This window comes from Dermacentor silvarum, chromosome 2 (assembly GCF_013339745.2).
Source record: "Dermacentor silvarum isolate Dsil-2018 chromosome 2, BIME_Dsil_1.4, whole genome shotgun sequence".
NCBI lineage: Eukaryota > Metazoa > Arthropoda > Arachnida > Ixodida > Ixodidae > Dermacentor > Dermacentor silvarum.
In genome coordinates this window covers 86,389,145-86,533,323 of record NC_051155.1, presented here as the reverse complement: position 1 = coordinate 86,533,323, position 144,179 = coordinate 86,389,145, and positions in this window count along the sequence as shown.

Genomic DNA, 144,179 nt, shown 5'->3' with positions numbered 1-144,179 from the left:
AAAAGTTTTTACATAACAAAACCATCGTGTTATAAGAACCATGACAATTAGTGCGGTCCATCTTAAACGCGAATTTGTTGATTTTCTCGCTTATGTAATTACTGGACAGTCAAAATTTTAAATATTCTGCGGATACTAGGCCATGGTTTCATTGCTTTCCAGTACAAATTTACGGCTGCACACGGGACGAAACACAGAAGGGCAATTACTGATGGATGCAAGGTTATGCTGGCAAATTGGCTTCCCGGATTGGCTTTTTATTGTTATTTAGATCATGCTTACGCTTTTCTTTCATTGGGAAACTTTCTGCTACGCTAAAGTGAGAGAGGACATACTGACCAGCTGCCGATCAGGGATGTGCTCAAATTGTCCTGAATGCATGCACTGAAGAAATAAAGGGCAACCGCGCCATCAAGTTGTGCACCCAAAGCTAGGAGCCGCAGCTAGCCCAGTGGGTTAATTGTGCATGGTTAATATTCCTAGGGTAATTGCGTAATTATAAGTTAGAAGGTTCGTTATTCTAATTTAGAGTAACTTGCAACATACTGCCACGTGAGCTTATTTTTATTTACGGTGATAGTCTTTCACCAGCTGACAAGTGTTAAAAGTTATCACCTTCACTGGAAGTTTCGCAAATGTTACATGCTGTTTATGTTGGCGCCGAGCCGTGTATTATCATATTGCGTGCACGACGAGAGTAGGGGCTCTAGAACTTACCCGAGCACCAGCGATTAGGCTGGAAGGCTCGCTGCGCTTGTATAAATAGCTGATGCGTTTGATCCGCTGATCACATTTTAGGCAATCGACGAGCGTGTTCGCCCTGTGCTGAGTGTTACTTATTTTCTTTGGCACAGGTTCGCCCAATAAAGAGTTAAATTCATAATTGAGGGGCGCTATAAGGTAAGCCTATTCCAAATGTATCTATTCCGTTTTGCAGTCAGCCCTCCCCGAATCGTCACCATTTTGCGCCCCCCCCCCCACTTTACCTGTCCCTCACGCGACATTACGAAAACCGCGAGAACTCTTCATCAGCTATAACGTGTAAACACTGATTAGGCACGATTAGACCAAACAAAATAAAAATAATTTTTTTCCATTTCTATGCCTTTCTCTAGCCCTCCGTTATAGGTGGATCGATGGATGGATGCAAAACTTTAATGAAAGTCCTGAGGTACGTGACTCAGCACGCAGCGGGCCGCTCCCACGTTGGTACAGTCAGGCCATGCCCGACCGAAGCATCGTGGGCCCTCTGGACAGCCCATAGTTGCGCCCCGGCATCGGGGCTGAAAAGTTTTCGGGCTGCGCCCACTTCGCATGTCTGTCGAGCGACGTCACAGAACCGCGAGAACTCACCACGCCAAAGTGAACTGTACGCACTGAGGATGTAATATTTAAACCGAACATAAGCATAAGACTACCCCATTTCGAAGGGAATAGAATGCAGCCCGCCAATCACTGCTGCACTGGCTACTCGGAGCTGCTGGGGAGAATTGATTTATTTGTGTATTGTCGCATTGTAGGGACCGTGAGGAACACAGTAGCGAAAACTGTGAATCACTAACGTAACTCTTGATTGGGAGAAGCTGTGCATATGAAAAACAAGCAACAGTCACACACAACAATAGCGGCGAGCACAGTCCGCGATCGTTGAAATCTGATCAGCGGGTCAAGAGCGTCGGGTTTTATACATGGCTCGTCTAAGGTTCCGCCGTAATCGCTAGTGGCCGCGTGCCTTCCAGGCACCACTACACAATTTGCGTAGCCCATGCATTCAGATTGCACAATGTTCGGTAACAATGGACAACGGATAGAACTATGGATAACATTCGGATAAATTGCGATACATGCAGGCGTGGCCTGCGCCGAGGGATAACGTTTAATATTAGGCGGTGAAAAGCGGTCACCGGAGAAAGATAAACAAGTACACGAGTCAGCATAATACATTTTTTGCGCGGCTGTATGACGTTGTCGAGCCCTTTCCGCACGTAAAGGACATCGCTCTGCCAACACTTCTTCGCTGAGGATATGTTTTAACGGCATTTGCATCCTTTGGTTGCAAGCCGCCACAATTTGCGACCCGCCACCGCAAGCTAAGTTAGGGGAAGCGGGCAAATCGAAGGCACCGGCAACGCCCTCCTCATTCGGTTAGCTAATTTCACTGTAATAGCTCGGGCACGGCGAAACCTTCAACACTTCTGTGTGTTCCTCGCCTCTTACCAGCTAATTAGATAAGAACTTGTCAATGTAGTCATTGCCATTCGCTTTGAAAGGAAACAAAAGTGACCTGCATTAAATGAGTAGAGTGATTGATGGAGCCGGAGACTGCCTTCTTCAAAAATGAGTAGAAGATGCCTGCCAGCCGATAGTTTTGGCACGGGGTACTCGGAGCTGCCAGGAAGAAAGTATTTATTTGCGCATAATAAAAATTCTTTTGTACCTGTACAACGTTGTCGAGCCCTTATAACCTGTGCACGACATCAGCCTGCAATATTTTGTTCACTGGGGACCAAATTTAGCTGCATTTTTGCCTTGCATACCACCGCAATTTTCTGCCACAAACCGAGAGCTAAGTACGAAGAAGCGTACCAACCGCAGACGCTGGCACCAACCTCCTCATTATGTTATCTACTTCCACTGCTCTCGCCTGGCCTCATGGAAGCCCTCTCCACTTCTGCATGCCCCTCGCCTCTGGTCAACAAACTAGATAAGAAACACTTGTCATATAAGTCAATGCTATTCGCTTAAAAAGCCAACAAAGTGACCTCTTATAAACAAGGAGAGCATTTCATTGGCCTGCTTAAATAACGCTGCGATTCACGGCCCTATGCTTGCTTCAACGGTTACGTAAATATTACGTCAGGATATTGGAATAAAGACGTATTGGGGAATAATTTTACGTTATAGGACCTCAGTTTTGACATTGCCTCTTTCTTCACCGTCACTGCAACGTGATAAAATGACTTAATTTTTTTTACGCTGAGTATCCGCGTACTCGGTATGCTCATCGAGGCAAATGGCTGTAACGGATAGACGATCGCTCGTATCGCCACCAAAACGGACAACATGGTCAGGCTCATCACTAGGGTCTCCAACAGTCGCGGAGGGCTGCGGGAGGACAACCTTCTCAGGTTGTACCACGCCTTCCTAATGAGCCACATCACGTACGTTGCCGCCGCACATCGCTGGCACGGATGCGAGAGGGCAAAGCTCGAAGCGCTGATGCGCAAGAGCATCAAAAAGGTGCTCGGCATCCCCATGGCCGCCAGCACGGAGAATCTCATGCAGCTGGGAGTCCACAACACTCTCGACGAGGTTGTCGAGGCGCAGCAGACAGCCCAGGTCGTCAGGATTTCTTCCTCGCCTGTGGGGAGGCCGATCTTGGAGGTGCTGGGCTGCAATCCCACTGCCGTCAGGGAGAGGCGGTGCGCGCTCGACGCGGAGACGCGGGAGGCTATCACGGTCTCGCCGTTCCCGCGCAACGTGCACCCGCAACACGGGGAACGCGGTTGGCGTTTGCCTCTTGCGTGGTGTGGTGCATCGGCTCCGTCAATTACTGACAAAAGCCACGGTCAATTTCGTGCAACCCCATCAATTTTGCTTCCATCGGACTCCTAAAGCTTCCCGGCACCCGAGGACACCAATCTCATCCAGGTGGGCCAATTTTTGGCAAATTTAGAGCGATTTTCCGTTCCGGTCTCTCATTGCCGACGCTGAGCCTAACGGCTACGTCGGCGCGCGGGTGAGAACGGACCGGTCTTGCAAGATGACGGATCTCTCTGCTCAGCGCGGTTACGATCCCGACGCCATGGCGTGGGCGACGATGCCGGTCCCCGAGAGACAGCAATCTGCGGCTGCGGACCCCATCCGCAACGAAGAACTCTTTCGCATGGTTGAGCGCCGCTCCCAGCGCAAAGCTATGAAAATGGCTCCATCGGCCCTGCCCGCCGGCAAGGCACCTTCAACTCAGACAGGATCCGCCACGCGTGCGGCACAAGGATCCGGCGCGAAGCGCAGCAAGCCTACAACGACGTGGAAGCCTAAGCCTCTGCCTCGACCACACCCAGAAGACTTTGTCGTCATCATCAAGCCTCGTAAGCCAGTGGCGCTACGAGACGTCTTTCAACGTGGCGCGCTCGGCGCCGCCTTCGTCACTCTCGTCGGAGTACAAAAGGCGGCGACGCTCAACCTGCTTCTCTCGCCGGAGCAGAACCTCATCATCGCTAGCACGCGGGAGGCCCAAACGGCGGACCAGCTGCTCGGCGACTTCGAGCTACAAACTGACAAAGGCAAGATGGCCGCCCACGGCCACCTGAAGCAACATGGCGAGGACGTCTGCTACGGCGTGGTCACGGTCGCCAACCACGAGACGACCGACACCCTACGCCCGGCTCTGCAGTGGCGCGCAGGCGAACTCTTGGATATACGAAAATTCGGCACATAGAACAAGGCACGACTCACCTTTGCTGGCCGAATCAAGCCTCGCTACATTCATTACAACTCGGAAATCACCTTCGTTCAACCCTATTACCGGACCATTCCGGCCTGCGGACTGTGTGGCACCGTTGGACACCGGGCTGATTCGTGTCCCAACCCAGCCAATGCAAAGTGCGGCCTGTGTGGACAGCAGGCGGAGCTAGTGGATGGGGTGCGGACCCCTCACGAGTGCAACCCAAAGTGCGCGGTCTGTGGAGGAAGCCACGCCACCAACTCGCGCGAATGTACAGCCAAATACAGACAACCCAAGATGACCACCCCTCAGCAGAGCGGCCTCTCCAAGTCGGGGAAGAAGACTCGTCATCATGCGGCGTTCTCGCACGGCGGATCACGCTACGTCGACGTCACAACGCAGCAGGCGCCACCACGTGGAGGTGACGTCAAGGGCCAAGCGGCGCAGCAGCAGCCACCACACGACGGCAAGGGGAACCGCGGCCAGCAGCAGCAACAGCGAAAGGATGCGGGAGCCGGTGCCTGGGCGAACGCAGTGAAATATGGCAAACAGGCGAGCGGTCCCGGTGGGGCAGCCTCCCCTTTCCAATCCCCCCTCCCTCTCCTACTCTAATTGCCGAGGAGATCCGTAAGCACACGGAGCCTCTCCGCGCTAAAATTGCGAGCCTTGAGGCTCAACTCTCCAACCCACCGTCTGCTCCTACCTCCCCCTCCACCTCCAATGCGGAGTCCATGGATAGTGAGATTACGCTGCCGAAGCCGTCGGGCCATGATTCTTTTGAGACTATGGAGGCGCGCCTCAGCGCAAAAATGGAGCTCCTGATCGGCACCGCGATAGCCCAGATGCTCGCGAAAATTGGTGAGCTGATCACGAGTAAAGTTAATCAAGCTGTCGCTGCGCAAAGCGGGTCCCCTTAGGGACGTATCCGGCCGCCCCTCCAAATTTAGCGTTGCATTGTAGACATTGACGATGACGAAGACTGCACCCAGGCAGGCCTAGATGCCAAAACTCTGGTCCTGCCTAAAGCCCCTATATTTATAAAAGTAGCGCCATTCTTAGATCTTGCCGCCACCGCGCTCACCCCGGCGCTTCCTCCTCGCCCTCTCTTAGCCGCCTCCTGTCGCCCCAGCCTCCTCTGCTCCCCCATTGGCCAATCCGTGTCACGTGGAAGTTCGCGTCGCGCTTTTGTATATTTTTTTCTTTCCAGCGCGCTCCGACTGCCATTCTCGGGCCTGTGCGACGAAAGTGCTGTACGCACAAACGGATCAAACGTGTTAGGGACAAGAACTTCGTGGTGATGGCATGCTGCTGCGCCTTAAGTTGCCGCAACCGACAAGGCGAGGGCAAAAGGCTTTTTTTGTTTACCATCCGGCGTGCGCAAACGCTTACTGCACACTTGATATTTGCGCCGTCTCGCATCGTCGCGTTGCTACTTCCAAAACGGCATTATTAAGACCAGTTACTGACTGACGAAGCAAAATCGCGCCTCAAGAACGTCTCCGCAGGGCGCGATCGAAGTTTTCCTCGGATTTCCTCTGGTAGCGCGTTAGCTGTCGTCTGCCACGGCAGGCCCGACGCAGGCGGCGCCACTGTCGATATCGCGCCTCGATCGCGCTGGTCGCGCCGAGCGCGATAGTGGAACGGAAGAGGAGGGAAGTGGATGGCGCTACTTTTATAAATATAGGGGCTTTAGTCCTGCCTACTGGCTCTGGGGCAGCTCCACTCACTCTTAACGCCCAACCTAACCATGGCGGGAACACCTAAAGTTAGGCGTTCTGCCCCCTTCAAATCGGCGTCCCCCATCATCATAACCCAGTGGAACTGTCGGGGCCTCCGCTCTCGCACCAAGAGAGCGGACCTCCGACTTTTCCTCTCAACCTTCGAGCATCTGCCCGCGGTGGTTGCCCTCCAAAAGCCAGGGAAGGGCGCCACCCTTACGAACTATTCGACCTTCCAGCAGGACCCCTCGTCTTGTCTCTGCGTTCATCGAAATTACACAGCTAACAAGGTCGATCTTGACCTCCAAACCGACTATTCCTACGTAATGGTGACTCTCCTCCCGCTCCGCAAACAGGACCAATCGATTCACATCCTCAACGTATACTGCTCTCCAAAACTCCAAAACGTCTCATTCGCGGACCTCTTCAGTCGTGCGCTGAGAGTTGCGGGCCGGGACCCCCTCCTGATTGTGGGCGACTTCAACGCCCCCAGTCGGGTCTGGGGGTACCGCCGTGAAGAGAAGCGTGGCCGCAAGTTGGCGGAGCTTACGTCCACGCTGGGCCTCACTCTTCACACTGACCCTGTCCACCCAACTCGGATTGGCAACTCCGTGACCAGGGACACCTGTCCGGATTTGACCTTCACACGCAACATTCAGTTCGCCGACTGGGTCAATACTGAGGAAACCCTCGGTAGCGACCATTGTCTCATCAACACAACCATTCGCACACGCCCCATGGCACGACCCTTCAAACAAGCCCACATCCCAGATTGGGCGAAATTCAGACAAAATTGGCAGGACACTGTTCCCATACACACGCACGGCTACCAGGCCTGGTCCTAGCAATTGGTTTCTAGCTTGCGTTCTACGGAAACACACGTCAAACTCTCAGAGGCGGTCTCGGATGTGGATAACCACCTCCTCCACCTTTGGGAAGCCCGGCACAGCCTCGTCCGCCGATGGCGCCTACAGTAACACAATAGGCAACTAAAATCTCGCATAGCAGAGCTTACCCAGAAGGCGGCAGAGTATGCGGCCCAGCTCGCCGACTCGAACTGGGTTAGCCGCTGCAATACGGCTGCGCGACAAATGTCCAGCCGAAACACATGGCGTCTCTTTCGCGCCCTCATTGACCCCACACAAACCCGCACTGAAACGCAGAAACAATTGCAGCGCGCCATCCACGGCTTTGCTGGTAACACAACTCAGCTAGCACACAAGCTCAGGGACCAATACCTGTGCATTACCCAGGATACCCGAGGGACGGCATACTCATATGCAGGCTCTGAGAATGCCGAGCTGGATCAACCTTTCCAGCTCCATGACCTGAAGGCAGCACTGGCCAAAATGAAACGTGGCACTGCACCCGGACGGGACAAAATTACAGTCAAGCTCCTGGCAAACCTACCAGACTCGACTTACAATTCACTGTTGGCATACTTCCATTCTATCTGGCTGGGAGAAGTGCCCATCCCTATATATTGGAAGACAGCACTTGTCACCTTTATTCCTAAACCTGGCAAAGCCGTAAATCCGGACAACCTCCGCCCCATCTCTCTCCCCGCTTGTATGGAGAGGATGGTGCGGGACCGGTTGTCTACTTTCATTGAAGACCATAACACATTGGCGGACACCATGTTCGGGTTTCACCCCCACAGATCCGCACAGGATGTCCTCCTCCAACTTAATCGGGAAGTCCTAGACCCCATCGAATGCCCCCATAACGACAAGGTGGTTCTGGCCTTGGACCTTAAGGGAGCATTCGACAACGTCACTCATGAAATGATCCTAATTCATCTCTCTCAAACCAACTGGGGGCGTAACGCTTTTCAGTACGTCTTACAATTTCTAACACAGAGACACGCATACTTGCACATACAGGACACCGAACATGGCCCATACACTCTAGGGTCCAGAGGTACACCACAGGGCGCTGTCCTCTCCCCCCTATTGTTCAATCTGGCCATGAAGAACTTGCCTGCCCAGCAGGAGGCTGTTCCGGGGGTGCAACACGCACTCTACGCGGACGACATCACCATCTGGGCCGCGTAAGGCTCTTTGGGAGACATGCAGGCCAACCTGCAGCAAGCGGCGACCATAGTGGACCGATATGCTCACGCTTGTGGCCTCCAATGTTCCCCCCAAAAGTCTGAATTCGTGCATCTCCGCCCCTCGCCCAAATGCACGTCCAAAATTGCTCTCTCTCTCTACAGTATGGTCGAATCCCTGAACAACATGAAATTAGAGTCCTCGGACTTTTCATGAACCAATACCGCCGGTCCGACACAACACTAGGGAAGCTGCGGAAGGTGGGGGACCAGGTGGGCCGCATGGTCCGCCGGGTTTCCAACAAGCGCGGGGGTCTCAGATGCAAAGATGCCTTGCGGCTGGATAATGCATTTGTGACTAGTCGAATCTTGTATTCGACTCCATACCTCCATCTCCGCAAGCATGAGGAGGGCGCCCTTGAGGTCATCCTCCGAAAGATGATTAAGCGGGCCCTTGATCTCCCGGTCAGCACCTCTAACCAGCGCCTTCTGGGCCTGGGGATGGTGAATACGTATCGGGAGCTCAAGGAAGCTCATCTTACCAACCAAATCACACGTCTTTCTCAGACACTGTCGGGTCGCCGCCTCCTTGCCAGACTACACCTCCAACCTCTCAGACAGATGGAAGAGCGCGTACGTACGCCACAAGAATGGCGCTATGCCCTGCACGTGCGCCCTCTTCCCCGAAACATGGCATGCACACACCATGATGGCAGACGCCTGGCTCGGGCGGAGGCCCTGGCGCGCCATTATGATTCCAAACCCGGCGTTTTCTACGTGGATGCCACCGGCCCACACCATGGGGGATGGTTTACGGCCGCGGTGGTCCACGAAGGCAAAACAGTTAACGGCCTTAGCTTTCGCGCTAGAGATATAACATATGCGGAGGAAGTCGCCATCGCGTTGGCTGTATCCGATTCCACTCTCAAACCATCATTACCGACTCGCGAGGGGCCTGTCGGAACTATGAACAGGGTCAGATACCATTCCTGGCCTATCGCGTCCTTCAATCTAGCTGCCGAACCGGGGACCCCGACCCCCGATACATCGTTTGGGCTCCTGCTCACATGGGATTAGAGGGAAATGAGGCAGCGGATGCTGCCGCCCGCGCGCTTTCTCACCGGGCTCCTTATTTCTCTGACACCGCCGATCAGGACTCCACCCCGAACCCAATCTACTCGTATATGGAAATTACAGCTTACTATCAATCCGGCCACGAACTCTACCCCCGCCCGTGCAGAGGCCTCAAAAAGGAGGAGGAGCGTCTCCTGCTCCGTCTCTTCACGAACACTATGCTGTGCCCGGCGGCTCCTAAACATTTCGATCCGGCCTTTACTGGAGCTTGCCCGCACTGTGCGGAGAAGTCTTCGGACCTCTACCACATGGTGTGGGCTTGCCCATCCAACCCTGCCTTTTCCCCCTTACTCAACCCCGCCCGGCAGGACTGGGAGGCTGCCCTGCTTGGCTGCTCAGACCTACGGGCCCAAAAGGCCCTGGTTAAGCGCGCCCAGGCGGCGGCTACTGCCACTGGGGTCCCGTACTAGGGACTCCACCTAGTGTTTGTAAGGGGCGGCCTCTTCAGGGTCGTCCCGAGCATACCTCCTCGTACGTTTTGTCGTACAAATAAAAGTTTTTCACCACCCGCAACACAATGTAGGCAGACGCAGTGCCCGGGCGGCCGCACTGTTCAGATCCGTCGCTGGCGATCCGCGATCGGTAGCGTTCGTCGACGCCGCCCAATACGGTTCATCCGACCGATTCGTGGCGGCCATGATAGATCACAGGGGCAACCTCCTTAACACCGCGTCGGTGCGGGGCTCGTCTCCGGCACTGGCGGAGCAGGTCGTGGTGGCCCTCGCCCTCCGGGACGGGAGCAGGCCGCAGATGTACACCGATTCCCGGGCTGCGGTCAGGGCCTTCGCCACGGGTTCGGTCTTGAGGGAAGCGGCCTCCCTGCTTTGCGGTAGGAGCGTCTCTCCCCACGTCATCACTTGGTTTCCGGCCCACATGGGGCCTCAGGTCTTCACCGTCGTTCCCAACGCCAACGAGCCGGCCCACGCCCGCGTGCGCGAACTCAACCACCGCGCCGGGGAAACGCCGCTCGAGGGTGCGGACGCGGGGTTCCATAAAGGCTCGCTCCACACGTTTAACGAGATTTCAAAGCACTATCAGCTCGGCAGGAGGGTCTATCCTCCGCCCCACACCAAGCTCTCCAGGCCTCAGTCTTCCACCCTTCACATGCTGCAGACCGGGTCCTATCCCAGTCTAGCCAGGGTCAGTAGGTACGCGGACTCTTTCGAGCCCGATTGTCCGGATTGCGGCGATCCCTTCTGCACTTTAGAACAAATGCTCTGGCGGTGTCCCTCGTTACGGGACCACGATAATCTCACCACGGAAGAAGAGTGGGTGGAGGCGCTCAAGAGCTCCGACCTCACCGCTCAGCTACGGGCTGTCCAGAGGGCCCACGACGCGGCGCTCAGGCACGGTCTGCCCGTCCCAACGTGGGAGCGGACCGCGGTGGCTCCTCCCCCGTAAGGGGTTCTCGGAGTCGTTCCTCAGGTCCTAAAATAAAGTTCACTACCTGCCTGCCTGCCTGCTGAGTAGGGTTAACCTTGTCTAGTGCACGTAATGGAAAGAAGAAAAATGCAAGTACGCGATTGTACGTATATGCATATTTGCACGATGGACTTGGCACCACTTGGTCAGCCAATTCTTGCTTAAGAAACTAAATGTACTTTCAGTTAATGATCCCTTCGAATCCAAGAGTTCGGATGATGCGGTGAGTTTTTTGCAAGGGGGAACTTTTTTTGATTTTATGTTCTCTGTCGATGTTGAGCATTTATTCTATTCTATTCCTCATGGGCATTTATTCGTTGCTGTTCGAGACTGCATTGATGCCAGCGGGGCCTTGCCTTTCAAAATTCTGCTGGCATGTCGGTAGATGATGTTTATCAGTTTACTTGGATTTTACCTTCGGTCAACTTTTGTGGCCTTTGAGAATAGTTTTTATTTGCAGCGTCAAGGGATTTGCATTGAGTCTTGTGTGGCACCTGTCTTGTGCAACATTTTTTTAGCTGACGTGGATCGTTGTTTGTCAAGAATGTTAGAGAAAACTAACGTTATCAAAGTTTTTCGGTATGTTAACGACTTTTTATTACTTTTAAAGAAACCACCTGTTTTTACCTTAGACACGTCTGTTGATGCTATTCTTGACGCCTTTCGGCAGTATGGGAAGGTACTGGCCTTCACACATGAAATCCCTTCTAATGATGCGCTGCAGTTTTTAGATCTACGGCTTCGGTTTTTAAACTATCATGTTTGTTGGTCTTATAATCCCCGAGCGCAAAATGCATTATTGCCATATGATTCTGCGCAGTCTAAGCTCGTCAAGCGGGGGATTGTGAAACTTTGTCTGGGTTCGGCGCTCAGGAAATCGTGCCCACATGCTATGCAGGATAGTTTTAATGTCCAGGTTCGGCGTGTGTTGGATGCCGGTTACCCTTGCACGGTAGTTACGGCAGTTGTAGAGGTTCTTCTACGAGAGTCAAAAGAAGCCCGCGCTGGTGCTAAAACTGAGCTGCAGTGCTGGAGCCGTCCTGAAGTGTTGCCCTACATACATCGCACCTCTCATAATTTGAAGAAGGTTGCGAGTAGGCACGCTGTGCCAATTGTCTTTTCAGCCCCGCACAAGCTCGCTGGGCTTTGCCCGAAGATTTGTGCTGCTAAGAAAAAGAATCCTGGAGGATGCAGCAAAAAGCACGAGCCGCCCTACGTAGAATGCGCGGTTGGCGTTGTGTACGAAATTCCGCTATCATGTGGAAAGACTACGTAGGGCAGACTGGCCGGTGCGTCAACGTTCGTGCAAGGGAACATGAGCTGTCGATTAAAAATAATGAGAGTGCGCATTTGCCTGCGCACGTCCGGCATTGCATGTGTGTACCGAAATTCGGAGGCATCAAAACTTTGGGCAAAAGCCGTGATACTAGTGTCCGTGAACTGTTGGAAGCCTTTTATATTTCGTCAAAATGAGATGGCTGTATAAGTGATACATCAATTTCTTTAAAAGAAACTGAGATGATGCTCTTGCGCGGCCCGTTGTAATTTTTGAAGTTTGTTATGGGATCACTGCTGTTGTACATACGTCAATGAGCGTATATATTGACAACGCAGGAAAAAAAGTAAAGGCAGTTGAATGTTTGCGCTCTCCGTGTCTATTACTGTGCCCGTGTTTCGTTTGCGCATAACCATTTCCTTTGCAAGCATGAACCAACTCGCCCAGCAGAAAGTTTTACTAACATTCCACGATACCAGCACCCTCGTGTCATCGATGCCGCTGATACTCAGCGATGACATGGGCGCTTCGCGCCTGGTGACAGCAACGAATACGGACGCTACTTTCAACGGCACCCTGGCGGGAAAGTGGTCATCGTGGGACATAAAAGTCGCATTCAAGCTTCGCGCGTGTCAAGGGCACGGCGGCACCATCGGAATGCACCCTGCTAATCCATTCGCCTTATTTAAGCAGGTGAGCAAACGTTACGGCAAATGTTGTCGATCAAATAATGTATTTTTGGTTGTGCTGCCGTGCCCGAGGCTACTTATAGAGTTGCTGTGTGACTGTGTTAACGTTACGCTTGCCGATACACTTCCATTATTATGTGGTGATATTGAGACTAACCCCGGGTCTGAGGCTGCTGCTCTCTCGAAGCAGCTTCAGCAGATTGCTGAGTATTTGAGGGAAATCAAATTGGAACTATTAACCGCTATTGAGTCTAAGTTGGAATTGCTGACGGCTCTAGACGATAAAATAACAGGCTGTATGAAGCAGGTGACTAATTTGCAACATGTTGTACAAGCACTGGAGCTTAAAGTAGACGCTCTGGAAAACCGTTCCAGAAGGTCTAACTTGATAATTTATGGAATACCGGAGAATGAAAAGGAAAACAGTGATAGGCTGGAACTACTAATTAACGAAAAAGTTGTTAAGAGCGTCCTGAAAACGGAGCCTCTAGCTATAGAAAGAATTCATAGGCTCGGAAGACCAGAAAAAAAGAAATCTAGGCCAGTAATTATGAAGCTCGTTGACGCTCGAGAAAAACTAGAGTACTGAAAAATTGTCACAGGTTGAAGGGGACCAACTACTCTATTAGTGAAGACTATTCAACTAGAATACGAGACATAAGGAAAAGCACTGGAACTACGCCAAAACAAAAAAGGAAGCTGGTGATAAGGTGTCCTTATCGTACGACAAGTTAAAAGTTAACGGTGAACTGTTCTGTTCGGATGACCAAAAGGATGGCGTAGTTCCATTCAAGAGCAACCACTCCCCAAAAAACCAGAGAAGCGAGCCAATGTCGCTGCGTCCGCGCCGAACATAGGAGCATCCGGAATAAGTTTCATAAATGTAAATTCACGTAGTGTCACGAATAAACTAGATGCTATCGAATCCGTACTGATTAGTCTAGAACCTGATTTTGTTGCAGTTACGGAAACATGGCTAACGGCTGATATTCTAGACGGTGAACTAGCCATGCCAAATTATTCAATAATACGGAAAGATAGACCGACACGTGGTGGAGGCGTTGCCTTACTAATAAAAAAGAACATCCCGTTCGTGGCACTACCTGATGTCAAGAACGTGGAAGCAATCTTTTGCAAGATAAATATAGGCCAGCACACTATCACCATGGGTTGCGTTTACCGCAGTCCCACGGCTGATAATGACGTGATTCAATCATTATGCGACTACTTGGAACGTCATGCATCATCTGGTCGACTAATCTTACTTGGAGATTTCAACTTGCCAGATATTGATTGGCAAGCCATGCAGTTCCCATCTGCTTCATCTGAACTTATATGTGATATGATGCTCCATTTTAACTTATGCCAAGTTGTCACAGAGCCCACGCGCATTAAGGGTACCGCATCAAACATTCTTGACCTGGTATTCTTGAGCAATCACTTTTCGCACGAACGTATAGATACTCAAATAATGGAAGGAATATCAGACCACAAGCTCACATATTGCGCTATACACATAAAAGGTTCTACGCATACTCCGAAAACATGCACGACCTTTCTTGACTTTTCAAATGCTGGTGCCAGTATAATCGACCACCTTAGTTTTGAATATGCTAAGTTTGAAGAATTTTCTAAACTTGCCTCTACAGACATTAATGTCCTGTGGAATAAGTTCAAAGACATCTTATTTTTTTTGCACTCGTACGTACGTGCCATGTAAGACAAAAAAATCAAACACGGCTAATCCACGGATTACACGTGAAATTATCCAGGCGAAACGAAAAGCAAATAGGCTACGAAAAAGGCTAAAAGTAAACACTGTGCACACAACTAGGCAGAGGCTGAGTGAAGCCATTTTCAATATGAAATCTAAAATTAAGGACGCTAAAGGCTAACTACTTCGCCAATACTCTTCCTAATTTCTTGAAGACCGCACCTCAGAAATTTTGGAATTATCTTAACTCTAAGAAGCATGACGGCCCTATAACTTCTAGTGCCGACAACCGAAACACCGCGACTTCTTTTAACACTTATTTCCAATCAGTATTTAATATCGATGACGGGAGGCTTCCGAACGTAGAGCCGTGCGCCCGCACACGTATTGGCCCACTTAATATAACTGTAGCAGGGGTACTAAACCTTCTACTGAAAATTGACACTAATAAATCTGTTGGGCCAGACAATATACCCAACGTATTTCTTGTGAGGTATGCTGAATGGAGCGCTAAATATATGTGCCCAATTTTTAACAAATCTTTAACAACCAGTACTCTTCCTGCAGATTGGAAAATTGCCAAGGTTGTCCCAGTTCATAACTCTGGAAGCGCTTCTCAGGAGTCAAATTTCAGACCTATTTCACTAACTTCGACTGTATGCAAATTTCTTGAACACATAGTCCTAAAACACATAACCACATACCTTGACGAAAAATCCATACTATCATCGTGTCAGCATGGTTTCCGGAGAGGACTTTCGACAGTCACACAACTTATACAACTAACGCACGACATATCTCAATGTATTGACAATGGACAACAGATAGACCTAATTTTACTAGACTTTGCAAAGGCCTTCGACCGCGTGCCCCACAAAAAACTTGTTCAAAAAATTCGTTCAACAATAGGTGACGGTCCTGTTGTTGATTGGATTGAAAACTACCTCGCTAACCGATCACAGTTAGTTCAAATAAATAATGAAGCTTCTAGCTTAGCCCCTGTAACTTCCGGTGTACCCCAGGGTAGCGTCCTGGGATCTGTTTTATTTCTTATTTACATAAATGACTTGCCTGCTAGGTGTCAAGTAAATATTCGTCTTTTTGCGGATGATTGCATCTTGTATCGTGAAATTAGTTCTAATGATGACCATGAAATTCTAAATAATGCTCTATAGTCGGTCTTCATTTGGTGTCAGGAGTGACTGATGACACTAAATGCACAGAAATCGGTAACATGAACAATAACTAGAAAGAAACTAATATCGCACTTCACCTACACCATTAATAACACGCCTCTGACTAGGGTTTTAGAGCATAAGTACTTGGGTTTAACGTTATCCCATGATCTTCGATGGAATACGCATGTTGGAAACATTACATCGATTGCACTAAAGCGACTCTTCTTCCTGAGAAGACGACTTCGCCTGGCACCACCCGCCACAAAGCTGTTGGCTTATCGCATGATTGTTCAACCAATCCTTGAGTACGCTAACATTGTGTGGTTTCCTTTCAATAACGAACTTATTGACAGACTAGAGGGGGTGCAGAGAAAGGCGTTAAGGTTTATCTTTAATAAATACAAGCTAACTGACTCACCAACTAGCTTACTAAAGCAATCTAGTATACTAACCTTACAAAATCGAGCAAAACTAGCCCGACTGAAGTTCTTGTATCAATTAATTCATGGCGAAATAAACATTGACACATCTAAAGTTATTTCTTTCTCCCGTACAAGACCTACACGTCGTAAACATCCTCATACCCTTGTTGAACGCAGGTACAACTCAAACTGTTTTAAATACTCTTATTTTAATCGTGCAATCAGAGAGTGGAACCAACTGGACCCTTTACTCACGAGCACTCAGACTTTGGGAAATTTCCTAGCATTGGTCGAGGAAATAATACGTGCATAGCTGTTCATCACTAATCTTACACCTCATTATGTACATTTTGGAACTGTATTACGTTCTATGTATTCTGATTTCGCACTTGCGTCACAATTGTGCTCCCTTTCTTTTTGCTGACTTAGTTTTGTTTTACTTACTTTTATTGTGTTCAAAGTACTTTCGTCCGTTATATTGTTATAGTTGACTTGATGAATAATTATTGTAACACTGTATTGCATTGTGTTTTACATACCTGTCTTATGTATCTTTCACACCGTACTCATGTATGTGCCCTCCCTGCTATGATCTCGTGTGAGATCAGCAGTATTGTTAAATAAAAAAAATAAACATTCTTCGTGCCATCGCTCATTGTGCGGTGCTTAACTTGTTCTCGAGCTTCTTTGTTAACATCCAAGTTTCTGCCCCATATGTTAGTACCGGTAGAATGCAATACACTTTTCAACGACAGTGGTAATCTCCCAGTGAGGATTTGGCAATGCTTGCCGTATGCACTCCAGCCCAATTTTAAACCGGTTGTACCACTTCTTAATCTGTGTGCTGCTCATAGCATCGTCACCGAAAGCCGTCTGTATCTTTCGAATGGTTTCCACTTGGCTGTCGCCCAGTTTCTGGCAAAATTTGATGCAGTAGCGCTGCTCCAGTCGCTCTGTCATTTTCTTTGCAATAAAAAAACTGTCGAGAGCACTGCGCACTACCTCATTCAAATGCTGCGTCCCAGCGACTGACGCTGCATGCGTGCATGCGCACGAAGGTTCAAGGTCGGCTGATGCAAGCCCGCTAGTTTCATATCCATCAGGTGTTCCCAAAAAATAAGGCCGGATACTTTTCAAACAGGCCAGGTACTCCGCTGATTTCTCTATTACCTGGTAGATGACATGGATATGATTCATCGTAGAATAGTCCTTCCTGAAGCCAGCCTGTTCTCTTGGTTGGCTGAAGTGTTGCCCTGATTCTATTTGAAATTACCTTGGTGAATATTTTATACAATACAGAGAGCAAGCTAATGAGTCTATAATTCTTCAATTCTTTAACGTCTCCCTTCTTATGGGTGAGTATAATGTTGGCGTTCTTCCGCCTTTCTAGTACACTTGAAGTAATGAGGCATTGCGTATAAAGGGCTGCAAGCTTTCCAAGTATGATATATCCTCAATCCTTGATTAAGTCGACTGTTATTCCATCTTCTCCAGCAGCTTTTCCCCTGGTCATGTCTTTTAAGGCCCTTCTAACTTCATCGCTAGTTATAGAGAGGGCCTCTGTATCCTGCTAATCACTACTTCGAATGAAAGTAGCTTGGCTGCTCTAGGGACTGTACAGGTCAGTATTACTATGTCATCGAAATTGCTGATGATATTACCCTTGTTATCTTTCAGCGTTGCGTTGTTCTATGCCTAGTTTTCTTCTCACTGATTTCATGCTTCGTCCATATTTTACTGCTTCCTCAATCTTTTCCCCGTTATAATTTCGGATATCCCTTACTTTCGTTTTGTTGATCAGTTTCGACAGTTCAGTGAATTCTATCTGACCTCTCCGGTTTGACCTTTTATGTTTTGCAGTTTCTTTATTAGGTCCTTTGGCTCAGTCAGCTAAGGCGTTGCGCTGCTGAGCACGATATTGCGGCATCGAATCGCGGCCGCCGCGGCCTGCATTTCGATGGAGGCGAAATGCAAAAACGTCCCTGTGCTTTCGTTGTAGTGCACAATAAAGAACCCCAGGTGGTCAAAATTAATCCGGAGCGCTCCAATACGGCGTGCCTCATAATCAGAACTGCTTTTGGCACGTAAAACCCCAGAAAGAAGTTACTTGGGAGAGCTTACCTACTGGTTGCCTTGGTGCCTTACCTCCCACTTCAATTGCTGCTTCTGAGATCAACCTAGTTACGGTTTCATTCATCACCTCTATGTTGTCTTTATCTTCCTGTTCTAAAGCTGCATATTTGTTGGCAAGCACCAGCCTGAATTGGTCTGCTTTTACCCTGACTGCGTCTAGGTTGGCCTGTTTCTTCATGACTAACTTTATCCTTTCTCTTCTGAAATTGAGAGAAATCCTAGAGCTCACTAACCTATGGTCACTGCATTTTACTACATCTAACACTTCTACATCCTCCACTATGCTGGGATCGGCAGAGAGTATGAAATCTATTTCATTCCTTGTTTTTCCATTAGGGCTTTTCCAGGTTCACTTCCTGTTGCTGCGCCTCCTGAAGAACGTATTCATTATTCCGAGGCTATTCCTTTCCGCGTATTCTACCAGCATCTCTCCTCTAGTATTCCTAGAATGGATGCCGTAGTTTCCAATTGCTTGCTCGCCAGCCTGCTTTTCCCCCACTTTTGCATTGAAGTCGCTCATGACTACAGTACACTGAGTTTGCTCCTTTCTCATTGCTAATACAATATCTCATAAAATTGTTCTATTTCTTCATCATCGTGACTGGAGGTTGGGGCGTAGGCTCGTACAACCTTCATTCTATACCTCCTATTAAGCTTTATTACGACGACTGCTACCCTCTCATTAATGCTGTAGAATTCATCAATGTTGCCCGCTATGTCTTTATGGACTAGAAATCCTACTCCGAATTCTCTTCTATCTGGAAGACCTCTGTAGCAGAGGACGTGGCCGTTAGTCAGCACTGTATAAGCCTCACCAGTTCTTCTCACCTCACTAAGGCCAATAATATCCCAGGCAATACCTGATAATTCTTCAAATAGCCCTGCTAAGCTAGCCTCACTCGATAGGGTGCGCGTGTTGAACGTTGCCAGGTCAGTTTTCATTGGTGGCCTCTCAGGACCCAGAGATTCTCAGCAACCTCTGCCACGTAGCAGGTCTGACCACCGTCTTGGTCAGGTGCTCCGCAGCCACTGGGGACTGAGGGCCATGGGTAGATTGCTGGAGTCATTAGGGAGGTAGTGGCCGAATACTGTATTAGGGATGTCAGTTCCTGTTCTGGTGAGGGATTGACTTTGTTGAAGCTTAGTGGGCCTTCCTAATGTGGTTGCACCTTGACTGGTATAGCGCCACTAACTCTCGGCGACATATCTGTTTCCCGGTTTCAGGCGCCACTCCATGCCTGAAAATGAACTGGACTGAAGGAGGATTCGGACTTACGACCTTCAGCATACTATACTAAAAAAGACGAACAGAACATTACATGTCTAGGTATACAACACCATAATCCTCCAGCTTAAGTGCAGGATGACCCTAAATAAATGGTCATTGAAATATCATATGCGGCACAAACGCCATAAACTGTCTGTTCGTACTTTATATCCGTCATTAACGCTCGTAATTGTGCCGCTGATAGCCTCGTTGACTTCACGGGTGTACTATCAGACTCGCTCTCACTTTCCGGTCAAAACTCTTGCGTGCGACTCCCGCGACCTCGTGCTCAGCAGCGCAACGCCTTAGCTGACTGGCCATATCGAACAAAACACTACACGTCTATGCACACAACACCAAAATCCTCCAATTTAACTGCAGAATGCGCCTAAATAATTGATAATTGAAATGCCATATGTTCGTACTCTACATCCATTACTAACCCACGCAACAGTGCAACTGAGAGCCTCGTTGACTTCACGGGTGTACTATTACACTCGCTCTCAATTTGCGGTCAAAACTCATGCGTGCGACTCACGCATTAAAGAAAAAAAATAAGCAAAAAACAAAGCAAACATCAAATGAACTCGAAAGTTTATCTGTCTCTACCATGATCAGAAGTGAGCAACCCTGCCCTCTGCCTAACAGAACGTTCCTAAACTCAAAGTTGTTCCAAAGTATCCTCAGAGAAATGAATAATGAATGCAACTTCAAATTTCAAGTTGGCCAAACCCAAATTTAGTTGGCCCGCCCCCAAATTTTCTGTTAGCCAACCGAAAATCTAAGTTGGCCCAGCCCCAAATTTCAAGCTGGACCACCCCAAATTTTAAGTCGGCCCATCGTCAAGTACAAGTTGGCCCACCCAATAATTTCGATGCCCTCCCGACTTTCAAGCGGCATCACTCCCAAATTTCACTTGGCCCATATCGAAATTTTTACTAGGCCCACCCCCAAATTTCAAGTTGGCCATCCTAAAATTACAGGTTGGTCTACCCATAATTTTTAGTTTTCCCACGTTAAAATTTCACGTAGGCAAAACCCCCAATTTCAAGCTGGACCACCCCCAAGTTTAAGTTGGATCACCCCTTATTTTAAGTTGGCGCACCCCAAATTTTATTTGGTTTATCCACAGGTTTCAAGTTGGCCTGTAGGCGTAAGCCTCAGGAGCAAAGGAAGACAGGGCTGACCCGAATCAACGCCAGAATAGAACGGCGAGCCGTGGCTTTACGTGCCACGGTCAGGCGCTGTCTATTTTCTTCTCATGCAGGCGCGTGCCATCCGGGTTCTATGCACCGCCCAAAGGAGGTTGCTACAGGGTCCCCCGCCTACACTGGAAGTCGAAACCAGACGTAGGGCCGGCTCTGGCACTCTAGCACGAGGTCGGGCGTTGGTGGGAGGCTCTCCGTCGTGGTCTCCACGTAAGCCGGCTTGAGGCGGTTCAAGCTGGGAGTCTCTTCCCGGCCATTCTGTAAGAGGGTGGCAGTTATCGGGGTGCGGGGGATGACGCGGAATGGTCCGCCGAAGGCTCGGGTTAGCGGTGGTCGGACAGCCTCTCGGCGCACGAAAACGTGCATTGAAGTGGGCAGGTTGGGGTGCACAAAGATTGTATTGCGGTGAGATGGATGGAGTGGAGTAGGTCGGAATTCTTTAACATAGTCCAGGAGGCATTGTAGGAATTGTTGTGGCTGGGCTGGTAGCTGCGTCGATGTAAGGAAGTCTACATGGAGATGCAGAGAACTGCTATGCACAAGCTATGCTGCTGAGCACTGTAGGTCTGCCCGGAGCACGGCTCCTAAACCCAGGAGCACAAGGGGCAAGGCGTCAACCCAGGGGGCAGAACTGAGGCGGGTAGTCAGGGCGTTCTTCAGTTGTCGGTGAAGGCGTTCCACCGTGCCATTGGCACAGGGGTGATACGCAGTAGTACGGCAGTGCCTGGCGCCAAGAATGCAATTAAGGCAAGCAAACAAGGAGGACTCAAATTGGGACTCAATATAACGGCAACCTCGAGACATCATTTTCTAATAAATCGCCATATCACATTTGGTGGAAGGTGCTGCAATCCCCGACCTCACCCTGGAACTTCGCAGCCGAACGCTGCCGACTGCTTCAGCCGGTACCATGCTCGAGCCTACCTACAATCCGCCTGCAGCTTCCGCCGCTCCTACAGTGCACTAGAAAATATTGGGTAGTGGAAGGAGCGGCGGCCTCGGCGTGAGGCATATTGTGTAGAAGCTCACAAGATCGCGCGCGCGCTCACTTCCCGAGCACCGGCTGAGGGAGTCCGCGGCAGAACGCAGCAGGCGAGTGTTGCGGCACAGAGTTTCAGAATGCTGTGTTCATTTTTCCTCATGCCAAATATGTCAATATGATTTTATATAAGCAACCCTAAGATCTGTAGCATGGGTAGGCAGGGCGCGGTATGTACCTGCAATGTCTGTTATCGCGATGCACGCAATTCATGCTGCCGCGGCAGAGTGCACTTTTAGCATCGAAAATTTCACTTTTTTTTACCCAGTTGCGCCAGTCACAAGTCCCGTTCGAAACATGTGTACTGAATGCAGTTTGTACTGAATAGGACTTGGAAAGTGACTCCAACCAATTGGCTCCGACGTTTCGGAGCCAATTCGGCTCCTTCTTCAGGGGGTATTCTTCGGAGGTGGCGGTGTGCCGCTTTTAAAAAGTCCATCGTAAGAAAGGAGAGGAAGGGAGAGAGAGCGTAAGGTGGGGAGACACTTGACAGGGAACCTGTTGACACACGGAAATGGCGAAAGGGTGGAGTGGCTGCGGCGTTGCTGGTCGACTGGGATGACCGATGATGGGGGACACTTTACCCGCGGAAAAGCCGTTGAAGGGGGGGGGGGGGACGAGATGTTTTGGTGTTGGTGACCTAGAGCGGGGGTTCTTTTATTCTTTTCGCCGTGTCTCCAAGGCCATGTGCATACACAGAGCGTAGGATGCCCTTCAAGCGGTTTATATTACGTTGGGCTAATAAATACCCTTACTTGGTTGGAGACACTAAGTCCTAATCAATTTTCCCAACCAGAGAGGTAATTCTGTCCAAATGTTTAGCTTCAGATTTGTACTGAATGCATGCATGCTAATGCATTCTTCTATTGTGATTTAAGCAAGCGATGAACATGTGCATTTCAGAAGCATGAGCCTCCTGCAGATAGTTTATTTCAGTCACAGTATCAGTAGGTAGCGGGGAGGCATTTTCAAGAAACATACTGCAACAGAAGAGTTGCACGGTAGAGAGTACACAATACCATTTCACATACTTATGTACAGTCTGTTTCACACTAAGTAGGCAACTCTGAGCGCCTTGCAAGGCGCTCCAAGTTTCCCCCTAAGTGTGAAACAGACTGTACATTGGCTCAACTTCAGATATCTTGAGGTCTCCCGACTCTTTGGAACAGTTTAAGGACTTCACAAAAAAAGTGCAGCTGTGTGTGGTAACATAAAAACCTACAACCTTCACCATCAAAGATGCTGCATGGCAGAAACCGACAAGACCCTATCTGGTCTTGTCGGTTTCTCTTAACAAGAGTAATAATATCCTTAACACTCTCAGGATACAGCTCCTGTGTACTGAATGTCGCTGTGAAAAGGTTTTCTAATCTTCGAATAAACCAGAAAAGCCATCCGGTTGCATACAGTAGGCCACCATTGCCTCGCTGCCTAGTGTACTGAGCAGCAGCAAGACTATCAACATCCTCCTTCTCTGGGAGAAGCAATTTGTGGTATTCATCACACTCCAATTTCAACAAAAACTTCCCGGCAACGTAATCACAAATATAAAAAATGAGCCGGTCGTCACCTTTTGCTTGAACAAATGAGACATGGTCTCGTACAGGGTTCCTGCTTTTGATACCCTGCAGTGGTATTGTCATCATCATCAAGAAGGCTTTGGGTTATGTCAGTTTTATCAGGCTTTGGGCCTTCCGTCATGTCTGGCTCAAGGAGGGCCGTAAGAACACCAGGCTCAGCATTTCCATTAGCAACAGATCTGGCAAGCCCATAAATACTTAGGCAACACACAGTAATGAGAAATTGTTGGGGTATTGGATGGGTATTGCTACCGCTTGACGGCCGGGCTATACCGAAGAGATTTTCAACTCGGTCCTGACTCAGCGTTGAGATCATTAAGTACTTGTAGCTAATATTCTTTGTCATGTAGGTCAGCAACGACAGAACGCTTGCAACTGTGACTGTCAGGCCACCAGCAGTATATGCGGACAGGAAGCCACCTTGACCACCTGCATGCAGCTCCCATTCGGTCAGGCATGTCAAAAATGAAAGGAGCGTTTCCACAGAAGCAGATTCTGGCCGCAGAGCTCGGCTTGGAAATCTGGATGTCATTATTTCAATGATGTCTCGTATCATCCTGCAACAAAAATGCACCAAGAATTTATTTTCTAATATCCACACTGTTTGCGATCGTTTGAAGATTGGGCTGCGGCGCTGTTACATCCAGGCTGTCGTTTCCGTGCACGCCATCATCTTGGGATGATGAATCATGAACGTCGCGAGGAGACAAACGCACCTCTTCGTGCGTGCAGCTGGACACACTGCAACGCATTTTCTCTCGGGTCTTATCTAGCGCATTTCCAGTGAGAGGTAGGATGGCAAATCGGGCAGGAGCGTGGGCACCGCACGTCGGTCAGCGCCGGTTTACCTCGAGGAATCCTTACTTCCTCACCGTTGATGAAGTGAACATAGTCGAGCAAAATAAAATGCGCTTCAAAGTGCCTCTCCCGCACAGTTGAAGTCTCGGAGAGTGGCTTATCTTTACAGTGAAGATTCCTCTCCAATTGTTTCCGCCGGTCATTGTCTTTAGGCACTCCAAAAAGAGACAACGTGCGCCCATTTACTTATCGAAAACCTGGATACCCGCTCTTGAATCCGGGCGCATAGCAATGCGTATCGCTTTTTTTCTGATTCTCTTACGTTATTCAAAAAGCGAAAACAGGGTGCATCGAACAGGGAAACGGTCACGCTCGGCATTTTCAGTAGCTTCACTTGCAAAAATACGAAAAGCACGCTGGCTCGTAGCACCAAGAACGACGCGGTAAAGCGGTTGCAGTTACGCGGGCGACGCGGGCTCCAACCGGCACGGTCTCCTCGGGAAGAGCAGACCAGCGCCCCTAGCGGGAGTCTTCGCTCTAGGCCTCACGCTGCCTGTGCGCCCAGCCCTCCGCTCTTTCCACTACCCAATACTTCTAGTTCACTGTAGCCGCTCCCATCATTTGCGGCGCCGTCCAGCGGTAGCGGGACCCTCCTATCCTATCTTTAGCGGAACCGGTGAGACTGACGTGGAAGATTGGCTCTTTACCTATGAGCGCGTCAGTGATCACAAGTGGGATGACCCGACGAAGTTACGTTCCGTCATCGTCTATCTTGCGGACGTTGCGAACCTCTGGTTCCACAATCATGAGCGGGAACTCCAAACCTGGTCCGCTTTCAAGACAGCATTCACGGAAGTCTTCGGCCGCCCAGCCTTACGAAAGCTCCGTGCTGAACATCGTCTGAACAGCCCGGCGAGACGTACACCAACTACATAGAGGATGTCGAGGATATTGGTGCCCGCGTCGATTCTACCATGAGTGAAGAGGACAAGGTGAAGCACATCCTCAAGGGCATCGAGGACGACGCATTTCAAATGCTTCTCGCGCGAAACCCTTCATCTGTCGCATCTGACATCACTGTTTGCCAGAGCTTCGATGAGCTGCGTCGAAAAGGGTCCTTGCGCGCAGCGCTGTTACACCCGGCAACTCTCTCTCGGGCCTCACGCTTTCCTCCAATTCCTCGCCAGAATCCTCACTCTTCGTTGAAATTAAGGATTTTATTCGTGAGGAGGTCGCACGCCAACTGTCTATGCTGCCTCTCAGCGATCGACCTCTACAGCCTGACACATCTCTGGCTGCTCCCATTAGGAGAGCCATTCGCGAGGAACTTGCCGACTCGATACCTTTGGCTCAACCCTGTCCTCCCGTGGCGGCACATCTGACCTATGCCGCAGTCGCAGCGTGACCTGCGCCGCTGACATTCGCATTTCCTGCGACAGTACGACCTCAAGCAGTGCCAACTGCCGCATCGCCTCCTATTGCCGCCTCGAAGCCAAGTGCAGAACCCTTGGCACACACGCGACAACCGACCCGTATGTTTCGTTTGCGGTTTCACCGGCCATGTCGCGCGCTTCTGCCATCGTCGCATGCCACCTGCTAACGCTGCTGTCGCAATGCCTGGGTATGGATATTCCCACGATGGAACCGGGCATTCCATGCGTCCCGACCCAGAGTATTCGCCCTCTCCTCGACGCCCTTTCGGCAACCATCGTTCTCCGTCACCGCGTCGTCGCTCGCTTTCCCCCTTACGTCGTCGCCAGTCACTTAGCGAGGGAAACTAGTTGCTGCAGCTATGCAGACACGAACTGCCAGCTTCGCGACTTCTGCAAGGCCTGCACAGTCGCCACGCAATTTACTGGACGTTTTGGTTGAAAGAACCACCACAATTGCGCTTATTGATACTGGGGCTGCAGTTTCTGTTATGGACGAAAAGCTTTGTCGTAAGCTCCGCAAGGTCACCACGCTGTTTTCTGGTTTGCTACTGCGTACCGCGAGTGCGCAGCATATAGCACCGCTTGCTCAATGTACCGCAAGAGTGCTCATTGCCGGCGTTGTTTATGTTGTTGAATTTTTCGTCCTTCCTTCATTTTCACATGACATCATTCTCGGCTGGGACTTCTTGTCTCACCATCGTGCCATCATCGACTGTGCTCGGGCCGAAGTGGCGCTTTTCCCGCTTTCCGAAGCCCCGCTGCCTGACCCTTCTGCAAGTAAAGCTGCCAAGCTCACCGCTGTCTCCGATACGAACATACCACCCGAAATGTCGGTTCTTGTGCCCGTATCTTGCTCCGCCGCGCCAGACGCTACGGCACTTTTTACACCGTCGCCTATTTTTCTACGTCGCAAGGCTCTACCTCTCCCGTTTGCTGTCCTCAACACTGTATCTGGATTATCCACTATGCTTGTGTGTAACCCGTTTCAATCCCTTGTGACCTTACTGCGTGGACAATCACTTGGTCGTGTTCAGCCCATTGACTCGCTTCACATTCTCGATACTTATGACTCCACGGCCTGTTATGAACTAGACGCCCTCACTTCTCCATTTCTGTGCGCATCATCATCATCATCATTGTTGCCGTCGTCGTCGTCGTCAGACGTTCTTGAATCTGCCTTGGACGCCGATCTGCCACCTCCGTACCGCCAGCAAGTCCTCGCGCTTCTTCAGAATTTTCGCTCGTCGTTTGATTGCGACCAACCATCCCTGGGACGTACAGTGGCCGTCACTCACAGCATCCACACTGGTTCCCATCCACCATTACGCCAGCGACCATGCCGCGTGTCGGCAGCGGAGCGACAGATAATTACCGAGCAAGTCGACGATATGCTGCATCGTGGCGTCATTCGGCCTTCCCACAGTCCTTGGGCGTCTCCTGTAGTATTAGTATGCAAGAAGGACGGCTCAATACGCTTCTGTGTAGATTACCATCGGCTCAATAAGATAACTCGTAAAGATGTCTATCCGCTGCCTCGGATAGAAGACGCCCTCGACTCCCTACAAGGCGCGGAGTACTTCTCATCTTTGGATCTTCGCTCCCGCCATTGGCAAGTGCCGATGGCTGAAGACGACTGTGAGAAGACCGCTTTCGTCACGCCCGACGGCTTGTATGAATTTACCGTAATGTCATTCGGGCTCTGCAACGTGCCCTCTACTTTCGAGCGTATGATGGACACTATCCTTCGTAACTACAAGTGGAAAACATGTCTGCGCTACCTTGATGATATTGTCGTGTTTTCGCCCGATTTCCCTATGCACCTCGTTCGCTTGCGTGAGATCGTGACGTGCCTTACCTCTGCCGGCCTCCAACTCAACATCAAAAGTGCCGTTTTGCTGCCCGCATGTTAACAATATTGGGACACGTCGTTTCGAAGGACGGTGTGCTTCCTGACGCAGCCAAGCTTCGCGCGGTCGCAGAGGTTCCGGTGCCCACTACTCTTAAGGCACTCCGCAGCTTTATAGATAGGGCTCTGCTCTTACTTTCAGCGTTTTGTGCGCAATTTTGCCACTATCATCGCACCACTTACCAATTTTCTTACCACTAGCAGCGGCATCTCCGCGTGGTCAACTTCGTGTGACGAAGCCTTCAAGCAACTACGTCGTTTACTTACTTCGCCACCGATTCTTCGACACTTCGATCCCATAGCGCCCACAGAGCTACACACGGACGCCAGTGGCATCGTACTTGGTGCAGTTCTAGCGCAACGGAAAGGCGGCTACGACGAGTACGTCGTCGCATATGCGAGCCGCACTTTAAAGAAGGCAGAAGCCAACTACTCTGTCACAGAGAAAGAGTGCTTGGCCATTATTTGGGCTCTCGTCAAATTTCGTCCATACTTGCATGGTCGTCCTTTTGACGTTGTTACCGACCACCACACCCTTTGCTGGCTGTCCTCGTTGAAAGATCCGTCAAATCTCCTCGGCCGCTGAGCACTAGAGCACTGCACGGGCTCGGGCTTACACGAAAGCCCGGGCCCGGCATGGCCCGTGGGCCGGGCCGGGCCGGGTAGAGCAGTTTTTTCACGGCGTCGGGCCGGGCTCGGGCACGGCGTGCGCTTTTTGACCCGGGCCCGGGCCGGGGTCGGGTTTTTTCACGCGGGCCCGGGCCGGGCTCGGACTTTCTGGTGGTGTGCATGTAACGTGCAGCGAGTTATTCTCGGGCGTGTCAACTCTGAAAAACATGTATTTTTCGGTCTCGGGCCGGGTTCGGGCCAGTTTCGATCCGGGCTCGGGCCGGGCTCGGGCCGGGCTCGGGCCGGGCTCGGGCCTAAGGTAAAGGGGTGGCTGGCCGGGCCGGGCGGGTAACGTAGAATATTTCCGGGCCCGGGCCGGCCCGGGTCTCGCCATAAAAGTTTTGATCGGGCTCGGGCGGGCAGCCCAACGTAAAAACGGGCCCGGGCCGGGCCCGTGCAGTACTCTACTGGGCACTTCGCTTACAAGAATATGACATCCGCGTTGTCTACCGATCGGGCAGAAAGCACTCTGACGCCGATTAGCTTTCCCGATCACCAATACCTTCCCATGTGGCTTCAGTGTCAACGCCCTACGCATCCATATCGACCATCAACGTCGCTGATATGCCGGCCGAGCAGCGTAAGGATCCCCTGCTTTCAACTATGCTGAATATCCTCCATGATCCATCATCCGTCGCAAACTCTTCTCGAACACTTCAACAAGCCGATCACATTGCGGTCCGCGACAACGTCCTTCACCGCAGAAATTATTTGCCTGATGGACGAAAATGGCTGCTTGTGATACCACGACACATGCGTGCTGACATATGCGCTTATTTCCGTGCCGCTCCTCATAATGGTCACGCCGGCGTTCTGAAAACTTACACTCGGCTGAGGCAGCGCTTCTACTGGCACGGCATGTATCACTTCGTGCACCAGTACGTACGCGCTTGCACGGCATGTCAAAGGCGTAAAATTCAACAGCGCCCTCCTGGCGAGTTACAGCCGCTCCCCTGCCCCGTCTGGCCATTTGATCGCGTCGGCATAGACCTATACCGACCCCTTCCCTGCAGTTCTTCGGGTAACCGATGGATAATTGTAGGTGTCGACCACTTGATGCGCTACGCCGAGACTGCCGCACTTCCGGCGGCTTCTGCGCGTGACGTTGCCTTCATCATCTTGCGGAACTTCGTTCTTCGACACGGAGCACCACGCGAACTGCTCAGCAACCGGGGGCGTGTTTTCCTGTCCGAAGCAATCCAAACCCTTCTCGCTGCATGCAGCATCGTTCACCGCAAGTCTACCGCCTACCACCCGCAAACGAACGGCTTGACAGAGAGGTTCAACCGCACACTCGGTGACATGTTGACTATGTACGTTGCCTCGGACCACAGTAACTGGGACACTGTTTTGCCGTTCGTAACGTATGCCTATATTACGGCGACACAAGCTACCACTGGCTTTTCGCCATTCTTTCTGCTATATGGCCGCGAGCCCTCGTGTACAATGGACACACTGCTCCCATACCAACCCGACGTTTCTGAATGCACGCCAGTGTCTGAAGCCGCCAAATACGCAGAGGATTGTAGGCAGCTCGCCCGTACCCTTACCAACGCTGCCCAAGGTCGCCAAAAGCTGCAGCATGACAGCAACGTGCCTACACTGCATTTTCCGACTGGTTCCCTTGTTTGGCTGTGGGTCCCATCTCACAGCCCTGGCCTTTCAACCAAACTTCTTGCACGCTATGATGGCCCCTACCGCGTCATCGACCGTACCTCGGCTCTCAATTACGTTGTCGAGCCTGTGACGCCATCACACGACCTTAGACATCGCGGACGTGACACGGTTCACATCAGCCGACTTAAGCCATACTATGACCTCCTGATCCTACCTACGCCGTAGGTCGCCAGGATGGCTCATCTTCTCTCCTGGGGGCCATTGTAGCGAAGAAGAGGAAGAAGTGCTCTTGCGTCTGTCGCTGTGCGTGCCATCAGCGTTCGTGGACTGCCTCGATTGCGTTAGATATCATTGTCTAATAAATCGCCATATCACACTCGGAACGAATTCCACTGAAGAGTACCACGTTGTGCTCGAACCACAACCGGTCATACGCACTGCAGCTGGCTCCGAAATTCCGGTTGAGAAACTCGCGTTGAAACCTGGGCGCCGCACCGGTGAAGCTGGCGCTAGCATTTTCGAGGTATGCACCACTCTTGTCGCATTCTTGGAGGACAAGACGATGCTGACGTTTCGCCTGGGCTTCGGAAGCCCTCACGCAAGAATCGGCACGTCGACGACGAGTTCTTTCACAAGCGAGTTAGCGGCGCCGTCGGTCAAACGCAGCCTGCTCCTAGGCGGAATGCGCCACGCGGGGCCTTCTCATCCGGACGAAGAAACTGATCTGAGAAGAGGGAAGCGCGGCGGAGCGCGCCTCATCCCCCTGTCCTTCCGTTTCCTTCCCCGTGACACACCAAACGACCCTGATTGGTCGCGCGGGTCACGTGATGCGGCGCCAGTGCAGCTTTCCCCGCACCTGCTATTCCTTCCTTCCTTTCTTTCTTATCGCTGGCCATACGGAAATGCGCTGCGGGATCACTTGTTATGATATGGTGGCATACATCGTGTTGTACAGGTTGCTGCTAATCAGCTGGTCGAGCAAGGCTCACAAATTCTCGAAGCAATGCTGCGATAGGGCCGCCAGGGACAGTGGTCGGTCGTGCAACGTGTGGTCAGTCGTGCAACCGGGACAGTGGTCAGTCCACGAGCAGGGGCAAGGACAGTAATGCACGTCTTCTCCGAAATGGCAATGGCACCAGCACACTCCTGATGAAGTAGGGGATCGTGCATGGGAGGCAGGTGTGGGGCAAGAATTGCTGGTGCGCTGTCGACGATTGTGAGAAGGCGAAAAGTGCCGATGTTCTGCGATACAGACGATGCGCTCAAGGCGTTCGCAGAGGCTGTCAACGACGACTGAGTGGCGCAGGAGCTCGACGACGACTGGCGTTACAGATGAATTGGGGCCCTGAACGGAAGTAAGAGCCGAGACTGATCATGCAGTGACTTCTGGACTTCTGTCACGTCGTCGACCGAAGAAACAAGGTCGGGCAGGCAGACGTTACCGGCAGCGGCAAGGACCATCGATCTGTACGTTCGTTGGCAGGTGCTGCAGGAACAACTCGCGTAGAAGTCAATCGTCTATGTTAGCCGCACTCGGGTCCAGCAACAAACGAAAGTGTCGAAAAGGCTGCGAAGGCCGACTATGTTTTCTATGCAGAACAACTGTTATAGACGACTGCGTGACGGTGTGCTGTTGCAGTGAGGTTTTGAGATGGTCATATGACCCTCCGCGGTGGCTTAGTCAGCTAAGGCGTTGCGCTGCAGGGCACGATATCGCGGGATCAAATCCGGGCCGCGGCGGCCGCATTTCGATGGAGGTGAAATGCAAGAACGCGCGTGTGCTTGCTTTGTAGTGCCCGCTAAAGAACCCCAGGTGGTCAAAATTAATCCGGAGCCCTCCACTACGGCGTGCCTCATAATCAGAACTGGTTTTGGCACGTAAAACCCCAGAAAGAAGAAGAAGAGATGGTCATATGGCGTGTAGCGCAAAGCGGCAGAGTCAAGATGTTAACGTTGGCTATGGCAGCTGGGAACAGCGTGGATCCGACCTAGTGGTACTTGTGCAGCTTGGTGCGAATGCCGTTGACGGGAATGGGGCATATCACCAGGTGGAACCAGGTTACCGGGATATGGTCCCAAAACGCCGGCAGTCAAACGATGGTAGGGGAAACTTCCGAGGGGTCAATGGAGCCTTGGCCGTTGGTGGCTTGTGCTGGCTACTCGGGCGACATGGACCCACAAAAACGTAGAGGAAACGTCTGGATCACCACACTGAGGCTTTGGATGATGCAGAGCATAGAGAAGGGATTTAAGGCCCACACAAAAACTAGATTTATTGCAACTGCGCCAGCAGGTGCCAGGAGCGCCGGTGAATCCAAGCGCGACCGCATACAGTGCGGGCCTGCCCGTCACTGTTTCTGCGACGATGACGTTGCCTTGACCGAGTTGCAGCCGCTCAAACGGTAATCACCGACAGGCTAACTCACTATGTTTCCTCGGCTTCCCACAGCGATGTCGGTCCAGATTTTGTGACTCCCTCTCGACCCACATGAGACTTTCCTCCACAGTTTCGCGATCCGTCCGTATGACGAACTCCCTCCGGCAAACACCCATGTTTTCACTGTCCCCGCAGCGGTCGCATGTCTCGCCGCTGCTGCAGCCATTGGAGTTGGGACAGCAGGCCACGTTTCCCGACTTCTCTATTTCAGGTGGCCAACCCCGTTCAAGCCGTTTCACATGGTGCGATTTTCATCGCACCGGAAGTGCGATTTCCGTCGCATGCGGCGACAATCGCAGTCGCAGGGCCGATTCTGCAATTTTAGGCTGCGACCAACCGGTTGGTCGCAGCGTCGCAACGGCGCAGCAAAAGCTGCGATTGTCCGTCAAAATTACGCCGAGAGCAATTTCGCTGTCTGTTTTGAAAAATGGCGGTGGTCGCAACGTTTATAGATACTTTTTTGTCAATAAATATTAGCTCAATAAGCCTCGAACAGTGCAACTAATTGAGTGAAGCCTTGGATTGCGCAATCGGTTATAACATCAGCACCGACACGCAAACAGTGCAGATAAAAACTCGTAGGTCAGATTCGGTGCTGTGATTTCTGTGCGTTTGTTGACACGTACATTGCTAAATACGCGACGCTTTTTTTTTAGGTTGGCTTCGGGTGCTGATTGTACGTACTTTTGCGTGATTTTTAGTTATTCACGCGCGCTGCGATTCGGTAAATACTAAGAGATGTCACTCACGGGAAGGCATGGCCTTCGGTTCGCGATATTCAATTCGCGATATACGAAACGCCACACTTTTTGCGCAGTATGCTTTTACGGACGGAACAATTTAACGAATATGCAACTACGGACAAATGCTACGGTCAATAGGTCACGCTATACGCGCGACCATTTAGTTGCAGTCGGTTAGTTAAGGCTTTCATGCGCATTTTTCCCAATGAATTATCTCATTTCAAGGTTCTGTTACTTCAGCTGCGAGACGCGACTGCTTATCAAGCTCGCAAAGCGAGCGTGCAAACTATATATGGTAATGAATGTTCTACAATGGCATATTTAACGCTTCGACTGGAAATAAACAGTATTGTCAATGTGTTTTCGAAGCAATACTTAAACAGCTTTTTTATCATTTTTCTGATGTATCATTTTTCTCCTGCACAAAAACCAATAAACCTTCAGTGTGTCGCACGCTTTGTATCCTTACTGCATCTGTATTAACCCTCACATTAAAAGGTAATTGCATATTTCCCTTACTTCAGTGCATCGAATTACTTTTGTTTATGCTGGTTGCAACATATCGCAGTACTCTAAGAAACTACTTCGCTATAAACATCCTTGCCTTTTCTTGCTTGTCTGTCTCTACTTCCTGTAAAACCCATGCAATAATGCTAAAAGCCGGCGAACACCTTGCTTTTTTTATAAGCAGTAGATAACTAATTAAACACAGGCAGATCAAAATTGTGCAGTGAAGTCGGCCGGTTGTATTCCTATATTTTTAAGTGTGGGTGGTTCATGCATGTTCACAGCTCATAAAGTGTGCAGACTCATCACGAGGCATAGGTATTGCCCATCAAGATGGAGGCAATGTTGCTAATGAGTCTACACTTACATGTATTACTGCATAAACTCGTATAACCATATCCCATCATTACTCAGTCGAGCTTGCTCAGAGTCATACTCACCAAAATTATACTCGGCCGAGCTTCATCTGACTTAATATTCACAAAGATTCTACTCAGGCAAGCTTGCACCGAGTCATATTCACCAAAAATCTACTTATCCGAGCTTGCTCTGACTCATATTCACCAAAATTTTACTTAGATGAGCTTGCTCTGACTTCTATTCATCAAAATTCTACTCAGGCAAGCTTGCACTAAGTCATATTCACCAAAAATCTACTTGTCAAGCTTGCTTTGACACATATTTACTAAAATTATACTCAGATGAGCTTGCCCTGTCTACTCATGACAATATTCACTAAACGTTTACTTAACCGAGCTTGCTCTAACTCGTATTCACCAAAATTCTACTCAGCCAGGCTCACACGAACTCAGGCTCAAGGTTAGTTCGAAGTCTTAGTGAGCCGACGTTTGAGTGAGTTCATTGTGCTATGTATACATTACATTATGTGACCTGTGCAGTGAATAAGCAAGCATTGCATATGAGTACGTGTTGCATCAGGTGAAATAAGGACAACTGTACACACCGCAGTTAGTTTTCTAAAGTTTAACTGACCGTTGCGTGAAAGCTTCGCCTCATGTCGATTCAAGCAAGTGCATTGGATCTGCATCACATTTTTTGCTAATCCTGCTGGCTGCCCTGGCCATTACTGGGTGGCAACATTTTGTACATTCCAACACAAAGTTGAATAAATGACTGTGGTGCAATATATTAAAAAAAGATGCTTGCATCACTGCACGTATAACAATACATGATACAAACAGATGTACATAAGATGCACCCAAATGATAAATACATAAACAGACGGAACCAGCTAGCCACCACTTATTGAAAAAAAGGAAAAAACACAGGCCAATGCTGCAATGGGTCTACGTATAACCATTCCCCTTGCCAGGTACATGGGCTATAGAAGAAACACGTGCAACCTAGCAGTTACCTCGAGATAGCAGCTGTGGATGGTTTTGCATTCGCAGCTGGCCACTCAACCACTCAAGGTTGTTCAGTGTGTACTTGTACTTAGGCACACTTTTTATTCTCTAAATCTCAAAAATTTAATGTGGATCCTCAAAATTTTGAGAATGTTTGCATTCTGAGGCTTGCAAAGGTAAATATTTTTGTTCCATTCTCGTTCAAGGTGAAAGCTCATACAACAGCTTAGAGACATTGTCAGTGCCCCTCACTTTCCCTCAGAACATAAGTAGTCTGTTATTGATATTCTTGCAGCTTTTCAAGAGCAAGAAAGGGAATCAGCTTCCCCTGTTTTCAGCATTGGGTTAACGCAGGCAATTCAGGGAGGCATAAAGATTGGCTAATACAATCGGTTCGGGAATACCAGATTAGATTGTACCTTGACGCTTTCCTTGCACTTTCTTATTTTGGTCAAAAATCTATTTTTAAATGGCTCCAACTAGCATGCTCTAACATTGGTCTAATATAGGTTAAGTACATGACTAGCTTAACAGACTGGGAGGCTGGCTTTCATTTCCAGGAAAGGAACCATAGTGCCTGCTCCAGTTGCATATGTTCTGGTTATCTGGGGTTTTCAGTCTCACTTTTAAGATAATTTGCTCAAGCAGGTAGAAGCACACGTATGATATTAGCGGATAGTTTTGATAGCTTCTTACTTTACACTTGCCATTCTGAATACAAAATTTTAGCGTTCAATGTTGTTATTAAACCAACAAACGTACTCCTAACAAGGTATTTTAATGTTAGCTGTGGGGCTACGCGGCTGCGCTTCGTACTACAGAATATTGACTTATGCTTCTTGGTACAGATTCACAGCACTCTAACAGCACGAGAAACAGGACGAGAAAACAGACGACGCCCATGTCTGTCAGAATAGTATGATACTACGTACAAAAGTGACTGCAGCTCCTAAAAAATGTAGTGTCGGCTTTTACGCCCTTCGAAATATTCAGAGAGCACTTGTATGAATAATTACAGCACACGCGCCGAGACGGACGAACCAGGCTGGCGCTAAGATTAACGTTCACAACACAAATTCCGTTGCACGTCCAGTAATTACACACAGATCATTTGCGGCTTCCTTCAAGGTCAGCCGTGAGCTTTTGGGTTGGTGCTTGCTGCTAAGTTTGGTGCAAGAATATTGCTAGGAGCAGGAACAGCTTATGCGCAATCACGAGCAATACACACACATCCTTTTTTCAGAAGCTGACGTTAAGCACAGGTAGCGCGAGGGTCTCTGCGTTGACATGACGACTTCGCTGCAGCCGAATTCCGAATACTGCATATGCGATGACAACAGCTATAGGGGATTGTTGGTAGGTCCTCTTGTAATTTGTTGTACCGGAGGAAGAACGACACGGGCATAAAACACACACGAGACAGCACACAGCGCTGAACGACCACCTGCGAACAGCTGTTTACGTCCGCCATTTCTCATCGTATTAAACTTCATAAACCGCTGTTGCGCACTCCAAAACAAATTAAACTTTGAAGCGTTTTTAAATTACAAAACGCACGTATTATTTCGTCCTAATAAAGAGAGGTCGATTGTATTATAACGCGCACGTCTTTTTCATTACATTAAAGAAATTATGCGGCGTGTGCGACAAAACCTGGCAGCAAGCACCCCTGGGCGTCGCACCAGTCGCATTGTTGAAATTGCAGTCATGTGAATGAGCCTCCCAAAAAATCGTATTGCGACGCGTGTGATCGCACCGATTTTTTTTCGCTCCAGTTGCAGCATGTGAAACGGCCTTTCGTTTGTAGTCAAACCCAAACCACGTTGTCCTTCAAGAACCTGCGCTTCAGCTCCGGCACAGACGCTGGTCTTCATTTCAACACTGCTACTCTCGGCCTTCCCAACCCCGCCGACCTTCCTCCCCGACATGGCGAAGACCTTCCCGGCGAGAAAACCGGGCAATGCAACCCCTAGAGATGGTGCTGCACTGTTTCGAATGAGCGAGAATCCACTTCTTAGCATCCCTGCAAGCGGAACCTCTTTTATATAAAGGTCGATTCATCCAAATTGGAGCGTACATTCCGATGATGAGTGCGTATTTTTGCTGAGCCCTCAACACAATTTTGGCGCCTGGGATTACTTGGGCCATCCGTATAACTAATGGCGGAGCCGCTATTTTCCTCGGAGTGTGTTCTCACTGTGTTCGCATCAGCGATCACCACAATGCTGTCCTATTCATATCCCTAGCTAAATGCCAACAAAACGGGATCGTTGCCGTGAATATCCACACCACGCACTCCGCTTTCGTCGACTGTTCGGCCAGTATCATGTACTTCGATTTCAGTTTTCTGCATCTCTCTGGTCCAGCTACGAGACACCTCAGATCTCATGGTGTTACCGTATCCCGTTGTCATGTGTAAAGACTAATGTGCGCGTGTCTTGTGCGGCGGACGGCCAGTGATTATAAAAGAAAAAGAATGGTGGCATTCGATGCGAGCTTGCCTGACGCAGCAGGACCTCGGCCAACAGCCAATGATGAAGACACACAAGTGCTGAAAGAGGGAGCAGAAGAAGAGAAGAAAGGCTGCGTTCTGGAAGAAGGAAGGCTGGTGCGGGGAGTGTACGAAGCGACGCTGTCGGGCTGCGGGTCCGACCCTCAAGACTTCCGGAGCGTCGGGCAGAGAAGCAAAACTGTCGGGCTGCTGGCCCGAGTTTCATCAACGACGATACGGTCTCTGTCCTACCTCCACCCTTTGGTGTTCGTGGGTCCTGGTGACGTGTTGCTGAAGGCATGACCTGCCTACTCCCTCCAGCGACTCCTGAGTAGAGCTGCGGATGAACCTCAAGAAGCAAGCAGCGTCGTATCCTCACGCCACCGATGCCCTGCAGCTGACTGACCGTCGCAATGCCGTTCCATGCAGCTGCACCGACGCACGCCAAGTAATTGTGACCGGTCACGGACTTTACTGTTTTATATAGTTGCTTGTTGTGTCAAAAAATCTATAACTGCATGAACGTTGATATTAGCCTTCGTATCTTGCTTAGTTGGTTTGTGTGTTGGGGTAATTATATGTTCAAGTCTTTTTAACAATTGACTTCATTATTTATTCTGTCAACTGCGAATTGGTCTCCGTGGTGGCCAGAATAATTCGAACCATGCAAGTGTAAATACACTCCCGGGCATACAACCCCACGTTGACCTAGGAAAACCAAATCATAACACGCGTATTCTTCTGTCTAAAGTGGCGAACTGTACCTCCTCTTCTGTTGTCAATGTCATCTTTAAACTGCAAGTGCCGCCAAAAGATATATCATTCGCCCTCCTTTAGTGCCTTCGACGCACTAAAAGTGGAGGGTTCCACATTCGCCGCTTCCCTAGATTGCCTGGCGGATAATTGTTTTTTTTTTCTTGTCTTAACAGTGACATTACGTCAATCAAGTCTGAGATCGCAAGCAGACTGACAGGGCTTCGGGTGTCCGGTAGACAAATCACAAGTGATCTTTACGGATGTGTCATTGCAAGGAATGTCCTTGGGACGCAAGTGCCTTAGCTGCAGGTCACGGTCCTGTGCCGCTGCCAATTCGTGTGAGACAACTGCACAGTATAAAAACCGCACGCGAATCAGCGAGTGATCCGTTTATTTGAAGCGCCCTTGGCATATTCAGTATGAGCTGAAAATTCTGACAAATAATCAAGGTGCCTAGCTTTTGCTGGGGAGTAGGTCATCGTTGCGGAGCCGAGTGCATGAACGATAGACCTTTGATTACCTACCGTGGTAGCTTAACGGCTACGGCGTTGCGCTGCTATGCTCGAGGTCGCGGGTTCGATCTTGGTCGCGGCGGCCACATTTCCATGGGACGGAATGAAAAAATGCCGTGTAATTCAATTTAGATGCAGATTCCCAAAGTTCAATTTTAAACCGGAGTCCCCTATTACGACATGCCTCATAATCAGATCGTACTTTTGGGACATAATTCCCCAAAATATGATGTTTAGGCATTGGTCCCAGATGTGCTTTATTGATAGTTACGTTTAGGGGGCGCGGGGGGGGGGGGGGGAGCGCATGCCGAAAAACGCTATAATAATTATCTGTGTCAGTTTCAGAAAAATGAGTCCGTGTGGCTGACATACGACATCAACGAACTGCTGCATAAGCGCCCTCACCGCATTTCCCAACGCGTTACCTATCAGATAGGCGGGCGCCTTGTGCTTTTTACTTAGTGATGATATGGACACTCCAAAGCGGATTTCTGCCGTTCGCGTCGTCGTCGCCATTGCCGTTGTCGTTGCCGTCGCCGTGAGGTTTCGTATGACGTCAACGACGATGAAATTGTCGCCGCGCTGCCGACGCTGAATGTGCTAGGGAAAGGGCGCGAGGGACGCGCGCTTTCACGGGGAGCGAACGCACGGCGAACAAACGCGCGTTCTGCGCCGTGCTCCCTCAAGGGCTGCAGAATTAAGCCTCTCTTTCCTCCTTTACAATCACCATATACATAGAGCAAACGCGACTTCTATCGTCGCGCGAAAGGCCGTGAGGGTACAAACTTGGACATGCAGCAGCACCGGCAACACACAGCACTGTTGTCGACGCCGTCGGCGTTTTGCCCGCGTTCGCACAAAATGCGTGCGGCGTTGGTGACTGTTGCCGGAGCCTCTGATATAAATAGGCACTTAGTGCCGCAGCTAAACGTCGCCTACCTTCCCTGCCCCCCCCCCCCCCCCCACGGGCTTTCGTGCGTCAGAAGAAGCCGCGTTTGCTCTACATATATGCTGATTGTAAAGGAGGAAAGAGACGCCTACTTCTGCAGCCCTTAAGGGAGCACGGCACAGAACGCGCGTTTGTTCTCCGCCGTGCGTTCACTCCCCGTGAAAGCGCGCGTCCCTCGCTCCCTTTCACTCGCACATACAGCGTTCGGCGGCGCGCGGCGACGATTTCATCTCCATTGACGTCATACGGAACCTCACGGCGACGGCGACGGCTACGGCGACGGCGACGCCGACGGCAGAAATCTGCTTTTGAGTGTCCATATAATTGCTATCGCAATAAAACGTTGCGAGGCGAGAAGGTGGGTAAGATTTCCGACGCTGCTCGACGAGTGTCCCATTCTAATCTCGTCGAAAACCTCCGAGCCGCCCCCAGAGGCCCCGGCAACCGTCACCAACGCCGCGCGCGTTCGGTACGAACGCGGGCAAAACGCCGACGGCGTCAACAGTTCTGCGCGTTGCTGGTGCTGCTGCATGTCAAAGTTTATACAGCTGAAAAAACTACTATCCTTACTCCGTATAGCTCTCTACTAATTTGCTATCGCAATTGATGCTAAGCCTTTCGGTTGAAACTGCGACAATTTTTTCTTGTAGTTTACCTATTACTGCTAGATACTAGTTTGTATAATATCAATAATGTTGCGTTGTGTGGTTTCTTTCAGGTTGCTGACAATAATTATTGCTTGAATAATTCCCTAATTTTTACATTGCTGAGTGCAGAAAAGTGAAGAATAGTAAAGTGATACGTACTTATCGTGTCTTTCATCCACACACGTTTAAATTCAATCCTGTTTGCACACGTCTGAAATAAAGTTTAGACCATAGTGTGAGTTTAAAAACATAACCTAGATTTTATTTATTACAATCATCATCAGGTTATATTTATGCCCACTGCAGGACAAAGGCATCTCCCTGCGATCAACAATTACCCCTTTCTTGCGTTACCTGATTCCAACTTGCGCCTGCGAATTTCCTAACTTCATCACCTCACCTAGTTTTCTGCCGTCCGTGACTGCATTTCCCTTGTCTTGGCATCCACACTGTAATTCTAATGGTCTACCGGGTATTCATCCTACGCCTTACATGGCTTGCCCAGCTCCATTTTCCCCTCTTAATGTCCATTAGAATATCGGCTATGCCAGTTTGCTCTCTGATCCGCACCACTCTCTTCCTGTCTCTTAGCGTTAGGCCTGCCATTTTTCGTTCCATCGCTCTTCTTGCGGTCCTAAATTGGTTCTCTAGCTTCTTTTTAACCTCCAAGTTTCTGCCCCATGTGTTAGTACCGGTATAATGCAATGCTTCTACACTTTTCTTTTCAACTACAGTGGTAAGCTATAGTATGGATTTGCCAATGCCTGCCGTATGCACTCCCACCCAATTTTTTTTCGTCTGTAAATTTCCTTCTCATGATCAGGGTCTCCTGTGAGTATTGACCTAGATAAACGTACTCCTTTACCGACTCTAGGGGGTGACTGGCGATCCTGAATTCTTGTTTCCTTGCCAGGCTATTGAACATTACATTTGTCTTCTGCATATTTATCTTCAACCCCACTCTTAAACTTTCTACGTTAAAGTCCTCAATCATTTGTTGTAATTCGTCCCCATTGTTGCTGAATAGCAGAATGTCATCTGCAAACCGAAGGTTGCTGACATATTCACCGTTGATCCTCACTCCTACGCCTTCCCAGTCTAAGAGTTTGAATACTTCTTCTAAGCATGCAGGGAATAGCATTTGAGAAATTGTGTCTCCTTGCTTGACCCATTTCTTCCAAGGTAACTTTCTACTTTTCTTCTATAGAACCAAGGTAGCTGTGGAATCTTGTAGATATTTGCCAAGATTTCCACCTATGTGTCCTGGACTCTTTGATTACGCAATGCCGCTATGATTGCTGGTATCTCTCGTGAATCTAAAGCATTTTAATAATCTATGCAAGCCATATAGAGCGGTTGATTGTACTCGGAAGATTTCTCGATTACCTGATTAACGACATGGATATGATCCATCGTAGAATATCCCTTCCTGAAGCCAGCCTGTTCTGTTGGCTGAATTGTTGCCCTGATTCTATTGCAAATTAGCTTGGTAAATATTTCATACAATACTGAAAGCAAGCTGAAGGGTCTATAAGTATTCAGTTCTTTAACAGCTCCCTTCTAATGAATTAGTATATTGTTGGCATTCTTCCAGCTCTCTGGTATACTTGAAGTCGTAAGGCATTGAGTATAAAGGGCCGCAAGTTTTTCAAGCATGATATCTCTTCTATCTTTGATTAAATTGACTGTTATTTTATCTGCTCCAGCAGCTTTTCCCCTGGTAATGTCTTTCAAGGCACTCCTAAGCTCATCGCTAGTTATAGAAGGAGCTTCTGTATCCTGTTCGTCACCGCTTCTAAGAGAGAGAGAGAGAGAGACAAAACTTTATTTTGATGGCGTACGGAGAAGCGTCGATCTCCGTGGTGGGTGGAGCCTTCAGTCCAGGGCCCCAGCGGCGGTGGCAGCACTTTCGGCTCTGGCAATAAGCTTTCGCTGATCCTCCAGTGCCGAGCTGGTCAGCACAATCTCCCACTACTCGTGCGTTGCGTTTCGATTTGGGGAGTTATTGGGTATATTTTAACATGCCCATGTGGTGTGGTAGAGGGTAGCTCGCTCTGTACAGAAAGGACAAAGGGGCTGATAAAGGGTGGGGTACATCGCGTGAAGGAGTGTGAGGTGAGGATAGGTGTTGGTCTGGAGTTGCCTCCAGGTCGTGGCTTCAGCTCTGGTGAGGGATGGGTGCGGTGGCGGCATCGTTCTTCTCGAAAGGCGGTAGTGCTGCAGTATATCGTAGTAAGTTTGTAGTGTGCCTGGACTTGGGTCTTCTGGCGTCTCTTCCAGTGCCCGGTTGCAGTGTCCTCGGGCTATCGTGTGTGCACGATGGTTTCCGCTGATGCCTTCATGTCCCGTTGTCCAAATTATCATGGTGCGGGGTATTTCGTTGAGGCGATGTAGAATATCGCATGCGATATTATGTAGATGGCCGTTCGCGTAGGCTCTGCATGCTGACTGACAGTCTGTAAGAATATATAGTTCTTCGTTTTGTCTCGATGCCGAGATGGCGAGGGCAATGGCGGCCTCTTCTGCTGCGGCGACGTTCTGCGTACGAACGGAGGCGGATACCAGTTCTTGCTATCTGTGTCCAGCCACGCTGATTACCGTGCCCTCTCCATTCGGGTACATGGCCGCATCTGTCCAGCGAGCAGTGGAGAGAGTGCCGTATCTCCTGTCTATTGTTATCGCTCGTGCTTTTCTCCTGCCCATGTGATATTCCGGGTGCATGTTACGCGGAACAGGGGCCACCATTATTTGCTCGTGTAGGGACTTGCGGAGTACTTCTTGATTGTTGGTTGTCGCCACGGTGTATTGCAACCTTCGAAGTGTTGCTCTGCCTGTTCTAGTGAGATTGAGGCGTGTGATTTGCGCATGTCGGTGTGCTTCAATTAGTTCTTCTAAGGTGTTGTGGATGCCGAGGGATAGAAGTTTCGTTGTTCCGGTGCCTGGAGGAAGGCCGAGGGCTTGTTTGTACGCCTTTCGCAGTACCACGTTTATTTGGGCTTTTTCTGTTGATGTTAAGTTCAGATAAGGTGTCGCGTACGTGACTCTACTGACGATAAGGACCTGAGTCAAGCGTAGTAAGTCTGCTTCCTTCATGCCATGTCTGCGACTGGCAACTCTATTAATCATGCGAGCTACGCTGTAGGCAATTGGTTTTAGTGGGTTTACAGTGTGGTGATTGCGACCACTATTTTGCATGGAGACACCTAATATGCGGAGTGTTTGGGCTCTGGGTATAGGTTTTTGGTTTAGGTGTTTTTCTATGGTCTCTCTCTCTGTGCTTTTTCTTCTGGATTTCTTTTTGAGAACGAGGAGCTCGAATTTTTCTGGGGAGCATTCCAGGTTGCACTCTTTGGCGTATTCGGTGACAGCATCTGCCGCCGCTTGCAGGGCGTCCAGCTGTTCTCCATCCGAGCCTCGAGTTGTCCAAATGGTAATGTCATCCGAATATATTGCGTGACGAAGGTGCGGAATCTTCTCTAGATGCTCTGGGACTGCTTCGAAGGGAAGTGCCTTGGCTGCTCTGGGGGCTGTACAGGTCAGTATAGAATTCTTCGGCTACTTTTACTACGTCACCGAAATTTCTGATATTAGCCTGCTTATCTTTCAGTGCATACATCTTTCCTTGTTCTATGCCAAGTTTTATTCTCACTGGTTGCATGCTGCGTCTATATTTTACTGCTACCTCAATCTTTTCCATGTTGTAATTTCGAATATCCCTTACATTCTTAATGATCAGTTTTGACAGTTCAGCGAATTTTATCTTGTCTCTTGAATTGGACACTTCCATGCTTTGTCATTTTTAATAGGTCCTTTGTTACTTGGGAGAGCTACCTACTGGTTGCCTTGATGCCTTACCTCCCACTTCAAATGCTGCTTCTGAGATCAGCCTAATTGCGGTTACATTTATTACCTCTATGTTGTATTCATCTGCGTTTTAAGGCTGCATACTTGTTTGCGAGCACCAGCCTGAATTGGTCTGCTTTTATCTTTAGTGCGCCTAGGTTGGCCTGTTTCTTCTTGAATAATTTTATTATTTCTCTCTAAAAATTGAGAGAAATCGTAGACCTCACTAACCTATGGTAACTGCACTTTACCCTACCTAACACTTCTACATCCTGCACTATGCTGGGATTGGCAGAGAGTATGAAATGCATTTCATTCCTTATTTCTCCATTAGGGATTTCCATGTCAACTTCATGTTGCTACGCTTCCTGAAGAAGGTATTAACAGCGAAGCTGTTTAAGGCAGCCGTAATTTGTGGTTTGTATCACGAAATTGCCGCGCCATAGCCATGGCAACCAGGAGAAAAAGGAGGAGGCCGCGTGCATGCGCAAGCGCTCTCCTCCTCGCCAGCTTCCTCTCTTCCCGACCCCCGCCTGTCTTTTCTGCGCGGCGCGCTGAGCCGGGAGATAAAAAAAGCTGGCCGATTGATATTGAGCGGCTAGCCTCCAACGCCTTCGGCGTCTGCAAGCAAAAGCGCTCTTTGTACTGTGGCAACCTTGGTTAGCCTGCCTGCGTCTGTGGCATGCCAGGAACACGGTCGCTCGTAGGCGCCGACGCGTCTAGCGCTAGTCACGCGAAGTGTCGCGAAAGGCAAGGCACCTCCGAAAATGATCGTTCGAGAATAGCTTCCTATATGCGTAGTTAAGTTAAACCAAATTAAGCCCTAGCAGCAACGAGGTTAATCCCTAGCAGTAGCAGCCAATAAGGCTTGAGGATCGACAGTTTCGCTGTGCCTAAGCTTTGCACGACCGAGTGCAAACTTGCCCGTTTTTCATTATTCGGAGTCTTTTCCTTTCCGCGAATTCTACCAACATCTCTCCTCTAGTGTCTCTAGGATCGATGCAGCAGTTGTCAATTGCTTGCTCACAGCCTGCTTTTGCCGCACTTTTGCATTGAAGCCGCCCATGACTACAGTACACTGAGTTTGCACCTTTCTCATTGCTAATTCAACACCTTCATAACAATGTTTTTTTTCTTCATCCCCGTGACTGGAGGTTGGGGCGTTGGCTTGTGCTACCTTCATTTTATACCTCCTATTCAGCTTTATTACGACGACTGCTACCTTTTCATTAATGCTGTAGAATTCATCAATGTTGCCCACTATGTCCTTATGAACTAAGCATCCTACCCCAAACTTACTTTTACCTGGAAGGCATCTGTAGCAGAGGACGTGGCCGTTAGTCAGCACTGTGTAAGCCTTACCAGTTCTAGCCTCGCTAAGGCCAATAATATCCTCTAATATAATATATATCAATAATATAATATAGGCCTCATAATCCCTTAAATAGGCCAGCTAAGCTAGCCTAACTCAAGAGCGTGCGCATGTTGAATGTTGCAAGGTTCAGTTTCCAGTGGCGGCCTGTCCAGACCCAGAGATTCTTAGCACCCTCCGCTCCGTCGTAGGTCTGACCACCGCCTTGGTTAGGTGCTCCGCAGCCGCTGGGGACCGAGGGCCGTGCGTTAATTACAGGTGTCATGAGGGAGGTAGTGGCCGAATACTGCACCAGGGAAGCCAATTTCTGTTCTGGTGAGGCTATTATAATACTAAATGTTAAATTTCTGAAGTATGTTTGCTCGGCACATGAATCACTTGAATGTGATAAGACGCAGCGCTGTGTCTTGGGAATATAGAAACAATGTTGTCATGCGAAGCCTTTTTACAGGGTTTGCCGCATGATAGTATGCCTGATTGAATTCATGCACGCCTCCTTTACAGCAAAATACATTAGTAGGTCTGTTTAGTAAATGTTTACGTGTACGTACGAAGTACCCTTTACATACTTAAAAGGTATTTCTCCCAATGAAACGTGTGCATACTTTCATAGACTGTCAGGCGAAGATAGTGAAAATGGCAGAAAAATACTTGGCGGTCAGAAATTATCTGATGAGGGTTAATGGCTTACGAAAGGCAATGTAAAAGAATTGCATTCTGCATTAGTAATGCTTCTTTACTAGGGTATAATCTATACCTCACCTGGAAGTAACTATTATGTCATGATAAAACAGTGTTCAGTACATGCCAGAAAAACTCGTGAGATTTTTTAATGCTCTAAAAATAAAACGGTTTGCTATTACCAGGACACAATCACGGAGATTGCAAAATAGAAATGCTTCCTTGCGCGGGTTGGGCATGTCAACTCACTTTCCAACTTTGTACGTGGTGCAACCCTGAATTTTTGTAACGTTGCAACCTTGGATGAGCTGTTTATGAAATCATGACGCATTGCGAATAAAACGGTCATAAGCTTTTCCAATAGAGGGTCCTATTCGTTGTTTATTAGTTTGACTTATAATCCATCTTCTACGGCCGCTTCTCATGCTGGTAGTTTAAAAGATCTGCACAAATCTAACTTTCAGTTAAATGAGAGCAACATTCCACTTCTATCAGCTTAGGGAACAGGCTTGCTTTAGGAATAATATTCAAAAATCTTATTCTTATTTCTGGGGTTTTACGTGCCAAAACCAGTTCTGATTTTGAAGCACGCCGTAGTGGAGCGCTCCGGATCAATTTTGACAATGGGGTTCTTTAACGTGCACTACAACGCAAGCACACGGGCGTTTTTGCATTTCGCTTCCATCGAAATGCGACCGCCGCGGCCGGGATTCGATCCCGCGATCTCGTGCTCAGAAGCGCAACGCCTTAGCTGACTGAGCCACCGCGCCGGGTATATTCAATAATGGACCATCGCCACGTCATCATTAAAGCAAATGACAGGGCTGTGAAGTGTAACCAACAGCTTTATATGCCTTTCATTGATTACAAAATACATTAAGTTAACTTGTGATACCAGTAACAAGGGAATTGCATACCCATGGAGTAAGAGAAGCATACGTGATTGTCTTAGCAAATAGCTTGAAACATTGATGAGCTAGTTCATGAGCTAGTTCATTCATGAGGCTTGTGCTGTTCTCTGCACATGCCGCGCGCGTAGATTTACGATTCGCTTTTTCACAAGAAAGGGTCAAAATGCCCTTGACTAACCGGATTACATTGGAGACACAATCTCTCCATAATATTCACTGTATGCTTAGGTGAAGTATCCAAGCTTTTAGAATGGGAGGAGTCAGATGCAAGAATCAACGGGGAAGACCTTAGCAATCTTTTATTTGCGATGACACTGCCCCTGTTGAACAGCGCTGCACATGACTTGCAACGAATGACCTAGGATTAGCCTACAAAGTGTGGGAGTAGGTTTGCAGAATAATATGCAGTCAACTATGGTAATCTTAGTTTGCCTAGCAAGAGACCGGGAATTCGAGATTTGCAGTCGTCGTCCAAAACTTCTAAAAAGTGCGTTTACCTTAACCAATTAGTCTGTTGCTGCGCGGATTGCGAAAAGGAAACCTAGAAATCTATAACAGAGGGAGACCACACATGGCTTACATTACACAATTGTTGCTGCCGGCTTGCCGTTATCTTTGAATGATGTTGAATGGTCACATTCAACTCATGCGAAAATACGGGTCATGAACCTAAACATTTACAAAGAAGTTTGCAAAGGAGCTAAGGGCTGCATAAGGAGCAACGGAAGAAAAGTCACAGGCCTGCGCGGCCCGCGCAACACCGCCACAGCGTAAGCTGTAGGAGTAGCCCTATAGGAAACCGTCGTAAACTGCTTGAAGACGGTAACTTTAAGCATTGAGTTTACAGAAACTAGTCTGTTAAATTGCAGAGAAGCTGTCGTGCCTGATTTTCGTCAGCACGAACTTAATGGTCTTCGCAACGAAGCGGCCGGGTCTCAATTATGGCTGCACGCACTTCAGGATCTTGGGGGTGAAGCTGTCGGGCCGCATTTTCAGCAGCTCTCACTAGACTGCCTTCGCGGCGAAGTCTCTGGCGTCATTTTCACGAGAACGAACGCAGCACAAGCCGTAACTTGCCGTCCGTGCAGCGTCGACGGCAAGTTACGGCTTGTGCTGATCTTTGCACACGTGGCTGCTGAGACCGACGTTGCCTGGTTGCAGCCGCACGCATAGATTTACGATTCGCGTCTTCTGCAGCGGTCCGTACCTTACGAAGAGGCGTCCTAACGTCTACCGAAGAGTAAACACCGGTATCGAGACTATGCGGCACACATGTCACAGCCCTTGACCCGTGGCAGGAGACGATGCAACTGCTACATGCTGCGACACCTGGTGGAATACAAAGCAACTGCAATGTAAATGTTGCACGTGTCGACGCTACGCTGCGTGCCTCGCCCATCGCGTGAGAAGTGGCAGGATACGATGCAACGGTTACCCCTCGCGTGCCACCTGGTGCAATAATATGCAACTGCAATGCCAAGTGCACCGTATCGACGCTACGATGCGTGCATCTCACATCGCGTTACTACTCGCGCGCTAGGACGCCTGTATAAGGCATTTTTTCGCAGCACCTAGCAAGCGCTCGCGTAGCGCAGTGGTAGAGTAGCTTACTCCTACGCAGAGGGCCCAGGTTTGATCCAGGCGTGAACTGGGTCAACCGAAACGGCTATTGGATTGAGCCCAATACAGGCTACGCTGTAAAAAAAAGCCACAATTTCGCTCAGAAAGCGAAGCATTGAAGCAATAGCAATGTATTCGACAACAACACCAAGTAAGATTGGAAAATTAATGCACAGTCTGTTTCACACTTAGGGGAAAACGCGGGGCGCCTTGCAAGGCGCTCCGAGTTTTCCTCTAAGTGTGAAATAGACTGTACATATGAAGTCCGGTAAACATTAGCTTAGTGTTACGATGGCGGCGGTCACGCCGCCTCTGACAAGAAGTGGTCCGTGTCACCATGCAGAACCGCCACGTTTATTTTCCGTAGCGAATATATATCAAAAAAGAAGGAAAGGGCAGAGGAAAACAAAGGGAGAGAATGGAGCATGTGCGGTCCACACTTGCGCTTATCGCGGGAAGCGCGTGCACTGTAACACTTAGTAATTAAATTTACAAGAATGGTGTTTGCGAACCTCGCTGCCCAGTAGCTACGTATGGCCACGAACACTCACTGTCGCAACGCTGGCGTGATGAAGAGCGCAGCCAGAGGGAAATCAGGCTTTCATGCTGCCGTTCTCTTTAAAGCATATCTGAAATTTCAGACAGCGTGACCTTCAACTCTGGGTGCGCGATAAGACAGTTCACATGAGACTCCCAGTCATCTCCGCTCCCGAAACGTTGCAGCCGCCCGATGTTCAAGATAATGCACGTGGACCACGTATGCGCTGCGCACGCAGACAGCCAACCCGGCAATGGCCGCGCTAAACAAAAGAACGAGAGTGCACTGGCCCTCTCCCCCACCAACAATAGCACGCGCTTGACGCTATCGCTTCACGTTTCATCACGTGGCCTACAAAAATAGGCACGCGTAAAGACGGCGCCCATCACGCCACCATTCTAAAACACCTCAATATAAAAAGTAGCGCCAACCACTTCCCTCCTCCTCCGTTCCACTGTCGCGCTGGGCGCACCCGCGCGATCGAGGCGCGATCATACAGTAACATATACAAGGATAAGAGAGGACACTTCCATAGGCCCCTGCGGCTGATTCTAAAACCCCTTTATATAAAAAGTAGCGCCAACCACTTCCCTCCTCCTCCGCTCCACTGTCCCGCTCGGTGCGGCCAGCACGAGCTCGACAGTGGCGCTGCCTACGTCGGGCCTGTATTTACGGGCCTGCCATGGCAGACGACAGCTAACGTGCTACCAGAAGAAATTCGCGGAAAACTTCGATCGCACCCTGCGGAGAAGTCACCCTGCGGAGTTGCGGCAACTTAAGGCGTAGCAGCATGCCATAACAACGAAGTTCTTGTCCCTAACACGTTTGATCCGTTTGTGCGTACAGCACTTTCGTCGCACAGGCCCGAGAATGGCAGTCGGAGCGCGCTGGAAAGAAAAAAAATATACAAAAGCGCGGCGCGAACTTCCACGTGACACGGATTGGCCAATGGGGGAGCGGAGGAGGCTGGGGCGACAGGAGGCGGCTAAGAGAGGGCGAGGAGGAAGCGCCGGGGTGAGCGCGGTGGCGGCAAGATCTAAGAATGGCGCTACTTTTATAAATATAGGGGTTTTAGCTGATTCGGGTTCGCAGCGCACCTAGCGGGTGTGTGGGATCTACACAGACTCAGAGATTTGGACGGCAGGAAAACTAATCTCAAAGGCTTTTTCTGGCGTTCAGAAAAATTGCATAGCCTCCAAGATCGCTTCCGTGCGAGTGCTCGTCCCGGAGGCTGTATTTTGATTTTTTTTTAACGCGTTGCTTGCATGCATCGAGTAGCATCGTGCAAGCTGTACTGCTAGAGCAGCAAGTACACGATGCCATGGTGTGTTTATGCAGACATTTTAACTAACATGACAAGTGCTGGAAGCGACGAAACTTTATTTAAATTTTAAGTCATATTCTCACTAAGCACACGGACTTTTTTTCGCAACATTCGATGAACGCAAGCATAAAAAGTTGGTTGCACTGTACAATGCAAGACATGCCAATACAGCTGCCATATGTTGAGAATAAATTTCACAAAAGGAATAAACAGGCGATATTATGAAAAACGCCACAAAACGGTAAATGTCGGTAAACATCATCATGCATGCGCTACTTAGGCAGCAGTGTTTATTCAAAATACGTCGTAGCCACCAGCTTACAAAGATTCTTCTTAATTCGCAAGTTCTCTCTAATTGCTCTCGTAACAAAGGCTTCAAGCAGTGTGCGAACGCCACGAATAACGATCCTAAGCATAACTGCATTCTTTCACACAATTGCACACACATGCATTGAATTCAGACTACGTGTACCGGCGCGTGCAGACTCACTTTCTCGCGCCAAGAAACGGTTTTCTCGCAAACGTGCTGCGCAGCATTCCAAATTGCTCTTTCTTACTTCATGTGAAGCAATCCACGAACATTATGCGCGAAGTGAAGAACACAAAAAAGCTCTGTGTGCCCGACAGGACAATGCGACAAATGTCAACCTACACCTGAAGTGACAGATACGTAAGCAATTTGCAATGCAGGGAAAAAAAGAACGTAATGAAGACGTTCTTACCAAGCAGCAGCCAAGCAGACACACGTTCAGGCGGACGAACCCAGCGAAGACCACGGAGACGTTATCGCACATTCTTTATAGCGTCGCCTTGCCTGATCACACCATGGCCGGTAATTTATATCGATGCGTTATGCTTCATTAGAGAGTTTTAGTATTGCGGAAAATGTTTGCGTTAGCCGTTAGCGTGTTACGCATGCTAAATGTTTGCGGAACGCTGTTCGATCGAGTTTTAGTATAGCGTAAGACAACGATGTGCCGCTAAGCGCAAAACTTCGCCGCGCCATCTAGCTGCGAGTATTCAAAGCAGTAAACTGAGCAGCTCGACAACCAAACTAGCCGTGTGGATTCACGCCAAGCCTTGAAAAGAGCCTGTACGGTGAAGCACTCGGGCACGGAAATTAATCGGTAACAACTTTGAGACGTATCAGAAGCTGTTATATAGTAATTTCCAAACGATTGAAGCACGTAAACAATTATTATTAAAATAAATTAGGCAACAATTATTTTAAGATTGCTTGCCTCAATCTGACGAGTGTTTACAGGCAGAGTTCTGCTTTCGCTGTGCATGTGGAGTGTGCTTAACCTAGAATCGACAGCGAAAACAACGCTGTCTTGTCTACCGTAGGCCGTTACCGAAGCCAGAATAACCGGAGCGAAACCCAGCAGCACCATTTATTTGTAATCAGCGAGTCCTACAAGGCAGCAGGACGAGACGATTTCTGCGAAGCGGCAGCCTTCAATTCCGAGGGTGCCACCCTGTTTGCAACGCTAATGACTTAGCGAGCGTTTAGCGTCTCCGCTATATTAGAAAAATAGCGGACGCACGCTACGCGCAAAACTGAAATAGCGTTCTGAGCATGCGCAGTCTGACCCCGCTATTTTTTGGGGTTTAGCATGGTGCAATTTCCGCAATACTAAAACTGTCTATTATTTACTAGTTTGATATCGCCGGTCGTCCTCGTGAAGAAGGGCGGAACGCTACGTTTATGCGTTGACTACAGGCGGCTAAACAGCGTGACTAAAAAAGACGTCTATCCACTGCCCCGCATCGATGATTCACTCGACAGACTGCGCCGCGCCAAGTACTTTTCATCTATAGATTTGAAAAGCGGATACTGGCAGATTGAAGTTGATAAACGAGATCGCGAGAAAACTACCTTTGTTACACCGGATGACCTGTATGAATTCAAAGTGCTCCTTTTCAGCTTTTGTTCTGCACCTGCGACATTCCAAAGAATGATGGACACTGTTCTCACCGGTTTGAAGTGGCACACTTGCTTTGTTTATCTTGATGACGTCGTCGTATTTTCGGCGACCTTTGAAGAACACCTGAATCGTCTGAAGACTGTGCTAGACCCTCTCCGCGCCGCTAACCTCACGCTGAAGCCAGAGAAATGCCACTTCGGTTATAAAGAAATTAAGTTTCTCGGTCATGTTGTGAGCGCGGATGGTGTTCGGCCTGACCCTGACAAGACCACCGTCGTAGCCTCGTTTCCTGTCTACTGGGCGACTCACACGATGGAGCCTTCGTCTGAAAGAATTCTATCTGACCATCGTATACAGATCAGGCCGCAAGAACGAAGATGCTGATTCATTGTCACGTGCACCCACCGAAGTTTGTGATCCGGACGCTGAGGTAGACAGCGGATTCCTTGGGGCCTTCACCGCAACGGACTTGATCGCACGACAGCGCGAGGATGCCGAAATCCACACAATCATCGAAAACCTCGAAGGACGCAACTCTCCCATACCTCGACGCCTTTCTGGCAGTCTCTCGTCCTTCTGCCTTCGAAGTGGTGTCTTGTATAAGAAAAAACTCGAACAGCAACGGCAAACCCTACCTTCTCGTCATACCTACTAACATGCGCGACGACATTCTTCTTGCCTGCCATGACCACCCACATCTGGTCACTTAGGCTCCTCACGAACTCTCGCCAGAGTTCGACAGGCGTACTACTGGCCCCGAACTTTCTACATCGGTAATGTGCTACGTCAAGAGTTATCGTCAATGTCAACGCCGCAAATCCCCGCCACTGAAGCCCGCGGGGCTGCTGCAACCGATCGCACCACCCAGGTAACCATTCGATAAAATAGGAATGTAGTTACTCGGGCCTTTCCCATTATCATCCGCCGGGAACAAGTGGATCGTAGTCGCCACAGACTACTTAACCAGATACGCCGAGACAAGGACTCTACAACGTGTTACGACTGCCAATGTTGCCCAGTTTTTTATAGACCAGATCGTTCTTCGACATCGAGCCCCGTCGTGCGTGATCACTGACAGAGGCACAGCTTTCACGGCCCAGTTGATTGCCGACGTATTCAAGCTAAGCTACACGAGCCATCGCAAGACCACTCCATATCATCCGCAGACCAACGGGTTGACGGGGCGATTGAACAGAACCATCGCCGACATGTTATCCATGTACGCCGATGTACAACACAAGACGTGGGATCAGGTTCTACCGTACGTAACATTTGCGTACAACTCTGCCATCCAGGAGACAACGCGATTCACGCCGTTTCGTCTTGTCTATGGATGTGAGCTTCAGACCACGCTGGATGCGATGCTTCCACAAGATTACGACGCGTTGCTCACCCTTGATGCTGAGCAGTTTACGCAGTACGCCGAAGAAGCTCGCCAATTGGCACGCCTACTCATCACGCAACAGCAGAGTGTAGATGCAAGCCGCTACAATCTTCGCCATTGCCAAGTGGAATAGCACCCGGGCGATTAAGTTTGGGTGTGGACGCCGTTGCGCCGACAGGGGTTGTCAGAGAAACAGCTCAGTAGCTACTTTAGACCCTACAAAGTGCTGCGTCGCGTTAGTGACGTAAACTACGAGGTTCTTCCGGATAGTGCCATATCGCCCCAGCGTCGAAGGCTCCACTCGGAGATTGTGCATGTTGTACGACTCAAGCCTTATTTCGCGCGATAGTGCGACAACGTCTCAACTTTATGACTTACTTTCATTTTTTTCTCTCCCTCACCCCCACTTGTGCGTACTTTATGTTAGTTCCCTCTTTTTCCCCTCTACCTACGTCGACGAGCACTAGCATTGGGACAATGCCCGTTTTGTTTTTTTCACAGGGGGAAAATGCCACCAGGTCACGAGCTGAGGCGAGCGCGAGCCAGTACTCGGGCAAGGAGAGAAGAAGTTTTCGTTTTGGGATCAGCCACCTTCTTGGCTAGTGTTCGTCTCTGCCGGTGCAGTACTTCTTGCTATAAAGGCCTTCTGTTGCACGTGAGAATATACAGCACTCTAGCCGTTCTCGCGCTCCGGGACGCGACTTTACAATTCCTTGTAGGTACAGCGGGGGAGTGGTATGGCTCGCATAGCAGGTCCCGTGACTCCCACTGCTTTGAAAAAGTCAGCGAAAAGCTAAGTGTACTGTGGTGTATCTAATGTTAAACAAGATTTATTAAAGCAAGAAAATACTGTGCACGACGAACATTGCTGAAATTAACACTTCTTGTCATGGCAAACGTGGAGACGCCGCGATGCAGTGTCCTTGCCGAGCGCAGCTCCTAGGTGCCTAGGGACATAATCGTTTAGAGACTTATGAGGCGCTGGTCTGGCTCACGCTGACCGCGCTTTATCACGCTTTATTCTATGACCGCACATTGGCAGTGCTTCTGGTGGAGCGGCTGCGATTTTTAAAAACTAAAGTATTAAGTGACCGTCTTTGAAACGGACTGAGTCACTGCCAGTGATATAGAGCAGAAAACTGCTACCCCTTCAACAATATCCACAGTGGACTTCCTCCTCTTCTCCTAATGTTTAGTTCCCCTTTTCCCTCCCCCAGTGTAGGATAGCAAGTCGGGCTCAGTCCTGGTTAACTTCCCTGCGTTTCATTTATAATTTCTCTCTTAGTCTTGGCTTGGGGCATAGATTCCATGCATTCATCAGCTCCTTCCTCAAAAGCAGAAGGGCCACGATTAAGATAGGAGATCTCAAATCAGAACCACTCATTCTTGGCTCCAAAGGTACGCCACAAGGTTCGGTGGTCTCACTACTTTTATTCAACATTGCTCTCTGTGGGCTCTCCAAGAGGCTCTCTTCAAGTCGAGGGCATAAGTCGTACCCTTTACGCCGACGATATCATGGTCTGGTGTACGGGCGGCAGCGAGGGCAGAGTAGAGGAGACACTCCAACAGGCTGTGGATTACACCGAGTCTTTCCTTAGTGGAACCGGACTCCGACTCTCTCCGAGTAAGTCGGAACTTTTGCTGTATAGACCCAAGAGAAGGGGTGTCAAACCTAAGGGCTGGGTCGCCCTTTCGGACGTGAATGTAAAACTTGGCACCAGCTCTGGTCATCTCATCCCTAGGGTAGAGGTCATCAGAGTTCTTGGCATGCTTATAGAGGCTAATGGCACTAATGGGGAGACCATAAACAAGCTTACAGCTAAAACGGAAAACGTGGTTCGGCTTATTACTAGAGTCTCCAACTCTCGAGGTGGCCTCAGGGAGGATAATTTACTAAGGTTGTTCCACGCTTATTTAATGAGCAACATTACCTACGTTGCTGCCATGCACTGCTGGCAGGGTCATGAAAAGACTAAGCTCAATCTCCTGATCCGCAAGAGCATCAAGAGAGGGCTAGGACTCCCTTCGAGCACTAGCACGGAAAGCCTCATGCAACTGGGTATTCACAACACTTTGGACGAGATAATCGAGGCACAGCATACGGCTCAGATGGCCAAGCTCTCCTCCTCGGCCTCGGGCAGGAGCATCCTAACCGTCCTAGGATGTAATCCAGCTCTAGAAGAGGAACACAAACATAATCTCACTAAGGAGCAAAGGGCTTACAGTACAGTCTCTCCTTTTTCCCACAACGTGCTCCCGCAGCACAATGCGGGGAGAAGGAGGGCCAGGGGAGAAGCCCTGCTCAAAGACGTTCGTGCAAACCCACATTCTGCATGCTTCGTAGACGCGGCGCAGTACGGCCGATCGGCCAACTTCTCGGCCGTCACGGTTGATCATACAGGTTCTGTTCTACACTGCTTCTATCAGGAACGCCACTCCCGCTAAGGCTGAGCAGGTCCTCACTCTTCTTGACGATTCTAAGCAACAGATCTACACAGACTCACGAGCGGCGGTCAGGGCCTTTGCGTCCGGATCGGTATCAGCTGAAGCAACTCGCATTTTAGGCCATAGGGATATTTCTCCTCATAGAATCATCTGGTTTCCGGCTCACCTCGGATCACATCTGGCCTCCATGGCCAACTTGAACGAGATCGCCCACGCCCGGACGCGCGAACTGACTTACCGCGCTGGGCAACCTGGGAGATCTTCAGACTCCAATCAAGCAGTCTTTAGGAACGTTCTCCTCACTTTTAATGAAATCATCAAGCATTAGCAGCTGGGCAGGAGGGTCTTCCCCCTTCCTCACGCGAAGCTCTCCAGAGCACAGGCATCTACCCTCCGCATGCTTCATACGAGGTCATATCCTAGTCTTTATACCCACAGCCAGTTCATCAAGCCCTTTATCCAGCATGCCCGGATTGTGGCGCCGCTTGTACGTTAGACGACATGCTCTGGCAGTGCCCCTCATTACAGGGTCATCAACGCACAACCGAAGAGGAATGAGCTCCATGCTCAGGAGTTCAGAACTTCCACATCAACTCAGGGCCGTCCAGAGGGCCCGCGACGCGGCGGTGAGGCTCGGCCTACCCGTCCCGACGTGGGAGCGGCCAGCTGCTCTACCGCCTTGAGCGGTAGCGCTCCTCAGGACCTAAATAAAGTTCTCTGTCTGTATGTCTGTCTGTCTCTGCCCAGCCCGTCGGGCTTTCTAGCGGTATATGTGCCTCGTTATCTGATGTGGTTTTCACAGCGGAGCATGTTTAAGCCTGCCGTAATGTGTGCCGCCTGCACTGCGTTGCCTAGCAACAACCTCGCGGAGCGTCGCGCGCTATGCTTGGGCGAGAAAGGCAACCACCTCGCGGAGCGTCTCCTGCTTTGTTCGGGAGAAGGGGAAGAGAAACGATAGCGAGAGAGAGAAACAAATTGTGGCAGCACCAACGAGGCAACGCGCAGAGGTGCTGCCGACGCCATGCGCTTCTCCGTTTACCCGCATTAACCCCGAACGCTCGCGGTGTCCGTGACTGCAGCAGGCGCCTCTGGCAGGCCGCTACTGCGCAAGCGCCGTGACGTAATCCCGGTTTGTCATCGGCTGCGCACCACCCGTACACTGTTCATAGCTTTCGCCCAACTTCCCCTACGTGTGCTCGGACTGCAAGTGCTTCGCGCAACCCTCATAGTCATGAGCATGACTCAGCAAAAATGCCAATAACTCGGCCGCTACTGCGTATGCGCCGTGACGTAATCCCGGCGTGTCGTCGGCGCTGCGCGCCACCCGTACACTGTGCATAGGTTTCGCCCCACGTGTGCTCGGTTTCGCCTCACGTGTGCTACGTGTGCTCGGACTGCAAGTGCTTCGCGCAACCCTCATGCTCATAGTCATGAGTATGACTCAGCTAAAAGACAATCACTCAGCAAAAAACAAAGATTAAAAGGCCCCTAAACCACCTCAGATATTTTTTGAACATTTCAAGTAAACACGCGCATCGAGTTCAGAATGCAATCGCGATCAACGATGCCAAACGCTGCAGCGCTACGCGCCGCGGGAGCGCCACAAAATCAAAAAAACAATGCCGTCTTCCTCCCCTCGCCTTTCCGGTATCCCGAGCGGTCGTCATGATGTCAGCAGGGGGAATCTGGTGATGTCAACGGTGGAAACGATGTCCATTGGTCGAACAAGAACGTAGGACTTCCGGTTTGTCTGCTAGCAGGTACGCGCGCTCCCTGCTCGTCCTCGCCGTGTTGCTCGCTTGTGCGCGCTTCCGCATCGGTATTTACAGCCCGCAACGCAAGTTCCAAATCGCTCGTGTTCCAACACATTCATGCTTAGCGGTCTGATTAGCTGCGCGAATAGAGTGCGATAGTGTTGGCCTTTCCAGACGTGCGCGCAACACTCAGTCTATAGCGGCAGGCTTCGCATAACACGCGCCGGCACCGCAGCAACATCGAGTAGCCGAGAAGCGCCGAGTACAGGTCCACATTACCGGCACGCTAACTCGCCGCACGCCGTTTGTCATTCGCGGGCCGCCGTTCGACAGCGGTTTTGCTCGTGAGCGGCGAGATTTCCTTGCCGTACGTAGAGAGGATGAGACCGGGACTGATTTGTGCGGCAGCCTCACCGCCGCTGATCGCTCGACGGCGCCGATATCGTCGTTAGGCCTTTTCCGGTTCCTTTCAAAGCTAAAGCGGACGACGCTTCGAAATGAATTACCGACGATCACAAGCCGCAATATTTTCTTATCGTTGTTATCGCTCTTCGCAATAATTGTACACAAAGAAGAAAAATACGCTGATATTAGCGGCGCCGTCGGCTGCGATGCGAGCACAGCCGAGCCGGTCGTCTCCCGTCGGTAGCCGTGCACTCAGCAGCAGCCGATGTTTTCGTTACCGGTGGCGGAGGCGCGCAGCTTCGCGGTCGTCGATTGGCCCGTTGATGGTGCAGCGGGCGGGGCGCCGGCCGAACTGCCGTCTACTTTGGACACCTCTCGCGCGGCAGACAGGAGGCCGGTTCGTCGTCCGTATATGTGCCGCTAGCATGGCTAGCGTGGACGTGCCTTAACCGGAAGTAGGCAGTGTTTTGAGAAGCGCGTTGGCGATGACGTATGTCACGTGACATTTCGAGCAGCACTCGGCGAGGTGGGGAGACCAGCCGACGAGGAGAGAAGCGAAGGAAAGAGCGAAATGAGCGAGGGCCGTTTTTCGATCATCAAACGCGTGTAACTCCGCTATTACGGCACCATTTCGAAAAATTCTCGCGGCTAAGTGTTCGTTGTAGACTCGTGCACAACTGCAACACCACAACTAAATTTCGACCTCTGGCTGGTTTAGGGGCCCTTTAACACTCAAAAACCACTGAAATCGGTTAGGACATGTGTACTAAGTGAAGGAAACACTAAAGGATAATGGTAGAAGTCGGTCATGAGCTTGACTCAGCAAAAATGACAATGACTGAGCAAAAAAAGATTAACATTCAGAAACTACTGAAATGGGTTCGGACATGGGTACTAAGTGAAGGAAATACTAAAGCTTGGTGGTAGAAGCCACAATCATGAGCATGACTCAGCAAAAATGACAATGACTCAGAGAAAAAGGATAAGCACTCAGAAACCACTTAAATAGGGTGCTTGTGGTAAGAAGAGACAACTAGCCTTAGTTGTTGGCAAAGAGCTTTTTGTAGTATTGTTGAGAAGTGCACGTGACGTCGTACGGTGGTGGTGGTGGTGGTGCTGGTGGTGGTGGGTTGTAGCAACAGGCGGGTTTAGCCTGGCGATCAAGGCCGGCAATTGCTCCGCCTGAGCGTCTCTTACAATATCGCTGAATGGTTTCACCATATGTCCATCAAACTAGTCTCTCTTAAGAATTCCATAAGGAGACGTGAAGTTTCTGTGCGGGCTATAACTGATCCCTCGGGAAATACAAGGTGTTGCTGGCACGCATGCGGAAGGTCCTTTTTTTGTAGATTCTCCAGGAGAGCGTCCCTTTCAACTTGGAATTGCTGGCATGACCACAGAAAGTGTTCAATATCTCCTGTCTCGTCACATGCCGTACAGTTCGGAGAATTGATTCGTCCTGTCTTAAATAACCAGGCCGGTGTACTAGCAGATCCTGTCCTGATTCGATATAAAAGTGATGCTTCCTCTCGATGAAATCTCTTGGTTACGCAGGGCATATGTGGTGGAACCCAAAGCGACCCAAAGTGATTTCGAATGTCCGATTTTTTCACTTGATTACTCTTTGGAGCCTTGATTTTGGGAGGATGATAGAGCGCTGCGTATGCAAGCGCATCAGCTTTCTCGTTGCCAGTAATACCAATGTGGGAGGGAATCCACTGAAACTTTACCGTGAAGCCTTTGTTCTTGAGTTCTTTCACAAGGGCTAGTGATTTGCGTGGGAATTGGTGGATGGCAGACCACGGTATAGCTGCGCAGCGCAGAAGCTATTGCTACGCCTTCTACAACTGTCGACGAGGCCATACAGTCTAGACGGCCAGACCATGTATATCTCAGAGAGGGAATACAGAATGCAGCTGCACAGCGATCTTCGTCTACTTTGACAGAGCCATCTGTGTATACTTGTAGGTGGTTCGGGTAAGTCGTGTGCAAATGTTGTAGGACTAATGACTTGGCTTCTGCAGATGGAATGCGGCTCTTTGACTGCAATCGTGGTATACTTAAGTCGCATGTGATGTCCTCGAATGTCCAGGGCGGTTCTATCTTTTCCCTCTGTCTCGAGCAGCGCAATCCTAAGACGCGAAGTGTGTTCAGTGCTGCATAAAAATGTGACCGATCGTGTGGCTATTCGTGCGAGGCGCCGATGCTGGTAGCCGGAGACCCATATGCAGATATCATCGGCATATATAGATATCTTCACTGGTGTTCGATGGTTTAGTACTCTTGGGAGGCTGGCCATGGCGATGTTAAACAATAAGGGAGATAAAACACTTCCCTGTGGCACGCCGCGAAATATACCTATTTCATCGCTCAAAGTGTTACCAAGACGGACTCTGATACGGCGATCATTGAGAAACGTATGTATGAAGTGCAAGAGATGACCCGTGACGCCTATAACTTGTAACTGGCTGATGATGGCTGTTGGAGACACGTAGTCGTAAGCCTTGGAAATATCCATAAAAACAGCAAGTGTCGACAGGCCATCCGCACTGTAATGTTCTATGTGGCTTAGCAGGTCTAGCACATTGTCTTGAGCACTTAGACGCTGGCGAAACCCAGTCATGCGCAGCGGTAGTTTTCGACCCTGCTCGACAGACCAAGTGAGTCTTGTGCACACCATCTTCTCCATTAGCTTCGCTGCACAGGAGGTCAGCGATACCGGTCTGTATGAGTCCAGAGCTGCAGGATTCTTTCCAGGCTTCAGAACCGGTACCACCCATGCTACCTTCCATAAATGTGGGATATCCCCTCTAGCCCACACTTTGTTAAAAAATGCCAGCAAGTCACGTCGTTGCTCAATAGGTAGGTTCGTCAGCATCTGATTACTTATGCGGTCAGGTCCCACCGCACAGCGACGTCGGAGGCTGCTCATAGCTAGCTCCATCTCTCTCAGTGTAAAAGGAGCATCCATCGGAGACGACGATAGCGGCGGAGGCGGGTTGGTTGTGCCGGCTGACCTTCCAGAAGAGTATACTTGAGCAAAGGCATTCGCAAGACAATCGAGCGTCTTGCCTAACTTCAATGCTAGGGCTTCAAAAGGCTTGTTTGGTCGAAAGTTTCTAGCAAGGTTATTAACGACCCACCATATCCTTGGAACTGGCGTGAAGACCGATAGGCTTGCACAAAATGCTGCCCATTGATCTCTTCTTAGTTTCTTCGTGTAACGTCGAATCACCGCGTTAATTCTGTTGTATACTGTCTTCATTGGTGGGTCGCCCTTCGTCCTCATCAGCCTCCGTTCCGCTCTTCTACGAGCAGCGCATAGATTTTTTAGCTTTAGATCCGGAGCGGGAAAGTGGTCGGGTAGCTTCAGCTCAGCGGTAGCTAATCTCTTGCTACGTAGCATGTCCGCGAACAGGTCTCCAGATGATTCACTTAGGTCGTCCCTGTATGTATCCCAATGCGTCACAGGACAGGATTTTCGGCCGTTGGTTGTATATCCAGCAATGTTGACGAAGACTCACTACCCATTCTATCTTTACTCGTCGTTGACGATGCGAGGATGTCTGCTGAGTATAATGTCAAGTCAATGAAACTGTAAGAGGCCGGTGGTCGAAAAAACGTTGGTTGTTTGTCATTCGCCACGCAGAGTCCCTCAGTGTCTAAGGCACTCACAATTTGCTTCCCACGTGCATCAGTCGCCTTGTCGCCCCAAAGAGTATGGTGTGCGTTAAAGTCCCCACATATAATCCTCGGAGCCGGGCAGCGGCTGCAGAGGTCTCTTATGATTTCTCCCATCGAGACCTTCTGGCGAGAGCTCACATACACGGACGCCACGCTGAGGCTTCGGTTTCCCAGCCGCACTTGTACAGCAGTGACCTCCAAAGCACTGCTGCAAAGGTCTTGAACTGGGAGAACGTAATGCGGTATTTCACGTCTCACATATAGCGTGGCGCTTCCATTCGGAAATGTCGGAATACTTTGGTTTCCATGTGCGACGTAACCAGCAATTGATCTAGACCTTGGAAGACCAGCCTCGGACAGGGCCAACATTGGCACAGGCATGTTGCGTAAGAAAAGCGACAGTTCAGGTAAATGGCACGCAAGACCCGCACAGTTCCATTGCATAATAAGTGGCACCTTTGGGCGAGACGGTGAACATTGTGTCCTGACCACATCCATATTGTTTGGTGCTTTAAGAAGAGGCAGAGCTTAGAATCACTGACTCGAGAGCCAGGACTACTTCGAGCATGTCCTTCATCGAGCTCGCTGGCATTTTCTCTATGTGTGATCGCAGGGCCTTGAAGAGAGCACGTAGCACCTGTTGGCAGTCCTCCTGTGGTGTTTTTTCAACGCAACGCGATTGGGGTCGCTGCAGTGCAGACACGTCGTACGGTCGGGGAAGGTTGTACTTCCCAGGCTGCAGCAATTCGGTGTCGGTTCGTGTAATGAGGGCGGCAGGGCAGAGCAGATGCATGAGACAGCCCTACTGTTCCAGAGATCAGTAGATTTCACGGGCGACAATACACGGCGGTTGATAGCTGTACTTGGTGGTGGGAGATGACTGGCCAGTCGCGTGCATGGACCTGAGCCTTCTCCACGTATGTACCAGGCCTGCCGTTACTGAAGGTCCTACGTCTCGTGATTTAAAGGCGTAGAAGCCTCTGACTCATCGAGAACGCTGATCATTCCCGATGAGCTTGGAGCTGATGATGGTGTTGACACAGGGCTGTATGCTTCGTCCTCTGGCGCATCGTCGGCAAGTGCTACGTCGTAGTCACCATACAAGCGCCTCCGGTGAACCGGGATTGCCCAGTCCTTATGACTCATTGACTCATCAAAGGGGCGTATTTATCTGAAGAGTTTGTCATGACAACACGCGGAAGAAGAACGACGACGACGAAGAGTGCGCAGTGTTCCAAACAGCACGAGTGCTCGAGGCGCGTGACCCGAGTCGTGATCGAGAGAAAAATAGCGATGAGCTTTCATTGGGCCTCTTCGATTATCCGTTCCTGACAGTCCCGGACTGCCCGAGACGGTGCTTTCAGCCAATGAACGTTGCATATGCAGTCTTTCGGACAGTCCGTGACTGTCAGAGACGGATAATCAAAGAGGCCCAGTGTCTGCGTGGGTTCGGTCAAGGAAGGTTGGTTCGCCAGCAAGCGTACTGGCGATGGGAGCAGCGGATGTTCGGTTCCGGAGGCCGTGACGCTGACATTCCGAGGCGTGAGCGTCGATCTCGGCGACGTTCGAGCGAGGCTCCTCGGACTTGCTGCAGCCTCCCATGGTAGTCCCGGGCACCGCAGCAGCAAACCCCTTTCGAAGACAGGCCAACGACGGCACCCAAGACAGTACCCGGGATGCCTCGTCGGCACTTGAGCAAGGCACCGGACGGAAGCAGCGGCCGAATCCTCCGGGCGTTTCTGCCACGTCATGTTCAGGATCGTTGGGAGAAGCAACCCCGTAATAGACGTGACGTGACATGGACGAGGAATCCACATGAGTCGGCGTCAAAGACGGCAGAACATTCCACTCAAGCAGTGACGCAGCCAGAGAGGCCAGAGTTGTCAGGCTGTTAGGAGTGTCGGGGATAAGATTAATTATAAGGACAGCGTAACTAGCTGAGAAGTTATGTATACGGTTTAAAGCGGCTTTTATATGTTACACCTATTTTGTTTATTATTCTCAGTTTGGTGTTAGGAGAATTCTTCCTTTTTGCTTGCTCGCATTAAACCATGTGTGCCGTGCCGTCATACGCGTCTCAGTCCATCTCCAAAACATCCGCGCCCCCGAGATCTGTGACAGAATTTGTGCGGTTCATTGAGTGTAATAGCCTCCCCTTCATTTTGGTTGCATGCCATGCCGGTGTTCTAGTCTGCAATCTCGCGTACTATACTTGCAAGTCTTTTTTTATTTGCGAGAGAGTTGTCTATAACTGGTCATGTTTGTGTACAAACGTCTTTGTCGTTTATTCGTACCAAGGCAGCCCTTGCGTGCGTGCTATGCTTTTAAAAAGGTTACGTTATAGTTATGGTCATTATTCAGTATTAGTTGTAAGATAGATTAACTTGAACACAATTCTGCACCTGCTCAGAACACGGGTTAATATGTTAAATTGAACCATTTGCGAATGCGTTGTATTTGTTAAGGCGAGTCAGGTGCGAACGAAGCAAAACTACAGAGACCCCTTTTTTGTGCCTACTTCAAGCAACACAAAACTTACCGCAAAATGTTCCGTATCATGAACCCGCACAGCCATGGAAAAGTATTCGCCTTGGTGAACTTTAATGCCAGAGCCATCTATATGGTCGCCGGTATGTTTCTCATACCTCAGGACAAATTCTGAATTTATTATAGCACAGTGTGCATAATAGGTGGCCAAAAAACCTCTCCAGCCAAAATTAACTTCGGCGCTATTGCTGCAAAATAAAAGAAACAATACAATTTATTAGGTATACATATTGACGGACAACTTGAGTTGGCACTTAACCCTCAACTTGAAAATGAGTAACAAGTATCAAGTGCCAAGTAAATAATATTTGCCCACACAACACAGCCTTACAGCATTCTGTAAAATCATGACAGTCATTTCTTAACTCGTCTCAATACCACCAAGCTAGCGCCGAATGCATTCATGCTGTCGCCGACACACACACACACACACACACACACACACACACACACACACACACACACACACACACACACACACACACACACACACACACACACACACACACACACACACACACACACACACACACACACACACACACACACACACACACACACACACACACACACACACACACACACACACACACACACACACACACACACACACACACACACACACACACACACACACACACACACACACACACACACACACACACACACACACACACACACACACACACACACACACACACACACACACACACACACACACACACACACACTCACACACTCACACACTCACACACTCACACACTCACTCACTCACTCACTCACTCACTCACTCACTCACTCACTCACTCACTCACTCACTCACTCACTCACACTCTTTCTTTAATCTTGCAATACCAGAGTTGCGCTTGCATCCTCGTAAATTCTGCAACATTGTCCATGGTTCCGCCAGTATTTTTTTCACCCAACTAAGTCGTACAGATGGCGCTAATGCCCCCGTGATCAGTGCTGTATAGCTTTACATAACCTGTTTTCAATATTTCAATAAGCAGCGCTCTTTAACACACTCCCACCTGTACCTGGTGACAATTTCTAACTAATGAATCCGATCTTTATTGACTGGGTTGTTGTTAACAAACTAATCCAAAACCTTAAGCTTTCTTCTCCAGGTCCGGATGTGACAAATTCAAAAATCCTAAGGTGTACAGGTGTGCACTCGTCCACAGTATTCCCCAAGATTTTTTGTGATTCTGTGTAGTGCTAAATGCTGCCCAGTGACTGGAGGTTAGGGCAGATGATTCCAATCCACAAGTCAGTCAATCTGCCATCGCCTGAAAACTATTGTCTCATCACTCTTACTAACCTTCCATGTAAGATCTTTAAAAAACACATCATTTTTGCACATGTAAGCTTTTTTAGAACAGAACTCATTCTTTAACTCCCTTATACTTGGGTTTAGAAAAATGGTGTACGACTAAACGCAACTACTATCTTTTACTAACGACTTATTTTTAATGCTGTGTCTAGTTTCGATTTTGGCAGCATTTGTCTCAACTTCGCTAAAGCTTTTGTGGTCATTACACGCCAACTCTCCCAACCATAGCGCTCGAGCAATACACATTTCTCTCAAAAAATTTTAAAAAGAACTGCACGCATACAGGCGTTACTTGCACAGTAATTTCCTAAATCATTTTGATCGGCAAAAATTTTCGTGCCGCTGAAGGCCTTTTAAATGTCACAAAACGGTTGAAAACTAGGGGCGAGACAAAAGATTGCCATAAATCGACCGTCTCGCGCGTTCTCTTAAACGGCGTTCTTGCGCTGTCTGAACATTGTGTTTTCATTATAAAAGAGTTTCACGAAATGCTTTCATGCTTTTCAATCCTTCGCACGAGATAAAAATGCGCAAGTTATAGCGTTTTGGGGAAATCTCCAGAAAAAAATGGTCACGGAAGGAAACCTGAAATTATTTTTATAGAACTGTCCCTAAAACTTAGTATCCTCTAAAATTTTATATTGGCCGATGTGTTGTGCACAGGCTGTACAATAAAATCCTGACCTTGGAAAAAGTGCTATTTTGGCCTATGTTTAGAAAAGCAAATATGATTCAGAAGCATAACAACTTTCGTCATGGAAAGTCTAATCAAAGCAATTTGTGTTTTCACCACGAAAACAATTTCAGAATTTGACTCCCACCATTGCAATATTTTGGTTCACGCTTCGACTTAACCTCATAGCATGTTGGTGGGACACACAAACCAATTGAATTCGCTGAAAAAAGAATGCATAGTGTATCCGCAGCCTACGGATATCGGTTTTTATTTTCGCACTGTACCTTGAAATGAATTTTGAGTATGACACCAGTTTCGAGATATTATTTCCCAAAACGCGGGACGAAATGCGTGGGCATTCCGGTTACTTTTGTGCTTCAATGCATGAAAGAGAGTTCTGTTAGAAAATTTAAGCCAGTTACACGCTTGTGAAATCTGATGGAACAGCGGAGCTCTGCGAGCGTGGGTGTATAGCGTATTGGGTATGACGCTCGCCTTCGGGCAGTGAGTACCCGGGTGCAAATCCCGCCTCTCTTTCTTTCTCTCTCTCTCTTTCTTTCTAGCTCTCTCTCGCTCTAATTTTCTTTTTCTCTTGCCCATAGCAAATTGTGTTACAATCGTCGGTACAACGCAGTAATATGGTTCCCATAAATGCATCTTCTGCAAACGTGGATAATTAGCCTAGTGGCTATGACGCTCGCCTTCGGACCGTGGGTACCGGGGCTCGAATCCCACCTCGCCAAGTTGATTTTGTTTTCGTTATTTCTCCCGGCCCTCTGTCTATCTCTTTCTTTCTCTCTCTGCACCTCCTCTCCTCAATTCACAATCTCTCCACTTCGCTCGAAGCTGCGAACACCATCGCTCCGTAGGGATCAACCTCGACCTTAAACAGCTCCGCTAGTTAAAAGTGGAACAACAGCGCATTGGTGCGGCGAGTTTGGTGGCACATATCTCGCAACTACTCTCATTCTGTAAATTCATTTAAAATGATTGGCATTGTTTACTCACCGACTACAGATAATAAATTACAATATCTGCTATAGAGTACCTAATTAAGAAGCTAATTAGTGAAATTGCGTTAACTAGTTTGAATATGTGTTTTCATTTTTCCAGAAAGCGCGCCTCTGCGCATAGCGTTCGCCGCAAGCGCTTCCCGGTAAAGATTACGCTTGCATAGGCTGCAGTAGCCGGGAAGCGGCAGGAATTTGCCGGGAAGCGGCAACTGTGGCCGACGAAGCATGGAGTGAGGTAACTACGCTTTGGTATGTAAAAGAAGAAGCAGCCTGGCAATTAATTTCTGTTGTGACGGTGCAGTGGGAAGGCCACGTTATAGTGAGGACTCCTGAAGAGCAGCGTGCACACGTGGCGCGGTGAAACTGTGGTTAATTTATCTTGTCTCTGGTCCATGCTATGTAGGTGCATGAAGTAGCGGCGCAAACCAAGTCGCAGGCCGTCGAAACATCTTAAGCTAACAATTAGGTAAAGTGCATGTGAACGTGGCCGTGTGAATAATTTCAAGCTACGTCGCAATGAATAATCGTTGTACTCGTTTACAGCTTGGCTGTCCAACGACCTTCACAGTGTCGATTGGAGGCCAATTTTTTTTTTTTTTTTTTTGCGGTGAAAACACAAATTACTTCGATTAACATTCCAGTGGTGAAAGTAGTGCTACTCAAGTAAGGCTTTTATTTGGGAGCCAGTGCGCAGCACAGAGGCGAAAGTAAAATTTTAGGAGATAGTACGTTTTAGGCACAGTTCTACGAGAATAATTACAGGTTTTCTTCCATGACCATTTTTTGTGAAACATTTCCCAAAAAACGATATAATTTCCGCATTTTAACCTCGGTGTTAAGGGTTAAAAAACATGAAAATATTTTGTGAAGCTCTTTTCTAATGAAATAAAAATGTTCACACAACGCAAGAAGGCAAGTTTTGAAGTAATGCGCGAGACGGTCGATTTCTGGCAGATTTCATTTCACCCCTGTTTTTTAACCGTTTCGTCAAATTTATACAGCCCTCACGCGTCCAGAAAGTCTTTTTGGTTGAAAATATATTGGGAAAGTGCTGTGCAATTATTGCTTATATAGCTGGAATTTTTTGTAATATTTTTGGAGAGAAATTAATATTGGTGGAGCCCCACGATTGGGACAGTTGGTGTAGAATGACCCTTTGGCACAGTTTCTCACGACTTGCTTTTTCTAAAGCGTAATGAATTACACCTTGACCGAAATATTTATTCTTGGACTAAACGCTTTCTGCAAGCTAGTTCACAGTAATTAGTCGCGAACAATTATTCCTCATATTGTTCACTCGTAACATCTGCGGTCCCACAAGGGTCTGTCCTTGGGCCCCTGCTCTTTCCTGTCTTAGAGCGAGGCTGTTAAGGGTCCAGTCTTCGATGGTCGTGTTCGCGTGTAGGACAAAATTATCATTGGCCGTATGCTGTATCACGGCCGCTCGATGAAACGCACGAGGTGCGGCCCGCCACGTCGCCCGAAACCGGTGAGAGGCGCCTAGTTCTCCGCGCCACCGCAGCGGCGCCAGGCGCTCGGGTGGGAGCGTTTCTTTGGCGCCGTCCACATGCTTCGCGCAGCGGCTGCGCATCGTGTTTACGCTTTATTGACGCGAGAGTTGTGCTTTTTGTTTCCAAAATATAAAATAAAATATCAACGCTGCCTGCAAGGATATCGATATACCCTGCAGTCGGTATTGGGCCGCTAATAGGCTCACATAGGCCAGGAAGGCGCACTTCTGCCGTTGGCTTCGAGCCTTATGACCATCGTTCAAGAGAACTGACGAGTTCTTTATCGAGAGGCAGTACTGCTCATACAGTGGACGCTTTTGTTGATTGTGCTTATTTACTTGCCTCGCTTGACATGTTTGTTTGCTGGTTAAGCAAAAAAAAAAAGAAAAAAAAACGTTAAATGAAATTTCTAACAAATGCGTGCATAATGACGTAGGTTTGTACAACTATTTATGCTAGATTTCTTTTGTTTCACCTTTCTAGAAAATGTGTAGGTAGCAGCTCATAACAGATAGTACATTCAGCCACATTGCCTGTGTGTGGCATACTTATGTAAAGACGATCCAGTGAAAAAAGTTGTTCAGCGTGAATAGAGCACTTGAAATGGTAAGAAAAAAATGAAAAAATAACCCTATAATATGAAACTTCTTACAAATGCCTGCATAACTACAAAGGTTTCTATGACTATATTCTGCTAGATTTCGTTAGTTTCACGTACCATTCTAGATAAATGGGGTAGATGGCAGTTTATAAGGTACAGATTGTATATTCAGCCACATTGCCGATGAGTAGCATATCTATGCAAAGACGATGCAGTGAAAAAAAGTTGCTCAGCGTGAATGGTGAAAAGCAAAAAAGATCGAGGGAGGCTGTGCCAACTGCGATTTTCTTTATTGACACGATGTGAAGCCACGGAAAAGTGCCTCGTTCAACAGCTTTAAAATCGTATTACCTTCCCTGACGGAGGCTTGTTGGCGAGTTTTAACCGCTCCACAGTTGCAGTCAGGTCCCCGGTCCAGTTCGCCAGTAGCGGCTGTAACAATTTGTTTAGGGACACCTTACACAGTTCCTCGGTGTGGCCGTCGGTGGAGTGAAGCGAGCACACCAATGAAAAACGTGTCCCTCGGCTCCCAAATGCTTCCTTTGCCCTTGTCCCTGTCGCGAAATCTATTTCAGCCATGCTTTACGGTGTTCTACGTCGCTCGGAAACTCAGGGTACCGGATTAATGGTTGTTTTCTTGCGTTAGCAACACACAGCGGCACGCAACAGTTGCGCGGGATAGTGCCACATGCAACATGACAAGGACCTCGACACATTTATACTACCACGTGACAAAAGGCGTGCAAGCAAGACGCAAAATCTCTCCCGTGGCACCTTCCCGGAGGGAGAGCAGTCCCGCAGCAGTAGCGCCACCCCTAAAAAAGCGGCGGCAAATGTCAACTTTCGCTTCACAGCTCCGCCCATACTTCGCCGCGCGACGTGGCAGGCCGCACCTTGTGCGTTTCATCGAGCGGCCGTGGCTGTATGTGCGAGTGAAAGCGCGCGAGGGACGCGTGCTTTCACGTGGAGCGAACGCACCGCGGAGACCAAACGCGACTTCTTCCGTTGCGCTAAAAGGCCGTGGGGGGATGGGAGGGAGGGGAGGCGACGTTTTGATGCGGCACCAAATGCGTATCTTGCGACCGTGCGCCAAAGGAACTGGTGGCTCAATCTCCCACGCGAAAGGAGGAAAGCAGGAAGGCAGCGCGGGAGGGAGGGTGTGGTGTCCGGCCTATCGCCACCGTCCTTAATGCGCAGGCGCGCAAAACGAATAAAAGGCGTGCGCCGTTACCTGCGCGTGGGTTTATCTCGACCAGCCACGCACCGATGAACATGTGGCAATAAACGTCGCTTCGCCCCTGGAAACTTGTCTGCTCCTTCGCATGAACCACGCAACACAACAGAGGGGTTGTGGCTTCTGCTCTGCGAGCAACTTGTATTTTGCGCGGCGCCGGGCGGTCGCGCGCACCGTAACTTGAAAGCGATCTGCAACACAGCTCCTACCTTTGTATGCGCTGTGCTTTCGCCGCTCAGTTTCGGTTGAAGCGATAGACCGCATGAACCTTCGCCCGCTGCTGCTCGCGCCCTTGCTCACGCCAGCGTTTTGACAGCGGTTATGTGCGGTCATACAACCACGCGCAGAACTATTGTCGACGACGGCGGCGTTTTGCCCGCGTTCGCACCGAACGCGCACGGCGTTGGTGACGTGTTTATGAAGAACGTGCCAACCTTTGCCGTACACCCTATGGCGGTGTACCGTAGTGACCAAAAAACCATGGTCCCTGTGGTCACTAAATAAATGAAAACCACCGGATCATATATATTTCTCATTCTTTAATAGTTTAAATAACCAATTACACCATCACATCTTAATAGTCATAATTGGAAATACATAATTCCCACCATACTACAGCTTCGCTGGTCTTCTTTCTCCACCCCAGTGGAAGGGCTGACAGTTTGTTGTTTCATACTGCACACATGCACAATAGATATACATATGAACAGCTCTACATATTTAATTGGGACAGGGACGAAGATGAACGCTCCGTAAGTATACTTACAACATTTGTAACGTACAGGGGGCTTCAGCGAACATTTTCACCAATTTTTTATTGCCTGTTGCATATGGCACAATTATAGTCCATGAGCTGGTCCACTTGAAGAGACAGGCATTACTTGCACAAAAAATTGAAATGCATAATGCGCTATTTAACAAAATTTCACTAATTGAGTTTCAACTAATAACCTTATGGTACATATTCAAACACATTCTAGCGGGTGAGAGTGCAAGGCGTATCTCCTTTAAAGGAATTCTGTGGGTGACACCATTTACGAGATATTCACCGTCAACCTTCCGGTAAAAAAAATGCAGTGTCGTTCATCTTACTATCTTACCAAAACTTCGTTTCATGCATTAAAGCACAAAAGCGACTAGAACACCAACGCATTTCTCCGCTACGTTCGGGAATGATTATCTCGAAACTGTTGTCATCCTGAGAATTCCTTCCAAGTGGATCCGCCTTGCGAAGTGAGCGGCTAGAATTTGTAAATTGGAATATGTGCAATCAGGTAACTAGTTGGAAATGTAATTGGGTAATTTTTGTTGATTCACCAATTATGCATTTCAATTATTTGTGCTAGTAATGTCCGCCTCTTGGAGTAGGCTAAGAGGTGTCATTCCACCCCGCTCTTTGTCATTCTTCTTCGTCATTCCATCCCTTATTGTAGTCGACATATCGCGCTTACGCTGCTGTCGTCATGCCGTCGACGTTATTTCGTCGTGGTCATACAGTCACCGTCATATACTTGTTGTCATACCTCTGTTCTAATACCGTCGTGGCCGCCCGATTGTCATCATTGCAGCTTTGTCATTGGAATCTCTACATACCGTGATCGTAATAGCATCCTCACACCAATTGTTATCACGCCATCGTATTCACACAGTCGTCATCATCCTATTTTACTTGTGCCGTCATCGTCACGATGTCGTCGAGATAACGTTGTCAATCATTTCAATATCGTCATTGTGATCATCATGGCACGATAGTCCTGATCGGCCCTGAGGAGTGCGTGTCATGCAAAAGTAGGGCGATCCCAGAGACGGTGTCTGTCACATATAGCCGATAGAGATGGGTCGCTCAGGAGCGAGCCGGATCTTGTGAGCGGCTCTTTTTAAAGAGCGAGTGAGCGGTCGTTCAGTAAAAATGAGCAACGGTTCTTTTGGAGAAACGGAGCCGGTTCTCTCGCGTCCAGAGAGCTGTGCCGATGCGTTCCGTCATGAGCCGGGTCTTCTGCTGGGCTAGGGTGCCTCGATGCCAGCGCCGCCGTTCAGGGTGGAGACAACCTCGCTGGCGCCGCCATATTGAATCACACGAGCTCAGACTCAGCTACGCTTGCGTTCACAACTAGTGTAACTCGCGGCCCACTTCCAAGTGCTTTGCCTTGATGAGGATTTTTTTATCGGTATCGCATCTGCACATCTTTATAACCAATAGCCGTTAACTCGTCGAAGGTCGAAGACGTAAATGTATGGCGCCGGGAACATGCCCCAAGTTGCCTAATTCAATCACATTTAATATGCCGGGTGTATGTTTGAAATACGCACTATGTTTTTTTTTTTTGCGCTTAGATGCTTGGTATATAAGGTTTGCGACCCCCTGTGTGTGGATTTTTTCTTTTTCGCTGTTGTATTTTGGTTGACACGTCACGCCTCCTTTACCGTAGCCAGCCACTCGCGCACGGCGGTTAGTTTCCCTTGCGTTGCGCGTGCTCTTCGCGTTCGTTGCAATTATTTGACGATATCTACGCGCAATTTTTTTTTGTTTTTTTTTGCCTACGAAACTGTGTGGTTACAGGATTAAGCTGGTGTAAAAATAACTGCGATGTGAAAATAAGGTTTAGTTAGTGCTGTAGAGAAAAATCTAACGTAACTTGTATGTGTCAATCGTGCCTAGTACACGCGAGAAACCAAACGATGCACAAAATACATTTACTTAGTAATGTCTAGTACAGTCAATCATGAAAGAGATATGTACATGAAAAATTATATGTACTGTGTGGCGCCTGAAGGTTATGTTGAAAGACGAGATAAAAAAAAACTTTGCAAGGTAGGCTCCACACACACAATTCGGGATAGGGAGAGTTTTTTTTTTATTTCTTCATTACATGGGTGGGGGGGGGGGGTTTCAAGCGGCTAGATCAACCTAATACACACAATATAAATCGAAAACAAGAATACAAACAAGAAAACGCAACCGCGGGTAATATTAATCAAGATATCCAGCCAGAATACATCAGCTACCATCGAATACGTCGCATCAGCCAAACACATCGATGGCGAGTACAGAATATTTTATGAATAACCATTAGAACACTGATAACTACATTGAAAAAATAAACACTGCATACATATCGCGTACAAAAACCGTAAATCAAACTAAGACAGTCAAATACAGATTAGCAATGTTTTTCACTTCGAAAATATAGTCCATGATGATGTAGGGCTGTTGACTTTAACAGAGCGCGCCCATCCTGTCAATTTCCCTCGTACTGGTCCTCTTCAAAGCATTTCTAAGTACAAGTAAAACAACAAAATGCTTATTGAGATGAAAAAAAAATGCCTTGTAGATACAGAGAACCCATTAGAGTGCTTAAAAATAAATTTTCGCAGAAGTAATGCTGCATTACCTCGCTTCACACGTTTCGAAGAAATGCAGAGGCTACAACAGACACCATGCCAGAAAGCACCGAAACATTTTGGTCCCATGATGTCCCTGAACTCAACTACACCTGGGCATACCGTGCACGGGCATTTAAAGACCGTCACAGTACCCACTACGATCGGGAATGAGCACGAATGACCATCGGCTTACAAGCGCCACGCTACAAATATATTCGTCTAAAAAGTCAGCTATATAACGTAACAACCTGAGATCCGCAAGATACCTGCTGAGAAATCAGAGAAAATCACAATGCTTCGCTTGCCACGTACAGAACAGCCGCTCTCCCCAGAAGAAGCACTGCGCTCTTTAGTCCCAAATAACCAGTAGCGAAAAAAGAAACAGGAAAAAAAGAAACAAGAGACACACAATGTGTGCTTCCCGTGAAAAAGTAAAATAGGTGGTTTACATGACGACTTGTAGCTAATGTTTTCGCGGCGAAGCATTTTCGTCAGTCCTTAAAATAAGGGTACTACTCGCATAGACTGCGCCGATCAAAACGGCAAAAGCCTATGCGACGCGCGCTCGCAAACCATAGGCTACTCAGCATCGGTGCAGTGCTTAGTTCGTGAGCGAACGTAGGTACGTGAGCGAGGATCAGAGAATACTTTCTTATTTAAATGAAAAACACGATGCGATAGTCTAAACTTTCTTGCCACTTACCTCGCAAACGTAGGAGCTATCCATTGCCTTCCAGTGATACCGCTTTACTTGGGCTTCCCATCTCTTCCTTCGCTCTGGGTCCCGGGGGAAGCGTAAACAACGAAGCCCTTTACGCGTCAATCCGGTGCACTTGGGAACACAACAGCCCGTCATGTCGACTCGATGCACTTAAAAAGCTTGTCATTCATGCGGCTGAACACAAGTAGAAGCGTCAGTGAAGCATTCGCGCGCACTGTGTCTCGAACTAAGCACCGGCACCAAGCAATCGCAACCGCTCGCTGTGATTCAAGATGGCGTCGCAGCGAGAAAGCAGCGGCGCGGGGGCGGTCAAAGGATGGCACCACCCTGAACGGCGGCGATGGCATCGAGGCACCCTATGCTGCTGCTAGGTAAGTGTCAAGAAAGTTTAGACTATCGCAGTGTGTTTTTCATTTAAATAAGAAAGTATTCTCTGATCCTCGCTCACGAACCTACGTTCGCTCACGAACTAAGCACTGCACCGATGCTGTCTGAGTAGCCTATGGTTTGCGAGCGCGCGTCGCATAGGCTTTTGCCGTTTTGATCGGCGCAGTCTATGCGAGTAGTACCCTTATTTTAGGGACTGACGAAAATGCTTCGCCGCGAAATAGTCTTACAGTAGCTAAAAATCGTCATGTAAACCACCTATTTTACTTTTTCAAGGAAAGCACACATCGTGTGTCTCTTGTGTTTTTTTTTTCATCAGTTTCTTTTTTTCGCTACTGGTTATTTGGGACTAAAGAACGCAGTGCTTTTTATGGGGAGAGCGGCTGTTCTGTACGTGGCTAGCGAAGCATTGTGATTTTCTCTGATTTCTCAGCAGATATCTTGCGGATCTCAGGTTGTTACGTTATATAGCTGATTTTTTAGACTAATATATTTGTAGCGTGGTGCTCGTAAGCCGATGGTCGTTCGTGCTCATTCCCGATCGTAGTGGGTACTGTGACGGTCTTTAAATGGTTGTGCACGGTATGCCCAGGTGTAGTAGAGTTAAGGGGCATCATGGGGCTAAAATGTTTCGGCGCCTTCTGGCATGGTGTCTGTTGTAGCCTGTGCATTTCTTCGAAACGTGTGAAGCGAGGTAATATAGCATTACTTCTGCGAAAATTTATTTTTAAGCACTGTAATGGGTTGTCTGTATGTACAAGGCAACTTTTCATATCAATAATCACTTTTGTTGTTTTACTTGCACTTAGAAACACTTTGAAGAGGACCAGTACGAGGGAAATCGACAGGATTGGCGCCGTCTGTTAAAGTCAACAGCCCTACACCATCATGAACTATATTTACGAAGTGAAAAACATTGATAACCTGTATTTGACTTAGTTTCATTTACGGTTTTTGTACGCGATATGTATGCAGTCTTGTTTATTTTTTCAATGTAGTTATCAGTGTTCTAATGGTTATTTATGAAATGTTCTGTACTCGCCATCGATGCGTTTGGCTGATGCGACGTATTCGATGGTAGCTGATGTATTCTGGCTGGATATCTTGATTAATATTACCCGCGATTGCGTTTTCTTGCTTGTATTCTTTTTTTCGATTTATATTGTGTGTAATAAGGTTGATGTACTCACTTGACCCCCCCCCCCACCCCCATGTAATGAATAAATAAAAAAAAAACTCTCCCTATCCCGAATTGTGGGTGTCGAGCCTACCTTGCGAATTTTTTTTCTCTTCAGGCGCCACACAGTACATATAATTTTTCATGTACATATCTCTTTCATGATTGACTGTACTAGACATCACTAAGTAAATGTATTTTGTGCATCGTTTGGTTTCTTGTGTGTACTACGCAAGATTGACACAGACAAGTTAGGTTACATTTTTCTCTACAGCACTAAACTTTATTTTCACATCGCAGTTATTTTTACACCAGCTTAATCCTGTCAGTACAGTTTTGTGGGCCAAAAAGGATAATTGCGCGTAGATATCGTCAAATTGCAACGAACGCGATGAGCACGCGCAACGCAAGGGAAACTAACCGCCGTGCGCGAGTGGCTGGCTACGGTAAAGGAGGCGTGACGTGTAAACCAAAATACAACAGTGACAAAGAAAAACTTCCACACACAGGGGGTCGCAAACCTTATATACCAAGCATCGAAGTGCAAAAAAAAAATTGTGCGTATTTCAAACAAACACACGGCATATTAAATGTGATTGAATTAGGCAACTTGGGGCATGTTCCCGGCGTCATACATTTACGTCTTCGACCTTCGACGAGTTAATGGCTATTGGTTATAAAGATGTGCAGATGCGATACCGATAAAAAAAAATCCTCTTCAAGGCAAAGCACTTGGAAGTGCGCCGCGAGTAACACTATTTATGAACGCAAGCGTAGCTGAGTCTGAGCTCGTGTGATTCCATAAGGCGGCGCCAGCGGGGTTGTCTCTACCCTCAACGGCGGCGCTGGCATCGAGGCATCCTTAAAACCCCTTGATGTTAGAAAGTAGCGACACGCTTTGATCTACGCCGCAACACCCTCGCCGGCGTGGTCAACCTCCTCTTTTTCTCCCCCTCTTTCGCGGAGGCAGCGCATCCGCCACGCTGAATGCACTTCGAGGCGTCGTGGAGTTCCTTGACTCGTCAGGGCTCTCCGCACGCCTCTAAGGACATTTCTACAAGCGGGAAGGCCTCACGGCCTCCCACCCCACCCCGGGCCTGACCGGCCTGGCACAACACCCCTGCAGACTCTGCAGCACACCAAGGCCTTCCATCTCGGCCTGATACGTGCCGCCTATGCCTGCCGGTTTTGCTTCGCCCAGCCATGGCGACTCCACTCTATCCTTTCTTTCACTCCCACTTACCCCTCCCCGTTGGCGCTGAGCCGTGCTCCCTCAAGGGCTGCAGAAGATAGCGCCAACCTTTCCCTTTCCCTCAAGAACCACTTATCATCATCATCCACGCTGAATGGCTGCGGCGCTCGAGACTACCCCGTCAGGTGACCCTGACGTCACGAAAACGGCGCGAAACTTGCTGTCGCGCGCCTTTAGTTTCTCCCGCTCGCCATGAGCAGTCCACGTGGTGGTCGCCCTGCCGCTCCGAACGTGTGTTTCCCAAGTTTTTCCATCCTTTCGTAGGAATCTGAGATTCGTTCTCCGTGAAAATGCCTTGCTGCTGCGCGTTTCAATGCAGCAGCAGGCCAGAGAAAGGGAAAGCCTTATTTTATATCCCCCGACGTGAACGGAATGTCGTGCGTCGGAAGCAGTGGCTCCATAACATCGGGAGAAGGGATTTCGCCCCTTCTAAGCACGCCGTTCTTTGCGAGGTGAATGTTGCAGCTTTCCTCATATTTGTGGATGAAGTTGCATGGAGATTTTAATGCTCTTCGCATAGCCGGACTCTTCGTTCAGTTTAATACAGAGCACTGATAACTGTGCATAGTTTTTTTTTTAAAGTGAGTCGGCTGAAATTTTCGTTCACTCTTCGAGCCGTGACAAAGCTTTTTGTGTTTTCGCGCGTGCGTTAGTTTTCAAATCTATGTAATTTGTGAGTTAATGCTTGTAACTCATATTTTGTAGTTGTGCGCGTGTGTGTGTGCGTGTTTGCGTATGTGCGTGCTTGTCTGCGTGTATGTGTATGTGTGTGCATGTATGTATGTGCGCGCGTGTGTGTGTGCGTGTGATCCTTGCGCCTGATACTTGTGAAGCCAAGGAAGTATTTTATTCTTATTGCGTGCTTATATATTGAATCTTTTTTTCTTTAATTTTTTTCTTTATGTACTTTATGTTGCGAAGGCATGAACCGCAATATATAGGTAGATAAGTGGTATTATGTATTATTCGCGCATGCTCATTAAGTACAAGCCACGCGCTTCTGATAATCTCCCTCAATTCTGATAAACTTGACATCTTGAAGTCTGTACGTTAATTATCAAGTGCCAGTCTTAGCAGTTTCCGTGTAAGCAATCAGCCTTTTTTTTTTTTGAGAGAAATATTTAGGTTACTCCCAGAGGTGATGGAATGTAATTTCTCGTCGTTTCATAGTGACGGAATACAGGCGCGTGTGTAAAGTTCTATGTTGCCTGTTTCGCAAACACAGCACGTATTTCGCACAGTGGCATTGGTACAAAGGCTTTTGGCCCACTCATTTTGGCGAATTTACTTTAAGTAAACTATCACATTTCTTCTTGGTTACCTTCTCTGAGCCTTTTAAGAGCGAAGATAGTGTACCAAATTCTCGTTTATACTCTACGCTGCTTATATTCTTACTATTCTTACACCGTGTATGCACCCAATACATATCCGCGTTACGGACAACCCAAGTGGCGACGTAGAGGTAAACAGCTCAGCCACTGCTTGGTACTCATTTTTTCGGAGCGCTTCCACTTGTATTTATCGAAGCGTCCTAAAAAAATGGCACGACGTTCTATCGGAAACGTACTTTCGTCAGGACAGTTTCACAAGGGATAAATTCCCATACAACGCTTCAAAGGGCCGAATAAACAAGCGAGTGCATTGATTCTAATGCGGCTGCAGCGAGCCACTGGAGGGTTCAGCGCCGCGCCGGCCCGGTGAGGGGGAGAAATCCGAGGAGAATTGAGGAGGAAAGCGCGCGCGTGGGGGAGAGTGTCGCTACTTTCTAACATCAAGGGGTTTTAGGCATCCTATGCTGGGAGCGACTTCCGCGCCATCTATTAGCAGTACGAGAAAGCAACTGCCCTCCCACCCTACCTCGCACGAGTCGCCTTCACCCCCTTGCCTTCGGCTGAACGAAAAAACCGCCGCTAACTTACTGAACCACCGCTCCCCCGCTCTTCAAAAAAGAGGCTCAAAAGATCCGGCTCGCTCCTGAGCGCTCAGGAGCCAGCCGCTCTTTTCGCCACGGCTATGGTGTACTAGAATAATACACTGCAGCCACGGCTCTCTCGCTCTTCAAAATATCCGGCTGAGCCGCTCTTTTCGCCTCGTCTCCTTTGCTCTTCAAAAGACCCGGCTCGCTCCTGAGCGCTCAGGAGCGGGCCGCTCTTTTGAAGACCGAGAGAGCCGTGGTTCAGAAAGTTAGCGGCGGTTCTTTCGGAGTGAGGAAGCTGGTTCTCTCACCTTGAATGAGCCGTGCCGAACCGTTCCGTCAGAGCTGGGTCTTCTGCTGGGTTTCGATGTTTTTCGATTTCTGACCGACGAATGGTGGCCGGTGCGGGCCGACTCGCGCTACTGGCACTCGCTCGCAGTGTGTGGTGTGCGCAGCAGTCCCCTTGGTTTTTTGTGCGTCTGATGGTGTGGCACCCGATGCCACCGAGGGGAGAAGTAAAGAAGCCTTAATTGGCAAAAGATGGTACCGTTCATTGCATGCTGCTGTTCGAACGATGTCGCACGACTCTCACCGATCACACATCGTGCGCTGGTCCAATAACACTTCGAAGATGGTCTTCCGTGTCTTTAAAGGGCCCCTAAACCACCTCAGATATTTTTTGAACATTTCAAGTAAACGCGCATCGAGTTCAGAATGCCGTCACGATCAACGATGCCTCGCTGCAAGAGTGCAACACACACACACACACACACAAAAATGACGTTCTCCTCCCCTTGACTTTCCGGTATCCCCAGCGGTCGTCACGATGTCAGCAGGGGGAATCTGGTGATGTCAACTGCGGTAACGATGTCCATTGCTTGAACAAGAACCTACGACTTCCGATTAGTCTGCTAGCAGGTACGCGTGCTTTCTGCTCTTCCTCGTCGTGTTGCTCGTGTGTGCGCCCTTGCGAATCAGTAATTACAGCCCGCAACGCAAGTGCCAAATCGCTTGCGTTCCAACACAGTCGTGCTTAGCGGTCTGATTAGCTGCGCGAACAGAGTGCGACAGTGTTGGCCTTTCCAGACGTGCGCGCAACATAGGGTCTATAGCGGTACGCTTCGCATAACACGGGCTGGCACCGCAGCAACAGCAGGTAGCCGAGAAGCGCTGAGTCACGTTACCGGCACGGTAACTCATCGCACGCCGTTTGCCATTCGCGGGCCGCCGTTCAACAGCCGTTCTTGCTCGCGAACGGCGAGATTTCCTTGCCGTACGTAGAGAGGAAGAGACCGGGACTCATTTGTGCGGCAGATTCACCGCCGCTGATCGCTCGACGGCGCCGTAATCGTCGCTAGGCCTTTTCTAGTTCCCTTCAAAGCTATAACGGACTGCGCTTTGAAATGAAATACCGACGCTCACAAGCCGCAATATTTTCTTATTGTTGTTATCGCTCTTCGCAATACTTGTACACAAAGAAGAAAAATACGCTGATATTAGCGGCGCCGTCGGCTGCGATGCGAGCACAGCCGAGCCCGTCGTCTCCCGGCTGCAGCTGATGTTTTCGTTGCCGGTAGCGGAGGCGCGCAGGTTCGCGGTCGTCGATTGGGCCGTTGATGGTGCAGCGGGCGGAGCGCCGGCCGGACTGCCGTCTACTTTGGACACCTCTCGCGCGGCAGACGTTCTACAGCGCTGGCGGATGGTTCGCCGTCGGTATAGGTGTCGCTAGCGTAGACGAGAGCGAAAGTATGCAGTGTTTTGAGAAGCGCGTTGGCGATGACGTATGTCACGTGACCTTTCGAGAAGCACTCGGCGAGGAGGGGAGACCAGCCTATGAGGAGAGTAGCGAAGGAAAGAGCGAAACGAGCGAGGGCCGTTTTTCGGTCATCAAACGCGTGTAACTCCGCTATTACGGCACCATTTCGAAAAATTCTCGCGGCTACGTGTTCGTTGTAGACTCGTGCACAACTGCAACACCACAACTAAATTTCGACCTCTGGGTGGTTTAGGGGCCCTTTAACGACAAGAGGTGAACGTACAGTTTACGTCCTGGTCTTCATTTGTGCTAATTAGTGTAGTCATGAAAATGTCGCCCATGACATCCACTTCAGTGCATTTTCTGAGCGTGTATGATTAGTACGTGAATAAAACGAGGCCAATGATCTGTTGTGTTGTAATAGGACTTCATTTCTTTTTTTTTTTTTTTTTGTCTTGGTGTATGATGGCATGATCGCTAGTATCGCGCGTGCACTCAAGAGAAAAAAAAACGAAAGGTATGTGCGGCAGTTTTGTGGATCTTTCGTATGATTTTTGTATTGTACTTCAAGAAATGATTTCTACATTCATTTTGCATGGCGTTACAGCTTACTCATATTATAGTGAACGTACGTATGTGAATAAATGAATAAAGTTTAAACATAATGTACAATCATTTTGTGTTCTTAGTTTGACAAAAGATGATTTTAATGTACCACAAAAACGGACAAGTTTCTGTAATGACGATGAAGTAACATATTTTTTTTCTGAGAAAAGTACGTCGCATTCTGCCTGTCACAATATCAAAAGCATTTTATCGCCAATATCAGAAAAAAGAGCTTCATTACAACTAAAAATTCACGCTTTTCATATATGTAAAAATATTCTCTAAACATAGCGAAAATACCAATAACATGGTTATTAAATTAGGCATATATCGTTTTTTTTTTCAAAGCCACATAACTATAGAATATGCATAACACAGGTTACACGTTTAAGTGAACCGGTGAGCCGTTCAAATGAACCGGTTCATTTCAGTCAGCTGAGCCGTTCCGAGCCGTTCCGAGCCGCTCACTGAAGTGAGCCGTTTTGCCCATCTCTAATAGCCGAAGCAATGGCAAATGAAGGTGTCTTCAACAATACAGTGTTTCACTACATTGGTAATGCTAATCGCATTACCGTCATTGTGAGATGGATTATTTTAGTTAATTTTTTATTTATTTAGATATCCGAAGGGCCCACAGGGGCATTAGATAGGGGAGGGGGGGGGGACATAAAGCAGAACATAATTTTTAGAAATGAAGGAGCATCGCAGGTGGTAAATACAGCACTTTGGGCTACAGCAAGTCGTGAAACATATTAACAAGGTAAATATTCTTACAAAATTCACACTCAACGAAGCAAGAACAAAATAGTTAAAGCGAATAAGGGCTCTGGGAGAGAAAAATGTAACTAAAAGTGCTAGGATTGTAAATACGTTAGTAATGCTGAATGAAATAAAGAAGACTGTGTTATCGTGGCAATTCTGGAAGGTACCTCATTCCATTCTTTTATTGATAAGGTGACGGAATTTTGGCACGAAACGTCCTTAAATTGGTCGCAGGTGACCGCTTGCATGTAACGAAATTATATTATTCAATTATCGCTTATCATATTGTAACGAACATGCAAGAAGCAGTTGGGAAGAAGAGAAAAACGAAGTGCTTAGAGGCCGAACTGCGATGTTGCCATCATCCATCTCCTGTAAATAAAGTAATTTCTTCACAATGCTCCGTAACAGTTGTGGTGGAAGTGCTGGGCAATCGACACCCGAAGACGGAGGTTAGACCGCATGTTCTTCATCGAAGCCGTCGCCTTGCTGGACTTCCGAACCCACTGGAGTTGGAGATATCCCGTGACGCGGAAGAGCAACGGCCTGTCCCAGCCTCTGCCAGTTCCGTCCAACAACTAAGAGATGCACGTCCCTTCACCGGAAAACCGGGCGAGGACGTCGAGGAATGACTCGTCCGTTACGAACGGATGAGCGCCTACAACAAGTGGAATGGCACTTCTCAGCTTTCCAACGTTGTGTTCTTTCTTACGGATACCACGTCAGTGTGGTTCGAAAACAACCAGGAGACATTGACAATATGGGAAAGATTTGTTTCGCAAATGAAAGAGCACTTCGGTGACTCCGTGAGGAAAAAAGAAAAGGGCAGAACAGACGCTATCACAACGCGCGCAAGTGCCGGGCGAAACATGCATGACCTATATTCAGGAAGTGGTAAATGCAGGTTGGTGCACTCTCGAATGTCTGAGGCAGACAAAGTCGGGCACATCCTAAAAGGAATCGCCGAGGATGTTTATAGCCTTCTTATCGCTAAAGATAACCTGGCCTCCGTCACCAACGTCATTCGACACTGCCGCACGTTCGAGCAACTTAAGACGGGCTCCTTACGCCGAAGTTTGGCAGGTTAGCCAACGTTACGACCGTTGGAAGCATACATAATGACCAGTCGCTCGATCTTGCATCCACGATCCAACAAACAGTTTGCGAAGAGCTCAGCCCGCATTCACAAGTGACTCACCGCGATACTTATCACTCATGCACGTCACGGGATGCTGAAACAACCGTTTCATCCTTTGAGTATCCAGCGGATTATGGACTTCCGCCTCGACAGCCACCACTTGTCTATGAAAGAGGCTCTACCTATGACGCTCGATCACGATGGGCAGAGCCACGTTATTACCCCTAAGGCCCCATGACTTATGATGCCGGGGTGCACCCAGACCAACGTCGGCCCCAAATTATGACCGATACAACCGATCCCAGCGAACACCATAGGCGAGTTACCCCAAAAAGAACGAACTCGCTTACTGCCCACAGCAAACTAGCATTGGTTTTGAGGAATATACAGAGAATCGTGACCCTCCGATGTGCTACAGCTGCGGTTCCACGGGACACATAGCTCGTTACTGTCGCCAACGCCGTCAGTCGCGACCATCGACGTTCTTGCCACCTGAAACCCCTACATCGGATGACCCGTGGACTCGTTCAGTTTCACGGGACCGTTTTTCGCGCGTGATCAGATGTAGCGATTCGCCAGCGTCCGACCTCAGTCGGACGCCACCAACTAACCGTCCTCATTGTTCTCCGTTCCCTCGGTGCCGTTCGAAACTAGCATCCGCGGCCGATGGAGGTGATGTCGCCGGACGGTGTCGGAGTTTGTAGTCCTTTCCCGCTGTTCGCACGATGTAATTCTTGGCATAGATTTTCTTCAACACTACGGTGTTTTTGCGAACTGTTGTAGTGGTAAAATACACGTGAACAAAGTGCTTTTACCCGCGCTTTCTGAACAAAGCGCGTAGGGCTAAGAGAGGGACACACTCAGTGTGCTTGATGAAGTACTTGCCCCCTTATGGTGCCTAACACCCTTTCGGGTTTATGCTTCTACTTTTGACGCTGCTTGTGTTGACCTCGTGATTAGGCCTCTCAGCATAAACCGTCCTAAGAACTGTAAACTCGTGCTTTGCTCTGTCGTGTGTATGACGAAGGGAGTCGCAACGTTGTGGGCGCTGAATTGTTCTGTCACGCCAGTTGTCCTTCCTCGAGGCATGAAAATTGCTCTTTTCTATGAAGCTTCATGCAGCTCAATAGCGGTACTCACCACAGAGACAAATCCCACTCCTGCTTACTCTCCTTGAAATTATCGCACTTCTGAAGAGCTGATTCTCGGTACAATCAGCAAGGCTCTCTGTACATCTGAGTGTCAGGCACTGGCACAAGTCTTGTCCCGACAGGTTGCTGCACTCCGTTTTACTCACGGAGGTGCGCCACTTCATTCACCAACATCACGCGCTCGCCACAGAATAGATACCGGCCCGGCACACCCTATTCGCCAAAAGCCCTACCATGTGTCCTCCGAGCGCAAAGTTATCGCAGAACAAGTCAAGGATATGATGAAAAATGATGTCGTTCAAGAGTCGTCCAGCCCGTGGGCAGCTCCAGTAATCCTCGTCCGAAAAAAAAAGATAGCTCCTGGAGATTCTGCATAGATTACAAACGCCTAAACACCTTGACGAAAAAGGACGTCTACCAGCTACCGCCAATCGAGGTCATCGATTGCTTACACGTTGGTTCTTATTTTTTGACGCTTGATTTACGATCGGAGTATTGGCACATACCCGTGGAACCTAAACACAAGTAAAAGATCGCCTTCGTAACCCCAGGTGGCTTATTCGAATTTAATGTTATGCCTTTTAGCCTCTGCAATGCTCCCGCCACCTTATAAAGATTCATGGATACGATATTACGTGGTCTAAAGTGGGAGATAAGCGTGTATTACCTGGATGACGTTGTAATCTTTGGCTACACGTTGTAAGAACGGAGTGGCGTTCTCCCAACGCCACTCCGCCTGACACCGGCAAAAAAAAAATATCGCCGAAAGCTAGTGGGGCTATGCTAGTCCAGGTGCAACCAAATTAGGAAGGCCCACTAAGCTTCAACAAGTCACTCCCTCACCGGAACAGGAATTGGCCTCCCTGGTGCAGTATTCCGCCACTACCTCCCTCATGATTCCTACAATTAACCCATGGCCCTTAGTCCCCAGCGGCTGTGGAGCACCTGACCAAGGCGGCGGTCAAACCTGCGACGCGGTAGAGGGTGCTAAGAATCTCTGAGTCCGCACAGGCCTTGGGAATATTCACCAAGATAATTTCCAATAGAATCAGGTCAACACTTGACTTCAGCCAACCAAGGGAACAGGCTGGCTTCAGGAAGGGATATTCTACGATGGATCAAATCCATGCCATAAATCAGGTAATAGAGAATACCAGCAGTCATACAGGCATTGCGTAATCAAGTAGTACAGGAGGCATACGTGAGTATCTTGGCAAATATCTACAAGGATTGCACAGCAACCTTGGTTTTCCACAAGAAAAGTAGAAAGTTACCTATCAAGAAAGGGGTCAGGCAAGGAGACACAATCTCTTCAATGCTATTCACTGCATGCTTAGAAGAAGTATCCAAGCTCTTAGACTGGGAAGGCTTAGGAGTGAGGATCAATGGCGAATATCTCAGCAACCTTCGCTTTGCAGATGACATTGTCCTATTCAGCAACAATGGAGACGAATTACAGCAAATGATTGAAGACCTTAATCAAGAAAGTGTAAGAATTGGGTTGAAGATCAATATGCAGAAAACAAAGATAATGTTCAATAGCCTGGCAAAGGAACAAGAATTCAGGATCGCCAGTCAGCCTCTAGAGTCTGTAAAGGATTACGTTTATCTAGGTCAATTACTCACAGGTGACCCTGATCACGAGAAAGATATTTACAGAATAAAATTGGGTTGGAGTGCATACGGCAGGCATTACCAAATCCTGACTGGGAGCTTACCACTGTTGTTGAAGAGAAAAGTGTACAATCATTGCATTCTACCGGTGCTAACATATGGGGCAGAAACTTGGAGGTTAACAAAGAAGCTCGAGAACAAGGACAGCACAAAGAGCGATAGAACGAAAAATCTTAGGACTAACGTTAAGAGACAGGAAGAGAGCGGTGTGGATCAGAGAACAAACGGGGAAAGCCGATCTTCTAGCTGACATTAAGCGGAAGAAATGGAGCTGGGCAGGCCATGAAATGCGTAGGATGGACAACCGGTGGACCATTAGGGTTACAGAATGGATACCAAGAGAAGGGAAGCGCTGTCGAGGTCGGCAGAAAACCAGATGGGGTGATGAAATTAGGAAATTTGCAGGCGCAAGTTGGAATACGCTAGCGCAAGACAGGGGTAATTGGAGATCGCAGGGAGAGGCCTTCGTCCTGCAGTGGACATAAAATATAGGCTTATGATGATAATGATGATGATGTGGAATACGCTACCATAAGACCTGTTGTAACTTCAACGCTCGTCCTGGTCGTTTCTTTGTGTCGTCCTTGTGTTTTATTGCGCTGCAGTTCTCGTAGTAAGTGTACAATCATCGCATTCTACCGGTGCTAACATATGGGGCGGAAACTTGGAGGTTAACAAAGAAGTTCGAGAAGAGGTTAAGGACCGCGCAAAGAGCGCTGCAACGAAAACGAGGCGCAACGTTAAGAGAGAGGAACAGAGCGGTGTGGATCAGAGAGAACGAACGGGGATCACCGATTTTCTAGTTGACATTCAGAGAAAAAAATGAAAATGGGCAGGCCATGCAATGAGTAGAGTAGATAACTGGTGCACCATTAGAGTTACAGAATTGTTACCAAGGAAAAGGAAGCCCTGCCGATAATGCTAGCTAATTAGATGGGGTGATGAAATTAGAAAATTTGCAGGTGCAAGTTGAAATAAGCTAGTTCAAAACAAGGGTTATTGGATATCACTGGGAGGGACCTTCGTTCTGCAGTGGACATCAAAAAATAGGCTGCTGATGAGGATGACAATTATTATTGCGAAAGCAATATATGGCTCATATGAGCAAGAAAATCCAGCGTTGGCATGACCATGATGGTCTAGAAAGTCAAGTGAGCCATTCGAGAGAGTGGACGACGTCAATTAAGGAAAACTTAATTAAAAAAACTAATTAAGGCAGAGAGAATTAGGTCAAAATTAATTAAGGCAGGTGTCATCAAGATGGAGTTCATTCGCACTCGAGCCCATGACCCATGACCTTTGGTATTGATTAAGGCGAAGTTAATTAGGCTGGAGTTATTAGAACACTCGAATCCGCGACCTTTGGTGGAAGTGGAACACGGGGCCTTGCGTTGTGTGCACTTTGAGACGAACACCATTGGTCATGTGAGGTCGCGGCGTTTCTGCTGACGTGACCGCTCGAGTCACGTGACTCCGCCAGTCGCGCCACCGGACGTCGCCGCGCTTCTGCTGACGTGGCCGAAATGTTTTCGCGTCAATCCATGTAGGGATAATTAAGTGCTCCTTCATATTTTTTTTTACTATCGCCTACATATTTGCAACCATGCTACCCACGCGCCTCACTTTGCTATCGTTCTGTTAATCGATGATGTTTGGGTCACTTGCACCGGTGACGACGTTGTCGTGCCGCACATGATGCCATCGGAGCTGAATTTAGCCTCGCGTGCGGCATTCAGAGATGCATAGCTTGGTAGTACATGTGTCCATGCGAGCAGGAATAGTCGTGTTTGATGGAGCTCACTATGCCATAGAAGCTGTTATCAAACTGAAACTGGTGCTCATCAGGCGGCATAAGACGAACAATTGTGCCCTTCCTTGCAGAAATTGCACGCTTGTTGGGATAAATATGCAATTGAGGCTACCTGACGGGTACCTGAAAACTATCGACATCCCACGCGGGCAGTATTTTCGCTTTTTTGTCTTCAACTTGGTCGGTCCCTTTCCAACCACTGGCAGCAATCGGGTAACTGTCGCCACCGATTACGCCCCGCGCCACTCCATCGCGGGAGCACTTGCAACGCGCGTCACCACAGATGCAGCCTATTTCCTTTTGCATGATGATATTTTGCAACATGGAGCCCCACGCGAAATGCTTGCCGTCTGTGGTCGCACTTTCTTCTCAAAATTCACCACCGGCATCCTTATTGCATGCTCAAAGGTTCCATAAGCTCGCAACATAGTACTATCCGTAAAACAATGGTCTCGTGGAACGTTATAACGTACCCTTCCAGATATTCTTTGGAAATATGTTTCCGATTTGCACATTGCTCTGCCCTATGTAACATTCGCCTACAAGTTGTCGCGCCATGACACAGCCCGTTGTTTTAAGTTTTTTCCTATTATGCTGGTGAGAGCCTACACTGCCTCTGGACAAACTACTACCGTCTTACACAAGACCAGCCAGTGGTTCTAGACTTGACACCATTACCCTAACCACGTGTGTATGCCGCATTGCCATGTTTGCATTTACATCTCGCAAGAAAATCAGCGACTTTTGTACAGTCAAGGAAACCTTCACGTGCACTTTACGCCCGGTCCTCTAGTGCTCCTTTGAATCCCTTGTTGTCCCGTTAGCGTCTCAGAAAAGCCCCTGTCTTGGTACCCAAGTCTCTCTCTACAGAGTTATTCATGCCGTGACACCAACTACATATGAATGAGATCATGCCCGCTGCTCTTACTTCCTCGTCAACTTCACAACCACTCTACTTAAGCCACCAATTTTTAGCCGTAGCAGGCCAACGCTACAACCTCGGGGAATAATAATACGCAAGTTCATTGAACAAAGCAGGAACACAGTCGGCCAGACGATCATGAATACACTCGTAAATAGCCTTGAGTTTATTTAGTGCGTCACTGCAATATTTATCAAATTTCTGCGATGTTGCCGAGGCGACAGATGGGTTCAAAACAGGAGATTCTTCATGGTTTGCGGTAGCCACTGTTCGCGCTTACACTTGGCTAGATCTTTTACTTATAGCTTTATGTTATGCGTTTATGTGTAATTGTAAATACACGTAAACATAGGCCACGAACAAATAAATAAACTGCAGCAGATCCAACGAGTTGGAATCTATACACACACACACGCACACAAGGCGCAGAAATATATATAGCGCACAAAGAGTCGAAACAGGAGTGCACGCGCGCACGCACACGCACGCACGCACGCACGCACACACGCACGCACACACACACACACACACACACACACACACACACACACACACACACAAACACACACACAAGCGCGGCCGCATATACACTATATCGAGCCTATATCGGCTTCGGAGTTGCTGGCTACTGGCGAGTGCGACGGGCGATTTGAACGCATCGTGCTTTTAGAGGCAGTATGTGCATACGTACGTAGCGCAATTCTCATGCATTACATCAGCAAGAAGCGCTTACTTCTTAATTACCACGCCGCCGCGGATTCGCCAATGCGAGCTTTCTGGTTCTTCTTGTTTTTCCGAACACTTGACTTGAAAATTGAATTGAAATTAATTTGAATTGAAATGGAATTGAACGAACAATTGACTGGATCGCAAGATTTCTTGAAGCCAGACCCATTCGACTTCACAGCAACAGCAATGCCGTTCCAGCCACTTACTATCTCGATCGAGGAGTCCCTCAGGGTTCGATTTTGGGACCACTGCTTTTTAATGTGGCCATGCTCACTGTGGCCCGCGAACTAGAGACAAGCACTAGCGCCCACTATACCATATATGCGGATGACATAACCATTTGGACAGAAGCACAAGACTATGGCGGGAACACTGAGCACATGGCCACCGAACTTCAAGCTGCCCTTATTGCACTCGAGGACACCCTTCCTAAACTGGGACTCAACTTAGCACCAGATAAAACGCAACTTCTATGTGTCAATGGCAGAAGAAGCGTCCTTCTGCCACAACAGGCAATAATGTTGACGTTGGGTCAGCATGAACTCAGGGCCACCCACGGTCACGTTAAAATTCTTGGGATTCATATTCACAGTTGCAATACGGGACAATTTTGGACTACTGAGCTCAAAAAGCAATGGCACACGCTCTTGCACACAATAAAGCGCGTCTCCAACAAGTTTGGCGGGGCATGGTAGGCAGCCTGCACCACCCTCATCAGATCCATCGCAATTGGTGAAATCACCTATGGAAGCACAGTCGCAACACCATCAAAAACAGCCAAAAAACATTCAAGTACTCTACCGACAAATCCTTCGGATAATTACAGGTCTCCCGAAGTTCACGAATATAGGCAAACTGCAAGACTTAACGCCCCTGCCACTCATCGACGACATCATCAAACATGCTCAGACATCACTGAATATTCCACTGCATCTCACGACACAGGGCCTGGACACACTGCTATGGGGCACCCGACACGTCCGCGTAGAACCGCGGCACACTGCAAGCGAAGACACCACCCTTGTTTTTCCTACCAATTACCCCTCCAAGATGTCTACGGCACTCGCAACAGGGGCCACTACGGCCAAACAGCGCCTCTCTCACCGACACAATCAGTACGACGCCAACGCAATATTTACTGACGCCGCACTCGATGGCGATCGCATGGCTCTGGCCTGGTACAAACCCTCTACCGGTGAGGCCAGGCTCTACATTTGTACACTAAACTACGCGACACCTGCACAGGCAGAACTTTTGGCCCTCTGGACCGCCTTACCAGACAATGCAGTGCCATCCACCATCTACACCGACTCATTCGAGGCATTAAAAGACATCGACGACACCAGTGTGGAAGATATCACTGCTCTACGCATCCGCCAGATTCTACAGCGCAAGCACAGGAATGGCATTGACGTTAGGGTTGCCTGGACTTCGGTACACGTGGGGACCCAGGGAGGAGGTAACGAGGTGGCGCATGGTCTTGCCGCCTTACAATCTGCAGTTTATCTTTTCGTCTCCAACCTCTCCTACGCGGGTCTCCCGACCTTGGTGTCCACCCCTATGCGGATTTGCCGCCGTATTCTCATTTCGAAATGGCACGAGTACGTCGCTTCCTCAAGTACGATAACAGGGAGAGACTCAAACATCTCACTCCTGCTCACATGTTTAAGGACCTCGCCCTCAGCCGATCCCAGGAAATATTCATAAATAAAGTACTTGCCAACACAGCTACTACCCCTGACAGAATTCACGAATGACAGACGTTGGCTGACCAAAAGAAGGGCATTGACGCCTCGACCCGTCAGTATGCACCTTCTGCCACTATGTATGCGAATCCAACTTGCAGCATCTCATTTTCCACTGTCCCACGTTATATATTTATCGAGACGACAGCGACATTTTTCGGCATTGCCATATTTAAGCTTTACAGAACGACATTCTCGAAAACCCCGATCACCTAGTAAAATTAGCCCACTTCGGCGTTGCTAGCGGCCTGGCTCGCGCGATTTAGTGGGTGTCTACCTCTCTGCGTCTGTCCCTCCTCCCCCACAAGCGACCTTCGGTCCTCCCCTTTTTCAATAAAAGAATTAATTCATTCATTCTTGTTTTTCCCCCGCACGGACGGCGCAGCCTATGCCGCGGTGATGATGGTGATTTACTGGCCTCCCCTTTGAAACGGGGCGGTGACAAGTATTCACCTAGCCTGCTTGATTTACTCAGGTATGGTGTATATGCTTTTCATTCTAGCATTTTTTATGCATCCCTAATTTTTTTTCTCTTCCTCAAAACTTCTCTATCTACTTTGTGCCGCTACCTATGCCTGTAACGGATCCGGCCGTATCTATTTCTTCACTGCTTTTCTTTTTGTACCAATATTCTGAACGTATCTTGCTTATCTCGACTGCTGACCGGTTGATTATTCCGTCTACTTCAAATCCAAGCGCTTCTTGAAGGTGTGCGTTACTACGGATCTCACTGAGTGAATAGCTGCACAATCCATGAGGATGTGCTGAGTGTACTCCGGATTTTCGCTGCAGCAAACACATGTCCCATGTAGATGCAAATATTTGTTCCCGTATGTTTTTTTCCTTACTCAACCAGACCGAGCCTCAAATACCAAGGCGCTTCCCTTCGTGTTATAGTACAGATTTTTCCTTTTAATTTATTTCTTCTGATTCTTGTAAAGCTCAATGGTCAAAGTAAGTTATTGCAAAAGCTGTATTTGATACACAGACATTTGACTTCGCATCCTGATTTGTCATAGTGTTTCGCAAATTCTCGCTGAATTTATTGTTGGTGTCATTTATAGTTATTCCAGTGGACAAGGCTGAATTCTGCGCCGTCTGTAAACACGTTTATAACGTCTTGTGATTTGTGCACTACTGCACTGCATGGGTCGATGTTTTCAGCCCGAGCCCGGCCCGGGCCCGTTTTTACGTTGGGCGGCCCGCCCGACCCGATCAAAACTTTTATTGCGAGACCCGGGCCCAGCCCGGGCCCGGAAATAATCTACGTTACCCGCCCGGCCCGGCCCGCTACCACTTTACCTTAGGCCCGAGCCCGGCCTGAGCCCGGCTCGAGACTGGCCCGAACCCGGCCGGAGACCGAAAAATACATGTTTTTCAGAGTTGAGACGCCCGAGAATAACTCGCTGCATGTTACATGCACACCACCAGAAAGCCCGAGCCCGGCCCGGGCCCGCGTCAAGAAAGCCGAGCCCGGCCCGGGCCCGGGTCAAAAAGCACACGCCGTGCCCGAGCCCGGCCCGAGCCCGTGAAAAAACTGCTCTACCCGGCCGGGCCCGGCCCACGGGCCGGGCCGGGCTCGGGCTTTCGGGTAAGCCTGAGCCCGTGCAGTGCTCTAGTACTCACTAAACACCACCAAAAGAAGTGCACAAGATACGCACTGTATTTGTTTATCCTGAGCACTTCCTGTTCTGCCATTTCTTGTTTCGTGAGGGTTGCACCGATCACAAGACCAATCCATTCTTCAGTCCGACCTTGATATTAAAATTTATTCAAGCTCCGACTCGTGGCTTATAAAACTAAATAATAAAAACAATTAAAGCACTGCGGATGTCTCGTAAAATTACCAAGTCCTCATCTTACAGCTATAATTCTGATGGTTGCCCCTCTTGAGTTCGTTGACAAATATAAATATGTAGGCGTTCATGTAACTAATAGAATCTCACGGCACAGGCATGTTCAGCATGTGGTTAATAAAACTAACAGTTAAGTTGGTCTTCTTTGAACGAATTTCCGTCTTGCTCCCTAGTCAATAAATCTTTTACTATTTAAAACACTTGTAGCACCCATCGACGCGGGGATGCTATGGTCGGTGGTCACAGCCGGCCCTTGGTTCCGGCTGTAAACACAGAGGAAAAAAAATCTTGCAGTTTCGCCCGAAAGGCGAAGCATCAAGTGCGATAGCAAATTAGTAGAGAGCTATTCGGAGTAGGGATAGTAGTTTTATCAGCTGTATAGCCTTGGACATGCAGCAGCACCAGCAACGCGCAGAACTGTTGTCGACGCCGTCGCCATTTTGCCCGAGTTCGCACCGAACGCGCGCGGTTTTGGTGACTGTTGCTTGCTTGCTTGAAAGCCTTTATTAAAAACAAAAGAAAGAGGTGGAGCCCTTAGGGGGCTTCGCAATGGGTGGAGTCCCTATTCCGGGACCCCATTGGTACCAGACGCCAGCTTAGCCCTCTGAACCAAGGCCTTTTGGGCCTTAAGGTCTGAGCAACCACGCAGGGCCGCCTCCCACTCCTCTCGGGTTGGATTAGGGTTGGGGGAAGAGCTGAGTTGAGCTGGCAAGCCCAAACGATGTGGTAGGTGTCAGCCACCTCCCCACAGTATTGGCACGTGCCAGTGAAGGAAGAATCGAAATGTTTTAAGATTGCCGGGCACAATAAAGTGTTAGTGAAAAGTCGGAACAAAATGCGTTCATCAGCCTTGCCCAGCCCCTTTGCAGGAGTTGGGTATTGGCGGTGCCTGTCCTTGTAATAGGTCGCGATGTCTTTAAAAATAAGAAGATAGCCACCTTCGGGTTCCAGGTACTCAGGTTCTAAGTGGGACGCCCGGTAGATGAGTGCTCGGGCCGCCGTGTTTGCGGCTTCATTCCCTATTAGGCCCTGGTGGCCGGGAGTCCAGACTAGGCAACGGGGGTAGGGTCGATTCCCCTGTTGCTATAGTTCTGCAATATTCGTGCGCTAGCGGGGTGACCCAACCAGCTTCATAATTTCGACAAGCCTCACGCGAGTCGGTTATGATATATTGAGATCGAGGATCAGAGGCAGCTAGGGCGATAGCTACTTCTTCAGCTTGTGTTGAGCACGGGACTTTGAAAGTGAGCCCATCTACTTGCTTTTCCTCGTGTATGACCGCTGCCATATACCACCCCTTACGACATGGACCGGCCACATCCACGTAGAAGACTCCGTGTTTGTTGCCATAGTGGTGTTGCAAGGCGTCCGCTCTCGCTTGGCGACGACCACTATGGTCTTCCCTATCCATTTTTGTGGGGAGGGGTCGAACTCTGACGGCTCGTCTCCAGAGCTCCGGCACTCGGACCCGCTCCTGAATATGAAAGTCATGTTTCAAGTGGAGCCGGTCAAGCAAATGCCGTCCCGACTTTGTTTGAGCTAGACGTGTATATTGGTTGATGAGGTGGGCTTCCTTGAGCTCCTGAAAGGTGTTCACCACTCCCAAAGCCAGAAGTCTCGCGTTAGAAGTGGTGACAGGGAGGTCAAGGGCCCTCTTCATCACTTTGGGGAGGATAACCTCGACTTTGTCTTCATCATGCTTCCGCAGATGGAGATAGGGGACCGAATATAGAATTCGGCTGGTTACGAATGCATGAGCTAGCCGCACAGCTTCCTTGATTCGTAATCCCCCTCTCTTGTTGGACACACGTTGGACCATTCGGCCCTCTTGGTCCCCAACCTTGCGGAGCTTTTCTAGTGTTGTGTCGACTCTTCTTTGATTGTGAATAAAGAGTCCGAGAATTCGGATCTCCTTGGCCTCGTGTATGGGGCCACCAGCCAAAGAGAGGCGTATTTCTGTAGTGTCCTTAGGCGATGGTCTAAGGTGCGCAAATTCTGATTTGTTTGGTGCACACTGGAGGTCGCAGTGCTCTGCGTAGTGATCCACTACGTGAGCGGCTGCTTGCAGGCATTCCTCCATGTGCCCTGTATTTCCCTCTGTGGCCCAAATGGTGATATCATCAGCGTACAGCGCGTGCCGCACGCCTTCGATACCATGTAGCTGGGCCGGAAGATGTACCATCGCAAGGTTAAAGAGTAGAGGGGAAAGTACAGCGCCTTGTGGCGTCCCCCTAGTATCCATTCTGTAAGGTCCATATTCAGTGTCTTGGATTCTGACGAGTGCGGCTCGATCCGTCCAGAAATCCTTGATATAAGTGAATGTGTTTGTGCCACAGTGGGTTTCGCTCAGGTGTGCTAAGATAGTGCTGTGTTTAATGTTGTCGAAAGCTCCCTTCAGATCTAAGGCCAGGACAACCTTGTTGTTGTGAGGGTGCTCCGTCGGCTGTAGTATGTCATGATTGAGTTGTAATATGTCGTGTGCCGACTTGTGTGGACGGAAGCCGAACATGGTGTCTGCAAAAGTGTTACGATTTTCCAAATATTCGGAGAGCCTATCTCGCACCATCGCCTCCATTAGTTTGCCCACACACGATGTGAGCGAGATAGGTCTCAGGTTGTCCGCATTTATTTCCTTCCCTGCTTTAGGAATGAAAGTGACAAGTGATGTTTTCCAATCGAGGGGGACGGGAGTCTCCCCTTTCCATATCGCATTAATGTAGTTCAGAAGTGCTTCATACGTGCGATCGGGGAGGTTGGCCAGCAATTTCACTGTGACCTTGTCCCGACCGGGCGCAGTCCCTCTCTTCATTTTGGCTAAGGCCGCCTTGAGGTCGTAGAGTTGGAACGGATGATCCATCTCTGGATTATCTCTGCCTGCATAGAGATATTCCTGACCTCGAGGGTCCTGTCTGGTGCAGAGATACTTGTCCCTTAAGGTCTCTGCCAGCTGTGTTGTTGTGCCCTAAAAATTGTGTAAAGCGCGTTGTAAGTGTTTCTGTGTTTCTCCTCGTGATTGAGCGGGATCGATCAAGCTGCGGAAGAGCATCCATGTATTCTTCCCCGACATCTGTCGGGCTGCCGATTGCATCGCTCTATCCAGTTTGAATCGGCTAACTGAGAGGCATACTGGGCAGCCCGCTGGGTCAGATCTGTTATACGTCTTTTCAGCGTTCTGTTTTGTTTTTGTCGTTTCCATCGTTTCGTAAGACTGCGACGAGCTTCCCAGAGATGGAGTAAATGATCATCCACCGCTGGGCAGTCCTCCGCAGTCTGTATGCAAGTCTCGTGTTTATGTAGTGTTGTCATGAGATTTTGAGCCCCAGAGCTGTAGCCATCTTCAAGAGGACTGGTCTACGGCAGGGACTTACGGAAAGCAGCCCAGTCTGGCAGTTTGGCCTGAGTTAGTGGTCTTTTTAGGGGCCGGGTATGAATTAAAGTATTAAGGATGCAGTGGTCGCTTCCTAGCGTGTCTTCGGTATTGTACCACTCAACGTGTTTTATGTGTTTGGAAAGCGTCAGATCGGGACAAGTGTCCCGTGTCACGGATTTCCTAGACGTGCTGGCTGTGCTGGGTAGGTCTGGAGGGTTATACCTAGCGTGCAGATGAGCTCCGCTAGCTTCCTACCGCGCACCTCCTCCTTTTTGTAACCCCATACCTTACTGGGAGCATTGAAGTCGCCCACAATGAGTAAGGGGTCTCGACCCGCTATCTTCAGTGCCCGGCTGAAGATGTCTGCAAAAGTTATGTATTTTAGCTTGGGCGGACAATATATGTTAAGGATATGTACTTGTGGGTCAGAGCGTCGCAGGGGTAACACTGAAACCATGGTGTATGAATATGTTATCTGTAGGTCGAGGTCTACTTCTTGTGCTGTGTACGCTTTGTGTACAAGGATGCAAGTAGATGTATCTCGCTGAAATGTATTGTACCCTGAAATTTTAGCTGAGGCCCCGCGCTCCTGCAGAGCCACGATGGGTGTTAGAAAATGCAATGTTTCTACCTAGAGACGAAAATTAGCACGCTTAGCAGGATTCTTAAAGCCCCTACAATTCCACTGTACGATCGACAGTGGTTCCTGTCTTGGTTTGGCACGCTTTTGTCTAGTTCCCTGCGCCATGATTAGCACTAGTAGAAGCTGGCTGGCTCACCGCTGTTTGAACGGCAGTAACGAGCGGGACGGCTTCGGTATCATCCTCATCAATATTGCGGCTAACTTTGGAGGGGCGGCCCAGCTCCTTTACGGGTCCAGCCCGCCTAAACAAGCCTGACAAGACTAGCCTAACAAGACTAGCCTGAATCCAGGACTTTATGTTTTGGGTCACCGCAGCGGTGATTTGCTGAGTGAGCGTAGTGACCAGCTGTTGTATTTGTGCCTGCATGATCTGAGCGATCATTGTTGGCAGCGGTGCCATCTGGTCGGCGAGACTTTTCTCGAGAGCCGTCATGCGGCTTTCCAAGTTACTGTTTAGGGGGACATACGTCACCGGTCCCATGCCTGAGCACAATGAGACCGATTCATCACCACTATCCAGAGTTCCTGGAAAAGGCGGCTCTGCCCTAACGTTTTGGAGTGCAATGACTTTTTGTTCTAGCTGTTCATTTTGAGTTCGGAGAAAGGCTATTTCCTTCTTCAGCTCAAGTTCTAGGGGCGAGGGGGAGGAAGAGGGGGTGGAGGCGATCTCCGCCCAGTTGTTCACCTTGGATGTTATGGCTGCTTTGCTGTTGCCAAGTGGCGGGAAGTCCCCTTCCTGGAAAGCTGGCGGCTTGGCACTTTGCCCGGATGTCTTCCTGTTCTTATTCTCCTTAGAAGATGACGTCTTGTTTCCGGCGGAATTTTCCCTTGCAGCCTTGTTTCCGGTAGCAGGCCCGGTGGCTTTTCCGGACTTGCCCGATGACGCACCTCCGTTGTCGGTAGGCTTGGTCGTCTTGTTGCTGGGGGCCCCTTGTTGCTGGGTTCGTGGACGTTGAAGTCGGCGGAATTTTCCCTTGCAGTTTGCTGAGCCGGTGAGGTGGGCGTCCCCACAGACCATGCACGAAGGGGTACACTCGTGTTCAGCTAGGCCCTGCTCAGAGGCGCCTACTTTCTGGCCACAATAGCCACACCTTGCCACATCCGGATGCGGGCAATTGTCTATCCGGTGACCGATGGTTCCACACTGGTAGCAGGCTGGGACGGTGCTCTTATATTCTCTAACAACTGCGCATTCACTGTTGTAGTGTACGTGGCGGGGCACTCTCCAGCCCACGAAAGTGAGCACCGCCACATTAGATGTTCCAAGCTTTCGCACGAAGGCCAGATCACCCTCGCGCCACACCACCTTGCCTTTAAGTGATGTCGTTGTCTCGTCCGCCCGCACGGGGATGACGCCTCGACACACTTCTCCGTTGAGTTTGACATGACCCCGGAGAGAAACGGAGCCAGATCCCACCTTGAGGTTGAAATCACGAGCCAGTTTGTTTGCTGCCTCCACATGTTGCGTCCCGCAGAAAATCAAGTTCGGCGTCTATACTGGCCAGACGTTCAGGGTTGTGCCAGCTTCGCCGCCAACGTACTGGGCGGTGGCGGCACCCAGATCTCCAGTGTGGAATACCGTCTTCAGGTGCAGAGTTTCACGAGGCTTTAACACCACGATGATATCATCTGCGCTCATCTTGGGAGTGTCGCGTGGGCGCCACGTAGCCGTCTTGCTCCTCGGTTGTGCAGCGCGAGCACTGCCGTTGGAGACGAGGCCGCTGGGGTTCCCGGCAGCCGGCTTTGACATCAGCGGCGCAGCTGGGACGTCGCCCATTGATGCCATCTTGCGCTGGGTAGCTTTCCGTCGTAGATTCACGAGCTGGAAAAGGCCTTCATCTTCTATATTTGAAAGTCCATTTTCGGTGGTAACAGCCTGTTGCACATCAACTTGAGTCCAGGCCACGGCGACTGGGTCGTAGCCGCGCTGGTTAGCGGCCGCCATCGTACGGAGTCTTCGGAGAAAGCCCCGTACCGCCGGAGTCGACGCTAACCTTAACGCGGGTTAGCGTTCCGCGGCGTGGCGAAAAGACAAGTTGGGCAAAAAATGCACAAATTTTGGCCCACCTGCGTCTGATCAGTATCCACAGGTTCCTCTTTATGTTAGGAGGAAGGTCGCAACACTTTCAGAAGGGTGACATCGAAATTTCCGCGGTTCTTGGCAAATATTGGCGGAGCCGAAGCGCAGCACGTCCGATTCCACCGCGCGCTAGCAGCGTCTCCTTGGTGACTGTTGCCAGGGCCTCTGGGGGCGGCTCGGAGGTTTTCGACAAGATCAGAACGGGAAACTCGTCGAGCAGCGTCGGAAGTATTTACCACGTTCACGCCTCGCAACGTTTTTATATAAATACGCATTTGGTGCCGCAGCTGAGCGTCACCTCCCCTCCCTCCCGTCCCCCCCACGGCCTTTCGCGTGACGGAAGAAGTCGCGTTTGCTCTCTCTCTCTCTCTCTCTCTATATATATATATATATATATATATATGGTGATTGTAAAGGAGAAAAGAGACGCTTAATTCTGCAGCCCTTCAGGGAGCAGAACGCGCGTTTGTTCTCTGCCGTGCGTTCGTTCCCCGTGAAAAAGCGCGCGTCCCTCGCTACCTTTCACTCGCACATACATTGTCCGGCGTGCGGCGACGATTTCATCATCGCCGTTGGCGTCATACGCGACCTCACGGCGACGGCGACGACGGCAGAAATCCTCGTTGAGTGTCCCTATAATTGCTATCGCAATAAAATAAAGATGCGCAGCGTGTGCCCGAGGCGTAAGCTCGGCACGCACAGCGTTGTTCTGAAAGCCTAGACGCTAGTTGTCGCAGCTGCCGCTCGGCTCGCCGCCTTCGCCCATCTGAGCAGGAACGACGGCACGGCTTGTCGGCCACCGTCACGGCCTCCTACGCACTCGTTCAATCTAAGCTCAAGTACGCTTCATCATTATGGGACCCTTACACCTGCTCGCTAACCTAATTCTTTAGAATCTGACCAAACGCGTTCGGATACGTTTAACCATTCTAAATATTCCTAACGTAGCTAGTGTATTTGGCATAACACGAGAACTTGATCTACCGATCCTAGTTACTAGACGTCGTATGTTTCGCCTATGCCTATTACACAAAATAAATTGTACACTAATAGCCATTTCAAACTGTCTCTCTTTTCGCCTGGCAGCCCGCACTGATCGTCAAAGGAAGGTTGGGGTGCCGCAGTGTAAGAGCAACGTGTACTTCGAAGCTTTCATTTAATAAACAAGTCAAGCGGGGAATCGCCATCCCTTCTCCATTGTCAGCATCACTGATCATGGCGCGTTAATAGCATGGTTTATTTAGCACGGGCCCAACTCTGATGCCGCCTATTCAAATACATGTAAAACGCATAAACGCTTTTTTGAGATAACCACCAGGCCGATTTTAATTAAATTTGTGGCATTTCAGAGAAAACATTACATTCTAGTGACTTTTTGAAGTAGCATTTCGAGTTTAGGTCTGAGTTTTTTTAACATGTATTTTCAAATATTGGTAACCTTGAAAAAAAAATTGAAGCAAGAAGTTTACTAATTCGTAGCCTTGCACCAAGAACTGATATCGCAGTTCTGTAAACTGCATTTGTTAGAGCATCCAAAGCGGACAAATTCGGTATATCGGTTTATATTTGACGTGGATTTGTTACGTTGTTTACAGGGGTCTTGCCAAATTTCTACTCACATATTAGTGATTATTTAAGAGCCTTGTATAATAATCAATTTTGTCCGTTTTAAATGTACTATTGAAGTTGAGGTTCCTATGGAAGCCCGTCTGTTCGGGAGGCATCTTTGAATGCAGCTCTGCTTGTCACTGAAATGTACTGGCTAATCTCGGTGATGACGGGTCGGCCGTAGGCCCGGTGTAGGTTAATGAAGTCGAGGTTTTGACGGCAGCCCGTCTGGTCGGGAGGCATCAATAATTAGATGCAATTTGCGGAATTGTGATCATCATCATCAGCCTATTCATGTCCACGCAGGACGAAGGCCTCTCCCTGTGATCTCCAAGTACCCGTGTCTTGCGCTAGCGTATTCCAACTTGCGCCTGCAAATTTCCTAACTTCATCACCCCACCTAGTTTTCTGCCGTCCTCGACAGCGCTTCCCTTCTCTTGGTATCGATTTTGTGACTCTAATGGTGCACCGGTTATCCATCCTACGCATTACATGACCTGCCCAGCTCCATTTGTTCCGCTTAAAGTCAACTAGAATATCAGCTATCCCAGTTTCTTCTCCGATCCACACCACTCTCTTCCTGTCTCTTAACTTTAGGCCTAACATTTTCCGTTCTATCGCTCTTTGTGCGGTTCTTAACTTGTTATCCAGCTTCTTTGTTAACTTTCAAGTTTCTGCCCCATATGTTAGCATCGGTAGAATGCAATGATTGTACACTTTTCTTTTCAATGGCAGTGGTAAGCTCCCATTCATGAATTGGCCATGCTTGCCGTTTGCACTCCAACCCAATTTTATTCTCCTGTAAATTTCTTTCTCATGATCAGGGTCCCTGTGAGTAACTCACCTAGATAAACATACTCCTTTACAGACTCTAGAGCCTGACTGGCAATCCTGAATTCTTGTTCTCTTGCGAGGCTATTGAACATTATTTTTGTCTTCTGCATATTAATCTTCAACCCAACTCCTACACTTTCTCGGTTAAGGCCCTCAATCATTTGCTGTAATTCGTCCCCGTTATTGCTGAATAGGACAATTTCACCTGCAAATCAGGGGTTGCTGAGGTATTCGCCATTGATCCTCACTCCTAAGTCTTCGCAGTCTAAGAGCTTGAATACTTCTAAGCATGCAGTGAATAGCATTGGCGAGATTGTGTCTTCTTGTCTGACCCCTTTCTTGATAGGTATCTTTCTAGTTTTCTTGTGGAGAACCAAAGTTGATGTGCAATCCTTGCAGATATTTGCCAAGATATTCACGTATGCCTCCTGTACTCCTTGATTACGCAATGCCTCGATGAGTGCTGGTATCTGTACTGAATCAAATGCTTTTTCATAATCTATGAAAGCCATATAGAGAGGTTGGTTGTACTCTGCAGATTTCTCTATAACCTGATTTATGACATGGATATGATCCATCGTAGAATATCCCTTCCTGAAGCTAGCCTATTCTCTTGGTTGACAGAAGTCAAGTGTTGCCCTGACTCTATTTGAAATTATCTTGGTGAATATTTTATACAATACCGAAAGAAAGGTAACTGGTCTATAATTCTTCAATTCTTTAACGTCTCCCTTCTTATGAATGAGTTTAATGTTGGCATTCTTCCAGCTTTCAGGTACATTTGAAGTCGTGAGGCATTGCGTATAAAGAGCCGCAAGCTTTTCAAGCTTTTCAAGCATCTTTTATTAAATCGACTGGTAGTCCATCTTTCCAGTAGCTTTTCCCCTGATCATGTCTTGCAAGGCCCTTCTAACTTCATCACTAATTATTTAAGGAGCCTCTGTATCCTGTTCATCACTACTTCGAATGAAAGTAGCTTGGCTGCTCCGGGTACTGTATAGGTCAGTATAGAATTCTTCCGCTGTTTTACTATGTCATCGAAATTGCTGATGATATTACTCGGCTTATCTTTTAGAGCACACGTTTTTCCTTGTCTTATGCCACGTTTTTTTTTCAGTGATTTCATGCTGCGTGCATATTTTACTGAGTCCTCAATCTTTTCCATGTTATAATTGCAGATATCCCTTATTTTCTTTTTATTTATTTTATTTACTTACAGAGTGCCTACATCGCCATAAATGCATTACGTAGGGCGGAACAAAACATAACCAGTAATACAGAAAAGCTTTTGCACAGGTATACTCACAAACAGAAGCACTACAATAGTATTTAGAGAGAGACATACAAGTAATGTGAAACAAACAGGTTTTCAATATATATAGCAATTGATCAGTTTCGACAGTTCAGCGAATTCTATCTGATCTGTCGAGTTTGAAAGTTTCATGTTTTTCCGTTTCTTTATTAGGTCCTTTGTTTCTTGGGAGAGCTTACCTATTGGTGGCCTTGGTGCCTTACCTCCCACTTCAATAGCTGCTTCTGAGATCAGCCTGGTTGCGGTTTCATTCATTACCCCTATGTTGTCTTCATCTTCCTGTTCTAAAGCTGCATATTTGTTTGCGAGCACCAGCCTGAATTGGTCTGCTTTTACCCTTACTGTGTCTAGGTTGACCTGTTTCTTCAAGACTAACTTTATTCTTGCAATCTTCAAATTGAGAGAAATCTTAGACCACAGTAACCTATGGTCACTGCACTTAACCTTACCTAACACTTCTATATCCTGTATTATGCTTGTGATCGGCAGAGAGTATGGAATCTTCCCTTCCTTGTTTCTCCATTATGGCTTTTTCAGGTCCAGTTCCTGTTGCTGCGCTTCCTGAAGAATTCATTATTCGGAGCCTATTCCTTTCCGCGAATCCTACCAACATCTCTCCTCTAGTGTTCCTTGAACGGATGCCGTAGTTGCCAATTGCTTGCTCACCAGCCTGCTTTTTCCCTACTTTTGCATTGAAGTCTCCCATGAGTACAGTATACTGTGTTTTCACCTTTCTCATTGCTAATTCAACATCTTCATAAAACTGTTCTATTTCTTCATCGTCGTGACTGGAGATTGGGCTGTAGGCTTGTACTACCTTCATTCTATACCTTCGATTCAGCATAATTACGACGACTGCTACCCTCCCATTAATGCTGTAGAATTCATCAATGGTACCCGCCATGTCTTTATGGATTAGGAATCCTACTCCATATTCTCGCTTATCTGGAAGACATCTGTAGCAGAGGACGTGGCCGTTAGTCAGCACTGTATAAGCCTCACCAGTTCTCCTAACCTCACTAAGGCCAATTATATCCCACGCAATACCTGATAATTCTTCAAATAGCCGTGCTAAGTTAGCCTCACTCGATAGGGTGCGCGTGTTAAACGTTGCCAGGGTCAGTTTCCAGTGGCGGCCTGTCCGGACCCAGAGATTCTTAGCACCCTCTACCGCGTCGCAGGTCTGACCGCCGCCTTGCTCAGTTGCTTCACGGCCACTGGGGACTGAGGGCCATGGATTAATTATTAGAGTCATGGGAAGGTAGTGGCCGAATACTGCACCAGGGAGGCCAATTCCTGTTCTGGTGAGGGAGCGACTTTGTTCTCGGCGATATGTTTTTTTTTCTTGCCGCCGTCAGGCGCCACTCCATGCTTGAAATGCGCCGAGTAGAATATGTTTGTTGACAGGGATGGTGCCGACATTGAATAGAGGTGAAGCGAACTACTGCAACGTGTCATTAACGAGCGCCGATAGGCAGCGCTATGGTAGTCACAGTCACAGCAACGCGTCGTATTTTTGGGCTTTTACGTGCCAAAACCAATTCTGAATTATGAGGCACGCGTGAGTGGAGGGCTCCGGATTAATTTTGGCCACCTGGAGTTCTTTAACGCGCACTACAACGTAAGCACACGGACGTTTTTTTTTTTTTTTTTTTGCATTTCGCCTCCATCGAAATGTGGCCGCCGCGGCCAGGATTCGATCTTGCGACCTCGTGCTCAGCAGCGCCTTAGCCGACTGAGCCACCCCGGCGGCAACTTCTCTAAAATAGCACACGATTGATGTAAATTGAAGTATGTGTTTTAAGACGGCATTATTGTCGAGCTAGTCGCTTGAAATGACTCAATTTTTGATAAAAACAAAGAGTTTTCGCTCCTCAGGCACATCTAGCGGGAAAAGTGACTGAGTTTCGGTTTCAGAAATAAGTTGTCCGTGCTCTCACACAGGTATTTAAATCAAAATGGCGGCACCCATGAAACTACATCTGACCATGCCTAGGGATAACTCTAAACGTTAATTACTTATTCAATCTGCCACATTCAAGGAAAATAACTATCGGACAAGATAGTCTGACGTTCGGAGATTCAAGTGCCTCCATTTACCGCTGAAAGGGGCTTAGTCCTGAAGATTCATTTAGATTTCGATTTGTAAGAAATTAAATTAAATTATGGGGTTTTACGTGCCTAAACCAGTTCTGATTATGAGGCACGCCGTAGTGGGGGACTCCGGAAATTTGGACCACCTGGGGTTCTTTAACTTGCACCTAAATCTAAGTACACGGGTGTTTTCGCAATTCGCCCCCATCGAAATGCGGCCGCCGTGGCCGGGATTCGATCCCGCGACCTCGTGCTCAGCAGCCCAACACCATAGCCACTGAGCAACCGCGGCGGGTATTTCGCTTTGAACTGTGAACAAATCCCCAATGTGATTCTGCCTTATGGCCGCATTCAATCGCAAAAATATTAATACTTAGTGCATTTGGGCGAAAAATATGTGTATTGTTCGAATGTACGTTGTCTGAGGAATACGGTGATACTATACTTATGTGCTAATAGCGTTTATAATGGCAGATGATACTGTTTATAATGACAGATGGTCTACTGTATGTCAAACATGGCAAGTCTGTTTCTGCCCACACCTAATCTCCATTTTGTGGTAAAGGTAAATGCACCAGATTTACAACTTGCTTACAATTGACAGCATTTTATTTTTTGCGAGTTTGGTGTAAGCGAGTTCAGCTGTATTACAGAGCTGTAAACTCCATGGTGTTGTTTTCTGACAATTTGCGGATTTCAACAATATTTATTTAAACTTGACAGCCTAAATCGAAACTTCGCTATCAACAATCACTAGATTTTAACTTGTTCCTTTAAATGCAACAAACTTCATCAAATTTGGCGCAGTGATTGCGGAGACAAATGTTTTCTGCTTTCTCATGTATTTAGATAGTATCCCCCGAGGTAAAGCTTACTCTTAATGTCTGCTGTCTGTGACCATGTGCTGCTTTGTTAGTCTTGTTTATTATTCCGGTAGCAGTTAAATGGACACTCCAAGTGCATTTCTGTCGTTCGGGTCACCGTCGGCGTCACTGTGATGCTCCGTAGGGCAGCTTTTTGCGGTTCCTCGTGGCAAACGAAACCTCAAACGGCGAGCGATATGGCTCCGCCTTATCGGAAGAGAGAAATTTGACTGCCACCGAGGGAGGTCATTACTGAGGGAGGTTCTGATCGCTGTTCGCGCCCAGTTAGTGATGAACGCGGGAACGTGGGTGCGTTCGCGAGTTCACCATCAGCCAACGACTGAGTAAAACAAAAAAAAAAAAGGAAAGTCCCAGGTCGTGCTCTGCGGCGAACAAAAGGGCGCATTTTGGCAATACGAATACCAGCATGATTTCTCATAAAGTGAGCAGTATGGAAAAGTCACCAATTAAAGAGCAAAACGCAGAAAGCGCACTCACACATGGTAACCAAGGCATATAACTGAGGGAGAAAGAAAGCGCGCGGATGCATTTCGGAAATAAAAAAAATACGTCGGGGGTATTTAGCACATAAATGTCTCCGCCGTGTTGTATGTGCATAGTTTGATGTACCTCTTCGTTTTCGTAAATGCGTCAGGTAAACAGAACACCATTCGATTCCGAGAAACAATCAGCAGTAGTAAAGACTGCTTGAGATTGTGTTTAACTTGTTCTACCTTTCGTTTTCCTCGTCTGAGCGACGCAGATTCTACTAATTATTGAAGGTGCTACATATCTTACGTATATATCTTACGTACGAACAGCCGTGCGATACGATATGAAGCGGGTGGTAGCGTCCGCGCGCTTCGCTCACTAATGGCGGCCGAGAGGGAGGGGCGAGGAGGAAACGGCGCGGAGAGGAGGAGTTTGCGCTACCTTCGAAAAATGCAGGGACCTTAGCTCCGTACAAAAACAAAGGGCGATGGCATCGCTGTGCGCCGTATGTGGTATGTGCGAGTGAAAGCGTGCGAGGGTGCGCAGACGATGGTGGCCACGGTGAAGAACAATAAAGAGAGGTGCTGACACTCTCGCTCGAACGCGCGCGAAAGTGCTGCCCGCTCGCGGCCAGATTATGTTCGGCTCGGTTACAGCGTGTTTTTACAGCTCGGTCGGCGCCATCGTAGAGGGCGCTGTGGAATGCGGTTCCAGTCCCGGCAGCAAGGCGTGTGCTGCCGCTGCTTGTATGTGTGGCCGCACCGTTTTGAAGTCACTATTTTCGTTTGATCGATGGTTGGCCCACGGGCTAACGCTCTTATTTTATATGCTGAAATGAACGGCTAGACCGGACGACACAAACTGTGCGCGCGAGTGGAACTTGAATGGGCTTTGAGTGCTGCCCGATCGATCCCTGTTCACGTCATTCACGCCCTGCGTAAGATACTTTCATGTTAGCGAAGCATTAAGCCTGGTACACTTATTACGTTAATCTGAAATAACGAATTTCCTGCGCGCTTTGAGTTTTACTCACTCCACTATGGACGAAAATTTAGGGTAGGCAGAGGAATGTGAAGCCGCCGGCGCCACTAAGCTGGGACCGCTGACCGCGGCGCCATCTATCTGCGAGCAGCAGAGCTACTGGGTGCTCCGGCGCGCTGCCGAACATATTCTGGACGCTCGCGCGCGCGCAGTGTCAACACCTAAGTATTCTTACACCGTGATGGTGACTCAATTGCGCGCACGCAAGGGAGGAAAGCGAGGAGGTAGCGCGCCGTCTTCCATCGCGCGCAAGGCACCGGGGGGCGGGGAGCGATGAAAGGGTTTGTTCTACTCCGGAAGCGGCTGCGTACGGCGCGGCCGCGCACGCCCTATTTAGAAAGCGATCTGTGATGTGGACAGAGTCCACGGAGTGCTGATAGCTTCATATGCGCTGTGTTCTCGTCGCTTAGTTCGCGTTGACACGAATGGCAGCATGAAGGTCAATTCTCTCACTGCTGCTACGCCAAGGTTCCTCACTCCAGCGTTTTGACAGCGAGTGTGCGTGGTCATCGAGTGAGATGTACTCATGTTTGCTTGTGCGCGCGTGACATCACGCTTGTTAATTTAGTTAGTAAGCGAATGTTTAGAAGTTTATGCGGCCGATAAAACTATCATATAGATTGTATCATATAGATGTCTACTAATCGGCTATGGCAATTGATTATTCGCCATTCCGGCGAGAATGACACATTTTTTTGCCTTACTTACACTCCACACTGTAATGTCTGTGTCGCCTCGAGAGTGAACAAATGAAATCAAGTGAAATAAGCACCAACACGCGCAGTCTCCGATGCTGATACACTTAATGCATGATGCTGGGAGTGCTTGTTGACGTAATTTATTGGAAATGCTGCAATAATTGGTCCCACAAACTTTGAACTTTGCCTACGCATCAGGCATAACCTGTTTCTTGTTTTCTCTAATTATGAAAAAGGTGTCACGTTTATTTCACCGAAGTCACAGGCAGAGCCTACAAAAGCTTTGTGTTAAACACGAAAATGGGACAGAAAGCTGGTTCAGCAATTAGTATTAATGTTCTTGTTTATCCTAGCAACGGTAAAGTATTGACACAAATTGCACATATTATGTGCATAATGTTCCCCAAATGTGAACTTAGTGTTACATGTAGTTGTCCCGGAGCACTGGGAAGCATAGGGGATAACGGTCGAACACTTAAAAGAACTTGATTAACAAATGTTCTGGAAGCTTCTGTATTTATTTCAAGCTATGAAAACTTCACTCATATAGCACTCGTTAAATTATCCCTCTTTTTCTAAATCTAGGCAATGGGGGACGTTTATTTCTCTTAGAACATCAGGCAAACTTAATGCGTGCTACTTAAGATGCGCTTGTGAAGCTCTAAATCATTTGAATACGCAATGTTACGCAAAACCTGTTAGTAACCTGTACACTTTAAGCACTCGGTACGCGTGATCCATGTTGTGTTCGTTATTTTTTGCATACATAAATTGCTACGACGTTAGGGTCTCTATGATCAGCGGTAAACAATGTTAAGAGTTTCATATAATGCTTCTAAGAGGGCAGAAAGCTATGGCCTACAAATTTTCTCTGGCCCCGTGCAGCCATCACATAATTGAAGTTTCCTTGCATATAAACCTTAACCTGTCCCATGTTTTCTCTCCAAATATGACCTCAGTGAGTGATCTAAATTTTTTTACGACACCGTGAAGACTGGCGTACAACGTATTCGAGCACTTCTAGTGACTTCAGAAGCTTGGCAGTAAAAGAACGCCTGAGCTTCGCTTCTATTCTAAGGTGTGCAGTAAACATCTTTTCGTTGATTCTCCGGTGCGGTAAGGCTCGTTGTCTGAGAAGGAACTGGCGAGTCTAAGAAACAGTAGGCACGGGTGTTCTTTATTTGCCAACAACAGGGTGGGAACTGCGACATGCCGGAGTGAAAGATGCGAGGTAGTATTTGTGCATACAAGTAAACAGCATACTTACAGGGCGTTGTCACAGTAACCAAAAATGCGATAGCTCAAACCAACGCAGAGTGGCGCTAGGGCCCTCATTCTGCGATACTCTACTTTGGTGCCACCCTTTAATGAGAAGAATAAGTTTTCCATACATTCAGTTACACTCACACACAACATTTTGTACTACGGCAGACAGAAAGCTTAATATCCTTATTTTGAACAAATGCAACATTTTACAAGGAATAGTACAAAAACGTAATATTTTGTCTTATTTAGAAGTAGGTCACTGTAAGAAAATATACTGGCACTGACTGAATTGTTTTTTGATAAACACAAAACACCTCTACCGGCTATAATAATGAGTCGCGTCACACTAATAAACATGCTCTATTTCTGGCAAAATTATTTATCTCACATGCTTCGGAAGCATTTGAGATTTAAGTGGCTGTGAAGCGTAACTATATTTTACTTAAATTATTTTGTATAAAGGCTCTACCTGTCTTACCAATTTCATACTTGTCTGAATAAAGTCAAGATGGTCGAGCGCACCTGTTGGATGCGTACATGTGTAATGACCAAAAACGGTTCTCCATCCTGGTTATGAATCTTCTGTTCTATGTCCGTTCTACACGCCTCGGCCGCCACTCATAAAGCTATCTTTAAGTGCCGTCCTCGACTGCCCACCGCCATTGCGATAGTAGCCTTTACCACGCCGGTCACTGTCATCAGTGGCAGGCGCGCGAAACCCGCCGATGAGGGAACCATCTTAAGTTAGACAAGATTGGTCAATTCAGTTGCTGTTGGCATTCAACATCACCGCTCCTAAAGGCGATACTCTTGTGGGAAGGGGTGAGGCGAACTGTGTGCCGCCTTTTAAGTGCGGAGCGCTATAGCGGCCCGGGATGCCGTCCCTCGTCGGTGGTTGTCACGCAGCACACAAGGTCTACGTAAGACATAAAATTGACATAAGCTTCCCCTAAAAATGGATGAAATTAAACCAACTAAGTGCAAAACATTATAAAACAAGGAAAACATGATGAATTAACCCAGTCATTAACCCAAAATAATGAAAACTCGATCGAAAAAAGGCAAGCTGATACCGAAACTAGTCACAAGTGGAAAGATTCCGCTAGGGCGCTCTCAAAGAGAGCCGTTCCCGCGCTGCGGAAAACTCCCGCCATGGGTGCCGCAAGCTCGTTTGGAGCGACAGCGGGCGCTCGCCCGTGAAAGACAGCGCCGACGCAGGGCTGATCAAGCGCTGCGCGCCCGAGAAACTGAAATTGCTCGCCAGCGCAGGCAAGCCAATCCCAACATCGTGAAAAGAATAGCTAAACACATGTATTGCAAGATAAACACAAGGAGAACACAAGGGAAACACCGGCGAAACACTGCTCCGCACTTCTCCAGCTTCCACGTTGACTGGAACTGCATTACCGCTGAGTTTACCATTTTTCATAGAGCCGTTCGAACAAACAGACAAACCAGCCGGTGCGGAGCTGCCGAGGTGGCCGAACACTGTTCTCGCTTGGCCCTCATCAGATGCATCATGCGGCGCAGAAGATCGGTGGGTCAGCGCGGTCACCGAGTTCATCCGCCCTGGGCAGCTGCAGCAGCCGACGCCGCACTGACTCCTGGTGCGCCGCGTATAAGCGCCTCCATGCGATGGTCGTACGCGGTGTCAGGACAGGGAGAGTGTAGGATGTCCTTGACTATGGCAATCACATCAAGTAGTAGCCCGCCGCTGGCGTGGTAGTATGTTGCGGTTTGCGATGTCATAATGGCCCGGTCGAATAGTGGCTCAACGCTGCAGCACCTCAGTTCGAAGTCTGACTGCCAGAAACCTGTTAGCTTCACAACAACGAAAAGTCATCCTGAGCAGGATATGGAATTCGTGACGTTTTGTCACGCTCATGTCGTCCTATAATGTCCCCTCGTCCTATAATGTTCCCAACTGATCCTACATGGATCAATTTGTCCTTCCAGAGGACATACTGAAAACCTTCCAAATATTAAGTTTGATGACGTTTTCTGGACCATTTAGCATGTTTCCAGGATGTTCCTGCCTTTATTTATGAGAGCAATAATTGTAATTCAACGGAAGCGTGAAACAATTATTCAAGTGAAAGTTATTTCACTGACAGTCTACAATCACTCATATCAGCTACACGTAGCATTGAATTGGGCGGCGACATGCATTTATTCGTGAAGCGAGGATTCACGAAACTTTAAATATTGTAAGCACATTTAACGTACTTCATCGTTCACATTTGTACGTAGCCATCATCATCCCTGTTTGTCTTCTTCTTCGTGTTCGAGCCTGGGCCGTGCCTGCGGAATAAACTGGTCTGCCAGTGCTGCCTGTCCTGGTCGTCGTCCGTCTTTCGAAGTGGTGGAGGCGCGTCAAGATCCCGACGTCCTCCGGCGTTCCCGCCCTAACTGGAGCTACGTTCCGGTCGCCGCCTGCGCCCGGCCACCCCTACAGCTATAACCACCCCTGCGTCGGCCGCTGGCACTATCGCTACCCCTAACGCTCCTGCTCCTACGACATCGGCTGCACTGACATCGTGCACCATTACCAGCCCTCAACGTGATCCACCAGCCTATGCGGGTCTCCGCGGGGATGACGCCGATGACTGGCTCGACAATTACAACCGCGTGAGTTCGGCCAATGGGTGGACCGACAGACAGAAGTTGACTACCGTCGCGTTCTATCTGACCCACGTTGCGAAGACGTGGTATTTTAACCACGAAACTGACTTCGCCGACTGGTCAGCGTTTACTACCAGCTTGCGGCAAATTTTCGCGGCTTCATCTGGCCGTTCAGAAGTCACCAAACAGAAGCTCGCTGCGCGTGTTCAACTTCCACAAGAGTCATATACATCGTACATCGAAGATGTCCTGGCTCTATGCCGCCGCGCCAACGTTGGAATGACGGAAGCCGAACGCATTTGCCATATTCTTAAAGGCATTGGTTCCATCGCATTCAACGCCTTAGCTGTTCAAAATCCTACCTCGGTTCAAGATATTACATCGACGTGCCAGCGCTTGGACGAGCTTCAGGCCCTCCGTCTTCACCGTGACAGCGACCTTCCAATGCCACCTCATTCTGATTTACGTGCTCTTATCCGCTCTATTATTCGCGAAGATCTTCAGGGGCCGCAACAGCGGCGATCCACTGTTGTTTCCGCCCCATCGCCTACGTTCGAATTGCGCAACCTTGTGAAGCAGGAGTTGGCAGCCATGACGACACCGACAACGGTCTGCTTTTACTGCGGTATACGGGCCACATATCGCGTTACTGCCGTCGCCGCCAGCTGGATGTAAGCCGAGGCTATGCCTATTTCGAGCGAGAGGAGATCCGACGACACGGCGCTTACTACCCAGGCCCGTCCGCTTTCACGCAGCGTCGTTCTCCATCTCCTCCAGCGTCTCCACGTCTGCCTCAGGCCTCCCGTTCGGCTCGACGACGTTCTCCTTCGCCCTACCACCGCTCTGCATCACCGCTTCGCCCCATTTCCCGCCTTGCTGACCAACACTCGGAAAACTAAGGATTGCAGTTTTTGGAGGGAAAACTGCGTCCTGTCGAACTTCGGAAACACCTCCTTGTCGCCCGGTCAATATGCGATCTGTAACTCTCGAAGGTGTTCCTGTGCAAGCTCTGGTGGATACTGGTGCCGCTGTTTCCGTTCTGCGTAGTGATTTGTGCTCACGGCTCCGTAAAGTCAGAACGCCTTATCTTGGACCCGTTTTACGCGGCGCTAATAACGTACCCATTCACCCCGACGGACAATGTACGGCTTGTGTTTTGATCGACGGCATTCGTCACCACATTCAGATGATTGTGCTACCCGCGTGCATCGATGAACTTATTCTCGGTTGGGACTTCCTGCATTCTGCCTCCGCTGTTATATCATGTCGGGAGAAAGTCATCCACATCACAGACACCACGGATGCACCTATTTTGGAGTCGTCACCCTCCATCTTGAACTTGGCTGTCGCTGATGACTACGTCCTGCAGACTACGTCCTGCACCCTGGTCACGAACACATTGTAGCTGTCACATCCGGCCAGCTAACCGATGGACTTCACGCTGCACTTCACGAGGAATTCTAGTCGCCCCTTGTCTCGTCCGGTTTTCATGTGGCCGAGTTCTCCTGTACGCCTGCAACACAACCCCAGATCCTGTATTGTTGCCCAAAGGGATGACCGTGGCAACCTTCACCGACCCGCCACTGATCTCTGTCGCAGCGCTTTCCCCTTCTTCGTCACCAGTACCAGCCTCAGGTTTGGATTCTTCTTCTCTCCGAGCCCTAATTGGTTCTGACCTAACCGCTGCCGATTCGGATGCGTTACTCGCCCTTTTGGCTAAGCACAAATCTTGCTTTGATAGCTGTGCCACCGCACTGGGCCAGACTTCCGTAGCTGCACACCGCATCGAAACCGATGATTCTGCAATTATACGCCGTCGCCCATATCGTGTTTCGCAGTCGGAACGGAAGGTGATTGAAGAACAAGTATATGACATGCTAGCACGAAATATTATACGATATTCATCCAGTTCCTGGGCGTCTCCTGTCGTTCTGGTGAAGAAAAAGGATGGTTCCGTTCGCTTTTGCGTTGATTATCGAGCGCTCAATAAGATTACACGCAAGGATGTGTATCCCACGCCTCGAAATGACGACGCCTTAGATACACTACAAGGAGTGGAATATTTTTCCAGCCTTTATCTGCGATCGGGATATTGGCAGATTCCCATGAACGAGGCTGACAAAGAGAAAACCGCTTTCGCCAAGCCGGACGGACTTTATGAATTTAATGTAATGCCATTTGGCCTGTGCTACGCTCCAGCCACGTTTGAGCATATGATCGACACTGTTCTTCGTGGCCTTAAGTGGAAGACATGCCTCTGTTATCTGGATGACATCGTTGTTTTTTCTTCCAGCTTCAGCTAACACCTGCAGAGATTAGACGAAGTCCTCCAATGTCTTTCAGATGCTGCAGCCTCCAGATTAATACTAAAAAGTGCACATTCTCCAGCAGAAGCATCAAAGTGGTGGGTCACGTCGTTTCAAAAGACGGCGTCCAACCTGACCCTGAGAAGGTTGCTGCTGTGCTTCAATTCCCTTGCCCATCGAATAAAAAAACATTGCGTAGCTTTCTCGGTCTGGCGTCTTACTTTCGCCGTTTTATACGCATTTTTTTACAATAGCAGCTCCTCTACATAAGCTCCTGGTCACCGGCGCCTCTTTCACATGGTCCGAAGACTGTGAGTCGGCATTTCAAGCCCTTAAGAAACATCTCACTTCCGGACCGGTGCTTCGCCATTTTGATGAGAGGGCACCCACTATACTCCACGCTGACGCAAGTGCACAAGGCATCGGAGCAGTGCTCCTGCAACGGGGTCCCGCGTCTAAAGAGCAGGTTGTGGCGTATGCCAGCCGGACCCTCTCGCCATCTGAACGGAACTACACGATCACAGAGCAGGAATGCCTGGCTATTGTTTGGTCCATTCAGAAGTCTCGCCCGTATCTCTATGGTCGCCACTTCACCATTGTCACCGACCATCATGCTCTTGTTGGCTGTCATCTATGAAGAACATGTCAGGACGCCTGGGACGCTGGATACTGCGCTTATAAGAATATGATTTCACGATAACGTACCGGTCTGGCAAACGTCATCATGATGCAGACGCACTGTCTCGATGCCCGCTTTCGCCTTCTATCGATCGTGCGCACTCCCCGTCTCTACCACGTCGCTCTGACGCAACGCCTGCCGCCTACCAGCTCACGCTTATGTCACTGGATCAAGCTCAGCTTTCTTCACGCTCCGATTTAACTTCCCTTCAGCACGCAGACTCCTACTATCGAACTCTCATTGATCGCCTTCGCGGCCTAACTAAACCACCCAACAGCCGCTTGCGACGCTAGCTTCAACAATTTCGCCTTCAAGAGGGGGTGTTTCATCGTTATATTTATCATCCCACGGGTAACAAGTGGGTCCCAGTCATACCTCGCTGCCTTCGTCTTCGAGCTTTAGAAGCATTTCATGATGACGTTGCCGCCGGCCACTTAGGCTTCCACAAGACCTACGACTGCATCAAGACCCGCTGCTTCTGGCCTGGATTGTCCACAACGGTAGCCAAATACGTTGCCTCATGTGCGTTGTGTCAGCACCGTAAACGCTCCATATCCCCGCCTGCCGGTTTTCTTCAGCCTCTGCCATGTCCGACCGAACCTTTCGAGTGTGTTGGAATTGACTTATACGGTCCCTTGCCGTTGACGCCCTCCGGTCACCGCTGGATCGTCACAGCGGTAGACCACTTAACAAGATACGCTGAGACTGCGCCTCTTCGATCTGGTGCTGCTTCTGAGGTTGCTGACTTTTTCCTGCAATCCATAGTCTTGCGCCATGGTGCTCCTCGCGTTCTTTTGTCCGATCGTGGCAAAGCCTTCATGTCCCACGTCCTCGAGGAAGTCTTGCGGCAGACTAATACGAAGCATAAAACCACTTCTACATATCACCCGCAAACCAACGGCCTTACTGAACGCTTCCACCGAACGCTCTCTGACATGATTTCTATGTACTTACGTCCTGACCACACAAACTGGGACAACATCCTTCCCTGTGTTACATTCGCTTATAATACTGCGACACAACGAACTACCGGTTACAGCCCTTTCTTCCTGGTGTATGGACGATCTGCCTCCTCCGTCTTCGAGGAGGAGGAATAAACTTTTATTGCGGAAGCAGCACTTTAAGATGGCAGGGCCTAAGCCCTGCCATCTTAAAGTGCTGCGGCGAGGGCTTGCCTCGCCGCCGCCGCACGGGCGTGCTGGGTCGCCCAGGTTTGGTCGTCGAGGGCGGAGCTCCGCAGAGCCTCACGCAACCTCGACGAGAGGGTCGTGGTGTTAATGTGAGTGTACTGTGCTGGGTACTCCCACAGCATATGCGCAAGCGTAGCCGGGTGAGTGCCACAGCACCGGCAGTTGGGGGTATTGTAAACATCAGGGAATATAAGGTGGAGGTGGGCGGGTGAAGGGTACGTATTTGTTTGTAGCAGACGCAGGGTGGTAGCCTGCGCCCGGCTGAACTTGGGGTGAGGTGGGGGGAAGGTTCGGCGACTAAGGTAAAATGCCTTAACGAGATCGTTATAAGTAGTCAGATTGTCCCTGGTGTCAGCTCGTCAACTCGTCTGCAGTGTCTCCGGCGCGGTTGACTAGTCCTCGCGCGATGGAGTGGGTGACCTCGTTGAGGTTGGGGAGGTGTGGGTGGACAGTGCCCGCGTGGGCCGGGATCCATGTCAGGGAGATCATGCTTTCTTTAGAGTGTGGTGCCTGGCGGAGGATACCAAGAGCTTGAGGAGAAATACGGCCTTTGCTGAAGTTAATGACGGCGGAGCGAGAGTCACACACGATGATGTGACAGATGGGATCTAGAGTGGCCAGGGCGATGGCCACTTCTTCAGCCGTTTCGGCAGTGGGGGTAGTGACGCTGGAGGCGTGGTGTAGGACTCCATCGCGTGTGGCGACGGCCACAAATCGTGTGCCATGGGAAAATTGGGCTGCATCGACAAATGTAACGCCAGGTACATGAGCAAGGGCTTTTACGATTGCTGCGGCCCGAGCTTGGCAGCCGGGCCCTGTTATATTCAGGGTGCATATTTCTAGGAATAGGGTTTGTGTGGATCCAGCTACGGATGTCAGTCGGGATCGATTGTTTGGGGCCCTGTTGCTGATGGTAAGTAAAGCCAAGCGCAGATAGAATAAAGCGTCCCGTTTCAGTAAGGGTGAGCCGTTCAAGCTGAGAGCGTTGTTGTGCTTCAATGAGTTCGGCAAGGGTGTTGTCAACTCCTAGTTGGTTGAAGAGTTCAGTACTGGTTTAATGCGGGCGGCCAAGTGCTTGCTTGTAGACCCCTCGTATGAGGGTGTCGAGCTTGTTTTGCTCAGCCCGGTACCAGTTGAGGTACGCAGCAACGAAGGTGATGTGGCATATGACAAAGGACTGCACGAGGCGGACAAGGCTTTCTTCTTTGAGTCCCCCTCGTCGGTTGGAGATGCGTTTAAGAAGGCGTAGGGTGTTTTGAGATTGGGCGCAGATATTGTTGAGAGCCAAGGCATTGGAGCCATTGGTAGAGATGGTGAGACCGAGGACCCGGATATTAGGGACGTGTGCTATAGGACTGCGATCTTCAAGGCGTAAGGTGATAGAGTCACAGGATCGGTGCACAGATTGGTGTTTTGGAGGGCGTCCCCGCTGAATGGGCTTGTAGAGAAGAAGCTCCGATTTAGCCGGCGAACAGCACAGTCCGGTCGCTTGGAGATAGGCTTCAGCCGTGTCAATCGCCGTTTGGAGGGCTGACTCCACTTGACCATCGCTGCCTCGGTACGCCCAGATGGTGATGTCATCGGCGTAGATGGTATGGTTGATATTGTCGACTCGTTGTAGTTGCTGGGCAAGGCCAATCATGACTAAGTTAAAAAGCATGGGAGAGATAACTGAACCTTGCGGGGTGCCTTTGCTGCCAAGGGGAAGCTGGTCTGATCGTAAATCCCCGGCCGAGAGGGTGGCCGTGCGATTGCTGAGGAAGTCACGGATGTAAATGTAGGATCGCTCTCCCAGGTGGAGGTGGGAGACCTGGTCAAGGATAGCTTCATGGGAAATGCTGTCAAAGGCTTGAGTGAGGTCGAGTCCGAGGATGGCTTTCGTGTTACGGGAACGGTCGTTTAGTACTTGATGGTTGAGCTGCAACATAGCGTCTTGAGTAGAAAGGTGAGGGCGAAATCCAATGATGGTGTGGGGATAGATAGAGTTGTCTTCGAGGTGTGTGTTGATGCGTGCTAAGAAGGCCTGTTCCATCACTTTGCCTACGCGTGAAGTGAGGGAGATAGGCCTTAGGTTGTTGAGGCTAGATTGTTTGCCAGGCTTTGGGATTAGGATAACTTTGGCAGTCTTCCAGGCAGCTGGGATGGCGCCATTGCGTCAGCAGTCGTTGATGTAGTCCGTTAGATGGGACACGGACTCGTCATCGAGATTGCGAAGGGTTTTGTTAGTGACCCCGTCTGGGCCTGGAGCAGAACGACCGTTAAGCTTGCGAAGAGCAGCATGTATTTCAGATGCGCTGAAATCGGCGTCTAGTGTAGGGTTGGGATTGCCGATGTAATTTCTGTGTGGACTGACTTGTCCCCTGGAGATATATCTGGTGCAGAGGTAGTCAAGCCCTCGTTGTGGACCTTGCTTAAGGGTCTCCGTATAAAGGAGTTTCTGCAGCCGATCCTGTTGGGCAGTGCGGGTGGTAGTATTGTCAAGCAGGTGTCTGAGGAGTTTCCACGTAGATGGGCGATGAAGTTGTCCATCCATCGTGTTACACAACTCAGTCCACTGTTGCCGGCTGAGGGTTTGACAATGCTCCTCGATGGCTGTATTGACTTTAGAGATCTTACTTCTGAGGCGACGGTTTAGGCGCTGCCCCTTCCATCGAGCTAGGATGGAGGCCTTAGCCTCCAGAAGATGGGCGAGGCGGCTATCCATGCGTTCAACTGGGGCATCTGTAGTTACCACCCGAGTAGCCGTTTGAACGTCAGTGCGTAGCGCTTGCATCCAGGTGTTGATGTCGGCAATGCCTTCTGCTGAGGCAGCACCAATGCGTTTCTTACGAAAAGCATCCCAGTCGGTAATGGCGATTTCTTTAGTGGGGGCAGGGATGGCAGCGAGTTGGGGTAAAGATATAGCAAGCATATAATGGTCGCTGCCCAGGTCTTTCTGTATATTGGTCCATTGTGCATTGTTGATATGTTTGATGAAGGTGGTAAGGTCGGGGGTAGAGTCCCGGGTAGTGGAGGTACCGAGGTGTGTGGGAAAGGCGGGATCCGTGATAAGGGTGAGGCCTAAGTCGTGGTAATCTTGCCAGAGATTGCGAGCTGCAGCTTCCGTGCGAACGTAACCCCAGCCTGCATGGGCGAGGTTGAAATCGCCGCCGATGAGGAGGGGGTGCGTTCCAGCTACGTGAACGGCCTTCTTAAAGAGGGTGAGGAAGCGACACATTTCTTTGTCCTTGGGGCTATTGTAAATGTTCAGAAGGAAGATGCATTCTTTCCGTTTACGATTGGGAATTAATTCGAGGAATAGGTGTTGGATGTGAGGACTATGCAGATCATGTTGAATAACAGGGATACGACGCCGTACTAAGGTTGATACCCGGCGAAGATGGTGGGTGGTATGAAAGCTTTGATAACCAGGGAGCGTGGTGGGGGCGTTCGACACCGAATTCTTTTTCTCTCCTGCTTCGCCTAACACCTCCCTCCCAGAAGAGTTTGCAGCTCGACTCGCGCATTACCGTGAAATTGCTCGTCGCAACACCGCCGCTACCCAAGAAGAAAGACATCGCCTTCCATCCTGGAGACCAAGTCCTCCTATGAACGCCGGTTCGAACCCCTGGACTTTGCGAGAAATTTCTTCACCGGTACATTGGGCCCTACACAGTCCTACAACAACTTCCGCAGTGAACTATCTAGTCACTCCGCTTCACTCCGTCGAGGACTGCTGTCGTCGTAGTGCAGAAATTGTTCACGTCTCCCGCATGAAGCACTTGATTCCCCGTTCAGCCGATCTTTAGATTGCGGCCAGGTTGGCCGCTTCCGCGAGGGGGGGGGGGGAATTGGTGTAAGCACATTTAACGTACTTCATCGTTCTCATTTGTATATAGCCAGCATCATCCCTGTTTCTCTTCTTGTTCGCGTTTGAGCCTCGGCCATGCCGGTGGAATAAATGGGTCTGCCAGTGCTGCCTGTCCTGGTAGTCTTCCGTCTTTCAATATAAAGTTAATTACCGCAAAGTTATTACAAGTACATAAACGAGGTTTTAATCTAATTTCAAGCGCTTCCGACATAAATAAAATTTCGAAAAGGAAGGGTTGGACAGACTAAAGAGCTGTCCACTGTTTCTTTGTCATGAAAGTGTCATATTCGCAGCGCTTGAAAACCTATAGTATTTTCGAACTAGCCCGTATTCATTTTTTAACTGTATAAATAATCACAATCATTTGCTAATCTGTCCAAAAGTAATGTAACATGTATGATGCAGTAAATATAAAAGTTAGCCATAAAATGTTTGCATGTGTAAATTAATGAACACAAACCACATATCACAGCTCAGCAAACAAATGTATAAAAATGAATGTAATAATATTGTCTCTCAACATGAAGACTCCGTCCTACGCGTATTTCAAAAGTACCTCACGTATGGGTTGCTTACACCAAAAGAGATTTCCGGCATCACTGTGTCTTCTAATGTGCTCCGGAAAGTTTGCAATAGCTTTATAGTAACGCAATATTAGGCTAAAGGCTACCAAGCTTTCAAACTATCGAACATGTAAATGCTTGATGAAGAACTTCATTTTGAGTGAAACACGCAAGAAGAACTTGAGTTATACACAAATGCCGTCTTTTTGTTCGTATTGCATGAGTTATTTTCGTACGCTATTTTAGCGTAAGCCGGTTATTTCTCGTATTTACGACGCGCCTGCCAAATCACAAGGGACTGCAGTATTTAGTAAATAAATTAACTACATAATTTCCCAAATTAAAACGGGAAGCTGCTGAAGCTCCTTTTTGCAGCCGGCAGGGCTATCATGTCAGTAGTACGCTTATACATCCCACAGGCAAGGACTTGTCTAACAATCTCTAGTTTCGAGCACTGCACGAATTCTGACTTTAGAAATAGTCTTTTCTTTGGCTAGCCACGTGGTGCCATAACGGTCTTTGCTGCCCGTGCTTCACCAACACATGCTAAAATACATTGTTCTGTACATAGTTCTGCAGTTAAACCTCGATATAACGCCCTTACAGCCCCATAACACGAACCACTACATTTGCTTGACGTTAACGCTTAAAGGACGAGTCTTCTCTATACTCGGCGGCTACATTCCACCCAGAGATTACATTGATTTCTCGTACCTGTCTTCAGCAATCCAGAGTTGTACAGCTCCTCATATTATTGTTGGCGACTTCAATGCTCATCACCCCCAATGGGGAAGTGCAGTAATGAATAACCGAGGCAATGCCCTGTCCGACTTTATGCACTCCCAGGATTTTGTCAATATCAACGATGGCTCTGCTACGTTTCTGCGTGGCACATCCTATAGTAGCTGCTTGGACCTGACGTTTGCTTCCTCACGACTACAGTCCTCTATTAGCTGGTTCAGTGATGTGGAAACACATGGCAGTGATCACATACCAACGTATATCTGCGTGAAGTGGTTCGCACCTACTTCGTCTCATGTGCGGTGCACAGACTGGCCCACCTTTAAGACATTCGTGGAGAATTCCTGTGCGGATCTCGAGTCACCAACCCAAATAGAAGGCTTGATCACGTCCGCCCTCGGTGAGGCCACGCGGAACATATGTGCACCTACGCCGGGGTCTCCTATCGACGTGGAGTTCGAGAGGTTACGCGCAGTCCGACGGCGCGCTGAAAGAAAATACAGAAGAACGAAACCTACGTACGATCTCGCCCTTTGTTGCCGAGCTCAACGACAAATAAAGCGCCATCTCGAGAAATTAGGAAGGAAGCGCTGGAGGAAGTTCTGTTCATCACTGGATCCTCACAAGCCGCTGTCACGTATTTGGCATGTAGTCAGGAGCCTCCGTTCTGCCCCACAAGAAAGGTACCCTTTCAGTGCTCTGGCCCTTTACCAGCGTCGCACTGATGTAGAGGTAGCGGACGATTTCTGCAAGATGATTGTGGGCACAACTGGGCCAGCCTCCATTCAATTCGAGGTTTTTGCGCCACCTTCCCCCAGTGACCACTACGACTTGCTCTTTACGATGGCTGATTTATGATTAGAGGCTGCTCTTGCGTCGTGTCGCCATTCATCTGCCCCTGGTCCTGACGGGATTTCATATTCGTCTCTCTCTCACCTTGGCAGGGCTGGTCGCACTGCGCTGCTCAATTATTACAATGACACATGGGTCACCAGTATTGTTCCGGGGCAGTGGAAGATCAGCCGCCTGGTTGCTCTCTTGAAGCCAGGAAAGACTCCTTATGAGCTTACCTCATACCGGCCAGTTGCATTAGCCAGCTGTGTTGGAAAAGTTATGGGACGAATGGTCCTGGTGAGGCTCGAATGGTTTCTGGAGATAAATGATCTTTATCCGAACATGATGACCGGCTTTCGGTGAGGTCATTCTTCGATTGACAGCATCATTGACCTCGTTACGACAGTGGAACATGAAAAACATCGACGCCGACTTGTCGCCGCTGTTTTCTTAGACATCAAAGGGGCCTACGACAACATCCTTCACGAAGCCATTCTCGATGCCCTAGATGACTTGGGAATTGGCGGCCGGCTCTATCTGTGGATTGTGAGCTATCTCAGCGGCCGTTTCGTTTACATGTCCACGCCTGACGGAGAGACTAATCGTCATCAGGTATGCCGTGGAGTTCCTCAGGGAGGAGTCCTCAGCCCAACATTATTTAATGTGGCCCTGATTGGCCTGGTGAGCGAACTTCCAGCTCACATCCACATCAGTGCATATGCAGATGACATCTGCATCTGGGCTTCTGGTACAACACGCCCACAACTACGTGCGAGATTACAACGTGCTGTGTCATCTACTTCACGATACACACGGCGTCAGGGTTTGCTCTTAGCTGCTGAGAAATGTGCTATGGTTGCATTCACGCGAAAATCCGTCTGCCGCTATCCGATCTCCATTAACGGTGTTATAATACCTTATGTCTCCCACCACAGATTCTTGGGCATTATCATTGACCGTGGTTTGTCGTGGTCGAGGCATGTGAATATGTTGAAGCAAAAACTTAATCTGTTTTGCCATGTTCTTCGCTTCGTAGCAGGCATGAAATGGGGCCCCACGGAAGGCTCCCTACTACGACTTTATCAGTCTCTATTTATAGGCTACATTCGATACAGCCTCCCGATACTCTCAAACTTGAGTATTTCCTGCTTACGGACATTAGAGAGCGTTCAAGCGCAGGCACTCAAAATATGCCTCGGCTTGCCACGGCGTGCCTCCAACAAAGGCACAATTGAGGAAGCCCGCGTATGCCCATTATCGGTATACCTGTCCCACGAACCACTTCGAGTATATCTACGCTTACTTACATGACACCATTGCCATCCATTGGCGTCGGTTCTAGATGAGCGGTCGGACAGCAGTTTCACAAGTGCACTCCGCAGCCATCTACCCCACATAACATCAGGCTATGCCCTTCCATATGACCCCGTCAAACCAGCGTGGGTGATGATTCAACCTTCGGTATGCTTGAACGTCCCCGGCATACTAAAGAAATCAATGGTTCCCGTTAGCGGACTACAACAACTTACTTTGGCATACATCTGGTCAGAATACCAGACCTATGTTCATGTTTACACAGACGGGTCCGCATCATCAACGGCATCGACAGCAGCTGCGGTGATACCAGCCCAGCAGATGACTCGAGGTTTCATTCTAGATCATAATTCAACTTCAACCGCTGCAGAGCTTGTGGCTATACGGGAAGCGATTCGCCACATCTGCGGGGAAAGACCTCAAGAGTGGTGCATTTTCACGGACTCAAAACCCGCGCTGCAAATTTTGAGATGCTTCCTGCGCCACACCGCATATCAGGTTCTCGCACTGCAGATCGCCGAGCTACTTTCATGCGCTCAAGAAAAACACCACCGCATAGTGTTCCAATGGATCCCAGGACACTGTGGGCTCAATGGTAATGAGATGGCCGATGCTGAAGCAAAGCGCGCCCTCAGCAATGGCCTGCGAACTGTAGTGCCGTTCTCTAGACCAGACATCACATGCCTCCTGTCGAAATTAATGAGGAGTGCGACGAAAACATACTGGACCCAGCCAGACGCTCGTCACGTCCGCCTTAAAAGGCTGGATCCCGATATGCAATTTCCTGTTCTGCGTGGAATTCCACGCCCTCATACATGCTTGATACACAGACTGCGACTAGGCGTCGCTTTCACGCGCAAATATTTGCACATCATTGGACGGACACACTCCCCGGAATGTTCAGTGTGTGGTGTTATAGAGACTATAGACCATGTGCTCGTGGTGTGCCCTGAGTATGCACGCGAAAGACTCACACTGGCAGCCACCTTGAGGCATTTATATAATAGACCACTGTCGGAGGACCTCTTGCTAGGCGCAGGGCCACAGAGTTGTCATACAACAGAGGCAATGCGTGCTTTTTCACGCTTCTTAGGTGACACGGGCCTGGACTCACGCTTGTGATAATCATCTGTGCAATGTGTCCTTTCACCTAGTTCCTCCCATTATCATCCGCCATTGTGACCCTCTTTCTTCCCCTCCTCCCCTTCCCTTACGTAGAGTAGCAGGCCAGATGCTCCATATTCCGGCCGACCTCTCTACTTTTTCACATCAATAAACTACTTCTTCTTCGATATAACGAACTTCAATACAGGAAAATTCTCGATATAACGAAGTACTTACCTTTTCATAAGCTCTTGTCTATAAAACACAATGTATTTAGAACCTCAGTATAACGAGGTGTGTTTATAAGCGATTTAAATATAACGAAATTTCACTGCCGTCGTATAGGAATACCGAGACAATAGATTGAAGCTTCCGTCGACGCAGGTGGTCAAATGATTGAATTACAAGCGGCTGCTTGCGAACGCCCCTCTAAAATCGCGCGCCGCGCCACAAGAGCGACCGCCATAGGGGAGCCGGGTCATGCTCCGTGAAAGTTTAAGGCCCGGATTCAGAAATGCTCCTAACCTTAGACCGTTTCCCTACCTTACGCAAGGAGTCCTTCATGCTACCTAAACGTTAGGCGCCCTCAGAAGGTCATCGCGAATTCTAAAAGCTTCCTTTTACCTTCCCTGCGGAAGGAGCGCCTCACTAAAGTCCCTAGATATTTTTTTTGCTTAAACTCTAGGGACTTTACGCCTCAGCAAAGAAAGTGGAACGTTACAGGCTTCTGGTTTTGAGATTACTTACGTAAATATGCAAAATATTTCTAATGAATTTGCCAAAGTAAATTGCCGGCGCTTTTAGAATTGCATTTCTACTTCTATATCAGGGCATAAATACCATTTCTTTCGTCAATGACGTAAAAATAGCTCAAAAATGATGCACATGGCAGGAAAGCAAGCTCAGCCTAGCAACTTTGGCAGCATATGACAGTTCGGTTGGTCAGGCGTCGCTTTCTTTTTCTTCTTGGCCTGCGTTTTGTTTCGTGCGCGTGTGTGTGTGTGTGTGTGTGTGTGTGTGTGTGTGTGTGTGTGTGTGTGTGCGTGTGTGTGTGTGTGTGTGTGTGTGTGTGTGTGTGTGTGTGTGTGTGTGTGTGTGTGTGTGTGTGTGTGTGTGTATTTGCCATGCCGGGCAAAACTTATTTCACGGAGGAAGAAAAATTGGCTGTGGCTTAACTCAGTTATGCCTGGGTGTGCGTAGCTAGAGGTACGGTTAATCTTATTGTTTAGCTTGGTTCTCTCTACGGTTACGTCTTTTTCATTTAGCTTCGCACGTCTGAATGTTTAAGTTTGGTTGTTACCTCTCGTTAAGTTATGGTTATATTAAAGACTAGACATTATTAAATGGTAACGTATTTATTGTGAAAGTCTTCATCTTGTTGTTTCTCAATTGCCACAAAGACGGCCCGATGGTCGGTGAGGCGGGAGGATAAGGGGTTGTCGTCCAGTGACTTGGACACGTTTCGGGTGCTATCCTCATCTGAATCCACTCGCCTGGCCACTTCGTACTTACGACGCTTCTCGAGGCGTGCGGCTCGTTCTTCCTCCGTCTCTTCTGCGTCGTCTACACCGGGGCTTTTAATGGGTATATAAGTACAATCTATACACCCAGTAACCTCGGGGAATCCTCCAATGGCATAGAACCTAGTCATGACTGACCTCGCTTCACTGGCGTTTGGCAGCCGGACGTACTTGGGGTACAGACGTAGGCATATCAGCTGTGTCTTATCTCAAATGCGTCGGCATATAGAGGGTTGGGATACACACACAAGGCCCCCTACAACAGTTTGCATGGCACCCGTTCCGTAAAAACGCAGTGCGATGAGGGCCTTCAACAGAGCAGGTAGCGGCGCTCCTCTGTTGTCAGTGTTACAAAGCAGTTGCAGCTCTGTCAGTATGGTTGCAACAGCTCGCTTGGAAAAATGATACCGGGCTAGAAACTCCACTTCGTTGTAGTGTTCCAGTGGATAATGCCTGTCAATCACATGCCAGACTGGAGTCAACGGCGGAGGCTTGTACACAGTCCCGTAAAGAAGTTAACTTGCACGCCGAAGAAACCTTGCATAGCTTTCGAAGCTATCGTCTTCGGATAAATATCGCAAGGCCGTCATTCTTGCCACTCGCTTTTCACAGAAAAACGGAATCACAAAAGAAATGGCACAAAGCGCAGTCTGCGGAGCCAAACAGGACGTCAGTACACGGCGGCTGGCTGCCGCGGCGTTGGCTGCGCACGGCACCTATCCAAGCCCAGCATACCGCGTGCAAAGTCCTGCGGAGAAGCATACGTTCAGGTAGAAAAGCGCGGTTAGGAAGCATGAAGGTAGCATGCCGGCTTCCTAAGCATGAGGAAGCACCAAGGAGGCCCTAACTTAGTGCCCCTTAGTAAGGGACGTTCCAGAATTGACGTCAGGTCGCCTTACAGCGTGTAAGACGTCCTTAGTAAGGAAAGGAGCGTTTCAGAATCCGGGCCTAAGTGCGATAAGATCCTAGCGTACCGTGTGCAAAGTCCTGCGGAGAAGCATACGTTCAGGTAGAGGAGCGCGGTTAGGAAGCATGAAGGTAGCATGCCGGCTTCCTAAGCGTGAGGAAGCACCAAGGAGGCCCTAACTTAGTGCCCCTTAGTAAGGGACGTTCCAGAATTGACGTCAGGTCGTCTTACAGCGTGTAAGACGTCCTTAGTAAGGAAAGGAGCGTTTCAGAATCCGGGCCTAAGTGCGATAAGATCCTATCGTTCCTCGTGCACTGTGTGCTTCAGGTCACGCGCTGTTCAGGTGCGAGTTAAAGCGTGCGAGGGCGAGACAAAAAGATGGCGGCATCACGAACGCCGCCTTCACGCACGAGCAAAGGGAAAGAGGCGGAGGGGAGCGATATCACTATCAAGGGCGCTGCAAGGAAGCGGGAGGGGGGGTTAAGTAGGCGGGCGTCTCGTTTTCTGCGCGGCCATGACTGAGCGCGGCTGAGCGCATGCGCAGCCTCGCACCCTGCTTTAGAAGTAATCTGCCGCGCGTGCAAAGAGTGGGCGTGCCAAGACGGCGTGGCATCATCTAAGCTCTCTTCCCGCGCGTTTAGTACTGGAGGCTGCGTAATCTCGAGTTTCGGAGACCCGATGAAGCGAGAGGCAGACGATGCATTCGCTTGCGGGGCCGGCGCGTTTCATGATAGCGTCATTGAGAAAGAAATTCAACAAGAGGGGACACTCGGAAAAAACTGGACAAAGAAACACGTCACCATACGTCACGCTATACGTTTAACGCAGAACGTTAGCTGGCGCGAGCATCGAAAAAAAAAAGTGAAATTAAGCTAATAGGCATTGATTTATTTTTTAAATTCTTTGCCACGAAAACTAAAACGTTTTCGTATAAATGAACTTAAGCTTTGCGACTTATTTTCCTTGCCTTACCTAGCCACAGGTAAATGACGCGCCAGGTACATGGGTCATCCGCCAGGCACTCCCCCGAAGCCAGCGAGTGCGGCCGCGCGCGCGTTTGAGACAATCCCCCCCCCCCCCTTTTTTTTATTTTTTAAAGTAGCCTGGTTTATTGGGCTCTCGGCGTATTCTTGCGTTCCTTCTGCACTGGGACAAGACACCACTGCACTATTGGACTACGGCAAGGTGAGAAATCTTGTTTCACAGTCTACGACGCAATTCGGCTTATGGCACGGGACCGAGACTTAAGAAGCAGTTAGCGAAAAGCAGCTCGGCCGTCCTGGTGCAGTTAATTTGAGTTAATGAACCGTGCTGGGACATGTTTCCGACGCTTCCTAGGGGATTATTGTAAAGATAACGCCGAGGAACATATCAGAAACTTGTAATTCGAAAATTCCGTCTTCTAAAGGACTGAAAACAGGCTTTGCACCCACGCATTTGTCTTGAGTGCCTGTTGCGTACGTCTCTGTGTATGTCGCGTACCGTCGCGTCCCCCGAGGCCAAGTTTTGGAAACGCGAAGTCGCCCGTGTATTTGTGGTGCCAAAGTGCAGGAAATAATGCCCGAAAATGGGGGAACGCTTGGGAATCAGATGTTTTCATATTTTATGGTATTGTTTGGGATGAGTCAGGTATTTTCTACGCCATTTACGTAAAAGCGAATTGATTTTGTTTGTAATGCCACCCAATCACCGCTTTCGCACGTTTAGCCTCTACACGCAGTATTCCTATGTCTAAATACCAAAATGATACATGCTTGTAACATGCGGTTACGTGCTTGTAAATGTAACATGCCTGTAATTTACTTTTTTTTCAGCTGGTGCCGTCCGGTGGAGCTTCATACGGGAACTACTGCTTACCTGGGGTCACAACGTTGGATGAACGCAGAAAAAGCGCGGAACGAGCTTTTATATAGAGCAAAATAAATATTTCCTCATTGCACAAAAGGTCTTGCGTCTACTTTGTGAAATTGCACGTGGCACAGATTCGATGGGACTTTACGAGATCGTTCGCAATCATTTTTACGAAATATAAAACAGATTCCACCCGAAGAGCAAAAAATAAATAAATAAAGGAGGGGGGGGGGGGCGCAGCCGGCGTGCTAGCTTGCGTTCAAAATGCGCGCGCCCGAAACCGGAAGTGATTTATACCGACCGCTTGGCGCGCTGCAGTCAATTCGGCCGCTGGGCTCTATGGGAGTGTCCCCTCTTGGTTGAATTCCTTTCTCTATGATAGCGTCGTCCCAGTAGACGCGAAAGCGTGGCTCGCTTCGCTCAATTCGTAACGCCGATGTCAAGATATCATGGACGGGGCATGAAACCATATAATTATCCCCGTCGCCGACTCCCAAATTCAACAAAAAATAATTGTTTTCTTGTTTAGATTTGCTTTTTTCGATTGTCCGATAACGCGGAAAATTTGGTGGCCCCGCTGCGTGTGGAAAAAACCGATCGGCGAATGCACTTATTGGCATAAAATGTTGAATTTCAATAAAATGAAATTTCGATATAACGAAGCAAATTGCCAATTTTACCAACTTCGTTATATTCCGATTTAACTGTACATAAAATCTGCCACATCCAGTAATTCTTCCAAAGCAACCATAAGATAGTCCTTTGCTATCTGCTCTTTCTTTTCACTGGTATTTTCCTTTGATCAATTCTCGTGGTACAAAAAACATGTATTACATTAGTACACACAACTATAATTTATGCAGAGTGGCTGTGCTTTCAGACGAAACAGTTCTGCCCCATTGTACCTAAGAGAAAACAAGACAAACAGGGAAAAACAGAAATGAAACAAAAAATAGTTTTAACGTGGAAAGCAAAGATACAGAAATCTCAACTCTTAACGTTGCCCTACGCCGAGTTGAAGCGCACTTGTCACTTGAAACCACTCAGTGGGGACTCTAGGAAATATGCAGCAATAATTTACCAAGCCTTACAATATAATTTATGTCCGTTTATGATCGTAAAAAAAAGCAAACGCACATGTACACACACGACGACAGAAAGGCGTGCTAGTCGAATACAACTTTAGCGATGTGAAATAGTACCGGCCAGTAAAACAACTTCAAAACTCAAAACAAGTGAAATTAAGTGAAATAATGCACGAGAGGAAAACCGGCGCAATGCCGATACTTGAAGGACGACCCAGAAACAGGTAAAACGAATGGTGCAGCATGCAGGGTGCTTTTTTTATTTATTGCAATAGCCATTATATTGACACTCCAGGCGCATTCGGCTGTCATCCTCTCCAGTGGCGTCGCCGTGATGTTCCCTATAAACTCCAAGCGCGATAACATCGCCGCCGCGTGCCGTATGCTGCATTTGCGAGTGAAAGCGTGCGAGGGTGAGCAGAGGATGACGGCTCAATCTCGCGCGCGCAAGAGAGGTAAGCGGGGAGGAAGCGCGCCGTCTTCCGTCGCGCGCGATGCTCCGGGAGTGGGAGAGGAGGGGTTGTGCTACTGCGGCGGCGGCGGCTACGTATGGCGAGGCCGCGCGGGCCGTACTATGAAAGTGGTCTGCGAAGAACCTCGATAACACCCTGATAGCAGCTTTGATAGCATCTTGCTATTATACAGTGCAGCTAATACATGTTCCAAACATGGGAACATGTGCTCTTGTGGGCGATTGAAAATGCACCAACAGAAAAATTAAACGCCAAGCAGGAAATCTAGAAGATTGCACTTAAGGCAGCAAACAGTGTGCAATGATTACATCTTCGAGGTGCTGAAATCGTTATTTGAAAGCAAGAACAACGCGCGCCATCATACGCAAATGATCTGTCAACCAATCGGATATTTATGGCTCATTGCAAGCACCAAATTTATAAAAGAAGAGCCAGGAACTGTTTTCACTGCCATGTAAGAGATCGGAAGATTAAGAAGGAAATAATTACAAATTATTTCTCTATATGTTATAAATTTTTCGCTACACCGCACTGTTTATGTATTAGCTCATATCTGATTAGTCGATTTGGATTGAGTACGGAGGTTGTAGGCCCGGCTGCAATACAAACATTCGCAAACGTGTTTGTCAGCTTATCACTGCTGTCGTGACAAAAGAGGAAGTGACAAGCGCTCGTACCTGATAATAATAGTGCAGTCCTTCCTTTTCGCCGATTTCATTCTGGTATGCCAGAACATCCGTAGGAATGTCTTTGAACGCATAGACGGACATAGTGCAATCGTGGAATTCCCAGAACCTTGTATGAAGAACTAACGGAGCTACAGCTGCTGCTTGTGTGAACGAGCAAGTAACGTTTCCGGGGCAATGGAAAATTTCGGAGAACGTTCTGGAATGGACAGCGGTTGCTATCGGCGTCCCTGTGAATGGATACATCCTTCATATTGGCCTGATGTTCCATTATGTGTGAAGGGCTGCCTGCGCCTTTGTGGCACCTCTCCACGACAGACACATAATTTTCCTACCTTTCCATGAAAGGTTTGAGCGTATGGATCTGGCTGGGGGAGCATACATTTCGCAATTCTTTTTTGTGTCCAGCTACCAGAGCCGACGGGTATTTCACCCTAATAAAATTAGTCTCTGTATAAGCGGCGCCGATGCTTCATGCTATGAGAGGAGCTGCTGCCGAGAGATTAAGCATTCTTCCTGCCTGAATAATTGACGGGAGGTTGTAAATAATTGAAAAGGGTGGAGAAAGCTGGCCTCATAGGCGCCAGCTTTACATACACCTGATATGCCACAACCCATTTTTGGCTTTAGTGAGGAAAATCACGACGAAACCAATCTCACGACGACCGTTGACATTAATGTTATTTGCATTAAAGCAACCTATGGACACACCGTATTGCTGAAGACGCCTTTATTTACAATCGATAGTGAGGGGAAAAGGCAGAAAATTCTAATCGCACTGATGCACCCACACCTACAGCGTCCACACCTTCGAACTTCACAAAACAAAACTTCACTAAACGGGTCTTCCAAACCAGGTTCCGGAAAAAATGGCCCACGATGAAATAGCCGCAAAAGAAATGGCTTATATTCAGTGAAAATAGCAGCGAAAACCGCTTTAACAAAATGTCACTTGATGACATAGAACTCAACGAATCGTCACACAAAATACAGGGTGTTCCAGTGAACACATTCACAAGATTTAAAGATTGCGTGTTGCAGATAGCGCAATTCTTGTGCCTGAGCTGTTCTACTCGAAGATGCGGCCATTTACTTGCTATAAATATTGAAATGCACAATACATTAAAGAACAAAGATTTACTAATTAGGTTTTTGTCTAATTACCTTATGGCACATAGTGCAATTACAAATTCTAGAGGGTGAAACTACAAGGCATATCCACCTGAAAAGATTTGTGCGGATGACACCATTTACGCTATATGTGCTGTAAAACTGGCGCTAAAAATGCACCGTCGTTCCACTTTCTTAAAAAAACATTCTTTTATGCATTGAAGTACAAAAGTGAATGGAAGGCCAACGCATTTCTTCGCAAAGCTCGGAAATTAATATCTAGAAACGGGTGTCATCCTGAGAATTCGTTCCAAGTAGATCTGCCTTGCGAACGCGGTACACCCCTGGCTACAATTTGGAAATTGCAATGTGTGCCATGCCAGAGAAATACTTCATTAGTGAATTTTCGTTAATCAGTTCATTACGCATTTTCTTTTTTTTGTGCAAGTAAGGTCTGCCTCTTCGAGTAGACCAGCCCATGGACTAGAATTGCGCTATCTGTCACAGGCAATTGTTGAAAATTTTGGAAGGTGCTCGCTGAAACGTCCAGTATATTGGCTTACGAAAGATATTTTGTGTGACGGAACACTTGACGTCGAGAAGTGTAGGATGGTTAGTGCCTGTCTAAAGAAAAAGCTTCAGATCTCACGCACTGTGGGAATCGATGTAAGCGAAGCTTTACATGCGGTTTGCTTTGATTGACGTTCTGCTTGTCGCTTCTGGTCGTAGGCGTCTTACATGGCCGCCACGCGCCGTCAGCTTGCCGCACGTCTTCGAGCCAGCATACATTGGCGGTGCGCACCGCGTTTTGCTGCGTATCGAACACGCTCCTGGTCCACGCGACGCTGCTTTCAGGCCTGGGTGTCCTCGACGTTGAGTGCGCGCTTTGGGGCCACTTTTCTGGCGCCTGTTGACGTGCTCCTTTTGCATACGCTGTTGATACGCCAACTCCAAGCGCTCTCTTCAGGCTACGGACGACTGTAATCTTTACACTATCACAGCCCAGCACGTGACCTCCACAGCCCAGCACCTGCATTTTGTCGCATATGAAAGCAAGCACAGCACGTGCCATACGTACAAACTGCGCATCCCGGCTCCTCGCGAAAGGCGCCGGCCGGGATGCGCGGAGGCGAGCGCCATCTGGGGGTGTTGCAAGAAACCCAGCGGCGCGTTCGAGCAAGACCATAACAGCAGTAGCAGTGCCCGGAAAGTCTGGAAAAGAGGCAACGAAAGATTCGAAAGAAAAAGAAATTGGCAGTTTCGCATGAACGGTGAAGCACTGACAGCAATGGCAAGGTTTTTAGTTGAGCTTGAGCTCCTCGGACGGTGTTCTAAGTGTACGCGGGTCCTACGAAGGCGCACGTGATATTCGGGGATGCGCCAAAATTTCTGGCACTCTTAAGAGCAAGCAATGACATCCTACGTCTCTACGCTGCCCCTGTAGAGCAGTGTTAGTAAAATTAAATCACATTGTGGTTTGAGCTTTCCTATGGTTTTGCCCTTTTATTATTTAATAGTCTTATTTAATGGTTTTACAGAATGGATACCAAGAGGAGGGAAGCGCAGTCGAGGACGGCAGAAAACTAGGTGGGGTGATGAAGTTAGAAAATTTGCAGGCGCAAGTTGGAATCAGCTAGCGAAGGCGGGGGTAATTAGAGATCGCACGCAGGAGGCCTTCGTCCTGCAGTGGACATAAATATATGATGATGATGATGATGATGATGATGATGAGTTTGAGAAGATTTCAGATAAAAGTCATGCGCTGGGGATGTTCTATTTCGTGACATTGGGCTGCTGGCTACCATTATAATATTCCTGAGATATAATTTTGTCATGAACATAGACCTGCTGGGAGTAGCTGTGGCGGCTAAATACTACAGCAAACGGCATTGTACATACGGCATGCATAAACATCTGGCATAGACATACGTAAATATACGACGGCAAAAATTCATCTGAAGTGTCCATATGATTGCTATCTCAACAATAAAAGTTGTCGCAGTTTCACCAGCCAGAGCCAGAGCACTGATCTTCAATTGTCGATGAAATCGCAGTTCCTGGTCCGATTATTGAAAGATTTCATTGATGTGGATACTGGGCCTGCCACTCCGCTCTTCATCGTGCACATTTGTGGAAGTATTTGAGAGCGCAGCTCTTAGGCACCCTTTCCTGCAGCAAGCGTCGGCGTCGCTGCCCTCGGCGTAACCGAGTGAACGAGCACAGCGAAGGCTGAAAGAGCGAACGCGGAGCGCAGCCGGAGCGGAAAGACGGCTGTAGCGAAGAGAGCGCGAGATGGAAAGTGGAGGAGGAGAGTGCAGCGGAACCATGAGGCGGAAAGGGTGAGAAGCAAAGCGTAGTGCTGCGCACGACGGGCTCCACGGCGATGATGGCTATCAGATGGCGCCAGAGTAGCGCGCGTCGTCTGTGTGAAAACAAAGCGCTGCATGAGCGGAGGTCCGTCTGCGGCGGCAGGCGTTTATGGCGCACACGCGTGACCCACGCGCTGCCTCTCGCGATCTCCCAATTAGAGAGGCAGTTGCGCCACACTTGCGCTCTGTTTGCAACGTGCCGCACGAGACATTGTCCGCGCCAGCCAATATATAGCGAAAAAAAACACACGTATAGAGCTGCGCTCAAATTTCGCATTAGGGAGTATTGTAATTGTCGGTCACTTCTAAAGTCTCTACACCATAGTCTAGCCTTTCTTTCACTAATTACTGCAGGCTCATAAACTAGGAACAACTCCCGATGAATTTGGGCAGCTGATGGCACACAAAACGCGAATCACAACACGTATTTCGCTACTGGCGGGTGCAAAGATCTTCGCAGACCTTGTCATCCGCATTCACTGACAAGCAGACGACTACCCAATCAAAACCATAACTCCAGTGCTTTTGGAAACCATCAACAAATGACGCTGCATGTGTACAACTTTGTGCATAGCCGCCAATATTTAAATATAAGCAAACGGGCTTTACTTTTTGAATACGCCTTGTATTTAGGTGTTCTGTGGCTTAGGTTAACTATTGGTCTCGTACGTAACCAATGGCGTCGGTACGAACGGCGTTGTAGTGACGTTTTAGCTCGGGGAATCGCCTTTGCCCGTCTGCTACGTTACCACTGAAAAAATTAAGTCACTTCAGCATACGCCAAGGAGGGTGAAGGCGAAAGCCTGCGCTCTCGAGACATTCATTAAATTACTTGACATTCTCATTCGAATGCGTTCTTACTTCTTATTACTTGTTTTCTCCCACCAAAGGTCGTGGGTTCGAGTACCTTAATTGACGCTACATTAATTAACTGTTCCTCAATTAACCTCACCCTAATTGAAATAAAAGGTCGTGGGTTCGACTCCAACCAAAGGTCGAGGGTGCGGCTCCCACCAAAGGTTGTGAGTTGGAGTGCTTTAATTAACTCTATATAATTAACTGCGCCTTAAATAACTTTGCCTTAACGCCAAAGGTGGCGAGTTGGACTCCAATCGAAGGTTGTGGTTTCGAGTGCCTGAATTAACTATATCTTGCTTAATACGATGACGACGGTAACCCGCGCCCCATCAAAATTATTGCTTGAGCGTTGCTGTCTTGCCCCACACACCATCAGAATTGCTGCGTGAGCGCTTGCATATAGGTAAGATACGATGCCGGGTAGGTGTAGCAAATGAATTACTACACTGAGTCGTCATCGTGTATGACTACGCTTCGACGACACGGTTTTCGCTCAAGGACGTTGAAGGTCGACTGAACGTTGAGACATATAAGGCTTTCGCCTTAATAGCTCACGTTTCATTTGTTTGCTCGCGCTCTAGAGAAAATGGGAAAGTAAAAAAATTGTTTGCTTCCGCTGTGGGTGTTTGCGTAGCATGGCACTCAAACTACTGTCTCTTTTCCGAGATAACAGTATTTTGAGTGAAACGAGCGTTATGTTTCTATGTGTTCTTTCCACAGAACCACAGCTGTGGCGGTCCGGGACACTATCTCATGGCTCATCACATCAGGGCAAGTAAATAAACTAGGGTCAAAGCAGCTGGGAAACAGAAGCGTGATCTTAAAATGAAACTGTAGCTCGGGGCCGACTCCGAGTTTTTGTTTCAAATGCATGTGAAACGTAAAAAAATGCTTTTACAAGACGACCACAGGATCGATTTGAATTCAATTTGTTGCATTTGAGAGATAAGGTAAATTCTACACTGCAAACCAATTTACACTCTTAAGAGCGTTTTCTATGTATAGCTTTCGTACTTACACCCTTAAGGGTTTGAGGCTGTGAGTTATAGAATAACTTCTACTTTTTAAGGCCCCTAATAGTGTAAATTGGTTTACAGTGCATTCACTATAGAAAGCAATATTTTGAGTCTCGAATTCAAAGAAGTTCCAGTAGTTGTAAGTTTTTAAAATGTAAGCACGGAGCTTAGAAATACATAACTCTGCGCCAGAAACCGATATCGCTGTTTTGTGAACTGAATTTGTTAGAATATCTAAAGCGGACAAATTTGATTTATGAATTTTACAGTTTATGTGAAATGGTTTCAGCGATTACGAGGGTTTCGCAAAAGCTTGATTGACAAATTAGTGGTACATTTCTGAGAAATTTAGCGTAAATAAGTTTTGTGCACTTTAGATGTAATAAGTGCAGTTATTAGGTGCGGTATCGTGATAACGTTTTTCATTGCGGAATTTTAAAATTTCCAGCTTGTAGTTTAGTTTACTGAGATTTAGTTACCTTCAAAAATGTTTTCTGTAACATTTGGTGGCGTGCATAGAAAATTGTTTCCTACAGTCACTTGATCTTAATCGTTTTTTTTTCTTTGGAATACTTCAAACTTCATTCACATTTGGGCAGGGCCGGGTAGCTGAGAAAAACGATTTGTCTATTCATATGCATTTAAAAAGGAGCTCCCCAACTAAAGCTTCCTCTTAGGGTTCTATCGAAAAATGGCACGTTGACAAAGCCACAGTGTACTTCAACGTCAGTTTTACATTTCGTGAGTAATTGCACTCATATTTTTGTATACAGAATTGAAGCTAATAATAATGCGATTACCATTTCTAAACTACTTGAGTTGTTTTGACCATATCTCCCTATCTGTCCATACATCTATCTATCTACCTATCTATCCATTTAGGCTCTTACGCCGACCCAGTGGCCTAAGTAGACTACAAGCTTGGGCAAGTAGGTCGTGTTGTCGTAGTCATGATTTCGTCGTGCTTGTTCCATCATAATCATTGCAGCTTAATCATTTGGCACTCGTCATGCCGTCGTGGTCGCACCATCATCTTCACACAGTCTTCGTGCATTGGTTATGATACCGTCATCGTGATGCCGCCATGGTCGTTACATCGCCGTCACTCAAGGTTCCTCATCTGAACCTCGTCAAGTGGTCGCCGTCATACAGCCTTGTGATACATTCGTCCTCGTGACATTCTCGTCATACACTCGTCGTCATCCAACTGTCATACTGGTGTCATGCCATCGTCATTACAGCACTTTTGTTGTCCTATAGACTCCATTCCTTCTTCATCGTTCCATCGTCATTATTCTGTCGTAGTTATGTATAGTCGTCACCATGCCAACAGGGTCATGGGCGACCTTCGCAAGCGAGTGCCATGGCAGAGTGAGCCGGTATCGGAGACAGTGTGTATCGCACACAGCCGAAGCAATGGGAATCTCACAAAGACCAATGCAGATTTTGCATAAACGTGACTTTAGCAACATGATGTGTCACTGCATAGTTTGAATTATAACCGCATTGCCGACGACAATCATCGAGAGATGGGTTCTACCGTATTTTTTTTACCAGAAAAAGAATCTCACATTTTCACGGCCGAGCATTCACTCTCGAACAACAATTGTACCAGGCATTATCGTAATTCGCATTAATGAAGCCTGCGTTGCACTATCTTCCTGCAACCTAGACAATCACTTCACAATGCAATTTCATGTTAACTTTGGTTAGCATGATGTAGCTATTTGTTTTTTGAATGCGCATTTATAAAACATGGAAACACATGCAAATACATTCCTTCGTTAACGTTAGAATAATACAAAGTCGGTTGACCTGAAAATATATCCTCGAAAATATGTTTAGACAGCCGTGGTGCGTCCCCTTGCTTGTCGTGGTTTCTCTAGTGCTTCAGCTACTTATTTATTCACGAACCCAAAATTAACTTCTGAATTTGCCTGTCTTACTTTCGAAATGAATATGATGCGGTTACGAAAATTATATTTATGAAAACACGAAAAGTATTTTACCAAGTTAATCACCTGTTTTTGTTACGTGGTAGCACCTGTGCGCCTCACTGGAATAGTTTCACCCGTGTACTATGTGCGGTACTCAATACAGAAGGAATGTAGCAACTCTGCATCAAAAATCAAATGTTCAATGTAATTTTGCTTCTGAGACAAACGCCGAATCAACTAAAGTGCAAGGACCAAGCGGAGTCTTTCGCGACGTGTCGCTTTTATGGCTAGTGGAGTATTGAAATTATTCAAAATTAATTTTCGTACGAATGTTAGCATAGATCATGGTACCTCAGTACGTAACTTTGTCTGCTTTTCTGCCTTTGTAACGTATGTCACTATTCTTGCGTGTCCTATGGTTGTGCGTTCCAGATGTTTGATAACCGCCGAAGAAAGAGTGGTCGGCGGTGAACATTATAATGCGAAAGAAGGTGCTCCGCTGCACTCACCCAACGGGCGTCCCACTTAGAACCTGAGTACCTGGAACCAGAAGGCGTCTACCTTCTTACATTCAAGGACATCACGAGCTATTACAAGGACACGCACCGCCAATACCAAACTCCTGAAAAGGAGCTGGGCAAGGCTGAGGAAAGCATCTTCTTCCGACTTTTCACTAACACTTTATTGTACCCGGCAATCTTAAAACAATTCGATTCTTCCTTCATTGGCAAGTGCAAATACTGCAATGATGTGGCTGACACCTACCACATGGTTTGGGCTTGCCAGCTAAACTCAGCTCTTCCCCCCAACCCTAACCCAACCCGAGAGGAGTGGGAGGCGGCCCTGCGTGGTTGCTCGGACCTTCAGGCCCAAGAGACTTTGGTTCGGAGGGCTAAGCTGGCGGCTGGTACCAATGGGGTCCTGGAATAGGGACTCCACCCACTGCGAAGCCCACTAAGGGCTCCACCTCTCTTTTTGTGTTCAATAAAGGCTTTCAAGCAAGCAAGGGAGCTGTCATTTGGTTAATTTTCTGGTATTGATACCCTCTTATTGCTGTGAATTTATAATATACTGGCCTAAAATGTCATTCTTATACGAAAAATTAATAATAGTTATGTCGTACGTGAAACCATATCAGGTAAACATGGAACCTGGCACTCAGCCACAAAATTTTTGCCCGTTTCTTTAGCGTTCTCTGCACGTTCGGCTTGCATAAGGCCTGATGATTTAACACTTCGATGTGATTAAGCAATGAACATTTTTTGTTTAGAACTAAAAATATTTTTTATTGTGACGTAGGATTGCCCTTCTTGATAGGGTGAACTTAAGGTACATTCGAAATTACTGCCCCGTGCACTGAGGCCTGCCTTCAACAACAAAGCACAACGCGCCTACACGCCTCCGGTCACACTTGATTCAACTTATTGCTTAATATTAAAGTAATGGAGATGCACCAGTCCCCGTAAGGTAAGGGCAGAAACAAACTACGTTTTGCTAAAATATATTCGTGGTTGAGGCTCAAAAACGTTGTTTTCTAAAGCTTTTCATTTTCACTCATTCTAAACCGTTATGAGCCCGCATTAACCGGTTCAAACCGCTTTGAGCTGTTATATTTTCGCGCCGGAGCTGAACCTGCACAGAACAGGAAAAATATGCATTCAACCTGAACCCGGTATGAACCTGACAGCTTTAAGCTAATACCCGTGCCACACGAGCACAGATAATGGCATTCAGTAGTTGAGGCCTTAAGTTCCTGAATGACATTTTTTTTTCGGCGGAGCTGCCACACGTCCAAATTTAATGACATTTGACCCGATGATGTCGATAACAGTGTATTCTGAAGTGAACAAGTTTAGAGTAATAATAAAAAGATAAACATGCATTTACAAGTATTATCTGCCTTCAAGGCTAGTGAAATGTAGAAATAAGCCTACTATGGTGTCGCTAGCTTTAGTTTGTTGCTGTCTTTTACAACGTTGCAACCGACCATAGCAACGTAACCCATCGCAAGTCAGATCCGAAGCCCAACATCAAAATGGCGCTTGGCCCGTCGAAGCCCGTTCCAACGCTGACCTCAGGAAGTTCACCAAGTACAACTCCTTGTAGGAGCGTTTTAGTTTAAAGTTATGTATAAATTATTTTTTACATGGTAGAGACTGTTTCAAATACTTCAATTATACCGCACTGAGCATGGTATGGCGTCGAGAGTACGCATTTCTCAGTCGAATGAGTTCTGGCGAACGCGTTCGATGACGAATGGCATTAAGGCGATTGCCATTTGATTTGCACGTGTGGCACCACGCAAATGACATTAAATCTTAAGGCGTTAGGACGTTAATGCCATTTTCGGTGTCCATGTGGCACGGGTATAATACCCGTGCCACACGGGCACGGAAAATGGCATTTAGTAGCTAAGGCCTTAAGATTTAATGTCATTCGCGCGGTGCCACACGCGCAGTTCAAATGGCATTCGCGTTAATGTCATTCGTACCTGAAGGCCTTTGCCAGAACTCATTCGACTGAGAAATGCGTACTCTCGACGCCATAGCTTGCTCAGTTCGGTTTACATAAATTATTTGAAACGGCATCCTATTCAGCTGGAAACAAATTTTCCAGGTGTTTAAGCCATACAGGACACCTAAACCAGCGCATTGGGTCTTATGTAATGCAATAAAAACAACAACATTAGAAGAAGTGCTGGTGCATTAGAAGAAGACAGCACCAAACTACACGTCGGCACCGTAGTATGCTTATTTCTACGTTTCACTAAATTTGAAGGTAGATTAAAATTGTAAGTCCATGTTTATCTTTTTTATTATTGCTCTAAAATTGCTCCCTTCAGAAGACGCTGCTATCGACATCATCGGGTCAAATGTCATTAAGTTTGTACGTGTAGCAGCTCGGCCGAAAAAAATGTCATTCAGGAACTTAAGGCCTTAACTGCTAAATGCCATTTTCCGTGCCCGTGTGGCACGGGTATAAGACACTCTGCGATTCATCAATATCCGTGATCTGTACAGTGCTGACTTCCTATTCATCGACACGGTAGTTGCAGGTAGCTAAATGAAATGTGGCACAGCCGTTTCAAGCACTTCGGCACCTCTCTCCTTAAAAACACGGGGACAGTGCACACAGTTTTCACCGACCCTGAGTTGTGTATTGCGGTGAAAATGAACTGCTGGTCAAAGGTACAATATGCAGCAGAAACCCAGCTTCAAGATAAATCATTGTCTAATACGTAATTATTGTCGATTAAACTTTCGGAAGCAAGTTGTTGGGTGTACTTCAGTGAAACACGCAGTCTTCCATATGTTAGGTAGACTGCCTCAGTGCAGAATTTACAGCTAAAACTGTACCAGAAATACAATTTATTGCTATTTTGAGATACTTCTTTCTGACATTTCGCAGTCTTTGCATTCCAAATTAGATTAGCCACCTATTTAAACTCATGATTGACAGCAATAGTCAACAAAGCAGTTATGAATAAAATGTTTTATGTATATATATATATATATATATATATATATATCACAAACATTCTCCAAATAGGCCTTTCTGGCCACTTTATAAATATAATAAAAGTAATGTCGTGCCTACGAAGCAGAAGGCGCCGTTTCTGAACTACTGAGACTAAAAATTCGCTTTAATCAATTTCGCATTCAAGTTTTTATTATGTTTCCCTTACGTCACGTTTTGCTCTTAAGGTGATTTAACACTTCGATGTTAAAAGCACTCAGGCAGACAAATTGTTTTTCACGAAATATTTTGGAAATTCATTTCTTTAGACGCAATAAAGGCCCACAGTTTTATTGCGATGGCAGTTATATGGACACTCCAAGCGAACTTTCGCTGTTTTCGCATTATCATCGGCGTTGACTTTACTATGAGGTTCCGTATAAAAAGTCCAACTGCGATGACATTGCACCCCCTCGCGTCCTTTGCTGTGGGGAAAGCGCGCGAGGTTGAGCCGAGTAGGACGGCGGCTTGATGCGCGCGGACTTCTTGGCGCACTCAAGGAGGGGAGAGGGGGGGGGGGAGAGCCGGAAAGTAGTTGAGCGCTCTGTAACGTTATCGACCGCTTACAAAGGGGAGAGGCGAATGGCGCGTCTCGTCTTCTAGTCTGCACGGTGGCAGCGTATGGTGCGGCTGAGCGCTGTCGCGCGCGTCCTACCCTGGAGGTAATCTGGGGCGGGAGAAAAGTCTACGCGAGCCGAGATGGCTGGTGGCTTTGTATGCGCTGTGTTCTCGCGCGCCGAGTGCTGGAGTAATCGCGTAATCTCTGGTTTCGAAGATGCACCGTGGTTGCCATTATTCATCACGGCAGCGTTGTGACAGCTACTATCCGTGATAAACGAATGAAATCGGTTCTTGTTTGCGTTTGCATGCGTGAGACCATGCTTGGTAATTGAATTAGTAAGAAAGTGTTTAGTGGTACTTATACCACCAATAAAAGTACGAAGCTTGCTTGGTGTAGTAGTCAGGTTTTTTACTATCGCTATCAATTATTCGTCTTTCAGGCGGAACTGCATCTATTCTTGCAAAGAAACGAAATGGAACAGGGTCGGTTACGGCTGGTGCGTTTGGCGTGTAAATGACCGATTTACAAGTGCTTCTACGAAGTCTTTAAATAATATTTCAAGATAGCCATTTCCAATGAAAAGGAGAAATCTGGAGAACGTTCTATAACAGAGAGCAGGTGCTATTGGCGTGCTAGGGAATAGATACATTTCTTTTATAATGGCATGACGTTGCTCCACGTGCAGTAATACCTCCGCCTTTCTGGCGCCTTTGCATGACGGAAGCATAATTTTGCCACCCCTCTGAGAATAGACGGCACTTGTTGAGTCCGGTTGGCGGCAAACAAATTTCGGTATTCTCTTTGTATCTAGCTAGCACAGCAGACTATATTTTTCACGCTGACGGATGACGGCTTTGTGTAAGCGGTTCAAATGCTTCATGCTTTGA